General features: G+C 37.0%; 2 protein-coding genes and 1 long non-coding RNA gene across 11 annotated transcripts; 2 read left to right on the top strand and 1 right to left on the bottom strand.

Annotated features, from left to right (window-relative positions):
* The first annotated feature begins 18,333 nt into the window (after window positions 1–18,333).
* On the top strand, window positions 18,334–66,295 carry LOC113107459 (calsenilin-like). 4 transcript variants are annotated; one of them, XM_026269991.1, is made up of 10 exons: window positions 18,334–18,488; window positions 37,249–37,423; window positions 61,793–61,795; window positions 63,189–63,313; window positions 63,805–63,874; window positions 64,001–64,071; window positions 64,155–64,262; window positions 64,369–64,473; window positions 64,557–64,619; window positions 65,263–66,295. In XM_026269991.1, the coding sequence occupies exons 1-10, from the start codon at window positions 18,483–18,485 to the stop codon at window positions 65,308–65,310; spliced, it is 774 nt and encodes a 257-aa protein (XP_026125776.1). In that variant the 5' UTR covers window positions 18,334–18,482; the 3' UTR covers window positions 65,311–66,295. The 4 variants fall into 4 exon arrangements, with proteins under 4 accessions (XP_026125776.1, XP_026125779.1, XP_026125778.1 ...); XM_026269994.1 differs by lacking the exons at window positions 18,334–18,488; window positions 37,249–37,423 and adding an exon at window positions 50,414–52,365; XM_026269992.1 differs by lacking the exons at window positions 18,334–18,488; window positions 37,249–37,423 and adding an exon at window positions 62,795–62,797 and having other exon boundaries at window positions 60,953–61,871.
* LOC113107460 (uncharacterized) lies at window positions 46,211–48,001 on the bottom strand. Its single transcript, XR_003292664.1, has 4 exons — window positions 47,651–48,001; window positions 47,055–47,132; window positions 46,367–46,474; window positions 46,211–46,273 (listed from the first exon to the last, which is right to left on the bottom strand). It is a non-coding gene; the product is annotated as an uncharacterized LOC113107460 (long non-coding RNA).
* Window positions 66,296–71,619: 5,324 nt separating the features above from the next.
* Window positions 71,620–103,560, top strand: LOC113107458 (solute carrier family 23 member 2-like). 6 transcript variants are annotated; one of them, XM_026269984.1, is made up of 17 exons: window positions 71,620–72,061; window positions 74,916–74,950; window positions 81,766–81,828; window positions 83,223–83,479; window positions 85,232–85,327; window positions 86,015–86,131; window positions 87,316–87,473; window positions 92,492–92,580; window positions 92,663–92,730; window positions 93,621–93,802; window positions 93,910–94,030; window positions 97,718–97,874; window positions 98,073–98,220; window positions 98,304–98,409; window positions 99,312–99,579; window positions 99,680–99,775; window positions 100,083–103,560. In XM_026269984.1, exons 3-17 carry the CDS (start codon window positions 81,816–81,818, stop codon window positions 100,325–100,327), a joined length of 2,121 nt encoding a protein of 706 aa, XP_026125769.1. In that variant the 5' UTR covers window positions 71,620–72,061; window positions 74,916–74,950; window positions 81,766–81,815; the 3' UTR covers window positions 100,328–103,560. The 6 variants fall into 6 exon arrangements, with proteins under 6 accessions (XP_026125769.1, XP_026125771.1, XP_026125774.1 ...); XM_026269989.1 differs by lacking the exon at window positions 81,766–81,828 and adding an exon at window positions 76,914–77,033 and having other exon boundaries at window positions 71,623–72,061; window positions 100,083–103,559; XM_026269986.1 differs by lacking the exon at window positions 74,916–74,950.
* Window positions 103,561–105,433: the final 1,873 nt, after the last annotated feature.

Here is a 105,433-nt window from a genome sequence, read left to right as displayed (position 1 = left end):
CATGAAAGGGGGGAATTTCATCATCCTCCACCAGGATGATGCGAGGGCAGCCACATTGTGCCAGAGGAGAAAAGTGATGAAGGCAATTCGTAGATTTGGGGACTGTAAGGAGGCCATGATGGTCAGAGGCCAATGGGTGACTTTAGCCAGGATGCCGAGGTCACACCTCTACTCTTTTCGAAAGACATCCTGGGATTTTTTATGACTGCAGACAGAGAGTCAGGACCTCAGTTTAACGTCTCATCCAAAGAACGGTGTTTGTTTACAGTAAGGTGTCCCCATCACTACACTGGGGTGTTAGGATCCACACAGACCACAGGGAGAGCACCCCCTGCTGGCTTCACTAGCACCTCTTCCAGCAGCAACTTAGTTTTTACAGGAGGTCTCCCATCAAGGTACTGACCAGACTCAGCCCTGCTTAGCTTCAGTGGGAAACCGGTCTTGGGCTACAGGGTAACATGTCTGCTGACCAACATAAGATACAAGCTGTCACATGATCCTGAAACTAAAATTGACAGAGGTTTATACATTTGAATTTATTACTCGTATTTTGAAATGAAGAAGAAAAAGGTTCATCTGAACACCTTTCCTTCACAGCACCTGGAAGGAATATCAGTTCTTTCCGTTCAAATGACTCAGGATATGCTTCAAATAAATACACAGGCAATTCAGTTTCTCAAAATCATGCAGCCATTGTTGGAAAGGTTTCCACAAAAATTTGTGGAAGAGAACTGTGTTGTGAATGGAGGTATTTCCTGTGACCAGCAGAGGGGGCAGTTGATATTTAAATAAAGTTTTGCAATCAGAGGGAAGTACACCTTATAGAAGCGGTTTCATTATTTAAATTTTATGTTCACAAAAGTAAACTCTTTATACTTTTCTTACCAATAATGTTTTGAAGAAAACTGGAACTCTGTTTTCACTGAATTGAAGGCAGTGTAAAATGTGGAAAAGCATCACCAGCTCAACACAAGGCTTTCATGACAAATAAAGCTCTTGGGAGATTATTTATTATTTATTAAAGTAAGCTCAAAGCACAATAGTGATTTATTTCTGTATGTCTTTCCTTTCCAGTAATTAGTGAGATAGAGGCAGTGACAGCTGCAGAAGCATCACAGCTCACCATCTTATTTCTGACACAAAACACAGAATAGGATGGGATGAGAGAATATCCAGTTATATGTGTGAGGATTGAAGTGACCATGAAACAAATTAAACAAGTGAAATGAGCACTTAACAGATAGCCATAAACAGACACATACACACTGTAAAGTTTAGAGGAGAGACAACCCCATTTAAATACAGGAGTGAATCCCATAATTTACAGTTTCACCATGTGCAACTTTGACACAGATGTAAAAATTTCTAACTTTTCCATCTCACTCATTTGGTCAAAGTCATGGAGTCACAATGGAAAATACACCAAGAAGCGTGCCATGAGGCCTATTTTTCCATTTAACAGAGAGTTGAATCTACTAGCGTTTAATCTGATTACGTTTTATTGATGTAAAGAAGAATTATATTTTTGGTGCTAATTATGAATTAAAAAGAAATGTGAAAATGTGTGTGTGTGCTTGCAAAGAAATTGCAATACATTTGTTGTAAGAGGTGTATTTCTCTAATAAAAATACAAATGTGATACATTATAGGCTATTGAATACACCCTTTTGCAAAAAAAGCAAAAATAAGAGAGGAAAAAAAAACTTTTGAAGTGTTTGAAACAGAAGTTGATTAAGCACTAAAAGGAGAATTGACAAGCACATTTAGTTGCATTGTAAACCTGGCCACTTTGTATAGCTGTTATCATAAGGAATAAGCTAGCTTTTGAATTAAAAAGAAAAGAAAATGTGGCTTTAGAAATGTATATTTATGTTCAGCCATTTATATTTGTTCACATTTGTTATTTCTACAATAAATATATGTATATTAAGTTTAAAGATTAATATATACAATTAATATAACTAAGTATTTTCTGCTTTCTTTAAAATGTGCTTTTGTTGTAAGCTAATGTTATTGACCATCTGCAAAGCACTTGACTGACAGGCGATCTGACCAATCAGAATGCAAATAGTATGTACTGCTGCTGCTATTCGCCATCTTCCCGGACAGCTATGGCTTTTCTCCAGAAATCCAACTTAAAGTTTGTAAAAAAAAAAAAAAAAAAAAAAAAGATTGACTGGAAACTTGAACTTTTTTCAATATACCGTATTTTCCGGACTATAAGTCACACTTTTTTTCATAGTTTGGCTGGTCTTGCGATTTATAGTCAGGTGCGACTTATTCATCAAAATTTATTTGGCATGAACCGAGAGAAATGAACCAAAAGAAAACATTACCGTCTACAGCCGCGAGAGGGCGCTCTATACAGCCAGAGATGCTGCTCACTGCTCCTGTAGTCTACCACTGAGCAGCATAGAGCGCCCTCTCGCGGCTGGAGACGGTAATGTTTTCTCATGGTTCTTGGTTCTAAATGAATGCGACTTATAGTCAAATGCGACTTATATATGTTTTTTTTTCTTATCATGACATATTTTTGGACTGATGGGACTTATACTCAGGTGCGACTGATAAAATACGGTAACTAGATATAAAAATGTGAGCAGAGTTAAGCTGTGCTGTTGTTGGCTGCCACAGTAACAGAAATTAAGCTAAGGAACTCCTAAAGTTGTTGTTTTGCATATCAGAAAATCTGTTGTGTCCGGCGCAGTATGCATGCTTGCAGCGCTTAAGTTAAAAATACTGAGTATGAAATAATAAAATAATATGTTAAAACGTGTGCTCTTATCATTCATCAAAATCGCATTAACTTTCCCCCGATCGGGTGCTATATATTCACCTGCGCTCATCTGTTTTCAATACAGCTAACCTTGCGTCGTCACTTCATGTCATCTTCCCACTCATTAAACTTTGACAGGTCCTTTACTGCAAAAAGACAGTCACTGTGATACTCTAAGGTAATAAAACTATGGCACCATGTGCTTTTTTAAACCATTTTCAAAGATTTCACGTAGGGGTGGGTGATATGTCAAAAATATCAAATCACTATTATTATTTTAATTTTTTGTCAGAAATATCACGATTTTATCAAGATTCTTTGTCATTTTGGGTTTTACTATTTTGCAAGTTGTCTGTACATAACAGCCAAAGTCAGGTAAGACTTTTTATATTAATTTACACTGGTTATAACATAGGGACATTTTACAGTTTTATAAAGTTTGTCATGATCATGAAATACATTGAATATAATTGCACATGAAAGATTGATTTGGCTTGAAATTATTCAATTATTGTTTAAAACTTCCATAAAAAAAAATAGTCCATTGCAATGTAGAAAACAACCAAGAAACAAGATGAACACTGCAACAATATTATAATATTAATTTATAATTTAAAAATATTTTTAATCTGCTGTCTAAGTGGCACTCATAGGATTATAGGAGATCACAAGTCGATTGAATGTGTGTGTTTTGGGGGGAAAAGTGCACACTGAAGTGAAATAGTGTAAAATGTAGATGACGTTGCATGTTACACACAAGCACCCTTCTGTGTTATTGCAAGAGTGGATATATTTCAACCAGTAACCATAAGGTACCAGTTGTAACTTCAAGTTTTGTATTTGGTGAGTTTTCATCACATTTTGTAGTTGCATATGGAAAAATCAATCTCTCTACTAACTCCATAATAGACACTAATGTAATTTGCTACTTGCTACTCCAGGTGACACCCCAAATATCTGGACTATGACCATTCATGCAGAACAGTTTGCAGTAGACAGTCGCAGTAACACGATGATCGGATTTCTGAAGAAAAAAAAAATAGATTTAATTTAATTTTAACTTCTAATTTAGGATTAGTCCATTTTTAGGTTAGAAAACCTGACAAAAAATGGTGCAGGATTTCTCTTTAAAAGATCATTTTAAATCTCAGGTATAGTAACTGTTTACCACTAATATTGATTCTTGAATTCCAACTCATTATCATTTCTTCTTATCATTTCTTTCACTCGGTCTGAACCTACTCTCTAGAATGATGTGAAGAAAATGCATTACTTTGCAACTACATAACCCACTTTCATATATAAAATATGTCAAATTACAATTACAAAACCCACTTTCATATATAAAGTATGAATAGGATAAGTTTTTAAAGACCATATTAATATTACTGGCATTTATATTATTAAAATCAAATTACGTATCATGGGAAAATAAGGGTTGTGTGAAGAGACTGATGTCACAGTAAATCATAACATATTCTAGTTTATGTAATGGATGGGTTTTCAAGATCAGTGCGCTGTACAAGCTGAAGTTGATTCAGTCTCTTTTTTGTGTGTGTAATAAGTATTTAAAGTGACCAGCAGAGGGGACTGTTTTACTTGATATCAAAAATTAAACATCTATTTTGATGGGTCTACAGCACATTTTAGAGGTACATCTACAATGTGTATACGGAATGAAATCCATCAGCTTAACTGCAAATCTGTGAATAGAAGATTTTTGAATTGAATATATTCTTGTAGGATGCTAATAAATTCTTAGCCAAACAGTAAAACATAACATAAAAGTCACCACTCAGGATATGCTTCAAGAAAAGACAGATACCATTATTATAAAAATCACACTGCAGATAAGAATGAACTTAAAAAAATAAAAAAAAATTAAAAAAAAAGATTTGCTTTTAAACACTTTTCATTCAGAAAATTGCTAAATCTCTTGAATGTGTGGCCCTGCAAATATCTTACATTTGGTTGGTGTTAACGTACCTTAAAGGGTTAGTTCACCCAAAAATGAAGATTATGTCATTAATAACTCACCCTCATGTCGTTCCAAACATGTAAGACCTCCTTTTATCTTCGGAACACAGTTTAAGATATTTTAGATTTAGTCCGAGAGCTCTCTGTCCCTCCATTGAAACTGTGTACGGTATACTGTCCATGTCCAGAAAGGTAAGAAAAACATCATCAAAGTAGTCCATGTGACATCAGAGGGTCTGTTAAAATTCTTTGAAGCATCGAAAATACATTTTGGTCCAAAAATAGCAAAAACTACTTTATTCAGCATTGTCTTCTCTTCCATGTCTGTGTGAGAGAGAGTTCAAATCAAAGCAGTCTGGATTTCCGGTTCGCGAACGAATCATTCAGTTCACCAAATCGAACTGAATCGTTTTAAACGGTTCGCACCTCTAACACGCATTAATCCACAAATGACTTAAGCTGTTAACTTTTTTAATGTGGCTGACACTCCCTCTGAGTTAAAACAAACCAATATCCCGGAGTAATTCATTTACTCAAACAGTACACTGACTGAACTGCTGTGAAGAGAGAACTGAAGATGAACACCGAGCCGAGCCAGATAACGAACAAAACATTGACTCGTTCACGAGTCAAGAACCATTTCTGTCAGACGCGTCCGATTCGTGAACCGAGGAGCTGATGATACTGCGCAAGTGTGATTCAGCGTGAAGCAGACCGACACACAAAGCGTCTGAATTGAACTGATTCTTTTGGTGATTGACTCTGAACTGATTCTGTGTTATGAGTGCGGGTAAACCGAAGGCTTGAATCAAGGGCAATCATCGCAAATGACGCCATTACGTCAAGCGCAAAAGAACCCGTGAACCATTTTCTTCAACGGGTATATTGAATCAAACTGTCCGAAAGAACTACTGGTGATCCGAACACCGATGCAACCGGTTCTTGACTCGTGAACGAGTCAATGTTTTGTTCGTTATCTGGCTCGGCTCGGTGTTCATCTTCAGTTCTCTCTTCACAGCAGTTCAGTCAGTGTTAAGTTTGAGAGCATGCATTACTCCGGGATATTGGTTTGTTTGAACTCAGAGGTAGTGTGAGCCACATTTAAAAAAAAGTTAAAGTCTTAAGTCATTTGTGGATTAATGCGTATTATAGATGTGAACCGTTTAAAATTATTCAGTTCGATTTGGTGAACTGAATGATTCGTTCGCGAACCGGAAATCCAGGCTGCTTTGATTTGAACTCTCTCTCACACAGACATGGAAGAGAAGACAGTTGCTGAATAAAGTCGTCTTTTTTGCAATTTTTGGACCAAAATGTATTTTCGATGCTTCAAAAAATTCCAACAGACCCTCTGATGTCACATGGACTACTTTGATGTTGTTTTTCTTACCTTTCTGGACATGGACAGTATACCGTACACACAGCTTCAATGGAGGGACTGAGAGCTCTCGGACTAAATCTAAAATATCTTAAACTGTGTTCCGAAGATAAAAGGAGGTCTTACATGTTTGGAATAGCATAAGGGTGAGTTATTAATGACATAATTTTCATTTACATTTTTGGGCGAACTAACCCTTAAGGGTGGTGGGATCACAGCAAGAAGAGAAGCTGGTCTGTTTCAACAGAAGTCAAAAGAGGAGTAGTTTATCATAAACAGATTTTCTGTGGAAACATATTGTCACCTAATAAACTGACAGAAATGGCATGTAATGTCTGCTATCAGATATTCATTTTGGAGTGAATTGCTCCTTTTATTAACAGAATCTCTGGCATCACACATGCATCTTCACATTTATTGCCTCCCATAAGCTTAAACAAACAGCATGCATGCGGTTTCTGAAAGAAGCTCTACCCCAAATAATATTTTTCACCTATGCTGGTAGGTGTATACCCGAGGTGGGGTACGGGTAAGGTTAGGGACAGGTTTGGTTGTATAGTTTGGATTAAGGGTAGGTTAAGGTCAAGGGATGGGTCAACAGTGTAATTATAAATTAATTACAAATGTAATTACATGCAGGTATTTTTTAAATATAATGTAAAAACATGTATGTAGACAATAAGTGCATGGGGACCAGGACCTGGGATTTTCTAAATGTATTTATTTAAAAAATTGCATCCCCTTTTCCTTTCCTTGTGTCCTGACATGCGGGCCTAGAGACAGAAATACTATACAGAGCAAACTCCAGTAAAACACACACACACACAACATGAACAATTTCACAGCAGTAATGTGTTAATGTGTTTTCCATTGAATTTAAACAGTAATATCTTTCTCTCTTCTAAATCAACTGAACAGACTGTGTTTAGTGTTTCAACATTCGTGCATGCGTCTGCCATAGTAAAGTCATGCGTAATAGTGTGATTCAGTCATAATAATGATAATGATTCAGTATAAAAATAATGAAATACCTTTAAAATTGACATGAGTTTGTCCAAACGTACTTCATCGTCCAGAAAATTAGCGGTCCAAAACCACACTGGAACCGAAGCTCATGAAAAAAAATACGAGCATCTGAACTTGTCTCTTAGGTCGCTGTAGAAGTACAAATATTATGTTTTTTAAGTAGGCAATTTAGTTAATTCCCATAATAGGAAGAGAGTGGGTGAGCAAGATAATTATAAATGTAAATAGAATTTTGAAACGTTAAAACTTCCATTGCAACACTAGTTATTGATCAAGGAGAACAAAGTGTGATGTCACCAGTCATGTTTGTCACCAAAGGCCTTCTGCGAGTTTGTCCAGACAACCATAGACTGCAGAAACAGATCAGACACTTGTTCAGGTAAATGGTGACTGAGTACAACATGCTTTTGGATGAGATAGAAGATGAACTGCAAGTAAATACAGCAAGCCCAAAGAGCAGGGAAACTCCAAAACCGTGTGGGCATTCTGCATGCTTGCTATGGCTGCCTTACATGCGAGGACTCAAACCTGACCTTGCACGGAGAGAGAAGGCCCTCTTTAAACAACAATGTGAGAGATGGGCTCCATACTTCAATGGAGTCCCTGAATGGAAAGAGGACAAAAAATGGTATCCGTCAGATTTTATTGGTAATGTGCTTTGTGTAACCAGCCTAGTTTACACTTCAGTATTATGCACATTTGCATTAAAAAATATATTCACATAAATCTAATGTGCTCTTATATGGTGACCAGAGTTCCCCATGTTCTAGGGATAGAGTTCCTATCCCTGAGTTGGGGATGTATGATGTATGTTCATGTAAACGTGCATATTAAATAAAATGCACATTATAAATTATGCACAAGTATGTGCTAAAGCTGCACATTATGTGCTTGAAAAATGCACATTCATTGCCCGTTAGGAACAAAAAAATGTGCAGTAAACATGCATAGTACAAAACCTGCATTAAATTGTTTCTGCTAAAATGTGCATCAAACCAAAAACAAAAGGTCTACTAATCTTCTGTTATTTAATATTTATGTTACTTGTATTTCAAAGTTCTCCATCTATATAATCTCCAATGATTATTTCAAAAATGCTAATTTACTTTTAAAGCTGCGGTAGGTAACTTTTGACACTCTTGCGGTTAATAAACAGAACTGCTTGCGTCTTGCGGAAGAACATCGTAGCCGGAACTACTTCTCTCTGTTTATGTCTATGAAGAATCACAAAGGTACTGGGTTACTCCGCCGCGGTACCCCCGACGCAATCTAAAATAGTCTGAATATAAACACTTATTATAGGTGCACCCTAGTGATACAGGACAAGCTAAAAACACGGTTTGGAAAATTGATTCATGGTGTACTCGCTTATTATATTTATTTTTCTACATTTTGAACACAAACAAAGTTACGGACCGGACCTCTGATTGGTTGCTTCTTATTGGGAGCGGGTGAATTTCTGCAAATGGCAATAGGATCACTGGGAGGAGCCAGAGGAGCTTGATTTTTTTCACAGATTATCTGTCTCATATTCTACTGTCAGGACATAATGACAGGTTTAACAAAAATGTAAAAAATATATTTGTACAAAAGTTACCTACTGCAGCTTTAAGTCAACATGATTTTAAGATTTTTTGTATTTTCTTTTTTTTCTCATTTTACTGATAAATGGGAATTTGTGTATATGATTGCTGGACATCATGGTGATGCTCTTGTACGCATATTACACTGTCTTTAAAAGCACATGCACTAAACATAATGATGATAATGATAATTTGAATGTCAAATTAGGTAAAGGCAATAAATAAATTTAAACATACCAAGTCAACTAAGCACATTAAACTGTGAATACACTGCATTTGCAAACATCGAATTTCATTATTACTTAAAATAATACCACTAGTTTCTGCCTATCACCAACCAGCATGGGGGGGGGGGCTTTCATAATGTTGTCCCATACAAAATATCATTATAGCATATCAAATTCTATATACTGTACAGCAATAAAAAGACAGTATTGTTTCTTTAATTTTAGGGTAAGTCACAGTAAAATTGACAGATGGCACAAAAACTCTTGATGAATGGCTGTAGTTGAATGCTGTCATTCTGTCATTTCATCTAAAAACATTTGTGATATTTTCTTCAGTTAACACCTATTTTGAGGTTAATTGATTTCATTTTGTGTCTCTGGAAATAATGATGTATTATGTTGAATAGCAAAGTTTGTTAATGCAGGATTTTTGGACAGATTGATGTTTCTATGTTTGTGGACTTAAAAATTAAAAGGTAAAATTTAGGGCCGGGACTCGATTAAAAAAATTAATCTAATTAATTAGAGGCTTTGTAATTAATTAATCGAAATTAATCGCATTTTAATCGCATATAAATATTTGACCTGAGAACAGTGAGAAGTAATTTTTTTTTTCACATGGATTTATAGTATACCATTGAATAATGACTGAATACATAAGCTTAAGCAACAAAATATTGTTTATTTTTGTTCAACCAAGTCTAGCAGACCAGTGCAATTTTTGCCATGAAGTGTAGCAATAGAATATTTAGAAACAATTTAGAAATAGTACATTTCAGAAATTCAGGAAGCTTATAGGTGCTGGAACCTTCTGTAAAGTGTTTTTTTAAGTAAAACACAATACTGTCAATTACATTCAGAACATTGGAAACACTGACTATTAGAAAATATCTCTCTGTTGCTTCAGAGGCCATAACATACTAAGTCCAACTCTCAATAACCTTGGCCAAAACAATAAAGAGTTCAACATATACTGTTGCACCAACAAAATAATACATAAAGTGTAAAGTCCACGCTAGCTGCTATATGTTTTGCGTTGAGGTGATACTTGAGGCTCGATTTGCTGCGGTGATATGCGAACGCTAGTTGGTGCTTCAGTATAATCGGTCCGCCGAAACTCATCCAGTGAGAAACGTTCCGCGGTGCAAAAATAAGTTATTAAAAATGCGGGAATTTTCTTAGTTAACGCGTTATTTTTTGTGTAATTAATTAATCTCAATTAACGCGTTAAAGTCCCGGCCCTAGTAAAATTATTAACTTGGGTAGTGGTATGCTGTTACTGTTGCAATTAGATTTAGACATCTTCACTTCTCATACAAATCAATTTAGGCATGTAGGCACCGTCAAGATGATCTGCGGAGCATCAGAATGAGGAATAAAGGACGTGCGGCATTGTTTGATCTGCTGATCTACTGGGATTTTCATCTCTAGGGATTAAAGAGAATTGTCCGAAAAAGAGAAAATACACAGTAAGCAGCAGTTCTGTGGGTGAAAATGCCTTGTTGTTGCCAGAGGTCAGAGGAGAATGGCCAGACTTGATCAAGCTGATAAAGGCAACGGTTAACTCAGCGAGCTCACCGAAACTGGACAATAGAAAATTGGAAAAGGGTTGCCTGATCTTTTCCTAATGGTCTTTGGTCTCAGACATTCTGTCCCTACTTTACTTGAGTCAGATTCCCATATACAGTGTACTGTACATTCTTGTAAATGTATTTGTAATTAGCATTTCAGTTCATGTGAACATGTCCGAGTCATCAGTGTCTGTTTTTATTAAGAATACATCCTCAGGTGTGTTATAAAAGCCTGGGGATGGATGTTCTCGGGTGGAAGTGGGAAGACGGTCACAGCTGAAAACATATCATTATGTATTCTATTACACATTTCAAGCGATCTAATCCACCACTGGATCAAATAAAGCAAATGTAGCTTCCCTGTTTTCAAATTAATTCACAGTTTAAAATGTCCTCTGAGATAATTGTATGTATTGTTGATTAAATCAGTCGTTGCTCACACTCATTCACACACAGACACACACACACACACAAACACACTTCCTCCTCTGCCATAATTAAATCTCTGAATGCTCCTATTCTCCAGGGGTCTCTCACTGCTTGAGGTGGGCTAAAAATAATCCTGGCCATTCAAGTCTAGACTTAACTCTACCCCTCATGAGGAGACACAAGCTACACATTTTTCAAAACCGGTGTTACCATCCCTATGCATCTAATCTATTACTGTCCATTTTTAAGGCACAGTCTCAAAAAGTGTCTCTCCCCTTAGCTCACTCTGTTACTAAGCTTCCATGATATTGCTACTTAGCAACAGTCTCCAAGACAACAAATTCAGCCCGCTCCTCCTCTCTCATTTTCTTCATTATTACAGACATAGTTTAGCTACAAATGCTTCGTCAACCCTAAACCTTCTGACTGTGTCATGAAGTAAAAAGTTTGCAGAGGTTTGCAATGTTGGCTTGCGAATTGATAAAGTAAGCAGCATTATATGAGATCTTTTTTCTTTGGATAGTGTCTATGGAGAGAGCACAAATCAGCCATCAAGTGTAAGGAAAGCAAATTGTGGCAGTGAAAGTCAGCTATTTTTAAATGCATCTAAAATTAGACCTGCAGCTCTCCCTAAAAACAAATGACACCATTGCAGCACCTCTGCGTCATTGGATTGTATATATTATTTTGGTAGTTTGGCTGGATTACATTATTTACTTCATCATAATAGTGATGAACATTACTGGATGGAATAGGAGAGCTGTTCTTCTGATTGGTGATTTAATTTTTTTTGACAACTCATGGATGTAACAATACAATATAATACAACAATACAAATTTAATTTCTATAGCACATTTAAAACAAATGCCATAGACCAAAGTGAATCTCAACACTTGATGTAACACAGGCTGGAATCTTTCACCATTATGAATAGTGTCCCCATCTTGACATGGACACATTAAAGCTCCTATGATAATTGAAAAGAGAAAGAGGATTCAGCCACAAAAAGGTCCTTTGCAATGTACTCATTGTCCTAAATCTGCTGTAGATTAATGGATAGCAATTAGCAAATTAAGAGAATAAAGTTCTAATGAATTTTTGGTTTAATTATTGTTATTATTTTTATAAATTCCAACAATAAATGATGTTTTGTGGCTATTTAATGTGTCGTGAAAAGTCACTGTATTGCCTCAGCTGAAGCTGCTCGTGATTTTCGTATTTTCATTTACTTAAAGCACAAAATAAACATGAATGAACATCAGAACATATTTTATTTAAACCATGGAAAGACATCAATGCACGTGTCACTGTTATGGAGCATTTCCATCTGTTTCTGTTCTCCTGCCTTACACATGCACGGGTATTTTTAGAAAATTAGGTTTTCCTTCTTCCATTTAAAAAAAATATAATAATCTCCATCCGCATGAAAACACAAACCTATGCTGTGAAGCACTGTCAAGAGCATGGCAAGCCTACAGGTGACAATATAATCTCAACTGTAAAACTATGTTGGCCAATCAGAAGCCTGAAAAAAAATCCAGTAGTCGGAGATAACAGTGCAGGCTCTGACGTAAAAAGACAAAAACTGGTTTCGCTGTCTGCACCGTAACACTGCTAAAAGAGTTTTTGAAAATCTTCACCCTGGCAGGAGTTTTCAAAAATGTTCGGTCTCAGTAACCTGGCGCTGCATTTGCATGTGGACGAAAGGCCAAACCACATAAAAAACGCTGTAGTCTGAATTGTTTTTGGGACAATTGATTGGTCAGAACTCCTGTTAGACGAGCTCTTTGTGAAGGGTCAATTGACAGAGCATCTATAATGTATTATTATACAGTATTTATAATAATGAACTACACCTCTCAAACAAATTGTTATCAGTACTTTTGTTTTTCAAAAAAAAAAACTAAATAAATGTTTGTGTTAACTGTCCCTTCAAAACCAATTTTTTTGATAGAATCACAAGATTATCAATATAATCATAGTTATGAAAGGATATTTTTAGAAATTGTGATTTCAACTTGTTACCATGAGGATCACCATGAGAACTGTGCTCACAGCTCGTGAGGTAGTGAGGCTGCCCAGAGGAAAAGTTTCATTCAGACAGTAGAAAGAGCACATGAGTGCGAGAAAAGAGAGATGGAAAAAACGAATGCTCATTCAGTCGGTCCAGTGGACTCATTAAACACAGCGTAAAGGGCAGTGAGACAGCATGGTGTAGGACAGACACAGCTGCACAGACTAGTTCTGTTAACACTGTACAGTACCTCATGGCTAGATGGATCATTGCATGTTGGGAGATGTTGCATTCCTGGTAAAAGAATGATGCTGGATTGGCTGAACATTTGAGTTTAATGATGATTGTTTGTGAACAAGGTTCTATGGTATTCGAATATGAACTTTTTAAATATTACACTGTATTTCCTATCTTTAAATATATTCTATCTGTACTTGCACCATGTTAGAGATTTGTATTTCATCAAACCAAGTGGTGTTACAAAATAAAATACACTTACATAATATCTAATAAGGGGAAATTAAGTGTTGGTGGACTTTTTTATTTCAAAGAAGTGTATAAACTAAACAATCTTTCCTGTCGGTTGCATACTAAGCATTCTAACACAGAAAATAACAGATCAGAAAGTCTAACTTTGAGGTTGCCTGACAAAGTCCTGAAAATGTTTATTTCAAATAGTTTTTTAAAGCCTAGGGCTTTCATTTTGAAAGATTTCTTTTTTGTTAAGATCAATAAAACATAAAAGAGTTGGATAAGGCTGATGGATGTAGCTTGAGGAATTACAGTCAAAAATCATCAGTAGAAGTCTATATGATGTTTAGATCATCCACTATGTGAAAACTGTAGGTCTGATCTGCTAGAAAAGATCAAGTAACCTGATTGAGTACAGACTGAAGCTCGTTGCTGAGCTTGGTGGATATAGCTCAGAAGTTTTAGACAGAATACTGATCCAATGTGAATGTCTGGAACAGAAGCAGTTTATATATATATATATATATATTTGAGCTTTTCTTGACGATTTTGGATAGGACAGTCAAATAGCGACTGGGAGAAAAGGGAACATGTTCAAGAATAGACCTCAAGTCAGGACTCTGTAGCTAAAAGTACTGCACAGTATGTCGGAGCTCTACCCACAAGGCCATGGCTCTGACAGGAAACAGTGTTTGCCTGTTTTCACTCACTAGCCATTTTATCAAAACTAACTTATCGTAGTATTGGCAAGAATATAGACTTCCTTTAACCTGAGGTTAATTGGCCTGCTCTAGATCACAATGGTGATAGGAGTTCTCTTGGGTTTACAGGTCAGCAGTTTCTGACATTCGGCATGAATTTTATCACTTGAATTCTCATGAAGTTACCACCATCTCTGCTTCCACTGCAATTTCCTTTATCTATAACAACATCATAATCCATCTAGACTCACCAAAACCACATGTAGCTGTAATCTTCTTTACAAGCACAGTGCAAAGCCTTTGTGGTTGTCTTTTACATTATAAACAGTACTTTACTTAAAACAGGAGTAAAAAACAACCTTGAGGAAAATGTCAAATTATGTTAATGGGAATGTACAAAGTCACAAAAATCTTCTTTTTATCAACCATTTTTATTTGATTTTTTTTTTAACCAGAAGGAACCTTTTTTGTATAAATAAAAGAATAAATACAACTTATAAACTTATTTAGTTATAATAATTAAATTAACTTTTTATTTAAATAAATTTTTTAAAGACTTTATTAAAAATCATGTTAATATAAAGACACTGTATAGTGCAGATATATAGGAATAGTACTTATACAGGTAAAATGTGTTACAAATACTCATTGATATCACAATATTTTGCTAGTATTATTTATGTTATGTTGATTTTGACCCAAGAAAAAAATATCTTAGATGATGTTATTGCATTGAATGAAGACAAATGTATTTATTTAGCTTACACCGTTTGTAACAGCTTCCCAGGTTTATGTTTGTTTGTTTGTTTGTTTTTTGACAATTTGGGTACTTGAGATTTTTTTTTTCACCTTATTACATTTGTGGCATTCCCAGTCTACAAGACATTTGCTTATGAATTTCTTGTTAGGTTACCAAATATATTATCAGTTATGGATTCAATGTTTTTTTTTTTTTTTTTTTTTATCAACTTGCTTTACTTCAATTAAAATAAAAAAAATATATTTTTTATTTTGGAACTACATGACCGTAGGCCTCATTGCTCTGAGCTTTTGCATCTCAATTTAAGGGTGAACATTGCCAAAATGATCGACAAACAATGCTTTGTGTTACTTGATTTTTCAAAACTACCACTTCAGCAATTTGAAGAACCTTTTTACACAGTGGAGGCCTTTCCTCTAATTCAGCTACTGAAAAATGATTGCCAACACAAATCTGGGATTTCTCGCATGCCTTTAAATCTTCAACATTTTAACAATGTTAGATCAAATGACCTTAGAATCAACATTCGGACTTTGCACATACTGACCTATTGTTTTGGTCAGATTCAACCAGAATATATTCTCTACATATGTATCATATTTTCAAGTGCACTACTTCTGTACAATATGTAGTGAGAAGTTATCATTAAAATGTAAATAAATATAACCAGTGCATAACACAGAGTTCAAAGTAATTAACTCAACTTCAGGAATTAATGGCATATCGTGCTCAACAGTAACATTTCATTTGCATAAAAATGTGTCACTTTAGTGCCAAAATGCATGTTTAACAAAAATGGGTGCACACTTTAGGGCATTATGTACTTACTTTCTTGATATTTGGAAATTTTAATATTGTTTTTTACCCTGAAGTGCACAGTCAGCAGGAAAGTCTCCCTGGAGCTTTACCAGTCTACTAACACCTGCACTGCTACTTCTACTTCCTTACACTCACACTTTCATTTGTCTTATTTGTCTGTTTATTTCGATGTGTGTTTGTTTGTGTGTGATGGAGACAGAGACAGAGAGAGGGAGAGGAAGAGTGATTAATTGGTGTAGAAGCCCCACAGTCTCTGCTGCAATTTGGCAAATGGTAATTACAATGTTCTGCTTTGAGATATCTATAAAGATGTTTTCAGTTGACTTGAAAAATTCCTGAATTTATTTCAAATATATGCTAAATAGAACTTGAAAAATGGCACAGGCTAAGGAAATATTTAAATGTTTAACTGTAATTATATTACATATTACATAATATTTATTATAAAATGTACTTTACGGGGTAAGAATATGCATTTTGTTAAAATTAATTTTGGGTAAATGAAATATATACACATATAAGACATTATAAAAGTATTAAGAAATACTGTACAGTACATGTATGTATATATAACAATGACAATAAATGCAATCTATATTTAGAGCTAGTTTTAACCTTCTGAACATATAATGACAACATTAAAACATATGTTGTCATGAATTATTGGTCATACCATTTTTTACAGTGTAGACTAATTCTCTCACAGATGCATTTTTCATTTATCTTTTTGTCTTTGCTATAATTCACAGTAAAAGCCAAAAGAGGGAACAGCAAAGTGTTTTACAAAATAGATGGCTCTTTAGCTATTTTGGCTGTTTCTGCTTAACGCTGTCTTGTGTCACTCTGAGCATTGTCTTCATGCAAGATGGATAGCATGTCTATCCGTCTAACCTACTGAGACTGCTGTTCCACCTGCAAACAAGAACTGACTGTAATGTTCTTCTGGTTCCTTGGCAGAGAGTACATGTGACATTATGGGTGGGGCGGAGGGGCTGACGGTGCATGTGATGTCCCAGAGAACAGAGAGTCCTTATAACATCATACACTGAAAAAAAGAATATATCAATTATTTTAAGGTATGTGGTTGCAAACTATTTATTTTAGCTACATTTAAATAAACAAATTTAGTTGAAAGTCAATGAATCATTTTTCAGTGTAGAGTGCTCATGAGGCTGACTGCAGATCCTCAGCCACAGTCATGTCTATCTAAGCGTCCAGACATGCTATTAGTGGAAACAGTGCAAATGGATTCACTGACTCGTTACTGCACAGAGGATTCTCCTTTTAATTATGGTTTAAGAAATGCCTCTGGTCTTTTTAGTCATTGGTCAATATGCAGCAGCTCCTAACAAAAGAACCGCATTGACTTTATTTGCAATTGCACCTTACTGCTTGGAGTAGTATTTCTGTTTGATATAGTATGTATACTATGTGCAGTATGCCTTATATATATATATATATATATATATATATATATATATATATATATATATATATATATATATATATATATATATGTACACAAGTTTAGCATTACTGTATATCACTTGCTCACCAATGGATACTCTGCAGCGAATGGGTGCCATCAGAATGAGAATCCACAAGTTGTGTGGGGTTGGCATCATTTTTATTTAAATCATCGATTCTGGACAAAATACTAAAAAAAAAAGTTATTATGTCTGAATCAAGAGAGAAATACACAGATCAAGCACCATTTAAAAGGGAAAGCAGTCACAACAGTTCTAAGCAAACATGTCAGTGGATTAGGTTGTGAAAGGGCAACAGGGGATGGACTTTACTAGAGGAACCATTATTCAGAAACTTATATTTTGATCAGATGTGATGGTTTAAAGTTAAAGCGGCTTAATCATTGATTTGTTTTCAACTGTGTCAACTGGACTCTCATTCTGACGGCACCCATTAACTACAGATGATCCATTGGTGAGCAAGTTATGTAATACTAAATTTCTACACATCTGTTCAATGAAGAAATAAATTCATCTACATCTGGGATGGCCTAAAGTGTGAGTAAATAATGAGCAAATTTTCATTTGAGTGAAACAAAAAAAAAAAGTCTTGTAACAAACATAGTAAAAAATAAGTGTCAACAGAACTCAATGTTGATTGTTTATTATGTCTTAATGTTACCCTGCAGTATTCCAAAATAGTACGTTTGAAAATAGAACAAAACACACACGTGCTGGATGCGCGTGTGTGTTTTGTTCTATTTTCAAACGTACTATTTTTTAACCAAAGCGACTTACATTGAAGATAAACATCTGTTCAGTTGGCATTCCCTGGGAATCGAACCCATGACCTAACCGTTTCTACCATGTGCTACTATTCGAGCTACAGCAACACTGTAGGTCGTTTTATTGTCACTTTTTGGTCTGAACGTGGACCTACAGTACTCAATTTGCATCCTAATCTTCCGTCGGAGGTTTAAATGTTTCCTTCTTATTAATCTGCCAATATAATAAATTACTTCAAATGTATGAAGCCATAGACACATTTCATCCAATCTGTCTGGGTGCTCAAACCACCCTCTTTAACTAAAACACACACACACACGGGCGCGCGCACAGGAAAAGAGAAGAGAAGAGAGAGGAGAGGAGAGAGAGAGAGAGAAGCTTGGGCATTCCCTCACATTCCACTTGACAGATCAGCGCGGTGAAGCTGCTGCTCCTGTAGTGAGTGGAAGAACGACATTTCTCCTCCGCGCTTGAGGAGGATTCATCACAAGAACACAATGCAGGTGAGGAATCGATCATACCTATATCCCCAACGGCTGTCTTTAAAACAATAAATAAATAAACTAACAATGTGGCATCAAGCGGCAAGTAGGAATAATATACGATATATTTAATTAATAAATAATATTTATATATATCATTTATAATATATATAAATCTGCTTGCATTTATAATATTTTTATTTTCCGATACGATCCCTTGCTGAGCTGATAGTTATATAATTCACTGGAACTGTAGCTCGCCTCGCGCGTCCCCAGAGCGCGTCAGGTCGCGGTGTCAGTCATCGCGTTCGTTTAAGTTGGATCGCAAATAATGTGTATTATTATATAGGCTTCAATTTATCATTATTCTATCGGTTATGATGACTGACTCTCCACCGCACTTGTAGACTTCTAATAGAGATGCTTCTCGCGTGCGCGCTTCAAAGCCGCTGAGTGCCCCTGCAATGTAGTCTAATTCTCACGGGTGAAAAATCTCTTCAGATGGAAATGACATGCTCTTTTAGTGAAGAGGGGAAAACACGGAGAGTTAGAGGAATGAAAAGTTGTGCAAAAACATACGACTGGGTCGACTGAGGTCGCGTAAATTTAGAGAGAATTGCGCGCAAGCCTCTATAGATAAGAGGCTTATTCCCAGATTTTATTTATTTTCCCCCTCGATTTCATGTCCTGTTGGTTTGGGGAATCTAAGCACACCGAATGTTTTGAGCGTTCTCCGAAACCGAAATCCAGTTTGTTTTTCTTTTAATGATTGGGATGATGTGCAGATTTTGCTTTGGACCTCAAGGATTATCTAATATGATGAACGGATGGCTTCATGCTGTTGACTCATGTTTGTGAGTCAGAGGGTTTCAAACTGATGAGTTCTGAACCTTGTGGTGTATGATGGCTTTTAGCTGTGAGAATCCTTCTCACTCAGAAAGGTTTGACATTTAAGAGGTACAATCATTTGTTTATGTCAGCTTTGAAATAATTGTGCAGATTAAATTTTGTTATACTCCAGGGAGCAGTCCAGTGCGCTTCCTGAGAGCTTTGATCTAACGTGTAAAAACTAGATTTGTCATTGTTTTCTGATGATAATGAGTAGTATGCTTTGTTTTGAGACAACTGATTTGTTTCTGAAGGGGGCAGAAATGGCAAAATAGTCATCGGGTAGTTTTCACTCATTTTCTAAATAAATTACTCTTACATTTTTTGTTTCTGTCTTGATTTCTTCAATACTTCAGACTTGAGATAGTCCACCCAAAAATAACAATTATTAGATTAGATTGTCCCAAATCAACCAGGGGGAAGTTGTGGCCTAGTGGTTAGAGAGTTTGGTTCCTAACCCTAGGGTTGTGGGTTTGAGTCTCGGGCCAACAATACCACGACTGAGGTGCTCTTGAGCAAGGCACCGAACCCCCAACTGCTCCCTGGGTGCTGCTGCATAAATGGCTGCCCACTGCTCCGTGTGTGTGTGTGTGTGCACTTTGGATGGGTTAAATGTAGAGCACAAATTCTGAGTATGGGTCACCATACTTGGCACCTCACTTTCACCATTATGACTTTATTTCTTCTTTTGCAGTCCCATTTGTAGACATTTAAGTGGTGAAGGTCTTCAAAATCTAGGTTGTAAATTTCTCTTTGGTAAAAACTGCATTCTGACATTGACTTCTCCCAATGTTGGTGCACACTCAGATGATGCCACTCTGGGCAACCGCCTGCCTAAAAACAACCCTCATAAAAAATGCTCATATTAATATTGTTTTCTTGTTTCTAGTTAAAATGTCCAAAAAAATGCATTTAATGCTAGCCTCCAGGGTGAAAAACTAAATTAAGTCTTTTTTGCTTTATATAGGTACAATTATCTGCCAGTGGGGTAAGTAAAATGCTCTTGTTTTAAGATTTTACTTACCCCACTGGCAAATAATTTAACTTGTTTTAATTAACATGCAGACACAGAGAGAGAGAGAGAGAGAGAGAGATGTGGTTTTGAAGAATGTTCATGATGCTGTTTTAAATACAACAAAATCATATAATGCGCAGAAATTATGAAATTGCCAAATGCAGTAATTACCAACCCTGGAACAGAGAGAATAGCTTCAGTTTTAACTGATTTGATTTAAACAGTTTGTTTTCTCTGAATTATAACAGTTGTCAAAACTCATCTATCACAGCACAGATCATAATCTAAAACAGGGATTTTTAAACTGGGGCCCAGGGTCCCTCATGGGGCCACAATTAGTGTTAAGGTATTTATGGAACATTTTGGACAGGGTTGGGGTGGAGTTAACAAATATATCTAAATAAATAAAAGTAATACAAATAATATTGTAATACAATATTATGTAATATAATAGAAACTAAATATTTGACACATTTTTTTTCATAAATATAATTTTTCACTGTATAAACTCCAGAATGGGGTTCCTCACATTTGGGTTTCAGTGTCATCTAAATGACTGAAAACCCCTGGTCTGACAGACATCATTTTCAACCGCGCTGCTCTCTAATCTTTCTTGCGGTTGCATATGTTCAGACTTGCTGGCTTAACGGCAGTTTGACATAATGACAGAAACTACTGTGACACCAATTCAGAATATTTTCATTTTTTATGTGAACTGTCATTTGCTTAAAAATATGACATTGGGCTTTGTGAGAGAGGGATTCTTCAGATTGTTTCTGCTCTATAAAGACTTTTAATTTTAATATCGATAATCAAAACATCTTTCATCTGTGTCCATAGATGTCATCAAATTGTATGTCAGGGCCATGTTGCCCTCAGTTACTGGCACATAGAAACCAAACCCCATTCTTCAGCCATTCACACCAAATCAATTAGTATAGATTAGGTTCTTTCATTAAGGGCAATTCAATGTCCCCTCACACACACAACTGCACAGAGGCCTGGTCTCAATAGGGTCCAGGTGAGTGAGAAGCTGAATAATAAATAATTTGGGGTGGTGTGTAATCCATACTACTGCTGAAGTGAAAGGGGAAGGAAATGCCTGGAAAGGGGAACAGAACAGAGCCGCTGTGAACCGGAGTTGGCGCTATCGACACCGGCAGGGCTCATTTATCCTCTGATGAACATGATTGAAAGTGTTCGGTGTCAGGTCAGTGCTTTCCCCTCTGTTTACAAGCGAGCACATGTGTCATGAGCTAGCAACAGTGAATAAGATTGCTTCGGTGCTGTTTGAGGAACATGAAGCTTTCGAGCCACGTTGTAGTCCTTTGATTAAACTGAAAGAGAACTTTCTTTTGGCCTGCTTCACTTGTAACTGAATTGGCTGGCTGCAGTGTGCTGTCTGGACTCGCTTCTCTGAGTTTTAATCAGTCTGTGGGTCTGAATTTTAAGTCAGTGTAAGCTTAGAACCTGGAACAGTGATACATGCCACCCTGGATTAAAAAAGAAACATAAACTGGAAGAATGTAGATGGAATACTAAACTTAGTATCAGCGAGTGCAGTATAGGCCAGAGGGCCCCGTGAATTAATGTTGAAGTTTTCAGTGTATGAGCAGTGAGATACAGTAAAGATGCAACAATCTGTTACTTGATATTAATGATGATATTATAGGGCTATTTTACACACAGAACATGCACATGGCAAATAAACACTGTAGATGCTCAATAATTGAACAAATTAATATTACAACCACATTATAAAATGCTTCTTTCCTAGCCCAGATGGTGGCACAGAAATGGCACAAGGCCTGGAGATGTATGATATAAGATTCATCAGCCATGAGTCACTAATTATGATAAATATGCTACTGTACTCAGATCAAACAAATAAAAATGTGTTGTGTTTTCACGTTAAAGCAAAATCTCCTTCATCTGTTGTCTTTTAATGTAGAAGGATCGACCTGCCGGCTGTTAGAAGTAGATGAGAAATGGTGCGTGTTCTAAATTGACTCTAACCTGTCCCTGTAGACCCATTATCAACAGACCTGCGCGTACAGCTGGGCAAAGACAGCATGCCAAAAGCATTATTGAAACAGGTTTTTTAAAAGTGTACCATTCAATAAACAGTGTTCCTCAGAGAGGCACCATTTGCTTTGCATCAAATATGCATAGAGTTCAAACCAATAAACATATTTTGTTTCATGCATGTTTATGTAGATTCTTAATGCATGTAAATATGTATATATTTCCACACACACACACACACATACACATATATATATATATATATATATATATATATATATATATATATAGACACATATAATCCTCAGGCAAAAACATTTACAGTCCAAAAGAATGCAATTTCCCTCCACCTACAATCACTGCCAGACCTGAGACTCAAACACACACACTTTGGGTTACAAGTCCTCTTCTCTAACCATTATGCATGACTGCCCTATATGAACAAATTTTTATTTTTGGGTGAACTATCTCTTTATGTGAGTCTTATGATGGCAAATGTAATCTATATGTAAAACTACGAAAAACAACTCTATACAGTATATAATTAATTATCCAACAATATCCAATATGATAAATAAATAAATAATCTACTTAAGTCCATTTAGTACTGATATATTGTGGCTCTCTAAAGACATTGAAGTGAAAATGCTGGAGGACTTATGCATGCACAAATGGATGAAATCGCTTGGAGCCATTTGTGCATACAAACAAGGTACACTGCCCAGAACAATTGCTTTCACTGCCCCCAACTGTTCCCTGCAGCGACACACACTCATTCACACGCTCACACATACACTGTAATAAATAGATATGCTCCCCTAGAAGACCTGCATTCCTACCCAGACATGCATATGGAGCTGCCATCCACCCACTCACAGATGCACCAGCTCCATAAAGCACAGAAAAGCATGCGCTTTCTCTTTTTCCTCACTTCGCCGCCACAGAGACACGCAGCCACAAATAGCATCCCAGCACCTTCACGCACCAAAGCTACACAACTCCCCTCCTGCTGACTAATAAGGGTTACTGTAGACATGCTCGTCCACTATTACATGAGCGGAGGAACGTCAAGATGGATCCTCTCTGAAAAGGGCATTACTCCCTTTGTGTGGAATCACGGACGAGGCATTTCTCCGGAGGCAGGGGCACGCAGATGCATCCGAACGTTTCATGAAAGAGGAGAGGAAGCTTTGAAATCAATCCCTTTTCTGTCCCTTCGTCCCCATCTGTGTGTCTCTAAATCTTCACCTTGGGAACAGCAAAGTCTGTTTTCTCTGTTTTCCGTCCAACTTTTCAATCAATCTCTCATTTAGGCCGACAAAACAATGCCAGACATCTCTCAATCCAGTCAATCGGCGATCAATTAGGATAAGGTCTTCTGAGATTCCAAGTCCACCATCAGGATTTAGAGGCTTTCCGTGTCAATTAATTTGGTCTAATCCTGAAGGACGGAGACGGATTGAAATAAACTTGTGCTATATAACAGAGCGGATGTTTCGTAAGGGGATTTTACAGGTTGCTAAAACCATTCGGAATCCAAAATGCCACCATTGTTTTTTTCTGGGAAACTGATTCTACTTATAAGTGCTTTTCCCTTGAAGATTTGACTATTAAATGTTTAATCTCAGAAAGGAGATTTTGTGCTTTAATTTTTATATACATTATAGGGTTTGGGTGGTCCTGAGCTGGGACGATTGATGGAGCAGCATGCTTGTGGTAGATCAGAGGGATTATATAAGAGACTGGATGTAACACGGCAAAACTCACATTCTGCATTTGATATTTAGAGAAACACTGTGTCACTCTTATGTGGTAACAGATCCTGGGTACAGAGAGAACAGAGAGTCAGAGAAAGGAACCGGGGAAATTGTGTGCAGAAAAAGAGATAGGGAGGTTGTTTTTAGGAAAAACAATACAGAAACGAGTGAAGAGGAGCAAGGAGGGTAAGATGAAGAGATATGATATCTGGCATCAGGCGTGGGAGGACAGGAAGTGAGTCTAGGAAGGGAGAGATTGACAGCAAAAGATATTGAGTGGGAAAGGCAGATGGAGTTGGAGCAGGTATCAGGAGGAATAAAGGAGAGGGAAATAGATCGCGGAAGATGGAAAGATTATGTGTTACTTTCAGCTTTATTTTGTGAGTGTGAGTTCATCTCTGCACAAAGAAGATGAGCGTAGTGTATCATTTACAGTACAGAGACTGATGGCAGGGATCGCGGAGCAGCAGGTGTGTGTGAGCTGATTGCGGGATCTTTCTCTTTGTCTCTCTGTCTCAGGGGAGAATGTGCACAGGGTGGTCTCAGCTAAAAATAAACTCCTACATGTCTGTGGGACTCATTCTGGAGCTTGAGGGCCCATCATTTAGAGCTGCAACAAGTCAGGACTAGATGCCAATCAAAGTGACTAGTAATAGACTGATTTATGAGGCAGGCTACTTTTTAGCTCATTTGAAGAAAAACTTGGCTGATACTCATGCCAGCTCGAGCCGTTTAACACTAATCCACAATACCTGGAAATATTTTTTTTTTAGACAACCAATAAACAAACTTAAGCAACTGAATAAATGTAATAGGTCTGCAAATAGATTCATTAAATCAATATCAATAATTTGCGATTTGTTGTTCAAATGCAAATTTTTTGAGTTTCAGTAATATTAAAATTCTTAATTTAATTATAGTCAATATTGCTGATATTTAGTCCAACAGCACTGAGACTTTTTATTTTTTTGTGAATCTTTGAGCAAGATACATTGTTATGCCAATAGGTGGCAACATGTCAGTAAAGTGATTCAAAAATGCTCAATCATAAAAAATTCAAAAATGAAACCGATATATCACGAGTCATTTAATCATTCACTTAACCAATTCTTTCAAAAATGCTGAATCTTTCAGAAACGAAACAAGTTCTATGAATGAGTAATTGAATCATTCACTCAAGTGATTTGTTCAAAAGCTTGAAATCATTTGGACAGTAATACCTTCTGATTGCTGGGATACATGCTGTGAATGTTTGCAACTATTTCTGTTTTTGGGGTAAGGCAATATTATGTCTAAAATGTAAGCTACCCAATATTAACTTATTGTTTTTGAGCCTTACTTAAAATGAAACCACACTGGCATGTTGGTCTGAATATTAGCTTGTTATCTTGCTTGTTTGGTGTCGCGTACATACAGGCAGTGAGATTAAAAATCTCATATTGAGGATTGATAACCAGTCCGTATGTGGTTTTATCCCTTGATCACTTGAATTCTTAAAAATTGTTAGCAAGCTCTTATATAACAGTTGGAGTAATAGTTTGTTGTTGTTTAGTTAGTTGAGCATGTTTATGTGGAGGGTGGTGAATATCTCATGCGTGATCTGAAGAAGCACTTACTGTACATCACAGAGCCCTTGACTTGTACTGAATAATTGATTCATCTAGCAGCATCCCTTCCTCACTTTTCTCTCTCTCTCACTCCTTTTTAGTGTTTAAGGTGGAAGTCATAACAGTCCTTTGAAAGACTGAAGCCTTTAGGCTTGTCTTGAGTCGAAGGGGCTGTGGTGCGTTAAGGCGGAACATAAAAGCCGACCTTATATTACAAGATACAGCACTATGACTTATAAAGCCTGGCAGAGTAGAGCTATCTTTTGTTATCTCCCCACTCTGCTATTCTTTGCCCTCCTCTGTCCATCATTAGGTTTTTTGTATTACAAATACAAAAAAAAACAAAGTCACTTGGTTACTCAAGGGCTAGAGTTTCCTCTCAAGGACATGTTTGATGGAAGGAGATTGTCGTGACCATTAATTCCACATGCTCAAGCATCAGGTTCACCACGCATGATAACATTTGAGCTTACATTTTACTGTAATGTCATCTGAAAGGCAACAGTGACCACCCACTTATTCATCCAGACATAATATAGTACTGCTAAAGTAAGGATCTATTCACATGAAACACGTTGTGCAATCCACTGTGCTACTTTTCCATTGTGTACAATACATAGACTAGACAGATGTGTTTGGCCATTAAGCTCTCGACTTTTTCTATGTCTATGCACAAGACACGACGTCCTAAAAATACAATGGTTCCGTTAAAAGAAGTTCACCTTTAAGAAGACTCTAGACCTCAAGCTTTTTTTTTTTTTTTTTTTTTTTTTTTAGTTCCCTGTTTCTCATGTTTGTGTTCCAGTGCTCTGATTTTATTGGTAAACTTGTGTTGGACGGTTGAACTTGCATCTTGCGTCTTATGCTCATTCTCACAGGTTTCTGAAAATGCAGCACTCCGGATAAAATAAGTTCAATGCACCTCTATACCTTTTGGGAAGTTTTTCTGTTTCCCTGCCCTGTTATTCATTTAGGTTTCTATGTGACTTGTGCTAGATGGATGTGTTTGACCATTGTGCTCATGTCTTGTGGCATTTTGCCGTGTTGTGTGCATGAGCACAATGTTTTTAGAAGACTGTGTCAAGTTAAAAGTTAAAGCATCTCTAGTCCTTGCTTTTTTCACGTGACTACCCAGTGTCTCGCATTTTGTGTACCCACTGCAGAGGTTTTCCCACTGTTTTGCTATGTAAACATAAATGCTAAATAGACGTCTTTTGCATTGTCTTGCATATGACACTGTTCTAAAAATGCATCACTCAAGTTGAAAGAAATTCAGCTTCTCTAAACCTTGTGTTTTTGACTATTTCAGTGTAAGAACATAAGGAAACTCAGGTCCTACGAACTATAAAGTTATAGGAGTGACACTACATTTAAATTTAGAAAAGAAAGATACACATAAAGACATCATAAACAACTAGTTGTTCAGTTTGAATCCATACACACTGCATATCATTTTGTAAAGGCGGTTTTCAAAGCCTGAATTGTTTTGGCAGTTAATCCACCTTGAACAATGCGGTTGTCACTCCTGTAAATTACTCAACTGTGTGTATAGAACAAGATTAAGCTCTAAAAGGTCAGATGACAACCGAATACAGCTGCAGTGTGTACATGGTCACACAGTGCTTCATAGTTGTGGGTGGGTGTTTCCATGGTAACAGCGACCTGTCTGATTGATGAGAGCTCTTCAGAACTATGGGAAATGTAGTTTTTCCACTAGGAAATTGGATATTAAATGTGGTGAAAAAAAAAGGAATCATGGTTTGTATTATAGGTCAATCAATTTCTCTTTGTAGAAAACGAATGAATGTAGATTTAAACTTTTGCTTTCGTAACGGTACCATTTCCTTCTATACAACAATGTCGGATCAAGGAACGCTTATGATACAAATGTAGTAATTGATTATATCATCAGAGAAAGGAAAAGGAAACATCTTGCATGCTCTTAGACTTAACTGTCGTTCTGCTCATGGAAGCAGACTCAAGAGCAGAGAACATTATGCATGTTTGATGGTGTTTTAATGGAGCACACGGTCTTCTCCAGTGGGTCGTCCTTCCCAGCACATATGTGGCTCCACTCTCATTAATTATGTAGATTGACCCAGCATTTAATCTATATGTGGTCAATACTAAGCACTGGTTACAACAGAAGGTTAAAGAAAACTGTCTTAGGTTTTAGCTCAGAATAGCGTACTACTTTTACTATTTTTGCAGTGTGCACAGTATGCTAATGTTTTGTGTGCTAACAATACCCTAAAGACCTTATACATATGCAAAAATGTGCAGTAAATAACAGTAGTTGACAATGTCATTCGCTCGACTTCACCTTCCATTTTCAGTGTAACTGAATCAGAATTATCAACCATGCATTCATAATGCATTCACATACTATTTATTTATATATTTTTTTAGAAGTAGTAGGCTGTACTGTATATACTGCACAATATTCAGTTCCCGTATTCTAAACATACAGTTTGTGGTGGAGTGCATCTTTTGGTTTTACTAAAAGATTTGCCTCCAAGGTATTCCCTGGGAATCAAACCCTTGGCCTTGGTGTTGCCAGAGCCATGCTTTACTGTCTGAGCTACAGAAACAGTGTTTTTAAATGTGTCTGTGTATTTGTGTGTGGGATTCTGAGGTTCTTTAGTTCATGTTTTTTAATGGTGACTCTGTACCTGATCTAATGCAGGAATCTTCCCTTTCCTCTGAATAAAAGGGTCTCCCTCGGGCTTTAATTATACGGTCGTGCCTATGTCTGCTTCCCTGGCATTAAATGCTAAACAAGGACATGTTTTGTGTTTTTGTAAATATGTTGAATGAAAGAGTGATTGGAATGTGTGTGCAGTTGTTGAGTAAAAGTATAAAGGATGAAATGAGAAAATGAGATGAGGTGTACAACTTGCAGCCATGTTGGTAGGTTGTTGTGGGTGGTTTCCAGCCAGTGCTATTAATGTTGTTTTGTTTATGAACGAATTAGAGCTCTTGAATGAATCTATTAAGAGAATGTTTTTGTTCACGCCCATGCACTGACTCATGTTTTTGGTTCATTGTAGTGAGAGCAAACAGCATTTGAGTGCAAAAGAGCATTTCATTGAACAAATGCTGCCAAATAAGGTAAAATATCAAAATATGCCACCATTACTCAACAACTTGCTGTTGATATTTTTCATGAACTGAAATGATGTCAATCAAGAACAAGCTAAATTGAGTTTCCAAAAAGAACCTTCTTCTTATTAGTGCGAAGAATACTTTATAATCTAAAGAATATTTATGACTATGAAGAACCTTTTGTCCAATGAAAAGTTTTCCATAGCTGTTAAAGGTTCTTTACTCAACCATTAAGGTGGTGCTTAAGGATTAGTTTACTACCAGAATTAGAAATTCAGCCACATGTCTTCTAAGATGTTGATGTCTCTTTTTCTTAAATCAAAAAGTAATTAAAGTTTTGGAGGAAAACATTGCAGGATTTTTCTCCATGTACTGGACTAAATAGCACCCAACTGGTTGAAGGTCCAAACTGCAGTTTCAGTGCATCTTCAAAGGGCTCTACATGATCCCAGTTGAAGAATAATTATCTTATCTTATATACTTCTATACTTTTTAATTTAGACTTAATTCTCATCTTGCACTAGCTCTGGGATGTGCATCCACAACTTTACACATTGTGCAATAGCGTTGGAAAAGTCATCCTAGATTACTTTATTGTTATTTCAGTTCAAAAAGTTAGTGAACTTCATACGAATGTTCAAATAAAAAATGTATTTGTTTTGAATTCATGATTTGCTTGTTTAATGTGTTTTTATAATGCTTACATTTTAAGTTTTGTTTTATTGTATGGTGTCCTTGAGTGTCTTGAAAATAAAAGGTATTATTATTATTATTATTATCTCATGTTCTCCTCTAACTTCAAAATTGTCTGACATTGTTGTTTAACTTTTTTAAAAAGGTGTTTGCCTTTCTTTGCACATTTATTTTGCAAACTCTTTGTGTACTTCCGTCTATGTCACACGTTTCCTTTTCATCGTGCAAAGTCAAGCTACTGCAAGATGAGCATTTGTGGTTAAAAAGTATATAGAATTATTATTATTAATTTTTTTAATAGCCAATCATATTCCTCGGCTGGGATCATGTAGAGCCCTCTGAAGCTACACTGAAACTGCAATTTAGACCTTCAACCCATTAGCCGCCATTGAATCCACTATATAGAGAAAAAGCCTGGAATGTTTTCCCCAAAAACCTTAATCTCTTGTCACCTGAAGAAGGAAAGACATCTTGGATGACATGAGGTGAGCTGACCATCAGGACGTTTTTATTCTTGAAGTTAACTAATCCTTTAAAAACTCCTTTATCTAGTCTTTGAAATATATGAGATTGTGCTCTGAGTAATGCCGTGTGTGTTGCTGTGGTCACTTGGATGTTGGTAGGTTGTTGCTAATTAGGTAAATCAAAAATGCCTGTATGATTTTTTTTCTTCTCATTTTGGTTTCCCTTTTTTTTTTTACACAAGAGGTAAGAATTAACAAATAGAAAGAAGATGAATTTTCTCAAATAAGGGCACAATATAGTAAAGTGCATAGTGAACTTAACACATTGCCTTTTTGTTTGCTTTAGTCTGCATTAAATTAGCTTTTGATGCATTTGTGAATTTATTTTATTCCTTCACCTGTGTCATTTAATCTTTCCACTCACTGTTGCTCTTACTTTCTCATTCCTCTCTTTTTCTCCCTCTACTTTCCTTTTTTCACTATGTATTTTTCTTTCTCTCCATCCCCGATGAAATGCACAGAAATATCTATGCAAATTTCTCCCCTTCCAAAATGGTCTTATATTATCTCTGTATTGTTCAATAATCCTCCATTCTCTTCCTCATTTCCCCTTCATCTGTTTTCTTCACTCCTCCGCTCTGTCTTCCCTTTCTTTTATAGTTTTTTTTCTGTGCTCATTATGCTTATTGGCGTCTATGTATCTAAAATCCAGTGGTGGATTTCTTCCCCTTACAGTATGTTATACTCTCTATCTGTTCTGCTGCTCCTCTCTCTCTTTCTCTCACTCTATCTCTCCTTTTCTATTTATATCTCAGCATGGTGGGAGTGTTTGGTCAGAACGTTTACACTACTCTGTTTGCCTCCCCACTAAAAAAATGTATCCTCCTCTCCTGCTTCCTTCATCTCGTCCTTCTGTAGCAATGGGGCATGTTCTGAAATCCGTCAGTTTCAGGTGGTCGACGGCACCCACAAATGCTGCTAGATCAATAAATAATTCGGTGTGGTATTAAAGTGTGCATGTGGTTGTGTCTAAGCATGTACCCATACACATGCCTGTGCTTCACAGTGAGTGTGAACTGAATAGTGTGTGTGTGTGTGTGTGTGTGTGTGTGTGTGTGTGTGCGTGGGGAGATGAAGAGCAAGGCAGACAGTGTTGGGTCAATTAGAGGGATCGAGAGAGATTATCATTGGAAAGTAGTATTACGATTATCCCACGGCTGAGGCATCATGGGAAGGTTTGGGAAAAAATGAACTGAGCGGATAGAGCTACTAAAAGCTCTGAATGGCCCACACATTTTTATTATGTGTTCGCTTCTCTTGACAATTTGTCTCCTGTCAAATTTAAATGAGCTTTATTTGCATGACTGTGTGGTTGCAAAATGTTGCAAAAGCATAATAATAACCATTACAAGGCACTGACCGGGCGGCTTTTCAGTATTCAGAAATATATTCAGTAATTTTAATGCACACTATTTTTTGAATAATTAGGTTTCCCAAAGCCTGCCGTCAGAATTTTTTATTTATTTGTTTATTTATTTTTTTTGATCCTATGAGAGATTCATTTCCATGAATCAATCAGACTCAAAGCTTTAATATTTTTGCCTCATCACAGTCTTAGGGCCCTATTTTAACGATCTGAAACGCAAGTGTCAAAGCGCGAAGCGCAAGTAAGTTTGTGGGCGGGTCTCGGCGCTGTTGCTATTTTCCCGGCGGGATAAATGGCTCTTGCGCCCAGCGCAAATCTAAAATGGGTTGGTCTGAAGTAGCTTCATTATTCATAGGTGTGGTTTGGGCATAACCTGAAATAAACCAATCAGAGCGTCATCCAACATTTCCTTTAAAAGCAGGTGCGCAAGTTCCATTATGGATTGCTATTATTATGGCGTATTTACCAGGCGCACGCCAGGAGCGGTTCACAGCCGAGGAGACTGATGTTCTTGTAAGAGCAGTGAAAGACAGAGAAGTTGTGTTGTATGGGGATGGGAGAAACCCACCCAAAATAGCGTCATGATTTCCATCATCTCATGTGTTAATATTTTTTTAGTGTAATAATTTATGATTTGCAAAAATAACTGTTGCATCTGTGTAGATTACATGAGCAAAGTGTATGCGCGTTGTGCACGCTATACATTATGGTCAAGCATGCGCCCTTAAAATAGCATAATGAACAACGCGCAACGCGCCACTGACTTTAGACTAGTTTTTTTCTGGTCAGTGGCGCAGTTGTTTAATGGAACAGCAGAATAGCACCAGGGATTGTTTGCGCCGGAAAACACGCCTCCTTTTTTGAGCTGAACCGCCCAGGGAGCGCAAGTTCATTCACTAGTTTAGCCACGTGCTTCTGTGGAGGGAAAAGCGCGCTTTGCGCGGGTGCAAAATAGGAATGACACATGCGTCGGTGTACAAAGTCAATTGCGCTGGGTGCAAGATAGGGCCCTTAAAGTGTTTCTTTAAATTTTTTAGTAAATATTAATATTGTTTATATAAATATTGCTGTTCATTTATTGAAATTTTAGTGAATCTAAAATGAAACTATCTAACTTTCATCCTTCTTTTCATGGTCAGAAACTATTAAAATTGTTTTGCTTTTACTACCTTTAAATGTTTGATTCCTAGACACTTATAGACATAGAAAAAAAGCACGTGTGTGTATGCGTGTGTTTATAATGTAAAAAAATATTTTTTCTTTATAAATAATGGTTTTTTTTTTACTTTGTTATTCATCAAAGAAATCCGAAGAGTGTTTTAAACAATGATAATAAGTTAATGTCTTGAGCTGTAAATCAGCATATTTGAATAATTTCTGAATAATCATGTGACACTGAAGACTGGATCAGTGATGCTGAAAATTGCGCTTTACCATCACAGGAATATATTATGCCTTTATAAGAGTTAAATTGTAATATTATTCACCAAAATGACAGTTTTTACTGTTTTGATCTGAATGAGGAATTTTACTTACCCCAAACATTCTGTAAATACTGATATTGAGGAATTTGGGTTATTTCAACAAGCTCTAGTGTGCAACGTTGCAAAAGAAAGAACATATTTTAAAAAGTTGGCACGTTTGTATGTTGTCTGTTAGATTGGCTTTCTCACCAGAAGGGAAAGGTCTGAATAGTATTATGCTTTAATTCAGCAGAACAAATATGATGCCAATGTTTCTCTTTATTCTAATTTAAAGTCGTTCTAATACCTAATTTGCCATTTCTATCAGTAACCCAGTCATTAATCCCGACGACAGTTTTAATGTGGCAAGAGCAGCGGCTCTTCCATTTTTAATTTAGCCGATTACGCTCTCTGTCAGGATTGAACAGCCCCTCTTTTCCAGCGTCTCACCACAGCAGCTGACTGATGTGTCATTTTCTTTGACAGTCTCTCTCTCACCTGGTATTTAGCTCAGCTTTATCTCTATAAGAGCCCTCTCAGGATGATGACGGCCTTCTTTGTGAGTTTATGAAGAGCGAGGCAGCTCTCCAACATCTACCTGCCATGCTCTTGTGTGTGCATGTGAAGAGGCTTTTGTCTTACCATTTCCTGCTCTCTTGCTCTCTGCCGATCTTTTATTGATGGGGTTTTTATATAGTTAGAGTCTGAATAATTGAGTGCCGAAAGAAGAATGAGCGGCGCGCTACTGTGCAGGAACGAGGTGAAGTACAGTATGTGTCGGGGCATTCCTTTAGTAAACAAGACCCGTGCTGGTTTTTAAAGCGTGATGGTGACAGCTGTTTCATCATGAGGTAATCACTAGAGGCTGGGGTTAAACTGGACTGGAATAATCCGGAACCACTTCCACCACCAAATTACATTTATGGTCATTTTATTTATCCATTCCATACATGTGTTTGTTCCAGTCCAGGTTTTGTTGGTTTCAATACAGGTGATCCTGCAATGAGCTGAAATAACTCACAGGGGCTTTGAAATGCCACATTTTCCCATTCATTTGTTCAGATGTCCGTATTTCTTCTCACTTGCTTTCTTTCATCACCTATCAAAGGTCACCTGGGAATTAAACAGTGTGTTCGGTATTACATAACCCAATTGCAGGCCCTTCCGGTCACTATTCTGCCGTGAGAATTGTTCTTTGGTGGAGAATGCAAGTGGTGCATATTGCTGTATAATTCAGTTTACTCTGCTATTATGTAAAATGTGACCATCCTCAAAAGTTTAGGGTTCGTAAGACTTTTTAATGATTTTCTATGTCTCTTTCTATGTGCTCCCAAAGGCTGCATTTATTTGTTCAAAAAACAGTAAAGCTGTAAAATATTCTTGAAATTAAGAGTGATAGTTTTCTATTGTAAAGTATGCAATTTATTCCTTTGATAGCAAATTTCATTCAGTGTCACATGATCCTGTCAGAAATTATATATGATGATTTGCTTATAATTGATTAATTTCAATGTTATAGTTATTTTACCTATACAAAATATTTATTTATATTGCAGACTGATATTTCTTATTATGTTAATGTATTTTTGTGATCATAACTGGTTTACTGTATTCTTCAGCTTCTACTTATATACAGTAGCAGCTAATGAATCAGATTTCTTGCACATTCACAGAAAATAGCTTACTGCTGCAGAACAGTGTGATAATGGTTATGTATTGTATGCATTGTTCAGAGCCGGCGGTACTGAGGGCCCACAATTTTATCTACCATGAGAGAGTCCTTGAGAGAACATTACCTTTGAGTCGTGACAGATAAGGGGACGTCCTACAGGGGCTACTTCCCTTTGCTGCCTGATCACAGTTACAGTATTGCAACAAGATACTACAGAGTGATGCTGATTGATCTTACAGTTTTAAATACTTAGAATTTAGTTTGACGGTAATTTGTTTTTTAAATGTATTTAATGCAGTTCTCATTCAGCGTTATTTCTCTTAAAGGGATAGTTCACCCAAAACTGAAAATTGCCCCAAGATTTACTCACCCTCAAGCCATCCTAGGTGGATACGACTTTTTTCTTTCAGATGAAATTAATCAAAGTTATACAAAAAAAAATGTCCTGGCTCTTCCAAGCTTTATAGTGGAAGTGAATCGGGGTTGAGATTTTGAAGCAAAATAAAGTGCATCCATCCATCATAAAAAGTACTCCACACAGCTCCTGGTGTTTAATAAAGGCCTTCTGAAGTGAATCAATGCATTTGTGTAAATAATATATTTCTAAAACATAATCTCTAGTGGCAAACAGTGGAACTCAGTGGATCTCAGTGGAACTGAGTGGCCAAATATGACAAAAAAATCAGCAATGCATTTGTTCCTCTCAACTTTGCAAAAAACATCAATAAGAGTGAGCAGCGCCTACAGAGTGAGTTCACACTCACTTCATTAAAGCAATGAGTCGCTCTTAATAACAGCATAAGACATCTTCACACAGCACCCACAACATGAGAGAAAACAATGTTAGTTTTTTTTTTTTAAACAAGACATAAGGCAGTTTCTTCAACAGTGGAAATGTCAGCGAGTGTTGAGAGTATGTGATTAATAGTTAAGATCTGTTGCAACCGTGATTTAACATTCTCCCTGTATTGTTGTGTGTGATTAATTTCTGAATGTCCAATCCTAGATAAACAAGTAACAACAGTGTGCAGATAATGGTCGGCTTGAAAGCCATTTGTTAACCTTATCGTTCAGTAGAAATCTATTTTGCACTCAAGCATGTTTTGGGACTGTCACAAGATATTTCTTCTGGAAATGTAATCATAGTGTTCACCACTACCATGTGAACCAATAATACGCTTTATGAAATCGCTGTTCAAAGCAATACTGATATGGCTTCAGAAACAACTGGTTTTCATTACTTGTTGAGATGCTGAAATGAATCTTGGTTGGAGTTAGTATTAATCGAAAAATGAAATGGAGGAATGTTGTGAAAGAAGGAGACATAAATCAAACTATAGTGTAACTATACATTCTGCCAAAATACCATAGTTAGTAGTGCATTTATTGTTACTATTTATTCTATAAAAATAAATTAATTAATTAATTAAAATGAAATCAACTGTCCAACTTTATGATGATTGTTGCCAAGTGACCAGTTTTATTGTGATAATAACAGGTATTTTTGGTAGGAATTATGATTGGTATGATAAAGTTTCATCGTTGTTAGAGAAAACATTTAAATCAACACACCATTTTATTCCAGTTTGAAATGTTACAGTCATATAACAGTCTCAGATGTTAAAACTCCCTATATCTCATTTTTAATTTATAATAAGAACTCCTAGTTCTTATGATGTGACAATAACGGGATTCTAAGAAAGAGTGTATAATCTCTAATGACAGATCATTTGATGACATAATTTCTGATTATGTCATAATCTGCCAGTGCTCTGTTATGATGTCAGTGTGTCTGATGGAAGGGCACATTATATTTTTCATATGGTTTTAATATTTTGGTGGCAAGCTAAGGTTTAGATTCAGAGGTTAATAGGAAATCTTTCTATGTTTTCCATATGCGCAACACGCCACATGATAATTTATCATTTTGTGTGACGTATTGTGCTTTTTTCCCGAAATAAACAACCCGAGGACTATAAAAGCTAATTTTAGATGCATAGACTGATGTAAACATAATTTATTCACATCTCCTTTGCAACAGCATGGCAGCCTCCTGAAAATAAATATATATTGCGTTTAAGGTTTAAAATACATAAAAATGTGTTACTTCAACATTGCACTGTTATCACTGACTCACAAACTTTCCAAAACTGTATGACTTTTTTCTTCTGCCGAACATAAAAGAAGATATTTAAATTAATGTCTCACTGTTTTTAACCATTTAAGTCAGTAATAACCAAAACTGTTTGGATACCAACATTCTTAAGAATATCATGTTTTATGTTCAGCAGAAGAAAGAAACTTTCTTCATCTTCATGCATACTGAATATTTGCATTTGCATATTTGCATCTGTTAAGCAATCTATTCCTCACAAAGTTGTATAAAATCTTGCCTACTCCTCAATGCTATTATTTTGATGCCTCATAAGCACTGTTTTTTGTTTTGTTTTTTCTTTAGAAAATGAAAATCTATAGGAACTTCTGTTTATTTGTTTTGTTGTTTGAGGGATGTCATGTACAGAATCTGTCCTCTGAACAGAGCAAAACCATCGGTTTACATGTCATATTCACAACCCTTGATTTAACACAAGCACACATCTAGCAGGATTGTATTAGCTGAGTGAGAAGAAAACAGCTCTTTGTCCTTGTCTGTTTCTCTCTCCCAGGAGGATGGCAAGGTGGTGGATGGCAGTCTGCTGGGCGATGCCAATGGGTTGGAGCCTGGCACAGACCGACAGAAGGAGAGTGGCAAATGGCAGAGGCCTCGATTCACACGGAAAGCCCTCATGAGGTGCTGCCTGGTCAAATGGATCATCGCCAGCACCGGACCCAAGGAGCAAGGTAAGACGGAGAAGTGGTGGAAAGGGCACAGGAGAAAATGAGGTTTTAGTAAAACCTGCTGATGAGGAATTTCTGCATATCTGACGGTCCAGTTCCCTCAGAGCATAATGAAGATTGTCTGTAATGGACTCTCCTGTTCATCTTGGCGTTTGACAGTTGGAATTGTTATTATGGTGTCCTTTTTATGCGATTTCTGTTCTCGTGATTAGTTTATATGTGGTTTATATTCTGGCGGATGCTGAAATGGCTTGAAAGTGGCTGTTTGAAATGAGTCTTGGCTTGAGATGCAGTTAATGGAGAAACATACATTAAATTGCATTTGCAGTTTCACTCCTCTGGCTGTGCAAAAACATTTTTTCAGGTTTCTTCTGTAACTTGTGCTTGCTATTAAATCCTTGATAATTACATCCCAGCTAAAATATTATAAGTAAAGTTGGCATGCAAAAGTGCAACAATGTTTATGCAAACAACTAATTTCGAAATCTTAACCGACCAGTTGGTAAATAGCAGGACAAAGCATCTGGTAGCATTACTTCACTTGCAAAGAACCAGAAATTTAATCCAATTTGAAAGAGAAATGTACATGGCTAAGATATAAGTCTGTCAACTGAGAAAAGTGGAATGAAAGAAACTGAAAGTCTTTTTACAACTCTTTCACTAAAAGTCAAATGATAGCTTTCAGTGATGAAGAAACCAGAATGTCTCTATTATTCATTAGAAATCGCCCCCTCCAGTGAGCTAATAACTCGAGGACTGCTGCAACTGTGAACTCAAGAACCATATCAATCTGATTTGTGAACAAATAATTCAGGGCTGTATTTCTCAAAAGCTTTGTGAGCCAAAAAATATCACAGAAACCAATGTCACCACTGGTCTCTGAGGTCTATTGATGCTTACAATGCTTTTGGGAAACGCTGCCCAGACTAGTTTGTGTTACCCGAATCAAACGAAAGATTTGACTCAAAAGAAAGATTCGTTCATGAATCAATACTTGTCTCATGAACTCTTATGAACATGCTGAGGAGAGCTGGGTCTGATGTTAAGAAATTTTTTTTTTTAAATTGTTTTTTTATAAAGTCTGTTCTTCACAAGACTTGTGAGTCACATTAACCACTTTAATGAAACTTCTGTCTGATGTGGTTTTTGTATTTGGTTCCCAACAGAGAATATATGCAAAAACATGCAATATACTGTACATGACATCCTCTAACTTCTAAATCACAGCATATCCATCAGTAAATGCGCTCCTGAGCAGCTTGTAACAACAGATGCTGGGTCTTGACCTCCAGAGGGTGACATCGATCAATCAGAGCTCAGCAGAAGTTTCTGTTGATCGTGGCACAGGGAACAGATTCAGGTTAATTTGGTTTTGATCGATCTGTGTTGCCACTCTGTTCACGTAAACTAGCCCTCTGTGAGTCATTAATAAGATTGTGTCAAAATATAGGGTAAAGTCAAACTTCTAGAAGGTACTGCTTGTCCAAACTTTGTTTTGATTTACACTGTCAGCATTGAGTGCAGAACAGTAGTCTATAGTTTCTACAGTAATACTTCCAGTTCAGGTTAGGATGTGCTACATTTCATGATGGCTACATTAATCTAGAGCTGATTTTTATGGCAGTAGGGTTTGTATTTATACAGTTTATATATGTTGTATATTTAAATATTATTTATAACTGTGATCTGTTTAATGTGAACATATAATGTCTAATATAAAATGACTTTAATGCACCTATTTTTTGTTGAGTGCATTTTTAATTTCTGCATTAACATTTATTTGGATGTTTTTCAGGCTCCAAGTGAAAAATGTCCTGAATGAAATAAGAAAAAAGAACTCTAGTCTGGCGTAATCATAAATGTTTATTTCTTAACATACATATTGACATTGTATGTTAATAAACATTCGAAAAACTTTCTGCAAAAATAGAAATGTATAATATATAATGCTGTCAAAATTGTAAAAAAAAAAATCTCATGTATTCAAGGTGTAAGTAAAATATGTTATTAATTTCTACCAATGAGTCATCAAATCATGATATAAATGCAAGGGTGCCTTTTATGTATCTTTTATTTTTTTATAATTCCACACTAAAGGCAAAATGAATGCTCAGCTGGTGCCGTCTAGTGGTTATGTGGGGAAACAAATTGATCTACAGTAATGCATTTGGTCATGTGAAACAAATGCATTTAGTCATGTTGCATGCACTATATTAGAAAACACAATGCTTTTATGAATGTTTATACATTTTTAATGAATTGCTTTTCAACAAAGTAGCTGTGGTGTCTACATAATAAGCATCTGTCATTATGCTATATTGATTTCAGAGCTCTGAGAATTACCTATAAGAGTGTTGAAAGAGACAGTGAAACAGTTTGTGGCACCATTAAAAGAAAGTGGCACTCTAGGCAGGGTCAGGAAATCAGAGATTGGCTTGCAAATGGAGAAATTAGAGAGGGCTATAGAAAGAGTGAAAGAAGAGACGCAGGATAAAACGTGTCTCAGATCTAGGCTAGTGGCCCTATATATTTACAGGGACCCTAAAAGCTTTTTTGCTGCTTAACGAACGACTTAAAAATGTATGAATGTCTATTCATCAGATCATTAAACTGCAAAATATTAAAGAAAGATTCAAGTTTGTTAGGCTTTAAACCTATTTTAATTTATACAATTTAAGTGTTCAAATCATGTCTGTAGCCAGGGTTTGAAATTTAGTGAGGTCTGGGGTGGGTTAAAGGGACAGTTCACCCACAAATTCACCCTCATGTCATCTTAAATGGACATTATTTTCAGCATTATTACCCTTAATTCACATCCTGGTAAATGGTTCAGCACATTCATGACTGTCTGGAGTGCATTCTTCCTCACGCGTACGCTGATGCCGCTGTTTATTTACAACAGAGGGAGAGCGAAGATAACATTAGCATCAAGCTACATAACACATTTTCTTGTTAATGGCTGCACCTAAAAGGATGTTTACACAAGAAATGCTAAGCAGGTGCAGCGATTAGCCGATTATAAAATGATATAACTAGCATATGTTTCAGAAACTCGTTGGTGGTTTAAAGTGAGTTTTGAGTAAAAATGTATATTAATCTCATTAAGTGTGTTATGTAGCTTAATGCTAATGTTATTCTTCCCTCTCCCTCCATTGTAAATAAACCGAAACAGATTTTGGAGAAATTTAGCATTACATCACTTGCTCACCAATAGATCCTCTGCAGCTGAATGGGTGCCGTATGATTTTAGTCCATCACTTAACATCCTGTGAAGTGAAAAGCTGCATGTTTGTAAGAAACAGATCCATAACTTAGACGTCAATGGACTCTATCCATAATATTGCTTTCTCCAGTGAAAAAGTTGTCTCATCTGAATCAGGAGAGAAATATGCACAGATTAAGCACCGATTACAAGTGGAAACAGTCCAAAATTTGTTGGTGGATTCTTATGTGTGAGGAAAACAGGAGATGGATGTTTGTTGGCCAGAGGCGACAGTTTAAAATTAAAAAAGGCCTTAATGATGGATTTGTTTCTTACAAACACACAGCTTTTCACATCACAAAAATGGACTGGAGTGGTGTGTATTACTTGTGGATCATTGTGATGTTTTTTATCAGCTGTTTGGACTCTTATTCTGATGGCACCCATTCACTGGGATCCATTGGTGATGCAATGCTCAATTTCTCAAAATCTATTCCAATGATGAAACAAACTCATCTACATCTTGGATGGCCTAAGAGTGAGCAAATTTTCAGGAAATGCACATTCTTGGATGAACTATTCCTTTAATTAAGAGATTATTTGATGTCTTGTGACTGTACAGCATACTGTACGTGCATCCAGTGAAATTGGAGCATTCTACTTGTCATTCTCTTTTCCTCTCCCTCTCTCTCTCTCTCTCTCTCTCTTTCTCTCAGATCAGCGCTACTTCCTGTTCATAGCTTTAATTCCTAGGCAGTCAGGATATGTCCAGATATATACAGCAGAGCTCTGTCAGGACTTTGAGGACCTCACTGGCTGTTTGGTTTGGATTACTGTCCACGTCTGGATTGGGAGGTGTAATGTTATCCAGATAACAAATCAGCAGTGTGTTCTACATTGGGTCACATTGAGACTTTTCTGCACTGAGCAGCAAAACCCTCCAGCAGGCTGAGGACGTCGGTATGGTTTTGTTTCTTCTTTGAGAAAGATATTGATCAAGTCTAATTTGACAATCACAGCAGCATAATACCCCTCATCTGAATATTCATGAATATGAATTTTATTTTTACTGACTAAAACTTGTGATCTGGAAACTCTTTCCTAATTGCGGAGGAAGTCTGAGGACAAAGCAAGAGCCAGAGTTTTTCTTTTGAAGGGATGTTTTTAGAGATTGGTCTGTGTGCTGGTGAAATTTGAATGGACTTTTTCACAGTAGTTTGATATTGACTGTTCAGTCAGCAGTTAAAACATTCGAGAGACATAACTGAAGACATGGATGCAGTGAAGGACTGTAAGAATGAGTGTCAGAGGGAGCTGGCGAGTATGCTGAGCTGCTTTTTCGGCTTGGTCACCGGCTCTTTTGCCCAAGGTACTTACTTTGCTTTGCTACATTGCTCTGTCTCTCTCCATTCTTTTCAAATGATCGTACTCCTCATTCTCTAATACTGACTTTTATGAAGTCTCTGCACATGGGAAGTTTTGTAAATATTCAATTTCAAATAGTTGAGAACTGAGACAGTGCTGAATCTGTGTTTTTGTCATTTTTTTCCAATAACAAATGTTGGTTCCACTTTATTTTAACGTGTCCTTGTTACAGTGTAAATTATACATTTAAGAACTGAGCAATATTAATCAATTACATGTACTTACTATATGAGTAGTGTTAGGATTAGGGGTTTTGTTTAGGGTTACTTGTATGTAATTATGCAAAATGTATTATTATTATTGCTATTATAACAGTAAGCACATGTAACGTGTAACAAGGACACTTTAAAAGAAAGTGGAAGCCAAATGTCTAAACATAGTAGTTTGTGTGTGTAACAGGAGCGCTTTAACTTTCACCACGAACCGGGACGTTGTTCTGTGTCACTGCTGGTCAAATGACAGATGTCTTTTCCTTTGACACCACTCAAACTTACTCACCCTTGGCCTGTTCCTTTTTTTCTTCTGTAAAAAGATATATTAGGAAAAATGTTCACGTTGCTGTTTTCCAATGAAAAAAGATGGCGACCATGACTGTCAAGCTCCAAAATGCCATGCACATGTAAAATGGTTAAATGTTTAAAAACCCCTTTCAACTTTATCATTGATTTGTTTGTCCCTCTTTTGAATTCTCCACCAAACTCAAGTCAAGTCAAGTCACCTTTATTTATATAGCGCTTTAAACAAAATACATTGTGTCAAAGCAACTGAACAACATTCATTAGGAAAACAGTGTGTCAATAATGCAAAATGATAGTTAAAGACAGTTCATCTAGGCAGTTCATTTATTTGCAATCAAGTCAACGATCGCTGTAGATGAAGTGACCCCAACTAAGCAAGCCAGAGGCGACAGCGGCAAGGAACCGAAACTCCATCGGTGACAGAATGGAGAAAAAAACCTTGAGAGAAACCAGGCTCAGTTGGGGGTCAGTCCTTCTCTGACCGGACAAAACCAGTAGTTCAATTCCAGGCTGCAGCAAAGTCAGATTGTGCAGAAGAATCATCTGTTTCCTGTGGTCTTGTCCTGGTGGTCCTCTGAGACAAGGTCTTTACAGGGGATCTGTATCTGGGGCTCTAGTTGTCCTGGTCTCCGCTGTCTTTCTGGGCTGTAGAGGTCCTTCTGTGTGCACCTGTGTGCACCTATTGGTTTGTTAGCTAAACATGATTGTCTTAACGTTCTCCACTGTGTGTACTGATTTACACCACAGACACAGAGAGGCCGAGTCTATTTCAATTCCATTTGCACGTTCATATCGAGATGTGAACCCCAGGGTCAGGAGGGAATGAATCATTTGCAGGCCCTGACAGAGTCTAGCCATTTCTGCTCTGAGTTTGGGTTGAAAATCTACAGAAAACGGTGGGATGCTTTCAGACAAGGTGAAATGTGTGAAAATGGAACTGAATGCTTATAACCTTCATAAAATAGTGGATAAACACACATTTTTACAAATCTTCCACAATGGTGTCCTTGAGCTCCACATATGGTCTTGACCATGAAAAATCTCAGGAAAAACTTTACACTGTCAAATAGATTTGCAATATATCTGCAAATGTCTGTTTGAAATAGTCTCTTGACTGGTTGCAGGTTTTTTTTTTTTTTTATCTTGCAGTCTCAGCAGGAGCAGTTCAGGTTAAGCAACCGAATATGATCATAAGTCTTGCTAATTAAGCATGTATATGTCCCTCAAATAGTCAGATCGACTCAATCTGTTGTCTCATGTTTCAGTGGCCTTCAGCCAGGTCAAACAACCAGGACGCAATATGCAACTGTGATGCAAGTATCACAACAGTCATGCACTAGTGCCTCCCAGTGGACAGAGCAGTTCATTACACTACACACGACTGAAGCCAAGGCTTTCAATGTTTGGGGTCAGTGAGATTAGAGAAGATATTTTTTAAAAGTTATTTATGTATTTAGCAGTCATGCTTTAAACAAATCAGAAGTGACAGTAAAACAATTTCACGGAATTAGTGTTTTTGCTGTATTTTTTATTAAATAGAGACAGCCTTGGTGAACAACAACAACAAAAACATGGGTACTATTGAATTTTATATATTTAATTGATAATATTTAAAATATACAAGACTAGAAAATTATACATTTCATTTGTAATAAATAAATATAACTTGATTCCATGAAATGTTAAAATAATTACTCGGACAATAATTGTGTAGCAGTATCACTGTCCTAAATTGTACATACATACTGTACTTTGTACAGTACAGTAAACAGGGTCTAAAAAAAACAGCCTATGCACGTTTTTAAAGATCCTTTGGTCTGTTCTCAACGAAGGGGTTTTGCAGCACACCTGTTTTATTCATATGCTCATATTAATACTTCCACCTCAGTGAGGTGGTCACGGTGTGAGAGGAGAAAACTTTCAAACATAGGCCACAGGAGAGAGAGTGTGTGCTGTGTTTTAAGTGAAAGGTCATCGTAGCGCTAGATCTTTGAAGTGCATTTCTCTCTCACATGTATCTGTATCTGGATGTCTGACCCATAGTCACCAAACAGACTGCTCAATGTGCTTTTTGACACACACTCATACACACACAGAAGTTGTCATCTGCTTTCTTGGGGAAAAGGTGGTTCATGATCACTGTGGTTGACGTTTGTAAAGAATCTGGTGTGGTTTCTGTAGCAGTCTAAAATGGGGAGCGTGATGGCTACGCTCTCTTTAGAAGCGCGTCGGCGTTTCTCGAGACCCAGCTTCCTGGCTGATTGTCGTCACAGTACGGCTCGCTATCATCGCTCAGGTAACACGCATCAGAACAACACTCTGTCTGTCAGCTGGCTGTGTTTTGTCACTTTAATTTGGCATGCTCAGTTTGGCTTAAGGTGGATTTATTAAAGCATTACTTTTACAGTAAAATTAGAAAACAGTAAAAGTTTGTTTTCATCATCCATTCATTGTATGTTTATAATTTCAAGTTGATTATGTTAAATAGAACAATATTTTGGACGACATTTTTATTTTATTTTGTTTTGCATATCGTTTTTTGAGCTAAACATAATTGAGAGAATGAACTGAGAAAAATTAAGTAAACTATGAATTATGTAAAATATAGCAAAAATAATCAAATAAAAAAATAAAGCCAGCATAGATTTCTCAGGTTTTTGGAAAATGAATGTATGGTTTATAACTAGGCTGTCAATTTAATACTTTAATTTAGCATTTACTTGAATTATTTGCATAATACATAATGCATTAAATAATGCATCTAAAATTGTCAATAGTCAAACACTGTATGTCCATGTACACATTTTAGCAATAAAACTATCCATTCTGACTCTAAATTTTGATTTGATGAGCTAAATTCAAATAGCAGTAAAATGTTAAATTAATTTAAACACATGTGGGTAGACACATTATATATTGGATCCTATATGGCAGTTTATTCCTATATTTATTAATGATACATTTGTTGAAGATTGATAATCTTTTGTTGTATATTTTACAGAAGCAATGAGCCATATGAGTATGCAGTCCCAACTTAATATTAGCTGTCTTTAAGTACTATGTACTATATAAAATGAATTATTTGGTTCAAAGTGCTTTTTGCATTCATATTATATTGCAAATAATTTTGCTGCTGTTGAGGTGGCACACGGTTAAGGTTAGGGACAAGTTTGATGGTTTGGTTTGGTTTAAGGGTGGGTTTAATTATAGGGTCAGCAGTATGATATACAGATGTTACTACAGAAATTATGTACACATGTAATTACAGAAGAGTATTTTTTTAATATACAATGTAGTGTACAAACACAATAACTGCATTGTATTAAATAATTAAATGCAAGTACATAGTAGGTAAAGACGCTTTATATTAAGTTTGCCAGTCTGTGCATTACAGTGATTATACCATCACTCAAAAGTCTCATTAATGTCTGCAAATTGAGTCCTCGCTTGATCAAGAGTCTCATAGACTGACAGTCTCTCAGTAGCAGAGGGGATCAGGCTCTGGTAGACCGAGCTCATCCTGACATTGGTGTATTCTTGTTCTGCTGATGATGACTGGTGCTCATCCTAAACACAAGAGAACTGATCAATTTTACAGAATCTTACTCACATCAGTGTCTTTTGAAGATAAAGATGATGTATTTGCCTTTATGTTTTCTGGTCCGCTGCCTTGATTTAAAGCATCACCCACCTCCGGTGTGATTTTACCTATTCAAAAGAGCAGTTACTATTTTCTGTTTAAACAAGGAAATTAATAATTGTAATTATTATGTATTATTATTAGTATTAATTATATTTTACCTGTTTTACGGTTTTGCCTGTATCTCTTGGAGAATCCATGAAAGCAATGGAACAAAAACACCAACACAATAATAGCACAGATGCTATATAACATATAACTGATCCATTCTGAAAATAAAGGATAAGACTGATTAGCATTGCCGCTCGTGATTTTAACCTCATACCCCATAGTGTGGTCCAAAAAAAAGCCATTTATGTTTCTAAATAAACAGTTGGGATATTTATAAATAAATAAAAAATGTTAAAAAAATTGTAAAATGAACAAGAAGTACTTCTTATTCTGCCCTATTTCTAGGTCTTGTGACACTGATCATGTGACCAGATGCTTAGATTTTTTTATATTTCCATTGAAGCTGAAAATTCTCAAAGTATCAGGATTCACGCAAATTTGTGGAGATCACGCAGCTCTGATTTGTCAATAAACTTTGAATAAAGTTTAAGAAATTCAGAAATTCATTTCATAAATTTAGACTGTTTGCCGAAAACAGACAATAATTTAAATGTGTTAAATTACCAAAACATGCAAAATACAAGTGTTCTCTGACTTCTGTATGCCACTGTATGTTTTCACACAGCGCATTAACATCTCCACTGTATGCAAGTGTTATTTCTCAAGACTGTAGTACTGAAAATACTGCAGAATGACTATGAAGTATTTTGAGCTGAGAATGTGTAAATATAAACATACGTATTACAAAAAAAATGGGTGCAGATGAAGTTTGGTTCCATGAGAGGTAAAATGCTGGTGCATCTGTGGCCCCAACCACTTGTGGAAAGGCAGCAGATATGGAAAAAAAAGGATAAACAAAAATGAAACACAGAGCTTTTCAAGTAATAATAATGTTTTGAGAACAACAAATTGATTGCTAGAACTAAAAAGAAATAAATCACCCAAAAATGCATTATTTTTCATTATTCGTTAATCTTCATTTTGTTCCAAACCTTTAAGACTTTCTTGAGAAAAAAAAAGCCTTTCTTTTTTAATACGCAATAAAAATCACTTTAATTTGTAATTAAATGAGGGTGAGTTAAGAACAGAATTTACATTTTGGAATGTTCATTAAAGAGATATCCTTTGTGTTAAACGCTTTAGATATTTAGCAATTTTACGCACTTATACGGAAGTCTGCAATGCAAGTCTATCATCATATTCAAACCACTGATAAAGTGAGGCGTACATGTAGCATTTCATACTTTAGGACAACAGCTTCATTGGCAGATATTTAAATAAATAAAAACATCAGCCAATCAATCAATTACTGAGCAAGAATAATGGCTACTCACTTCTTACAGCAGGAAATCTGAGTAATGCTGACAAAGCTCCTTACTGCTATAAGAGCTTCAGGATGTATTTTCACTTTCGGGCAGAAAGAGACCCCGCCTCAAACATAAAGACCACTCCTTCTTACTGAGTTCAGACAAGAATCAAACCTACAGAGATTCAGTAGATACAAAGATAAATAGTTAGTTTTTTTTCAAAGACTAACTGTCATGACTACTTTTGAATCTCAGTAAGTCTCAGTAAGATAGAAATATGACAGTGTAAAGTTACTTCACCAATACTAATAGTACACAAGTCACTGTATTTTATTACCAACAAAAAACAACAAACATTGATCCTTGCCAAAAGGTTTGCGCAGTAATGTGTCTTGTCCAACAGAGGGCCTTGTAGGACATTTACAGTTATCTGAACTACAGTTGGCTTTTGTGGATACGAAATCAGGAAAACAAAGTGTTCAGTTATCTAAGATGTTGTTCATCTTTTTCTTGGGACCTAAAAGGAAATAAGATTAACACAAAATAACTTTATTTTCATTTTCTTTTTTTTTATATACGTATACGTACATAAATGAAACAGTTCCTTAAGAATGAAACTTAACTAGTCCTAATTGATAATTTAACCTATAAGTCTTCTAACTTTCTTTCTGCATTATGTCTGCTACTAACGAGATTGAAGTGCAGAGATTTGTAAATCATCATCTTCTTCTTTCCTTTGTGGGGTTCCTCAGGGGTCCATTCTGGGACTATGACTTTTTAACATGTACATGGTTCCACTTGGTAATATAATTAGGAAATATATATATATATATATATATATATATATATATATATATATATATATATATATATATATATATATATATATATATATATATATATATATAATATACATTTCATGCTGGTGATTAAGTTAAAACTATAAAGTTTGAAAAGTTTAACTGAAGTTTTGAAGTTTAAAGTTTAACTGTTAAATTTGAACTGTAAGTTCCATTAAAATCTAGACATTCCCTGCAGACTCTCGTGGATTGTTTTAAGTACATTAAATGCTGGACTAAATTTCCTTCAGCTAAACAATATGAAAAACTGAGGTGATTATTTTGGTCCCTCCAAAACCACTATAGCCTGTTACTTTGACATTCTTACTCCATATGTTGAGTCAAATGCAAAAAAAAATTGGTGTTATCTTTGTTAGCTCAGTTGTTTAAAATGGCTACTATCAATCTAGAATAATTTCTTTAGACTTAAATCCACACTTTCCTTTCAAGGAAAAAATTATTCATGCATTTATCACATCACGGTTGGACTAATGTAATTCTTTATATGCCTTGGAACTCTCCAATCTACACTAGAATACAGTATTTGCAGATGGTCCAAAATGCAGTGGCCAGACTGTTAACTGGTGCAAAAAAAATAAAAATAAATAATAATAATAATTAATCATATGACTCCAATTTTAGCTTTTCTTCATTGGCTTCCTGTCTCTTTTAGAATTCAGTTCAAAATTTTACTGATTGTTTTTAAAGCAAGGTATTGATATAGTATTTATACAGATATTCCCAGCACAAAAAAATGTATAGTACAAAGAAAAAAGTCTACAGATTCCATCTGTGCCTATTATTGATGGTTATTTGATGAGTAGGCTTACTCTCAGTTACGTTTAAACTTCACTGGAAAATAGATAAATCCTTGGCTAATCAGAACTAATTAGTCATCTCTGATCAATGGAATGCCATCCCGGATCCCCTAGCATTGTTTGTTTCTTTTGTTGTAAAAGTAATTTTGTCATTACATTCCAGGATGTTTTTATCATTAAAAAGTCAATCCATCACACCTCATTAAAAGAGAGGAAGAGACAGAGAGAGCACTTCTGTCGGGTTTGAGGACTCCAAGAGCAGGGCCGTGTTGGCCTCAAGAGTGCTTATGTATTAGATAGAGGACCGTCTGCCATGTATCAGGTTTCATTTCTGTTCGTGCAGAGTTACTGAACATGTTAGAGGGGAAGTACTGTGTTTGCATACATTGAGGGATCGTTTTGCTAGACTATTCCTCCATAGTATTACTATTTCAGTTTGCTGTAAATGAATATTGCAGCACTGATGGACACTTCCAAATTTTTTCTGTTTGTCATCGGGAGTGCATCAGATCAATATTCTGAAAAACACCCGGTTTTAACACATGAAATGAAAAGAGAAGGACGGATTTGTTAAAATTACATTTTAAAAGAAAATCTGTGCTCTTTTCCAAGAATCTATGCCAAGCTTTCAGATTGTACCATTGTTTTTCTGATGCCTGTGTTCAGGTTCAGTGAGTTATGTTAGTCCATAGTGTCTTGTCAGCAAAAGCTTTGTGCTTGAGTTCCTATTAAGAAGTGTTCATCTTCTAATGGCATTACTGGAACCTGCCCCATCCTCCTAAAAGCTCAACATTAATTCCTATACACAACAAGCACTGATACTAGCCATAAATACAACAGCATAGTCAGAGCATGCATTATAATGGTGAAATTGAGGCACTGCAGCCATCATAATAGTAGGGGAAAAAATGTTTTTTTTTTTGTAATTACGTTTTTTATCTTCTGGAGAGTGCCTTTCATCTTGAAGTGTATTATTCTTTTAATTATGACATTTCAAAAATTCTGATTTTCCCCAAAGATTACCATTACATTTCAAATATCTACACTGTAGCATCACTTTTCTTTTTTCAGTTCCTGTTTTCTTCTCTGACATTTATTATCTTTTAACTAGAAAAAGGAGTGGGGGGAGGGGGGTGAAAGAAGATGAGCGGATGCTGGCAGTAGAAACAGAGTTTGATCTCACCTTGTGTTTGGTTGACTTAAAGCTACCATTAAGACTTTATTGATTCCTTTATCTAACTGAGCTATTATAGCTCTCTCTTTTCCCCTCTCGCTAAACTATAAACAGGAAAACCCGTAAGCTAATGTTATCTCCTCTGTTTGTCCCAGTACAGTCCATGCAGAGGCCTTGCCTTGCATCAGGAAGAAGAGAAAGAAAGTGCTTCAGATGGAACAGATATGTGGGTGGATGGACGCTGGGAAATCGGTAGGAGAGGGCGTCCCTGGAATCTGATATCCCTAGTATCTCTCCCTCCCTCCTGCCTTCAGCCCTTTTTGGAAATGTGGCTTTTCCCCAAGTCCCCAGGCTGAAAGGAAGGAAGGAAAAGAGAGAGAGGGATTGTGGTCAGGGAAAAAGGACCAGTTCTCGCAAGGGTCTGACTTTGCAGTCAGGCGTAGTGAGGCTTGGAAAGTGAGTGATGAATAAAAGAAGGGATGGAGTGGTCATAGATGAGAAGAAAGGAAGAGATACAGAAGGAGGGGTGGGATGGACAGAGAGGTGAAGATAAACTGCCCACTGCAGATTATTACGGGACAAGAGAGGGCAAGAGAAGCAAGGGAGAGAGGGAGGGAGGGAGGGAGGGAAGGAGGGAGGAAGAACGTGAACTGTACAGTACAAGTTGAAAGAAGAGACAAAAGCACTTGATGCTGACGCTGATGAAACAGACGAGGGAAAAGATGAGGGCTCTTGACTGACGGTAGAACGGCAGATGAGAAACCGCATTCTTCAGGACCACTCCCAAGACGTATCGCTGAACTTAATGAGGCGTTTGAAAGGTTCGATGAGGTCCAACATTTGAAAACTTCAAGGGGATCTTGGTCACTTCGAGACGGATTCACCCGATCTGCGAAGGACTGATGTATATTTGCCACTGCCACAGGAAGTACCTTGTAGCTTCTTTGCAGATTTGCACCAACCTGAAGGCCTTCGACCGCTTTGGAGCAGGATTCGAGATGCCACCTCAGTGATTGTCGCAGTGACCGAGGCAGTGCCAGATGTTGATCCTGAATACTGTATAACTAAGTATTACTTTTACTTGGACAAATTATTCCAGTTTGAGGCACTAGGCTGCCCATTAGTCTCAAATTTCTGTGTCAACATCAACAAAACCCGGATTTAAAAGGCACTTAGGACTTGAAATGAAATATGATCATTTTAACAGCAAAATCCGTGCAGTGTGTCGGTTGCTTCCAAGTCTTAATTCCACATGTGAATCCACTGAATGAATTTCCCTTCTCTTGTGCCTTCTGTCTCACACAGAAGCGTACACCTTTGGATCACCAATCTTGAATATAGCAGCGTCGCCACAGCACTTCTTCACAGCGGAGTTTGAAATGCTCTTGTCTGTTGTTGATGCTTGCAAATAACATTTGCGGCCCAGGATGGCTTTTACACATCTGGACTGTGTACAAGAACTGCAATCCAGCTCTTTATTTATGTGATGGGGCTTTCAAGAAGAATGACCTAACATGGAAACACTGACTCCTCTTCCCTTCTCCAAAATAAGTGTAACTAGACCGGACTCTTTTTTCCCATGCACACTGCTAGCTTTGACATTCTGACAAAAATATCCCCTGATTTTCCTTTGAAATATTCTTCTAAAGGAGCTAATGAAATTAATCTTTCTTTTTGAGACACACTGCATCTGGTGCCATGCTGTATCAGCCAGTTGGCTTTGTCCCGTGTTAGTACACACACTAGCACATTAACACTTCCAGTAATTCTAGAATTTCGCGTGCCAAGAGCCGTAAATCACCACAGTCATGGGTATTCAGGGAATGGAGCTGTTTGCCATTGGAGTGGTGATCATTCTGTTCGTGGCTGTTCTCAAACAGTTCGGCATTCTGGAGCCTATGTCACTTGAAGGTAAGGAGCATTCTAGAACTGAGGTCCTCCCCTTTGTTGTCATGGTGATATGCTTGACCAATGGGGCCCATGGGGCCAGGGTTGCGTCAGTTACATCTTGAAGAAAGAGATAATAAATCTGATGATTGTTCTCTAGTAATGTTGTGATGTTTGTGTTCACGTGAAGGAACGGTATTGTGCTTTTACAATACATTTGAAGGCATTAATACACGGTTCCTGTTGGGTTTTAGATGCTTTTGAGTTTTGGAAGTCATTGGTGTGAGAAAGTATGAAGCGTTTATGTACTGCAAAATTTATTTGTTAAAATTTGAATCCAAAATCTTGAATTTGATTTTTAAAAAGTTAATGGAATTACTGTATAGCTACTTAAATCGCTGATTTAATGTTATAAGACATTTTTTTATTGTTTAGGTTTATGTTTTGTGCTAGTATGTGATTTGTTTTGAACAAACAGTGCATCCAGATTTTCTTTTCCCTCAAACTTACTGAGAACGTTTTATTGGTGTCAGAAATACTGCATTCACTCTCTTCTTTTCTCACTCACACACTTTCTCTCTTTGAATCAAAACCCAGTCTAACATTACCCTTCATTCATTATGTATGCTGTATTGAACAGGCTTTCTTTACGGCTTCCTAAAAATGGGTCCGCTGGTCTTTGTACTGGGTCCTGAAGGGCATTGTCCATTTCCCTCTCACCCCTCATTTCATTACAAGATCATATCCGCCAATTATTTCTGATAGCACAGATCAGAGTCAGCACCTTCATACAGATGCACTTCCTGTGGAGTCACAAACTTGTGATTGGAAATATTTTTATTTTCTTCATTGTTCTTCACACTTCGTCTGTGGTCTGGTGGACGTGCCCAGTGTCATGTCACATCTTTGTTTTCTCAAATTACTTACTATATAGACATTAAGAGTCGTGACAATTGGCCTGCGACAATGTGGAATACTTGGCATCTGTGTGCTGTTTTGTATATTCATATTTTTACTTGATTAATCTGGTTGTATTTTTGTTCAGTTTTCCATGGTCTTGATATTCTGTTTGACTTTCAGGAACAGAGGTGATTGGTCATTGTTATTAATGAGAATGAGTCTAAAACTATCAGTCATTTTCTTCATTCAAAGCACAAGTGAAAAGAATGGCATTATTGAGATGTGCTTAAACATAAACAATGCAGTCTTATCAGTATACTGATAAAAATAAAACATAGAGTCAAGCATATTTTTTCAATCATTATTTTGGTTTTAGGGTCTGGTCTTAGGTTATCTCTACGCTGCAAAAAAAATTGTTTTCTTAATTATCATTATTAGAATATTTGTCTTGTTTTCTGGTATAGATATATTATATCTAATATGATTTAAGTCAATTTATTTTACAAGCAAAATTACTTAAGTATTTTTTCTATGAAGCATTATAAAAATGTGTTAGTTCCCTTTCATTTTGTCACTCGCGACGTCACATCTGTGACGATGAATTGTGATATTGCTTCGATAGACCACTCTACTTAGAGTGTAAACTGAATGAGCCAGTACACTGTAATATAAAAACTCCATAACTACGGGAAGAAGGAGGCGTGAACCGATGGACAATCAGATAATATTTTAATAATTCGAAATAAACACAAAACACAAATAAAGCCCAGGCCTGGTCCTCTCTCGTCCGTCACTGTCGTTGATTCCTGTTTTATATCCTTCCATCTCCTCCTTGGGACTCGAGACTTTTGGGTCGAGCAGGTGTCGCTCATCTCCAATCACTCCTCCGGCCTCGCTTTGTTCCCACGTCTCTCGGCCCCGCCCCACTCGTCACGTACACATTGACAAGTAATTATTGTATCCAGCTGCCTCTGCTCACTGACACGTTCTGCTCAACTGTGTCTGCTGTAAACTATGAGTTCAACATGCTCTCGGAATCTTTGTGTGTTGGCGAGAAAGCACTTCAGTGGTGGTCATTCCAAAGTCGAGTTGGTTGCACACTTCAGGCTGCACTACCCCCTGTCGTGTTGCAAGCGGCCAATTCCCCTGTGAGCATCAGCACTAAAAGAGCATTTCCTAAAGAGCAAATTTCTCTAAAAGAGCTTCACGGGTGCATCTTTGTAAAGACGATGGTTTCACCCATTCATGTGCAGTCGTTACCTGGCAACAAGTGATGGTCACGATCGCTGCCTCACGTGTCTGGGCATCAAGCACACTGAGATGGCCTTCGTGAATGAGTCTGAGAAGTGTTTCCACTGCAGGAAGATGAACATCTCAGAGCTGCAAACCAGGCTCCGCTACCATCGGAGTTCAGTTGCTGCTACCACAATCTGGGGCTCGTTCTGGCGGCCAACAGAAGAGAACCACTTCCAGCAGTAACGCGGGTGGCCTTCTTTAAAGAGCTTAACAGCGGTCTCCAGTGGGTCTCCCCCCAACCATTTGTTGAACTCAGCATCAGAAGGAGAGCTGTCCGATAAAGACTCGACTGTGCTGCCACCCTATGGGACGGTGGCAAAGCCTGAATCAGATGCAGAGATGACAGCTATGCTTTCCCGGGCTGCTGAGAGGGCAGGGTTCGAGTGGAAATCTCCACCACGTCCGAGCCCTCGAGGCGGGATGACTGGTTTCTCAAGGTGGCTGCTCTGTTTCTCAGTTTGCTCAGTGTCCCCCCAAGTTCAGTGGTATCTTCTTCACTACAGTGAAAGCATCTAATGCCCCTGTTCTGCGGGTAGAGATCACATTCCTACTGGTGAAGGACGCGATAGAACTGGTCCCTCCAGCCGATATGAGGTCAGGGTTTAACAGCCCTTACTTCATTGTACCAAAGAAAGGTGGTGGATTACGGCCAATCTTGGATTTGAGACTTTTGAACCGTAGCCCTTCATCGGCTACTGTTCAAGATGTTGATGCAGAAAAGTATCTTAGGGTGTGTCCGTCTCCGAGTTTGGTTTGCAGTGATCGACCTGAAGGAAGCATACTTTCATGTGTCACTCCTTCCACACCACAGACCATTTCTGCAGATTTCATTCAAAGGACAGGCATGTCAGTATAAGGTCATGCTCTTCGGGCTGTCCCTGTCTCCCTGTGTCTTCACAAAAGTCGCAGAGGTGGATCTTGCTCCCCTCAGAGAGCAGGGTGTTTGCATCCTCTACTATCTAGATGGTTGACTCACCTGGTGCTCTGGCACCTCAGCCTGTTGGGCCTCCTGGTCAATGGGGAAAAGAGCAAACTCTCCCTGATGCAGAGGATCTATTTTTTCGGTATGGAGTTGGATTCAGTTGAACAGACGGCGTGCCTCACAGAGGAACGTGTGCGGTTGGTGCTAGTCTTTTTGAATATATCCAAGGTCAGGACAGCGTTCCTACTGAAAACTTTTCAGAGGCTCCTGGGGCATATGGCGGCTGCAGCGGCACTTACACTGCTTGGTCTGTTACATATAAGGCTGCTCCAGCTCTGGCTTCATGGCGAAATCCTAAGGTGGGCGTGGAAGCGTGGCGCTCACCGGGTCCAAGTTACACCGGCCTGTCACCAAACCCTCACCCCGTGGTCAGATCTTGCATTCCTCTGGGCAGGGGTGCCCCTAGAGCAGATCTCCAGGCATGCTGTGGTTCACATGGATGTCTCCACCATGGGCAGGGAGGCCATGTACAACAGGCATAAAGTCTCAGGGTTTTGGATGGGCCTGCAGCTGCATTGACACATCAATTGCCTAGAGTTGTTATCAGTGTGCCTTGCCTAGAACCATCTCAAAGGTCGCTTCAAGGCAAGCACGTGCTGGTCCAAAAGGACAACACAGAGTCCATTGCGTACATCAACCAAAACGGAGTTGATGTACAAAGGACTTCCTTTGGAGTTGGAAGTTTCTGAAGTCACTTTGTGCACATTGGCAGATAGTTTTGCTGGTTTAAGCAAGTTTTGTGTATTTTGTGTAATGAAATGTGTTTATGCAGTTTAAGTAAAAAAAAAAAAAAACACATTATTTCCCACATACTGTACAGTATTGTTTATCTGTTCTCTATGCCCCGCCTTTCTGAAATGCATTGATTTTTACAAAGCTCATCGGTCTGAAAAGTGAGGTATGCTGTGATTGGCCAGCTATCCAGTGCATTGTGATTGGCCGAAATATCTCAAGTGTGTGATGGAAATGTCACGCCCCTTACTATACTGTGATGTCATGTGTCCATAAGCGCAGAGACAACAATATTAACCCTTTGAGCAGTACGGTCCCACATATGGGTTTTAGAACGTTTAGTGACGTCCCATAACTGTCAAATTCAAACTGTGCCTTTGCGCTTTAGCTGGCACTAAGCCAGAGAGAGATGTGGAATGCTCTTTTCATATTATCACAACTATGCCGTGTTCTTAATTACATAATGTATATTTTAGGTTTCATACATTTAAATACACAGAAGTACTGGTAAAAAAATTACATTTGCAGTCTGAAAAATATACATGTCTATGGAAGCAACAATAACAATCCATTCAAATTTTATTTGTCGATGTGTTTTATTAATTTCAGGTACGCATTGTGTAAGTAACTATAAAGTTCACTTTATTCTTCACTCAGTTCACCGGCCACTTGTTACTTGTATTTCAGGAGAAACTGATGAATTCACATGCTTGTGTAACCCCTCTCACTCGGGTCCTCCCTGACGCTCCTCGCACTCGCTCCGAGTGGGGCTCGTACCCGGGTCTTCCGGCATGGGAGGCAGACGCACTAACAAGGAGGCTAAATGGCTACAGCCACTAGCGTCTGTCGCTAGTGCGTCTCTTGAGATCGGGGAGTGAGGTTTACCTGCACAGCACTGCTCGCTGGCCTCCGTTACACTCACCCCCCTAAACCTCACTCCCATCCGGGTCACGGCACCAATGTAACCCCTCTCACTCGGGTCCTCCCTGACGCTCCTCGCACTCGCTCTGAGTGGGGCTCGAACTCGGGTCTTCCGGCATGGGAGGCGGACGCACTAACAAGGAGGCTAAATGGCCACAGCCACTAGCGTCTGTCAAGTAATAGCAGCAATTGTAAATTAAAGTGTATAATAAACATATGTTTTTCATTATATAGTACTCAATGATTTTTTTATTGTATAGTGTACATATTTTAAATGTGATTGATTGTAAATAAAAATTAAAATATGAATGTAGTCTTATATATTATATCATAATCTGTGCGACCCCATCGGTGACTTTCTTTGATTACGTTTACAGGGCGTTCCAAATGAGCGGTTATTGTCAGTGAAGTCCACTTCAACTGATATACCGTGCTCAGGGAGTAGGGAGCAGTGAACACTGTGTAGGGACCCTGTCGAATGGAACGCACCTACAATGTTCATTGCTCCCTACTCCCTGAGCAGGGGAAATCTGTTGACGTTTACTTTTCAATTCAGTTCAAGTTTATTTGTATAGCACTTTTTACAATACAAATCGTTACAAAGCAACTTTACAGAAAATTATGTTTCTACAATATTTAGTAGTAGCTTATGGTGGTGCCTGTCAGTTTGTGCACGTTTGACAGGATTTTTAGAAAAAAATAAATGAATACAAGACGTAGTCAGCTAGAAGATGAACATTATTAATATCATTAATTAATAATTATATGATTCAGTCACACTTGTAGCAATAATTGTTAGTTCTGTTTGTTGATTCAGGGTTAGCATCATCTGAGGTCCTATGAGGGTCAGCATCATCTCTTCTCAGACTGGAGCTTGTGTAAATCCTAGTTACCACGGGATGTAAATCCCGTGGCAAAAACATAGAAACAAAATAGAGACATCATTAGTATAGCTGCTGATCCAACAAACTAAAATTAGTTTAACCCAAGCTAATGAATAAAAATGCACATTTGATCAGACGTAACTACACACACAATTTAAGAGATACATTATTCGAATGCTTGGCGAAAGAGATGCGTTTGAGCGAAAGAGTGTGTCTGAACCCTGAACATTATCAGGAAGGCTATTCCAGAGTTTGGGAGCCAAATGTGAAAAAGCTCTACCTCCTTTAGTGGACTTTGCTATCCTAGGAACTACCAAAAGTCCAGCGTTTTGTGACCTTAGTGTGCGTGATGGGTTGTAACGTGGTAGAAGGCTAGTTAGGTACGCTGGAGCTAAACCATTTAGGGCCTTATAGGTAAGTAATGATAATTTGTAACTGATACGGAACTTAATAGGTAGCCAGTGCAGAGACTGTAAAATTGTGGTAATATGATCATATTTTCTTGACCTCGTAAGGACTCTAGCTGCTGCATTTTGGACTACCTGTAGCTTGTTTATTGACGAAGCAGGACAACCACCTAGAAGTGCATTACAATAGTCCAGTCTAGAGGTCATGAATGCATGAACTAGCTTTTCTGCATCAGAAACAGGTAACATGTTTCATAGCTTGGCAATGTTTCTAAGATGGAAGAATGCAGTTTTTGTAACATTGGAAATATGATTTTCAAAAGAAAAATTGCTGTCTAATATAACACCCAGATTTTTGACTGGAAGTAACAGTACATCCGTCTAGCTGCAAACTGTAGTCTACTAGATTCTGTGTAGTGTTTTTTGGTCCAATAATTAATATCTCTGTCTTATCTGAATTTAATTGGAGAAAATTATTTGCCATCCAATCTTTTACATTTTTAACACACTCTGTTAGCTAAGATAATTGAGAAGTTTCACTTCACTTCTGAACATTAATTCGTGGGTTTGCGCTGCACAGCGTCTTCACAGAGAGACAAGTGTGATGTCATATACCTCTGTAAATAAATACAACTCAAATTCAATCTCACACAAATCAATGCACTTTGAGTGGAACATATACACTTTTCTTTTATGCCAGAAATCACTAGGATATTAAGGAAAGATCATGTTCCATGAAGATATTTTGTAAATTTCTTACCATAAATATATCGAAACTTAATTTTTGATTAGTAATTTGCATTGCTAAGTACTTCATTTGGACAAATTTAAAGGCAATTTTTTTGCACATTCAAGATTCCAGATTTTAAAATAATTGTATCTCGGCCAAATATTGTCACATTTCCTAACAAACCATACATCAATGGAAAGCTTATTTATTTATTATCAGCTTTCACATTATGTATAAATCTCAATTTCAAAAAATTGACCCTTGACTTGTTTTGTGGTTCAGGGTCACATATGGCTGGACTGGTTTGTGTATTTTTATGATGCTCTGACTTGAGCTGTCAGACTGGGAAATCAAGGTAGACCAGATAAAACCATGTAAGACCAGCAGTTTTAAAGGTTGGTTAACGCAGTTTTTTTTTTTTTTTTTAACAAGGCTATATGGTATAGGTGCTAACAGTATAGGCATAACACATCAGCTTTTATAACCATCAGTTATCAAACAAACACTTGATCATCTGGAAGTGTCTGAGAGCCTCCTGTAATCTACACGTAAATCTTCTTCCAGTACTGGCCCATGAGCCGGACCACCCAGCGGATCAGCAGGGGGCTATTTTTAGCTCAGTGGCATCACTTACTACATCTCTATCTATTCCTGAGAGGTGTATTTCAGGAGGGTGAAGTTTATTTTGGGCTTCTGCTTTTGTGAATCTTATACGTAATCAGAGACGCTTAAGTATTACTTTTGAAGGGAAGCTTGCGTAATGATCAATACGCGCCGGCTTTGTTTCATGAGAAGAATTTGATCTGTCAACTATTATTTTGTTCAACTTGCATGTTTCTGCTCATAGTTTAATGCAAATTGTCTACTGTGGTGCACCGCAGACGTGAAGCATCAGCCACCAGAGGGAGATGTTTCTTTATGATCTCAAACCTGGGAGATGAGCTCAGGCGAGGAACCAATGAGTGAAGTTTTGGCTGGTTGGCATGATTAGAAATTCTGGTTCTAAATTGGTCAAAAATGACATTTATGATGTTATATATGATATCTATTTCAAATAAATGCGTCCTTTGAGCTTTCTATTAATTAGAGAATCAAAAAGAAAAATGAAAGAAAAATAAAATAAATGTTGTCACTGTTTACACAAAAATATTAAGTGGCACAACTGTATATAATAAAATAGTTTCTTGAGCAGCAAATCAGCAGATTCAAATGATTTCTGAAAGAGCCTGTGACACTGAAGACTGGAGTAAAGATGCTGAAAATTCAGCTTTGCAACACAGAAATAAATAATATTTTTCAGACAGAAGACAGCTATTTTAAATTAGAATACAATTTCACAGTATTACTATTTTTACTGGATTTTTTTATCAAATAAATGAAGCCTTGGTGAACAGAAGAGACTTCTTTCAAAACAATTTTTTTTTTAAATCCTATAGACCCCAATCTTTTGATCAGTAGTGTATATCAATTCATTATTATTATAATTAAAATGCATTTTTACAGACAAAATACCTTTTTTTGTTAAAATCATTTTCCTTTGTGAATTATTATTATTATTATTTTTTTGCATACTTATTGGCACTTCAGGGTCCAAGTTCAAGACCCATTTGGATCATATTTGCTCTCTAATACTAAAGATGTATTAAACTTTGGCCTGTAAAATGCATTTGTGCTGTTTATGTAAACGGTAAACATCAGTCATCCTTTTGTAAGCATCATTAGTATCAATCCCCTTTGGAAACTCTTCAGTTCTTCGGTGCTAATGGTTTTGGCTGTCATAAATCTGGTCTGCATGACAAAATCTAAAGGATCACTCTTGGCAAGAGAGCACTGAATAACAATGCTGCCAGTAGGAGGATAAATGAAGAACAGTCTCTGTAGATCACGTCATATCACAAAGGCTGAAATACAGAGAGAACAATTAGTCGTGGGAAACTGGTTCACAAGACAAGGGAAGCAGGATTTAGGGCACCTTGTGATTGTGCATCTGTTCCAACAACTTTAAATATTAAATGTCCATTGCAGACCAATCAAAGGCATAAAAACTTTGTACTTCCATTAGGGAAGCTTGATATGAACTGTATTCCTGAGGACCAAAATGTATGTACTACAAAATGATTTGCTGCATTGACTCAGGTGGGACAAGGTGTTTGTCTTTTATCATCATGTCAAGTTGTGTCTAAATCTAATTGGGACAACCTTGTCTCCTGAGTGGGAGTTTTCTCAATTCCCTTTGAAAGTTGTGTCAGAGTGAACTTTTTAAATAGATGTGAGAAGAATAGAGGAATGAGAGAGGAGAGTTACCAAAGTCATTTTAGACACAAGGCTAAAACAAGATGATAAAAACATAAGATGTTTTTCTGGAGTTTTTTCCAGGTTTTTATTTATTTTTTAATTTTTTTGAGAAGTGTAACAGATGTTTCTCGAAATCAGCCCATCTTTCTACCTCAATTACGTTATCGGCTTTCTAGGATACTTATGTTTCAATTATGAAGCTTGTGGAATTAACAGTCTAAAACTGGGCTGAGTTGGAAGAAGGAGACGCGTTGAGGGACAGTGTGTCAGGATGAGTGTGAGATGGGAGACAGAGGGGTTACAGACGGTGGGCATCGTCTGCCTGGTCATCATGTTTCTCAAACTCATGCATCTGCTTGGACTCATAGACATAACTGAGACAGGTGAGAGAAAGAGAGGGAAACTAGCAAACATCATTCCAGGGGTTGCTTAAAAATGTTGTTTATAGATGTTGTAGCCTACTTGTCTTATATTTACATGAGCTTAACACTGTATTTGCTGTTTTGGACAGGATCTGATCCGTGGCATTTCAGTCCAAATATCTAATCTTCCTTAAAATAAAATACATTTATTTGGGGGGCAAATTTGTATTTAATATTCAGAAAATGTATGCTGAATTTAGTTGTTGTATTTTTTTTCCAATATAACTATTTGTTTTTCTTGTTATGAGCATAAAACCCACTAAAGTTTGTTAGATTGAAGTTTAAAAGTTTTAATGAAATTGAATTTTAATTATTTATTTTATTAATACAAATTTTATCTTATTGTCATATACAGTTTTTGCTTCTTAAACACAATTTTGTTTAATTAAGGATGTTTGTGTTTTTCTTTTTCTTTACTGGAAAACCAGTTTCGTTTAGTTGTTTATTTTTCCGTGTGTAACAATCAACAGCATTCCCGCTGGATTCCAGATTTTTTGGGGGTTCTTTAAGCTTTCAATGTCGGTTTAGAAATAGGTAACTTTTGTTCCCTGAAGCTTCACATGGTTATTAGCTCTTCTTTTACATTATTTATATACAATTATAGTATTTATTCACACTTTCAATTATTTTTATATTTTCCATTGAACTTTTAATGTAAGTTTTAGTCATTTTGTTTTGTGCTTTTGTCATAGCTTTAATAATTTTAGTACTTGCCAAAGTACAAAACTTGTCTACCTTTATTTTATTTTTATTTTTAGTGATTGCTCTGTTTTTTGTGGGATTTTTGGACTTGACCATTTCTCTCTCTTTCTCCTTTCACTCTCTCTGACCCTTTCTGTCCTTCTCGTTCCTCCCTTTCTCACTTTTTTTCTGTTTTTGTAAAGACGGTGAGTGTAAGCACCTGTCTAGTTTAGTCTCTTTTCTTTTTGTGGCATGCTTTCTTCATTATGTGATTGACTATACTAGCTCAATTCCACCAATTATAATGTCTGAACAGTAAGGAAACCCTAAAATGAGTCATTCCCATTGAAAAAGAAAGAGTCACCCTGTCTATCAAACCTCCATTTCTTTCTCTTTCCTCTTCCTGCACATCTTTGACTTTAATGCTAACTCTTTTGCTTTTACTCCCCTTTTTCTTCCTCTTTCTCTCCTCGCAACCGCTGTCTCCCCCTTTGAAATGCTCTCTCACCCCATCCCGTCCTGCATGCCATCAACTCACCCCGTTCCTGACCCCTTCCCCCTCTTCCTCTCTCTTTTTCTGCTCTTTCTCTCCCATAGACAGCAGTGACAGTGAGCTGGAGCTGTCCACGGTGCGACATCAGCCCGAGGGTCTGGAGCAGCTGCAGGCTCAGACCAAATTCACCAAGAAGGAGCTGCAGTCCCTTTATAGGGGCTTCAAAAACGTGAGTATCTGTTGAAGAGAGGGGACAAATAAGGATTCAAGTTGAGTTAATGTTTGTGCTCAGTTGTTTTCTTTCTTTTTTTTGCGGTGGGTCAAATATCGAGACTGTGTTGCAGAGTAAGATTTTGGTACTTTTGCTATAATTTTAAAAGATTGTTATAAAAAATAAAAGCTTAACGTTGGACATTAAATTTCATTTAATTTTCAACCATTTTATTGTCCACCAGATGAAAACTCAACCCAATTGCAAACATTGGTAGTATTTTAATTATTCATAAAAAAAGGGATACCGTTTATTTTTAATGAAGAGCTTTGGGGTTGGAGATGTTGTTCTTTCTGATTGTTTCAGCAGGTGTGTACTATATAGGACAGAAAATTAGCACATTTCACTTATTTAAAGCGTTCATGAGCTGCCGATCTGGCACAGTGAGAATTAGTCCATTATCTGTGTAATGAAATGTTTAATTAGATGTGCCTCTCTTTCCATTTAAGGAGTGCCCAAGTGGTTTGGTTGATGAGGAAACTTTCAAGACCATCTACTCTCAGTTCTTTCCCCAAGGGGGTAAATACATGTGTTTTTTTTGTTTTTTTTTCACTAAACCAGTAAATATGTTTATTGGTTTTGCATGAGTTGTGATTTGGGGCTAATTGGACTAATTAGTCTGTTTTTTTTTATTTTTCTCCTCAGATGCCACCACATATGCGCACTTCTTGTTTAATGCGTTTGATCTCGATAGAAATGGCTCAATTCGTTTTGAGGTGAGAATATCCTTAATCACAGCTTTTTTTTTTTTTGTTATCACCCTCATTTTTTTCATTGTCTTCATTGCTCTCTATGACAGGACTTTGTGATTGGTCTGTCTGTGTTGTTGAGAGGATCTGTCACTGAAAAGCTCAATTGGGCTTTCAACCTTTATGACATCAACAAGGATGGATACATCACTAAAGAGGTTCTTCTTAAACTTTTATGTTCTAATGCACCAGAGGCTTCTTCACTGACTCTTTAGTAAAGCAGACTCAAATAGTAATAAGTGGCATGTGTGTGTGTGTGTGTAGGAGATGCTGTTAATCATGAAGTCAATCTATGACATGATGGGCAGGTACACTTACCCCAGTGTGCGAGATGAAGCTCCATCTGAACATGTGGAAAAGTTCTTCCAGGTATCAGTGGAAAGCACATTTATATAAAGACATAAAAACAATCATACCAGAGTATCTTCTACACTTACTGCATTTTCTTATAGAAAATGGACAGAAATCGAGATGGTGTGGTCACTATTGAGGAGTTTATTGAGACCTGTCAGAAAGTAAGTTGAAATCAGTGTTTACTCACAAATGTCGGTGTAAATGGTTTGAAACGACATTCTTAAATAAATGATTTGAAATGAAAAAAAAGTTTTAATGTTTGATGTGAAAATTTACAAGAATTGCTCATAAAATGCATATGTATCACCTTTAGATTAATGCAAAGTCTTAAATACATTATATAACTATTTTTATGTTAATTATCCCATTTAATTAAATAAAAAAGTCAATAGTTTGTAAAACCATAAATAAACACAATACAAACCTTTACATCAACTGCTCTTAAAATCATTCTTCTGTAAATCATTACATTTAATTCAGTGCAAAAATATTCAAATAGTTTGTGAAACAATTTTTATGGAAATGATCACGTTTAAATAAATCTCCAAATTACATAAACAGAAATAAACAGTAAAAAATTACATAAAATGTACACCCATTTTAAAATAATCACATTGTATTCGATGCAAAACTAAATTTAAATAGTTTGTAAATCCATAATTTATTACAATAATTTCAAATGTGAATTTTCATAAAACAATGACTGAGTGAGTGAGAATTGATAACTATGCGAATGATAACTAAGGTTAAGGTTGATGCCGACTATTTCAAACGGTCATAACTGATTCCTCTTCTGCTTTCCAGGACGAAAACATCATGAACTCCATGCAGCTTTTTGAAAATGTGATTTAGGACAGGAGTGGAGTGATCTAAAGCTAAAACAGCCCTCAATGTCCCAATCCAGTTCTCTCCACATGTCTATATACCAAACTAGCACAGCAGTCACTCTCTGTCTTGTCCTGTAGCACTACTCCCATGCCTGCTGCACTCCGTAGAAATCCTATAGACCAACACATAGCCTACAGTATGGCATCACAGTTTGTGCTTCACAGCAGGACTGCTTTTAAAAAGAAAAGCCTGGACGCCCGGGATCCTTCTAGTTGCTAAATACTGGCAACCATGTGGTGGAACTTTCTGAACCGAATCAATAAATTTAGTAACAAAGCCACGTTTTGTATCACTGGTTGATGGATTCCAATGGGCTCTCTGACGTCCATATAAAAACCATCACCGCTCTGGACTGCTTTCTTCTGCCTTACGAATGAGGGACATTACAAGACTCAGTCTCAACCTTCCAGATACCATAGTTTGAAGGAGAGTACAGTAACTATGGATTTCAAGGGACCCAAAGGAGCGTCTAGCACCAATGACGATTTGAAGCACAACAGAGACTACTCACCAAAAGAACAGAATTAATGTGATTAAAACCGGCCTGAAGCATGCCTGTCCAAATATGTGAGATATTTGTGATTTTCTTGCATGGAGACTGACTAAGTTGTACATTTTCTTCCTTGTAAGCCAGTAACCCACAGAAGACTGTAAGCAAACTAAAGCAACTGTATGCGTGAAGTTAGTGTACCAGTGTTTATAAGTTCTGCTCAAAGCTGTATTGCACATATCAGTGGGGCCAGGATGATTTGTTTGGTCCTGTTTGATTCTTGCACAGAAATGGGGTATATTCAAAGTTATATTTACAGTGTAGGCATTTTAGAAGTAGAGAAGTAAGTGTTTTATTTTCAGGAATGTATTTATTTGTCAGGAGATGTCTAATGGAATGCAGGGTTTGGGCATGAACGGACATGTCCTGGTTATTAAAATTGTGGTTTAAAAGTTTTATTATTATGCTCATTAAAAAAAATATATATATATATATTAATTTGAATATATATATATATATATATATATATATATATATATATATATATATATATATATATATATATATATATATATTTAAAACAGACTGAGATATATACTGTACCATATGTTTATATTTATTTTTTGCTTTTGGCCATGGTTTGTAAAGGTTACATATTATTTCATTAAGTACAGTACACAATGTGCAACCGTGGGAATCTCCTTGTTATTATCAGGAATATGGATAGCTTTTATTTGGGGATGCTGGGAAACTATTTCTCATCTATGAAGGAACAAATACTATGATGAAGGTGAAGTTAAAGATTCAAAGTTAATTAAAAGTCTGTTTTCAATTCACTTTCAGTAGCAACATCTAAATTACCTAAAAGCTCTTATTTATTTATTTATTCTTTGTTTATTTGGTTGGAACAGTTTAATGTAGATCCGATGAATAAAAGATGCACTACTCTTGATCAAAACCAGTGTGTTTCTGTTAATGTTAGTGACACTATGTACAAGTAATGTAAACGGAATAATTTTCTAAGTAACTGGTAAAGTAATGTATTACTTTTCAGTGGTTATCAACAGTGGTTCTAAACCAGAAGACTGGAGCAAACTAAGTAATCATTTTTTTTTAAATGTAAAACTTTAAAATTAAAATGAAAAAGAAAAAGAAATGAATTTAAAATATTAACAAAAACTAAAAATAACAGTGCTTAAAAGTATTTAAAATAATAAATTGTTAGTATTACTGATATTACTGAAAATATAATATTAAATGAAAAATAATATTTTAAAAGAATCTACAATTTTATAAAAAAAATAAATAAAGATGTTTACATGTCATGCTGGAAGTTTGACATTGAGAGTCACTGATCGACAGCAAGTGCTTTGCTTGCAGGCCACTCTTAAATGAACTGTGTGTGTGTGTGTGTGTGTGTGTGTGTGTGCGTGTGTGCTCTTGTTTTTGTGACATATCAGGACACAACTCTGTATAACGACATGGGTATGACACAGATATTACAAGGAGAGGGAGACTTATGAGGACATAACCCATGTCCCAATTTTTCAAACGCTTATAAATCATACAGAATTTTTTTTTTTTTTTTTTTTTGAGAAAGTAAAAATGCACAAAGTTTCCTGTGAGGGTAAGGGTTAGGTGTAGGGTTGGTGTAGGCCCATAGAATATACAGTTTGTACAGTATAAAAACCATTACGCCTATGGGATGTCCCCATTTTTCACAAAAACAAACGTGTGTGTGTGTGTGTGTGTGTGTGTGTGTGTGTGTGTGTGTGTGTGTGTGTGTGTGTGTGTGTGTGTGTGTGTGTGTGTGTGAATAGAGATCAGAAAGGTGCCAGTTATTATAAGACAGTTAAATCCATAACAATAATGCAAACTGCACCCAAGCAAACATGAAAAGATATGCACCTTAAGATGGTGATCTGAAACTAAATATCTGTGGGTATGACTGTGAATGTTTTTACACAGAATATCATGTCCTTACAGAAATTCTTATCCCCATTTGCTATGTTTATAGAAGTCTGTGTGTGATCTGATTCATGCTGGAGACATGTCTCCATTCTGTTTGCTTTGGGTGGCTGACTAGGGAATACAATCTTTTCTACTCTCTGTACTTTCCACCTTACTCTCAAGTATCGTTTCTATTGGTTGTGGTTTATCTTCACATTTCCCATGACATCTTCCATCTCAGATGTCTATCTTATCACAGCTTCTATGTGATTCCTGGAAATGTCAGGTAAAAGAACAAAGTATTAACCCATGTAAAATCTGACTGAGGCCCATAGACCCACTAACCTACATCCATCAATTAGCATTAGATTAGCTACTGATCCAGGACATGAGCTCTTAAATAAGCAGGAAGAAGTGAAGTCAACGTTGTCTAGTACTTGTTCGTGTATTATGAAAGCACTACAGCTAAATGGGATTATTTCTCCCATCTGTTCAGGTCTGCCTCTCACCTGCTTTTATTTCCAGGAGTGACTTCACTTCCTGTGTGCATATCTGACCAGAAATACATTTATTGATTCATGCCATTTTTAGTTTAAGTGCAGATAAATAAATTAAGGAATATGCAATTGACGTATGTTATTGTCCTGTGTCATCATGTGAATGTATGATAATAAGCAGGGTGTGATTTGTTAAAAAATCAAAATGAGGAATATAAGGGAGAAGAACATACAAATTAAACAATTTCAAACAGGGCCTACTGGAACAATCTGCACTAGGGCCCCACAAACCTCAGATCAGGACCTGCGTGGGCCCCTATCAGGGACGTGCAGGGGCTCAGACATGGACATGTATGGAATTTTATCGATGATATTTTGTCACAGTGTGTTATTGTGCTGATATTTTAAGGACTACCATGGACAGCTGACTCCTGAATTTTTGATAGTCTACATATTCTCAATCAGTTTAAATAGATTTTGACCTTTAATGGGCATTTTTACCTTTATAAAGCCATTTTAAAGTGTGCATCATCTTTTCAGGAAAATTCTTAAACTGAATCAGTCAATTTGAATAATAAGTCATTTGGGCTTTTACCAAGCAAATGAAATCAGTATTGACAAAATAAATTGTTGCAATACAAAGAAAACAAAGAAGCTGCATTAGAAAGGGCATTTAGATGTATTTACACGCTGTTTAATACAGGACATGACTATATTTAACCTGCAGTTACAAATGCATTAATACTGTTTTGATATTTTAATCACAACCTTGAATACTGATATTTGAAATTTTATAAAAAATAAAAAAAAAAGTTGTGAAATTGAAAACTGCCAGGAGGTGGGAGCAAGTCACTGTTAATAAGTGAGTCATTGCGATTGAACAGAGTGATTTTAATTGTTGATAAATCATTCTAATATGATGATTCATTATCAAAGTTCTGCTGCTTAATATTTTTTCAGAACATGTGATACTTTTTTAGGATACTTTAATTAATAAAAAGTAAAAAAAAAAAAAAAGAAGCTATGTTTTTAAAATATAAATATTTTGTAATAACAATATACACTACTGGTCAGTAATCTGGGGTCAGTATTTTTTTTTCTTTCTTTTTTTTAAATAAAATCAATACTTTTATTCAGCAAGGATGTGTTAAATTGATAAAAAGTGATAGTAAAGAAAATATATTATTAGAATATATATTATTAGATTTTTTTTTTTTTTTTAACAAATGCAGTTCTTTTTAACATTTTATTCATCAAATATATTAGACAGCAGAACTGTTTCCAACACAAAATATTAGAAAGATTTCTAAATGATCATGTGATAGACTGGATGTTACATGTGACACTGAAGGCTGGAGTAATGATGCTGAAAATTCAGCTTTGCATCACAGGAATAATTTTTTTTTAAGTATATTCAAATAGAAAACTATTATTTTAAGTTGTAATAATATTTAACAATATCACTTTTCTTTTTTTTTTTTTTTTGTTTAAATAAATGCAGGATTGATGAGCAGAAGAAACTTCTTTCAAAAACATTAAAAATAGCAATGTTTCCAAACTTTTGGTCTGTACTGTGTGTATATATATATATATATATATATATATATATATATATATATATATATATATATATATATACATATATATATATATATATATATATATATATATATATACATTAATCATGCGGTTTTGGTGGAAAAAAAAGTCAGTCTTCGCGTGATGCTGATTAGCTATATGAAATGACCCCACCCACCCACCCACCCACCCACTTTAACTTCTGTGATCATTCTAAATGCATTTTCATAAACTGAATCATGCAGTGAAAGGATGGGCACAGGTAGCTTAGTCTTTTGTTTATCACCACTTACCTCCACTGCCACTGAGTCTGGTTTGTGTTCCCTGGGTAACCACTAGATGTCCTCATTCCCCACTATCCCTGTCTCCTCATTGCACTCAGCTATCCCTGTTCATTAATCATTGCACACAGTCTGATCCCCATTAGCATCTTCATTTCCCTGTGTATATATACCCTGTCTGTTTTAGTTTGTGTTACCAGTCCTTGTAGTTATCATGCCACTTCTAAGTCTTGTTCTTGCCTGTTTGTTTTGTGTCTGTTTATGTTTGATTTGCCACTTTGGTTTTGACCCCTGCCTGGACTGGATTACGATTTGGATTACCCTAATAAAGGCTTACTGCATTTGGATCTACCTGTCCTCTGTTCTTGTGTGGGGATCGTGACATCCACACTAACACAAAAATAACTGGAAAGACAGAGGGATTCGCTTTCTCCGGCTCTGTCTGTCTGTCTGTGATGTGATGTGCCGATCAGTGTGATCAGAGTCTCAACCACGGTCTCAACATTTCCTGACTCGACCCGATATCTGGAATTTTGGGAAAGATGTGCGCAAACAGAAACACACACACACACACACACACACACATAAACATATCCCAGACAGCATTATAGTGTTGACCCAGATCTGGCCCACATCTGGTCCGCGTGAAATCCATTCGGACTGGATCTGTCTGGGATATAATTAATATATACAATTAAAAAATAAATACATAAATTAAATCAAACAAAACATGCCTGCACCCCACCAGTGATGGTCCTGTCCGTGTTTGTTACCACCAATAATAAAATTAAACAACATAATAAAAACGACTGCAAGTTTGTTTATTCAGTGCTGCTGCTGTAAGCCTGTGTTCAGTGATCTGTCTAGTCAGTGGTGTCCTGCTCGCTCTTAAACCCTTCATTGAGAGCTTAGCAAAACCCCTAAAACATTTCCACAACAAACACTGCTTCTTCTGTGTCTTCAATGGCCCTCTGTTGAAGAACAATAACTGCCACTCAGCGACCTCACTGTATGTATAATTTGTTTTGTAATGATATTTGGTAATGATGATATTGAAAAACAAGGCTATATTTAAATGTTATTTCATGTCATTATGCAGCGGTTACTGAATGTAGGTCAATTAAGTAATGGCGCGCAGTACCGCCTGAAGACCGGAAGGGGGCGTCGAGAAACGCACTGAGAGCGCCTAAAAAGCTTTGTATTTAAAATATTATTTATTTGTAAATTGTTTTAAATGTGTTTTTAATTAATTTAAATATTTGTACATATATTTGAGGTCTCTTTCCTCAACCTCTAACTTTTGGGTTGTTATTTGTATATTATGTGTTGTAAATATGTCTGTTCAATACTAAAAAAAAGAGAGAGAGAGAGATTCAAAACCATAGACAGTAAAAGAAAACAGACTAGCGGCGCCATTTTTACTGTTAAAGCAGCACATCGGAGGAAATGGGAGTCCTGTGAGGCGATAGGGGGCGTGTGAAGAGGCTGTATTGAGCGGGCTTGTGAAATCACATGGGCAGGCACGACACCGGCAAGAGAGATGACTGGGACGTTGCGTCATAGCATGTGAACAATTCTATTGGCCGAGAATCACCAGAAGGCGGGGTTTATCAGCGTTCCGACGTCAGAGTTTGTTTTGAGCATGCGTTGAAATACCACAGTGCCCCGTGTGCTGTGTGTATGTCCGTGTGTTGCTATATATTAGGGAAACATCGCTCCTCTCGTCTCCTGCTCATCATATAACCCAGTCTAGTCAGAAGACTCTGTCCTGCCGAAGGTGTTTTCACAGAGAAAGCCGCTGTTTCTGTATTTGCCCTCGGTAGTGGTCAAGTAGGACACTCAGTGCTGCTAAAGGTACCAACGACAGAACACAAGGGGAAATTACAGAAGAGGAAAACGATTTGTTTCATCCCAGAAAGGTGAGAAATAACGACTCGGTGTGTTTTATAACACAAGTCGTGGTGTATTGTAATTGTAAATATAAACTTTCTTAATATCACCTTGGCGTAATTATTTTAATAATGATTAATAAAATGTCCTAGTCGCATCCCATCAACATCTCAGGATTTCATTCCTAGAGATGCGATGCTGGCTTCTAACTGGGTTGCTTATTAAAGGTTATTGTTGTATGATCATTTACAGTTTTTGTGTTTGTTTTATGTGTGTGTAAGACTTGATTTTGTAGTCTTATAATAACTACCAGTGGCAGCGAGTTAAACTCTCTCTCTTTTACATGCTGCGCCCATGCTTGATGCTTTTCATCCCTTAATTAAGGGTTAATATTACAAGAATGTGTTAAAATGTCACGTTTGATTAAACTAAACGCAGCACAGTATCAGGTACATGGTGTCTCCATTAAAAGCAGGGAGACATGTATCAGGATACGATAGTTTAAATATGAAACATTCTTATCTTAGTTGATTTAAATAAAAGTATACTCGTTTTGATTATCTATTAAAAGCATGTCAAGGTTAGTAATAATGTGATAGAAGAGGTGACAAAGGGTGAAGCATGTGAGCAGGTTCATGTCGGTCCGTTGACTGACGTCATCATCCGTGACTCATGTGATGCAACATGGACACTTATGATATTTATTGATGCACAAACATTGAATGGTTTTGGTAATTGGTGCATGTTTTCCGTTGCATGATTTCGCAACAGTAAATGGTGTCTCAGGAAATTGGTAGTAAGTGATGTGGGCTGGTAAAAGTTTCTAGGTTAACTCTAGTCTTCTGTGTCACATGATCCTTCAGAAATCATTCCTAGTATGCTGATTTGTTTCTTAAGAAACATTTCTTTCATTTCTGAATGTTGAGAAGAGCTATGCTGCTTAATTTTGTGTGTGTGGAATGACTATACACTTCAAAAGAAAAGCATTTATTTGAAAAATAAATATTTTCTAACATTATACATGTCTTCACTGTCACTTTTGATCAAGTTAACATGACCTTGCAAAGATAAGCAGTAGTTATGAGCAGTAGCGTGTGTTTATAATATTGCTCAGCTCTGAAAAATGTGTTCAGCAAAATGTTAATCCTAGAGCAAAATCTTCCATAAGCTTTTCCTCCTACATGTGCAAAAAGGTTCAGTAGTTAATATAGAAACCTGCTACCTGACATACAAATTAACATTTTCCTCCGCAATCTCTATGAAATGAATTTACCCAGTAATCATGACTGGAGATGTCATGGAAATCATTTGATCAAACTTTAAGAGAATACTGCAGTATTAATGGCAAAGCATGCCCTCTCCAACCTACTTAGTTATGCATAGATCGAATAAAGGCCATCTGCAGCCAACCTATGCTCTCCATCTGTCTGATTCATTTGTTTTTGTCTGTTCTTTGATATTTGCTTATTATTTGAGTCAATCGCAGTGTAAGTGTGTTTGGGTATTTGAGTAAATGATGCCTGAAATGTCAATTCATGTGATGTTGTATGAACTATGACTTTTGGGATTTGTCTGGTCAGTGACATCTCCACCTATATGCCAATAATGACATATTTCACCAGTGTATTTTTATTTTATTTTTATATAAGTGGGCAGTTTGATCCCATTTGCTTTAGATAACGTATGTCTCGGAGTACAGAATTGATTCTGCTCCGTTTGAGCCAGTCATTTTAATGTTATATAAACTGAAAGACATCCAGGATTGCATAAACAGTTTAGATAAACAGATGTAGCTCAGAGGAACACAGACTGGATTGTGGCAGCTGTATTTCGTAGCACAGGCTGTCAAACAGCAGAAGACTCTTTTGAGTGGAATGCTTTGCTCAAAATGCTTGGTTTAGACTTGCCTAAATATTGTACAGAGAAGTTAAAGGCAGTGGATCCTAATAGTTGTATTTCTCATCTATGATAGATTAATAAATGTGTTTTAATTAGCTTTTGTGCATGGAGGGCTCTTTTTTTGTTTTCCTCTTGCTTTTGTGTTCGTTTGAATCCACATTTGTCAGCACAAGTTGCTCTTGACAATCCAATCATGGCCAGAAGTGTTTTTTTTTTTGTTTTTTTTTACAAATTACAAACTGGATCGATTTCTCAGAGCTTAGCTAAGTAAAGTGAGAACAGCGTAATTAAATGGTGAAGCTGAGAGAGCGTGTTAACAAACCAGCAGGCTGACAGTCACAAAACCTTATCTAACACCACTGGGAAAAAGAGAGCATTGAAGGTTTTCTTCCTTTTTTTCTGATTCTTTCTTTTTCTCGGTCACAAAATGGAAAAAAAGTGTCATCACTCTCGTTCACGCTTATGCTATTTCAGTCTTTTTCAGACCATTTCTGATTCTATGTTCACTTTTTCTGTCTCTTTCCATTTTTCTTGAGAAAACATTTGGGTTGTAAGGCGTTTCTTATCATTTACAGAATGAGCATGTACAGGGTTAAATAAGAATCTTTGCAGTTGATAATTGTTTTTTTTTTTCTAGTTTGGCAGCAGTGAATTCGCATAGCAGTTCAAAACAAAACTCATAAAAAAATATTATGCTGATATTAAACTTAAATCGTGAAATAGCCCAGCCCTGAGATTTACATTAGGATTCAAAATTTCACCAAAGTGACACCATAATTGCTTCTTTTTTTGTTATCTGTATTGTATTTAATTCACCCCAAAAATTTAAATAAATTATATAATTATATATAAAAAAATTCCAAACCTGTATGGTTTATTTACTTCTGTGGAATATAAAATATTATGTTTTGAAGAATTTTGGTAACTAAACAGTTTTTGTAACTTATATGGCAATTTCTCAAATTATCTTTTGTTTTTCTACAGAAGAAAAAGTTACACTGGGTTGGAACTTCGTGAAGGTGAGTAAATGGTGACAGCTTTTTCATGTTTTGTTAGCTATTCATTTACATTTACATTTAGCAGACCAACAAGAGAATAGCAACAGATTCAAGTGTCATGACAAGTCTAAGTTATTCTAGTACAGAACACATAGCTAGTTTTTTTTTTTTTTCAAGAATATGATAGACAAGAAAAGGTAAGTGCTAGTATTAGTTGGTTAAGTGCTGGCGAAAAAGATGAGTTATTATTTTCTGTAGTTGTAGTTTCTAAAGTTGTATTTATTTACAACATAAATTGCATCTATTGGCCTCTTTCAGTAAATGATCATTATGGTACTTCCATAATTCAAAACCTATTGGTTTGCGGTAATGCAAATTGTGAAGATGTCATTTGGATTCTCATCCGAGAAACCTCACCCTTTCAGTTTCTCACATCCCATAAGGCAGTTTGTAGATTTAACTCCATTTAACAGGGGATTTTGTGTCATTTTCCTCCTTTATTTTTTTTCTGTTTTCATAATAAGATGAGTCCGGGCTCTTAATAACTGCCAAATCAAGGTTGAGACAAAGATCGCTTGAAACAATATGTTCTTTAGCAAAGGGCAGAAGTGTGTGACCATTAATGACATTTAAGGGCAAAACAGGTTTGAGCTTTCAACTAACCCGGTGTAACAGTAAACTGATGTCCTGTTCCATTTCTGACATACTCCAAGTGCTCACACTACTTTTGACATGAAGGACTAGTACATTTGTGACCGTTGCAATTTTATACTTTATATGCATACTTTACATATGTACTATAGCACCTCACAAAAATGCACAAGAGCGCACATCATTTGTGACACCCCTTAGAAGTGAAGTGTACTTTAAAGTTTGTGTGGGAATCTGTTCTGGATGTGACCCTTAACAAGAATGTTCCCACAGTCAATTCCTGCCTCCTCTTGCTTTTGGGTCATTGTCAGTATAGAGTGACAAACATGTCCCTTGACCTTTTCAGATATGAAAATCATAACCTAGTATTTAACGAAGGAATAACATGATTTGGCTATATATAATTTTTTTTACACATTATCAAACAATTATTTGCTACTATCATAAAATGAATATTTTATGAGAAATGATCACTGGTGGTTTTTCAACACATCAAATGATAATGAAGTCATCATGATGTTAAATACTTGCCATCAGCTTTTATAGGCAATAATTGCACTGCATTCATAACTTAAACTTTGAATTTTGTATGACCAACTCAACATTTTTTTAGAAGGACCCTTGACCTGCCATAATGTTGAAACAACCGCATTTAGGCATTTATTTTGCTGATTTAGCTATATATGGGAAACGCTTTTTGCTTCAGTGTGCGATGCACATTTTAGTGATTTGCTTTGAATTTCATGTGTGGTTGACCTTAAAAAACTACATCGAAAGCAGATAACCCAGGTCACAAGACCTTGACTGCATGTCTTTTAAAATTTGGCTGACGATATCCTTGATGGTGCCTTTTGTTGTTGTCACGAGATAGTGGCTTTTGTAAGTGTCTCTTTAGTCAGAGTGTTCTATAACCTGTTTGATTCAGTCTATAGAATTTACTCATCATATTTATTTTTTAAGCTCTCTCCTCCACAGTTCAACTTCCCCCAAAAATAAAAATTTGTTTAGCTAAAGTTTACCTGAAATTTAGCATTACATCACTTGCTCACCAGTGGATCTTCTGCAGTGAAAGGGTGCCATTAGAATCTAAAAACAAAAAAGTTGCATGTTTGTAAGAAACTAATCCATTAATCCATTTTAACTTTTAAAGCCAATATTAGTTTGGAATCTGTGCATATTTCTCTCTTGTTTAGGATTATTTTATTTTTTTTGTACTGGAGAAAGAAATAGTGGATAGAGGATTTCAAGTTAGTCTTTGAGGTTTGTTTATTACAGACACACTGCTGTTTCTTCATAAGATGTTTGTAATGTTGTATTGTGATGTTTTTATCAGCTGCTTGGACTCTCATTCTGACGGCACCCATTCATTGCAGAGGATCCACTGGTGTGAAAGTAATGTAATGCTAAAGTTCAATGAGGATATGAACTCATAGACATCTTAGATGGACTGAGAGTGAGTACATTTCTAGTACTATTCCTATAAAGTATCATTTAGTGAAGTTCAGATTTCTGTTTTTTGACTTCAGTCTGCCTGTTCTTACGCCATATCTCTTGAGATCTTTTATTTGATACACACCTCTATACATTTCTGGTGCTGATCTGCAGTAAATCTGGGGCAGACTAGATTCAAGGCCTCACTGTTCTGCTGACCAAAGCTCCCCAGATCCCCCCGTTGAGTCAGTGCCCCCTTCTTTCCCGTGGGTTCCCTTTGTGTTTAATTGATGTGCGTCCAAGAGAGCCAGTGGATACAGTATGTTCATTTCTAAAGGAATTTGACTGTCCTGTGGTATCAGGCTCCTGTATTGCTGGGCTATTGTCACTAATCTCCCCTCACCACTGCGAGGGCTAATTAAACGGCATATTTGAGTGAATTAGCTGGGAAGGAAGAATGTGTTGTCATGGATGTGGAAAGGTCGCCTCTTTCTGGGGGGAACCGAGCATGGAGAATAATGACTCAGGGCAGGGTTTTGTTTTGTTTTACTTTATAATAGCAAGACCAATAAATATAAAGTAATTTATATAATCGTTTATACAGATTCATTGTTAATCAAGAATGATGAATGAGGGCAAGTTATGACTTTTATTATTGGCAAAGAACAATAAATATAAGTGTTATTCATTGTTTATATACTATTACAAAATGTATTACCTCTTTGAATTGGTCACTTTTTAATTTAATGTCTTAGTCATTTTGTCATCGTGCATTTGTCATTCATATTCTGTTTATTTTTGTTTTCATAATTTAACTAGCCTACTTATGCTGATTTCAGTTTGTTTTACAACATTAATTTTTTTTTTTACATTTTCATCTAATATTTAAATTGTATTCTATTTAAATTTTAATTACCGATAACTATTAGTTAAACGTAATGACACTGAAATGAGTGAATGTGAACAATTCTGAAGAAAACTATTGTTTTAATGTTTGTTGTTAAATGTTGTATGTTAAATGTTGTATAAATAGTTTCTTGTTTTACTTATGAACAATATTACAATGAAGCAAAAACAGAACATATTATACAAATATTATTTGGAGAATATTTATTTATATTACATTAAGGTACAGTTATAATTTTAGTACATAATGTTTTATTTTTTTTATTTTTTTACCTGAGATTATATTACAGAAACCTTTCCAGTTGAAGCCAGAATTATTTCTACTGTGATTTTCCCATTAGATATTAAAAACCGAAAGCTGCCCGTACTGCCAGACAACCAGTCAGTGAGACAACAGTAGCGGTAACAACTCCCTTGGAATATGCAAAGTGTATATTGACTATTTGTATGTACCTTGCAAATCATATTTCTTACTGTTAATACGTATATGTTTTGTAAGATTTTTATTTTCTCTCTGTGGCACCCTCTTGTGGATACTTAGGGGCTTCTTGGAGCCTAATTTTAAAACCTTTGACTCAGGGAAGGGTATAAGTCACATTATTCAGCATGATCTTAGCAAGACTTAAGAGGAAGTTTGGCTATGTATGTAAAATCTGCTGAGTTTTATTTGTCACGTTTGACAAGTTCCTCTACACAAGCTAATGACAGAGAACTAGTTCATTCCATCAAGTCTCTGGGCTGATTGTTAGACCAGCTCTGGTTTCAGTTCCATCAACATTTGATGGTTGAGCTTTGGGGGGAAAACAACAGCAACATTATAGTCTCTACTTCTTTTATAATTAGTTTTAAAATATTTGTATTTCAAATAATTGCTGTTTGTTTAACCATCTACTCATCAGGACTGCTGGAAATGTAGTTTTGCCATAAAAGGAAAAAATTACATGTAAAAAATATTAAAATATAGAACAGATCTATTAAATTTGAATCTGTTTTTACTGTATTTTTAAACAAATAAATGCAGCTTTGGTGAACATAACAAAATGTATGGATCTTAGTGACCCCAAATGTTTTGTGTTGCACATACTGTTTGTTGGCTTCTCAGAAAAATATACAGTGGCCCAAAAAAGTATCTGGACATTTAAGTCACACATACTATTTATGAATTGTCTTTGGGACTGAGTTTGACACATCTGAATTCCCATATGAGACAAGTGAAACTTTTAACGTTCACAATGTTGCTAAATGTGTAGGCAGTGAACTGTCATATTCTGTCCATCTGTCTCAGTGGCCTTCAGGACCAAACGCCTGACTATCAGATGTTTCATCATAAAGGCTGCAGCAGAAATGGGCTCAGTGCGTTTTGTCTGTAAATTAGCTTTGGAAGAGGTTTGATGTCTAGGTTTAACCTTTTGGACATCAGTAAGCTTAGATTTTGAGATAATGGGATCATTAAAGGTGACCAAAATGATATGTGATGTGCTTCACATGCTAGTCACCAGTACAACAACAGACAGTGTTGTGGGAATATAACAAAACATTCTGTCTGGACCTTTCTTCCCACAATAAAAGTGGGTCTCCTCTTCACGATCTTTAAAGCAGCTCAAGTTTCTCCTCATGTGCCCCTGAAGCTGGTTGGTGGTTTAGTCTTGCTCCAGTTATAATGGTTTCCCGGTGAGATGATGATCTCCAGGTTTAAGGTTTCTATTCTAAAGTCCAGTATTGATATTATAAACACAGCTCACCCCAGTTAGCCAAATATTTTTGTGGCCCTGAATTATTTTATTTTTTTCCACTTAGGCTCTTGCCAGATCTGCGTGGATGCCTTGTTTGTGAAATTTGAGTTGTTGGATTTGTTGTTTAGCTGCCTGCCTGTCATGTAATCAAATGGATTGTCTTCCGTTTGAAATCATGACTAAATCCGCTCAGACAAACCGTGTGTGACAGCAGTATCTGTGGACGGACCGTCCTTCTGTGTTTTGGACTGATGATAACATTAGGAGGACATGTATTATACCTGAGGGGTCATGACTAACAGCTGTAAAGCTGAGTGTTGAGAGAAGCTGACAGCTCACTTTGTTTGTCTACATGCCCACAGGCAGACACAAACACTGTTGATCAGTGGAATTATTTTAAGAAAATGTTTCAGTTTCAGAAGGATGCCCGAGCGTCTACTTCACAACAGCTGTGCAGAGGACACTATTTTACCCATAGGTCCATGTGGCAAAGAGTAGATTTGCATTGAGGAGGTCCATAAGGTGTTGTTTGAGATTGGGTCTTCATATGCAGTTATATTAAAGAGCCATGAAAATTCTAAGCTTCCTATCACTGTTTATAAATCCTTTACAATAGGTTTAAATCCATCCAAGGTTAAAAAACATTGTCATTTTGTCAAAATATCATTTTAAAATTACCTCAATTCTCAAAGATCCCCAAACGGTTCGCGCGAAGCTGTTCAAAAGATTCAGTTTCCTTAAACCCCACCTTTCGATAGCATACTGTGTTCTGATTGGTCAACAAACATAGTCAGTTTTGATTGGTTGTTCCGCACACAACTTCACGGTAAACAGTGTGTTAGCATCTTTTCGGGGTGAATTATGTCTTATTCCTCTCATCGCGAAGCAAACAGTAAAATGAAAAACTTGAACAGTCTCGCTGCTTTTTCTTCTGTGTGGGCGTATTCAAGCCGCACGCTTCAGTTTGAATCTGAATAGCACGTTCAGCGCGGGGGCGTTGTCACATTAGATATAATGAAGGGAGACGTGAAAAACGGACATCGCGTTTTCATATGGATTACTTTATCACAGAATATCTGTTAGCAGCACTTGTTACACTTCATTTTAATGACGTGTTTGTAAATGAAGATCAGCACAGAGAAAGGCTGCAGACAGCACACATACTGATAAGACGCTCGGGGAAAAAACAAACACATAACTTCATAATCATACTTCGCGTTGTGATTCGGAGATGCTCGACATGATGCTCTCACACCAACCAGAGCGTCTGTGTGTGGGGGTGGGGCAGGTCAGAGTTCCGTTTCTCCCAACACGGTAGGTGGAGATTATTATGCAAATCTATAACGACTCGTTTCAGCGATTCAGAGTCGACTCCTTACTTTAGAAGCCAATAACTTTATAAATCTTTTGTACTTTTTGGTTTAATTACTTTGCACATTGTTTACACTGATGGACCGCTACATCATACACTGTAATACAGGTAATTTTTGATTTCCCATCTGTGTGGCTCTTTAACTGTTATTCAGTACATTTTTGTGAGAAACTCCAATCAGTTTAGTTAAAAAGAAAAAAGAAAAGAAAAAAACCCCACACCGATTTCACAGCTGATCCAGGTCCTCCATACTAATTGAGTTCTCTTGAAAAGGGAAGATGTGGTAGTGATGACTCACTGATTCTGTCTGTGAAAGTTTTCAGAATAATAACTTGATTTCATTGTCTATGAGAACTAGTAAAATGATGGGAAATACCCACAACCCTGTGCCAAAGTTCATTCCCTGTTTAAACGACTACGAGGATGAGTACAAATTATTGTCTGTGCATCAGCTGCATGCTTGTTTTAAACTGAGGATATTTGCTTAAGCTTGTGAAGTGTTAGGCTTGGATTTGCTCATAGGCAAACGCATTCAAAATACCAACATGCTAATTGAACAACATACTTTGAATAATCAAATGGACGTGTTTGTGGCAAAATGGCTTGTGATTTGTATTTTGGCTGCTAATTAATACCTGTCCCCTCTATCTTTTCTTTTTGTCAACCCTCATTCCTTTCCCCCTCTCTACCTCTTTTCTTCTGTCTTTCTCTCTTCCACCCTCTCTATCCTTCTCTTCTCCCAGTTTAACCCCTCCCACACAGATGCTTCCGGCCGACCTGATTGGTGGGAGTGATGTGGGAACTAGGTACTCATTTCTTTACTGTCCCCAGCTGCACTAGGACACCTGCTTTCCAAATAAGAACCAATATAATGTCACGTTAAAATGTAAACAAGACTTTTGATTAAAAAGTTTTGTGAAGGCAATTCAAAGAATCATTTCTAAACCCATTATTAATGTTAAATATTTAAATAACAGTTTTTCACCATCTTGTCCCTAACACTATAAAAACTGGAGCACGTTAGCATCAGTTAGCGTGAGTTATCTTCATAAATTGGACATAATGGCAATGTTGTGATTTTCAATCATGAGAATGAAATTAAAGTTCCATTTTGGTTTTAATGAATTGGAAGACAACGGAGCAATCAAGCGTTAATCCAGGGTGTTTTAGGGGATTTTAGGTGTTTAAAATAGTGGTTGAATGTATGAATGAGGAAATAAAATGTAATATAACACCCTGCCGTACTCCTAACTATGTTGGATGCAAAACTACAATAACTGATAATAATACTTATCTATTATAATCTAATTATCTGTTAACATTGTACTGAATATCTGCTTTACATCCAAGTCAACCAATTTAATGTCAAAATATCTTGAGGTTTTGTGACTGTGGCTAGTTTGGACACATGTAGGAGTCTGGCATGGCATGTGTAGCACTTAGGGGCGTTTGTGGACCCAGATGGCTTTTAGATACCAAGCAGATGTGATTGTCCTGGAGTTCAAGGCTGCTGTAGGATCATGGGTGATATGGGGGTGGGGGATACAGCCGTTGGTGGTGCACTGACGCATCTAATCACGGTCATTACTAGGGAGGTTGCTGGCCCGAGGCCACAAGAAAAGTAAACAGGACTTGATGGTTGCCAAAATCAACAGTGTCCGCTGATAAAGCATGCTAACCTTCACCAGTCACTTGCTGTCTTTCTATCGCTTCTGTTTTCCATCTCACCCATCCCATCTTCATCATCCTACCCCCCCCCATTTTTCATCTCCTTACACTTTATTTTTTACCTCATTTTACTTTTTTTTTTTTTTTTTAAGACTCTTTTGCTTGTGTCCATAAATGTAGATGTTTGATCACACATCATTGTTATATAAGTGGTTGTTTGAGTCCAAAACCACACTCCAAAGTGTGTAAACCGTTATTCATTTGATTAATAATCTCAGATTTGGATTTGCTTGAAGTTTCTATTTCATTGCATGTTGCATAACTTATTAATCAGTTCATTCTGCCTTTGCCTCCATATAATGAGTGTGAAGGACTCAGTTTTTATTTAACAAAAAACTAAGGGATGATTTTTAGGTAATTTTATTGGTTTTGACTATAGTGATTATGGTTTTCTTTTTCAGATTATCTTCAGATGAGCACTTTCATTTCATTATTCATTCATGAACAACACTGCTCTGTTTTCTGACCCCAGATGACCTGGCTGACCAGTCAGAGGAGCATGAGAGTGTGCTGACAGCCAGAGCAGCAGTGTTTCTACCGGAGCGTGAGAGTGAGTGGAGGAGAGGAACAGAGACCGAGGGAGAGGAGGAGGAGGAGGAGGAGGCAGAGGAGCAGAAGGGAGGAATGGGTGTTGGTAAAAACACCGCCCCCAAATCCATGGACTCCGCCACAGAGCCTGGCAAATATGAGGAGGAGAACAAACACAGTGCACACTTCTACCCCATCCCAGTGAGTGTGTGTTTGTCTGTGTGGAATGATGCTAATCATAAGATCAGAAACAATGCCTTCTAGCCTGTTATTACAGTGACTGTTATTATTACAGAATGAGCAAATTGCAACTTTTAAATATGTGCAATTTAAAAGCTGGATTTTTGGAATTTTCAGTTTTCTAAGCTCAGTAAGCTACAAGGAATGGCAAACATGGTATATATAAGGTTTTGAAGACACACACACATCATAAATATAATGGTGACACTTCACACTAGGAATGTAAATACAAATACTTTTCAAATGTTTAGGATTTATTTAATCAAGAACACATTAAATTCTATATATATATATATTTCTAAATTAAAGTGTCACAGTTTCCACAAAAATAGTTAGCAGCACATCTGTTTTCAACATTGATAATAATAAATAATAAAGAAATGTTTCTTGAGCAGCATATTAGAGTGATTTCTGAAGGATCACGTGACACTGTGGACTGGAGTAATGATGCTGAAAATTCAGATTTACCATCACAGGAAAAACATTACATTTGAACAATAACTCTAAAAGAAAATAATAAATGTAGGCTTGTTTAGCCTTTGACCAATCCAATAGCTTGGACTATCCATTTTAATATAATACATTTTAAATACTTCAACATTTCAAGTTGTAGTATAAATTTACATTAATTAATGTATTATGAACAGGCATGAATTAACAGCGAAGAATAATCTCTTTATAAATTAACATTGTAAACATTATAAACATTACCATTCATAAATGCTTAAATATACATTTAAATAATTCCCAATTTTAACAAATAATATATTTCAATACTTAACTAATTTAATTATAAAGTCTGTTTGTTTGTAACGTGAGCCCCTCATGTTCGCATTCTCACCACTGCAGGGAAGTTTTTTGTTTAAGTGAAACAAACCGAACAACCTATGAGCTGCTGCTGCTTTTGATAGTGTTTTTGTTGCCAAGCATGCATATTTAAACAAAGCATGTCAAGAGATTAGACACATGCTGTAAGAGATTATCTTTTTTTCACCGAAGTGTCCCTTTATCAGTCAATTCATTATGGTCTGCTCTCTGTAACTTGATCTGTTCACTCATTTAAAAAGAGGTGTCAAGACTCCGGTTTCCCTTAGTCATGCCAAACACTCCCTTAAACGCAATTACATAACAAACCACGTCTTGTAACGTTTATGTGTATGATATCATTCTTTTAAATTGACGAGGAATCATTGGTGACGCATATTCTTTTCTAGTCCCCTTGTTGAATAATTTCTGTATATAATAATTGCTTGAGGTTACTGGAAAGACCATATTGTTGCCATCTAAATCTTTTGTCTAGTATGATGTAATCAGAAACCACCAAAAACTCCAGTACTTTAGAGCTAAACCTCATGTAATCCTTGTTCTGGTGAACTCTTCCCTACATGAGTGTGGTCACTTACTGTATCTGCATAACACTGCCTCTGAGCGCCCTGGTGAACTTTAGTGGACTGATATGTTTTGCCAGTGAGGGGATGTAATATCATGAGATGTAAGGTAAAACCACTGTATGCGCTTGTCACTGAAATCCTGGCATAAGAGAAGGTGCCAAAGAGAACCAAAGCAAAGCTTCTGGAAGATTAAGATGTCCGCATTCACTTTTATCCTTTGTCATGACATTAGAAGAGTTTGCAAGTAGTGTCACCTGTATTTGTTTTATTTATTTTTTTATTGTAAATATGTGATGTTTGCACATTTCTGTGTATTTGAAAGGTGGTTAATGGTGTCATGCAGACCCCCGGAGATCAGGACGCAGAGGACACGCAACTCATGGCCATTTATGCAAAAGACAGCCAGACTGAGGACAAAGTGAGATTTTTGTAATGCTTGTGGTACTATTAGAAATGACACACTTCACCTTTAATCAAGGGGCTGCTCGTATCAGTCATGCTTATCCATGTTAAGCCCCATTCTGTAATAGCTCAGTCATTATGACTCGGCACTTTTCCCCCACTGAGAGAACGGGATTTGGGAGGTCACAACAACCAGTGGAATTTCCTCAATGTTTGCCTCTAATACAGCAGTAATAATAGTCTCCCTGTTTCTTTGTTCCCACTAATATTTGTCAGAAATGTGAATTATTTTGCTGGTAGTGAGTTGTTGTAACAAATAACTGTTGCATCTCCCAATAAAACTTTGAAAGACACAGACAAGAAGACTTTTATGGCTGTACTGTATCCTTGCACCGCTTTAATTAGTCAAACTGTTAAAACAAGTACGTATTTTCCATTACAACATATTTAAGATGTAACAGAATAACTCTTATAGTAAAGCCTTCTATCAATTTGGAGTTTGAGTTCATTTTGGGGATAATTGCATATAGAGGAACTGATTTCCTGCTGATGCCGTTTGAATTGTGAGCGGTTTTGCTGTTTGCATGTGCTGATGCCGTTTATAGCGTGCAGCTCTCACTCAACTTCTCTGTAATAGAGGTTGGTTACCATAGGAACAGCAGAGAACCTGAATCCCATGTGTCTTGTTTCCTCTCCCCTTCAGTGCTCCATATCAGAGACTGTGGACAGTACAGACAGCATAGATGCCAGGAGAATGGACATGATCTACACCATAGAGGACACGCCGCCTTGGTACCTGTGTGTGTTCCTAGGTTTACAGGTACAAACACATGCACAGCCACATGTGGACATACTGACTGGAACATCCTGGGCCCCAGATGTTTAAGATACTCATTTATCAATAATGACTCAACTAAGAGTTTATAGCAGTGACAAGATCTAGAATTTACAGCAGTAATGCCTGAGTTTGAAACAGCAGTCCTTTACTTTACAGCAGTGAAACCTTGACTTGTAAGCCATAACGCTCAACTTTACAGCAGTGACAATCAAATTCACAGCAATGAATCCTAGACTTAGAAATCTAGAATTTACAGCAGTGACCCCCGACTTTAAAACAGTGGCTCTCAACTTTCACTGCTGTGAACACTGGCTTGGAAACAATATCACTCAACTTTACATCAATGGCATTCATCTTTACAGTAGTGACACTCATTTTTTACAGCATTGACCATCAGGTTTGAAGCAGTGGCCATTACACTTTACAGCAGTGAATCATTGACTTGGAAGCAGTAACACTCAACTTTGCAGCAGTGAATCCTAGACTTACAAATCTAGACTTTACAGCAGTGAAACTAAACTTTGAAGCATTGACCCTCAAGTTTAAAACAGTGGGCCTCAACTTTCACTTCTGTGAATGTTGGTGTGAAAACGGTAATTCTCAACTTTACATCAGTGACACTCCTCTGAACAGCATTGACCATCAAGTCTAAAGCAGTGGCTCTTAACTTAACAGCAGTGAAACCTTGACTTGGAAACAGTTACACTCAACTTTACAGCAGTGATCATCGAGTTTGAAGCAGTGACCCTTGACTTTACAGCAGCGACCATAGACTTTAAAATGGTGTCCCTCAACTTTCACTGCTGTGAATCCTGTCTTGGAAAGAGTAACACTCAGCTTTATATCAATGACATTCAACTTTATAGCATTGATCATTGAGTTTGAAGCAGTGGTTAACAGCAGTGAATCCTGGATTTTAAAACAATGAGCCTCAACGTTATTGCAGTGACCTTGGATTTATAGCAGAGACCCTAGACTTTAAAGTCTAGTTTCACTGCTGAAAGTTGAAGGTGACTGCTTCAAAGCCCTGACACACAACTTGAAGCATTGACCCTAGAATTTACAGCAGTGACTCTTGACATTGAAGCAGACTAGAGATTTGGTTTCCTCCTTTACAGAGATAAAAAATTTTTTTTCTTTTTTTCTTTCCACACATTTTTCCTCAGCACTATCTTACCTGCTTCAGTGGAACTATTGCAGTGCCCTTCCTGCTTGCTGAAGCCATGTGTGTGGGATTTGACCAATGGGCAACCAGTCAGCTGATTGGCACCATTTTCTTTTGTGTGGGCATCACCACCCTGCTGCAGACCACCCTTGGCTGCCGGTAAGTGTGTGTTTGTTAAAGCAAGGTTTAGAATGTGTTCCAGACACATTGTGCCATGGAGACAATGCTAGATACAGGCTCACATCCAGCCTGCGTGGTGAATCTCATGCAGTGCTCCACTGTCAGTGAAGTTTAATTGATTTACAAGTAAGCTTAACAGTTTACTTATACCTTATTTAACTTTTTTTCTCAGAATCCGTTATTCTGATAAAACATATAAAATAATTCAGAATGTGGCAGAAACCCATCTGTTGTGTTCACTTTTATTGTGCACACAGTATGTTGTTTTTCTGTGGGTGGGTGGTTTTATTGATTGCTTTCTGAATATAAGATTCAGGCTTAGTTTGCAAGGGCTTTTAAGTTCAGCAAGTACCGCTTCTACTTGCCTCTACTTTTGTTCACTTCCAGAAAATATGGTAGAGAAGAGGATAACATCTAGAACATTCTGACCACAGTAAAGACCGCTGTGGAGTTTCTCAGCTTTCTCACTGGCCTGTCTATGTAATTGAATTTATGTAGTGATTTTGAGAAGTTTACAGCAAAACTGTGCATAAAAACGAATGCCTATTCACAGAGTAAGAAATATATTAGCACATCATGACATATAGATCATGTTGAACACCGCATCACTCGTTCATGGTTTGGGTAAGTTAGTCAGAGCAAGGGCATGGACTTCATGACCCCACAGAGGTAAACATGGAGTTTGCAGTTATTGGAAAACCATTAGTATGAATATAACACTTAAAAGTTCCATTAAAGTGCCCCTATTATGGGTAGTGAAAGGTTCATATTTTGGTTTTGGAAATCCCCTCCAAAAATATATGGATTTGTTTTTACCTTACTTGCTCAACGAATAATTTTTCCAAACCCCTCCTTTGCGTGATGCTATTCTGTGGCGATTGGTCCACTTGGTATCATTTTAATTTCTTCATGCCTGTAATGCCTGATAAAGCAGCGTTTGTGAGTGCAGTGCTGCTTTGTGTACAGCGTTACCGGGGAAACAGCTGTTTTTGTCGCTCCTGAAGCTGCACCTAGTGGAAAATAATGAATTGGCATTTTCATTCAGACCAACACGAAAAGACCAACAAGTGGGCAGGCAATATGCTAATGTTGATCTCAACGCGAAACAGCTTGGGATCCTTTTAAAAAATGTTTCAATGGCGTGAATCTTTTTTTTTTTACTTTGTGGTTTATGATTTTGAGTTGTATGGGACTCGGTCGGTTAACACACATCCCTCTCACAATATATTGCTTTACAGATCATATATTTGCCGCTCAGAAATATTCACGCAATCATGCAGCACGTATCAGAAGATCTGCACTCCACTGCAGTTCACGTTCACACTCACTGATCTATGTATAACTGAGCCCGTGCACTTCTTCTAACCAAGCCAGGAGCGATCACACTAATAAAACAAACCGGGCTTTTGGGGGTCAAACGCGCTCCGGCACAGTTAAGATTGCCTAGTGTGAGAACACCCTAACTATTCTCCCGCATCAAGTGTTTTCCCGCGCTATGGGTGCCGCGATAGTGCAGGTCTCTAATAGTAAGGTGCCTGTTATAATATTATAATCGAGGCTCTGGACTCTGAGCATAACTTGTTTATCTATAACCAACTATAAAATATTTTCTATAAAAACGTTAATGCCTGGCAGTGACAAATAGTTTGTTTTATATTTAATTTAATTACATTAATGTTATAAGCTGAGATTTAGGCTACAATAAATATTTTAACTGTTACTATGTAAAAGGAACACTGCTGAAAAATTTTTTTTTTATTTTTTATTTTTTTGAGAACCAAATGTTATTACACTGTTATAACATGGTAAATGTTATTGTTCATATAGTAGTAATATAATACTTTTAATTCATTTTTTCATATTTAATAAATTACTTGTGCTTCAGCGAGAGCAGACGTAACACAATAAATGTGGTCATTGCTTTAAGAGGTGGATGCCTTCTGTTTTGGAACACATGTAAGACCATAATTATACCGAAATACTTTGATAACAGTCATATAACTTTTGCAATGCGCATGGTGAAATTTATTCGGTAAATGTTTTTCCATCGTAGTTTATGCACATTTTTTCTTATCGGATAAAACATTTATTCTATTCAGTTGTTGAAATAAATTCTTTATGCCAATCGTTTTCAACCTGTGGGCAGCCGATTACTATTAAAATAAATAATAATAATGTTCATATGTAAAAATGTCAAAGTCATAACATAATGACAACTTAAATATGAATATAAAGTTAACCTAAAAATAGGTAGATGGAAACGTGTGAAAACGTGTGAAACCAATGTCTCAGTCTCGACTCTTTCTTTTGAGAAATAATAACTTTATGCACAGTGCACTTTCAGATTTAAATCTTTGCAGGACATTTTCATTCCACTTAAAGCTGTTACACACTGCATGAAAGCTAATAAAAATAAATCCATAATGGGGCATATTTTAATGTTTTTTTGTTATTATTTTATTTATATTTTTACTTTGCTGTTGGGTGTTTTTCTTTTTCCCTTCTCTTCACCTGATCCTCCACCTTACAGTACATTCTGTTATTTTGCTCTGTTAATGTTTACTTATTTCCTTTTCCCTGTCTTTCTCTTTCCTCTTGCTGAAAGTGAAAGTAACCTAACCTAGATTTAGTGTCAATTAAAATATTTTTCTCAGTTCTGTGAAGAAGGGCGTTCCCAAGTTTATTTTTTCCACTGGCTGCAAGACACAGGCACTTGTATTCAATGTGCTTTAAGCCATATTCTCTCCTTCAATTACAGTTTTTGAAGGCCACTTTCCTGATATGGACCATTAGCCTTGACATTTCTGTAAAAACATTTCTCTGTTTTAATGACACCCATCCAACTGAGACACACAAGGTTGACTGCATTTTATTATGAAAGAGAAAAAAAAGATTTGGAAAGTGGAAGAGAACATGTGTGTTTGTTTTTTTACATATTTTGCAAACCATTAACCTCAGTTGCCTCGCCTCGGTTTTGAATAAGGATCAAGTGCATTTGCGTACATGCTGGTCTCTTATAAAATAACTATTGCGTCAATGTCTTATCTACAATGTCTTAAAGCATCATCAATCACAGCAACTCCGGAAACTGTTATCTCCTCTAAGTTTCCTCTGTTAATGTTTTGCTGCTGCACTGCGATTTAATGCAACTAACGTCGTAACAGTTTTATATGACACAAAACCTCCAGTAGGTTAGCAAATGGCAGTGATGTCTTCTGTGGCGTTAGCAAGTGGCAGTGATGTCTTCTGTGGCGTAGATTGCAGGAGGCTGAGTGTCTGTGGAGGTCTGATCCTTCAGGCTGCTCATGTAATAAAGACATTTAGTCTTTGCCTGTTTTGTGTCTGGCACTCAGTGTTCTTTTGTGGCCACTTTTATAAGAGGGTCGAATGATGTCTGTGATCTCTCCGTTTTGACGTCACTGGCTCATGGCACAAGCTGTCTCCAGGGAAACCTGAGTGAGTGAACGAAAAAAGAGAAAACGGGAAGAAGATAAGAGTGGAGTTAGACCTTTGTGCTGAGTCACTGTATGTACGCTTTCCTTAATGCATGTCTGTGTGCATATTTGATGATCACCAAAAGCTATATTACTATATCATTAATACTAATGGAAAACAAATGAATGACCTGATTCCTGTTAAATCTACCTGAACCGTTTATTTCCACTGAACAGAGGATGAATAACTGGTGTTTTGACCTTTATCTGAACTCCCATAATCAAATCATTTAAATATAATCTGTGCTCATCTGTTGTATTTTTGTACAACATGGTTCTTTTGAGGTTACGGTGTTCATTATCAATGTTAGGTCATGATGGCCCTCCTCCTCACTTTTTTGTTCTGCAAAGCATCAAGTGTTCTTAAGCAAAGATAATCAATTACAAAATCAGTGGGCTTTTTGGAATTATTATTTGGAAATATTATTCATGTAGCACCTGTCTTTACTATCAGAATTAAAAGCCCACAACAGTGATCATATTAGTAGTGTGTGTAGAGACATCTAGTGGTTGGAGCAGAAGTGCCTAAACTTTTTAATATGAGGGGCTAAAATTAGTTGATTGAGGGGTTCAGGCTAAATCAGAATGTTGCATTTATATGCAACTATATTACTGTATAATAAAATATATTAAATAACAAACAAATAATAGTAAACACAAATTGCAATGACATTTATTTATTTTTATTTTTTATCTAATTGTTTGTTTTTACATTTCAATACAATAATAAAATAAAATAAAAATGTTAAAACAAAATTAGAAATTAGAAATAAACATACTTCAATGGAATGTTTATCTAATTCAATTTTGTTTTACATTTGATACAAAAATAAAACTAAAAAAAGTTTACAAAATATATAAATGAGAAATAAACACATACTTCAAAGGATTTATTTATTTATTTATTTTCTTCCCGTCCTTTTGTATTGTCCTTTTGTGGCATGGTGGGAAAAATCTAAGGTCAGGAATAAGGTTTAAAATTATTTGCATTTAGTAACATGCTCTTAATTAGAAAATAAATACAAATATGTTATCATATTTCAGAGTTTATGCATTTTTACTACACAACAGAAATTACATATCATCTTAGATAGGAGGGCTTTTGAACAAAGAGGATTTGGGGTCAAAAAAGTTGGGAACCGCTGCCTTAAACCACATGTAAAATGGCTGGTGTTACAGGACATGTCAGTCAGGTGGTCTCTTCTTGTCAAAGTGTTCTTGGAAAAAAAATATCCTGAAAGTGAAGAAGAAAAAAAAACCTTAGTATCTAACATTGTTTAATCAAAGGTTTGCTTATCTGAGACTAAATGGATACTAGTGTTCATGTCGGTATGATTTACAGACAGATTCATAAACGAAAAGATTGACATTAGAGCTCCTCTTGGTGACTATTACATGTCTTTTCTCATCAGCCATGCATAAATGTTTCCAAGGAGCAGGAGTGTTGTCAGTGTTTGAGTGTTCTTGTGAATGATTGTGTTTTTGTGTGTGTGCTGCCTCCAGGCTTCCACTGTTCCAGGCTAGTGCTTTTGCTTTTCTCGCCCCTGCAAGAGCCATCCTTTCACTGGATAAGTGGAAATGTAACGCAACAGGTACATGTCGCACACACACACGCTCATGTACCCTCTCAGACACACTTAAAACAGCTAACCTGATTGTCCTGTTTCTCTGCAGCTTTTCCTTTTTTAAATGCCACAGAGCTGCCACACACAGAAGACATCTGGTACCCCAGGATACGAGAGGTGAAAGAGATGAGATGTACAATTGATAAATGAAGTGATGCAAAATTAATGAAATAAAATGAGCTGACCAGTTAAGGCAGATTGGTTATAATAGGTTTGACGCATGAAACTGTGTGACCTTAAATGAGATCACAGATAGGGCTCTGCATTGCCATAAAAAAAAAAAAACATCTATAGAACCACTACAGACGTTAAAAAAAGGGGTTGTTAACAAATCATCTTTACAGTAAAATTTAACGTTGCAATGTATTTTTATACCTAATTAATATCTTAAAATTTGACTGCGGTAATATGAGCTAATTTAAATGTTTATTAGAATAGTTTTACATGAGTTTCAGCATGTCTCTTTAATGTCATACAAATCACAATGTGCATAAATGTGTATTTAGTGCTCGGAAATCAATGAAAAAACATTGGGTTCAGAGTAAATATACAGATAAGTGATAACCAGATACAGCAGAAAGAAAGAGAGAGAGAAATGTGTCATTATGAGTTATGTAACTATACAATATTGAATATGTAACCTTTGTTTAAAAATTGAATAACTATTTTGAATAAATTGAAGCAATAATAGCTGTAGATTGCAAACGCTCACTGTGTGTGACATGAAAATTTGGTTTCCTGGTACTTCAGTGGAGGAAGCAAAACCGCTCAGGTTTCATAAAAAATCTCTTTATTTGTGTTTTGAAGATTAGCCAAAGTCTAATGTGCCTAAAGTGGGTTTGGAACAGCAGTAGAGTGAAGGAATAAATGATACATTTTCATTTTTGGATGAACTATCCTTTTATCTGTCGTGTTAAGTTTTTTTTTTTTTTTTTTTTTTTTTTAGTTAATATATGTGATTTGGATTTAAGCACAACTTCATTCTCCCTTTCTCTTTGTCTCTTTAGATCCAGGGAGCTATAATAGTCTCGTCTGTAATTGAGGTGATCATAGGGGCCTTGGGTTTGCCAGGTGTCCTGTTGAAATACATCGGCCCGCTCACCATTACCCCTACTGTCACTCTCATTGGGCTCTCGGGCTTCCAGGCGGCTGGAGAGAGGGCAGGCAAACACTGGGGCATCGCCATTCTGTGAGTGCAGTTCACACACACACACACACACACACACGTTTGTGTAAATAACTGATTTTTTAGCTCTGTGGAGCCAAAATGTTCGCTCTCTCCCCTCTTTTAAACAGAACCATATTCCTGGTGCTGCTGTTCTCTCAGTATGCACGTAACATCCAGTTGCCGCTCCCCATCTACAAATCCAAAAAAGGTTGGACGTCTTACCGCCTGCAGCTGTTCAAGATGTTCCCAGTGAGTTTCCAGATTAATTCAAGATTAAATTCAGGAATTGAGAGAAAATACATAAAATGTATATTATAAGTGAGAACATGAATCCATTTTCCAAATCGTGTTTTTGGCTTATCATGAATCATTACGGTACACATATAATATGAATTTATATTCAGACTATTTTAGACTGTTTCTGGTAGGAACCGCTGCGGAGAAACCCAGTTACTGTGTTCCAATACTAATGTTCTTCAAGATGCATGTAGTTCTGTTTATTAACCTCTAAAGTGGCAAAAGTTACGGACTGCATCTATATAGTAAATGTAGTATAAATATACACTGAACAAATTTATAAACACAGCACTTCTGTTTTTGCCCCAATTTTTCATGAGCTGAACTCAAAAGTTCTAAGACTTTTTCTATGTACACAAAAGGCCTGTTTCTCTTAAATATTGTTCACAAATCTGTCTAAATCGGTGTTAGTCAGCACTTCTCCTTTGCCGAGATAATCCATCCACCTCACGGGTGTGGCATATCAATATCTGATTAGACAGCATGATTATTGCACAGTTGTGTCTTAGGCCACAATAAAAGGACACTCTAAAATGTGCAGTATTATCACACCGCACAATGCCACAGATGTTGCAAGTTTTGAGTGAATTTCTCTACCATAAAGGCGGGCGTACACGGTGCGATTTTTGCTGTCGTACGAGTTCGCATGCGATTTTTTTCAATCGTGTGGAAATCGCGTATTCTCGTATGGTCGCGGCTCGTATCATTTGCGATGAATTACGAGCCGAGCAGAGTGGCTTACGAGCACTTCCGGACCTCCCGATCATTTTTAAACATGTCTAAAAAGTTCGTGAGCTATCGGTTTGAATTCGTGCCATTTGTGCTGTTGAACGAGCCGATTTGTTGATTTATCTGAAGTTGACCAATCACGAACTAGGAAAACCACAGAAGAAGAAAGACGAAGACAGGCAGCTGAAGTCTGTCAGCAACAGCGAGCGCTGTATGTTTCTAGCAACGTATTCCAATGCCTTTTCAGTTCTCTCTCACTCACACACGCATATGTAGTTTACAGGGACTCTCCATAGACGTAACGGTATTCTATACTGTATATCCCCATACACTACCTCTATCCATCACGAAATGCATGTTTAAAATTTCTATTAAACACCGTATAGTATTTTTTTACGAGAGCACAGTAATTGTCCTCATAAACCATGTTTACATTTTAATACCCATTTCAGATATTTATAAACCATATAGGCCTACAAGAACACACACACACAGGGTAACCAAACGTCCCGGTTTCCTATTGCTGAAAAATAACCTGTACGTGTAGGAAACAGTCAAGGCTCGTATCAATATTTTATTTGCAGTTATGAGAGAGGGAGAGCAGTTATATTAGGCGCGTTCCACTTGAGGCACCGCTGCACGCACAGAATGATCACCTGTATGACATCAGAGTACCGCGAGAGCGATTCGAATGCATTGGATATGTGTGATCTCTTATCGCTCTCGCGGTAATGTCATACAGTGATCCTTCTGAGCGTGCAGCGGTGCTTCAAGTCGAACGCGTCTATCAACTTCGTGCGATTGCTTCTGGAATTCGCAGGTTGTAAAATCGTGTCGTATATCATGTCGTCCGTACGATTTTCATATAAACTCACTCGTGCCGTGTGCGTTGACATACGATCTTCCGACCATCCGAATTCGCACCATGTACGCCCGCCTTAAGCCATCCAACCGGCCTCACAACCACAGACCACATGTAACCACACCAGCCCAGGACCTCCACATCCAGCATCTTCACCTCCAAGTTCATCTGAGACCAGCCACCCGGACAGCTGCTGCAACAATTGGTTTGCTTAACCAAAGAATCTCTGTACAAACTGTCAGAAACTGTCTCAGGGAAGCTCATCTGCATGCTTGTTGTCTTCATCTGGGTCTCGACCTGACTCCAGTTCGTCATCGTAACCGACTTGAGTGCTCACATTTGAAGAATCCCAGGTTTCACTGTACTGGGCAGATGGCAGGCAGTGTGTATGGTGTCATTTAAGTGAGCGGTTTGCTGATGTCAACGTTATGGATCAAGTGGCCCATGGCATTCGTATGTTATGGACATCAAACACAGGTGCATTTTATTGATGGCATTTTGAATGCACAGAGATACCGTGACAAGATCCTGAGGCCCATTGTTGTGCCATTCATCCACAACCATCACCTCGTGTTGCAGCATGATAATGCACGGCCCCATGTTGCAAGGATTTGTACACAATTCCTGGAAGCTGAAAACATTCCAGTTCTTGAATGCCCATGTCACCCATTGAGCATGTTTGGGATGCTCTGGATCTGCATATACGAAAGTGTGTTCCAGTTCCTGCCAATATCCAGCAACTTCGCACATCCATTGAAGAGGAGTGGACCAACATTCCACAGGCCACAATCAACAACCTGATCAACTCTGTGCGAAGGAGATGTGTTGCACTGCATGAGGAAAATTATGATCACACCAGGAACTGACCCCCCAGACCCCCCAATAAAGTAAAACTGCACATTTTAGAGTGTCCTTTTATTGTGGCCAGCCTAAGACACACCTGTGCAATAATCATGCTGTCTAATCAGTATCTTGATATGCCACACCTGTGCAGTGGGTGGATTATCTCATCCAAGAAGAAGTGCTGACTAACACAGATTTAGACAGATTTGTAAACAATATCTGAGAGAAATAGGTCTTTTGTGTATATAGATAGTCTTAGATCTTTGAGTGTAGCTTGTGATAAATGGGGTCAAAAACAATAGTGTTGCATTTATAATTTTGTTCAGTGTAGTTTATAAGCATATATGCCATTCCATTCAGACATATATTTACTTGCTTGTGTAGTAAATAATAAAAAATATAAAAAAACACTAGTTGCATAGGAGACAAAATAAGAATATTTTAGAATAGAAGAACATTTTTATTTTATTATTATTATTATTTTTCTCTGTGCCATTCCATAAAAAAATAGTTCTTTACTTTTTTGCTTACTTGCTTATTTTGTTGCCATTGTTAATAAAAAAAAAAAAAAACATGAATTAAAAACAGAACCTCATTGCAGCTGAAATCGAAATATTATCTTTTCTGGTTTGGTTTGGGTTGTTTTTTTTGTTTTGTTTTTCTACGTTTAAGTGATAATCTGTGATTTTAATTTCAAATTGCAAAAGTTGCTTTTTAAATCTATCTGCAGGTAAGATTGTTGGACATGTGTTGTGCCATTTCTTAATCAGTGTTACGTTTTTAATTTTTCAAAGTGATCCACATTCTCATAGAGGAATTCTCATGATCATTAGCAGTCTGGTGTCTCTCGCTCCCAGCAGCGTGAGCTTGGCACAGCTCGTAATCTGCCGTTAGCTCTGATGACAGTCATAATTTTCATGCTGTTTCAGAGATGAGATCTTTTTGGCCTGTGTTTTTAAATAGAAGCACAGCAGACAATGACATGGCAATGAAAGTGAGTGTGGGAGGCAGATAGAGCCAAGCCAAAATACACAGATTGATCCTTGATGATGAATCGTGAGGGAGTTTCAGCTTGCAGTGTTGTCTGCCTGGTTGAAGGCTAGTGAGGGAGCTTGGATAACATGTCTGGGTTACTCATCAGAATTTAGCATGAGAAGAGTTTCTTTTAAGTAACTGGGTTTATCTCTCTTTCTGTCTCTCTGTAGATCATCATGGCGATCCTTGTGTCATGGTTTCTGTGTTTCATCTTCACGGTGACTGACGTGTTTCCTCCTGAGAAGGACAAATATGGGTTCTACGCCCGAACAGACGCCCGACAGGGCATCCTGGCAGTCGCTCCCTGGTTTAAGATACCCTACCCCTGTGAGTGTTGTAATAAGTACTAATTATGAATCTATTAAACCTTTAAGTGTGAACCGAATGTAATGTTTAAGGAGACTTATTTGTTAATGGCTATTAAATGAAACCGTATTCAATTAACCTTCATTGGGTAGGAATTTCTGTATGCTTAACCTGATAAGATTACCCATAATGCTTTGTGTGAACGCTTATGTGTTTTAGTCCAGTGGGGGTGGCCCACAGTGACCGCAGCAGGGGTGATTGGAATGATGAGTGCTGTGGTGGCCAGTATTATAGAGTCCATAGGAGACTATTACGCCTGTGCCCGTCTCTCCTGTGCCCCGCCTCCACCTGTACATGCTATTAACAGGTACAATACAAGGACACAATTGCACATATCAAAATATATAAGTTTGGTATCCTGAGGCCCTAACTGGAATCTCTTTTTCTCAGAGGGATCTTCATGGAGGGTCTTTCCTGTGTTCTCGATGGCGTCTTTGGGACAGGAAATGGCTCCACATCTTCTAGCCCAAATATTGGAGTGCTGGGCATCACCAAAGTAGGATCTTTTCCTATTCGGCATCTCTGGTGTTTCTTTTCTGTAGTCGCTTGCAGTGAAGAAACACCATATTGACTCATAGACTGGTTTAACAGTGCTTGGCATCAGAGAGCTGGCTGTTAAAAGCACATACAGAGAGCAGTCCATGTGTTAGACTGGCCTTCAGTGACTGCAGTGGATCATTAACACCCTAAAGATCTTCAATACTGAAGAGAGCAGCTCTTGAGTTTCCTGTGAGCATTATTAAAATAAGCTCTGGCTGACCATGTACTCCCACAGGAACTATATATTTATTACACGTGCAACTGCTACTCATGAGGCTGCTACTTTGATTTGAATGGTTCTGTAGTTACAATTTATCCTGACACATTTAATACAGCGGTTTTGAGGAAAATACAACATTTGCATTAAAGGTTTGGGCTCAGTAAGATTTGTGCTGCTTTGTAATAAATTGATGCTTTTATTCTGCAAGGATGCATTAAATTAAATCAAAAGTGACAGACTTTTATAATGTTAGAAAGTTCTAGAAAACAGCATTTATTTGAAATAGAATCCTGAAAAAAAAAAAATCAGTTTCCCCAAATATTGTAGGCAGCACAACTGTTGATACTAATAAGAAAGGTTTCTTGAGCCCCATATTAGACTGATTTCTGAAGGATCGTGTGACACTGAAGTCTGGAGTAATGATGCTGAAAATTCTGCTTTACCATCACAGGAATACATTACATTTTTAAATATATTACAATAAAAAAAATCCATAAAAAATATAACCCATTGACATTCACTGCTTTCGATTCCTAATAATAATGCATACAAAAGTACACAAAGAGAATCCAAGGATTTAATAAACAGCACTGATGCAGTCGTGTTCTCTGATTGGTCGGTTTCTTCTCTCTGTGTAGGTGGGCAGCAGGCGGGTAATTCAGTATGGGGCAGCACTGATGCTACTACTAGGAATGGTGGGTAAATTCAGCGCTCTCTTCGCATCATTGCCAGACCCAGTTCTGGGGGCGCTGTTCTGCACGCTCTTCGGCATGATCACTGCTGTTGGCCTTTCCAACCTGCAATTTGTGGATCTCAACTCGTCCCGCAATCTGTTTGTCCTTGGCTTCTCCATCTTCTTTGGCCTGGTCCTACCCAGCTACCTCAAAGAAAACCCTCTAGTCACTGGTAGATACACAAACACGTGTTTAGAAATCAGCACATGGGGAATGATGATTGCTTTTTGAAGGGGACCAATGTGGAACCATAATCTTTTCTTCTGTTGTAGGTATAGTGCAGATAGATCAAGTGCTGAACGTTCTGCTCACGACTGCCATGTTTGTAGGAGGTTCAGTGGCGTTTGTGCTGGATAATACTATTCCTGGTAGGTGCAAATCTCATAATACACTCATAAAACTCTGATCGATCAGGAGAAAACCGCTATTTCTTTTCAATCCAATTAAACCTTTGGTGAAAATTCATGTTTACACTTGGTAGCTCTCTTCCTTCAAAATAAACAAACCAGTTCATGTGTAAATAAATACAGTTTTTTACGATTTTGCGACAGTCACACCAACCATACCGTAACTTCCGTTTTATTCTCAATTAATTGTGCAATTCTAATTTCAAATGTTTATAAACATTCGTTGATCATGTTTTTCCTCTCATTAACTCTTTCTATTCTATTCCAGGCACCCCGGAGGAAAGGGGCATCCGTAAGATGAATCGCGGAAACAGCGCATCTAAACGGGACAGAATGGAGTCTTACGACCTTCCGTTTGGTATGGACTTCCTGCGGCGCCATCGCATTTTCCAGTACCTCCCAATCAGCCCCACTTTTGCTGGCTACCAATGGAGCGTCCTCACCCATGGCTGCCATAACAGAAGAGAGGACGACACGCCAACAAAGCCAGAAGTGGGAGAAAGTGGGGTATAGTGTTTAGCACCAGTATGCTTTCAGATGGTAGTTGCAACGCTCCATTCCACCCAGACAGTGAAATCCACCGTCCGGTCCCTTAACAAAAAGCTAGCTATAAACTCCTTTCATCCTACAATCCTTTTGATTGAGTTTGTCATCAACACTAAAGTTGGTTCCTAGCTGCTAACACAGCTGATCCGAAGGCATCATCATGACAACAGCGTGTGGATGCAATGCAGGTTGTACTCGTTCATCTCTCTCAGTGTGGGAGAAAGTAAAAACAGAGACTGAAAGCAGGAAAAATCCCTTTCCGAATTTCCAACATCAGTGTTCCTTTTTTTGGCCTGCACTGCTCCGTCTGCATCTGTGTGTAGATAACTGGATGTGTTAGAATTGAAGTGACGTCACTATCACTCACATTCACAAGAAACACAAACATGCTCAATCTCGCTTTATGCATGGCGCAGTTCCGGATCCCGTCAAAGCGAGAGGATTGTTAAAAGTGATGCAAGGTTAATGTGCTTTATGTCCGAATTGCACTGCTTGAATTAGCGCACAAGATGTAGTTTGCTTGTTCCTAATTTATCTTCCAATGTCCGGGTCTAGCTTCCAAATTTGTAAGTACTTCAGTTAAAATGAAAAATGTGAGTCCCAATGCCTTAAATGCAATTAAAATGATTCCGTCATACAAATTCATGTTTTAGTCATCTCGATTACGGTATGTCGTTAGTTAGCTGCTATTCTGCTGTAAGAAGCATTTACTAAATGACACCTTGAAATTGTAGCGCGTTTTGAAGGCGGATAGCCATGCAGTAGGTTAAAATTACTAGAAAAACGAATGTATAGCAGTGCATGGTTTGCAAAAGAAGGAAGACTGGAACGGAAAAACTTGATAATGGTTGCACTCAGGCAGTCCCATCGAAAGACGTAGGGAAATGGTTTTCTTTTGGTCCGAATCTGTTGAGCCCCCGTTTGGGCGCCACATTTTTGGTGGCACTTCCTCACTGCTGTTCAAGTGAATGTGGTTAATCATGTAGATTCCCAAAAGCACTGCGGATTTATTTTTGGACACAGAGAGGTTGGGCGGCATTTAGTGGGCATTTATTGACCGGCTCTCCAACTGTACAAATCCTCTATTATACTGCATTATCACAAATCAATTACTAATCATTAGTATTTGCTTGGAACTATTAGTTCACATTTCTCATTTTTTGTTTACAGACATTCTATAATCTGTACAGTAACAGCATGTTCAACACACAAGTATTTTTAAATGTACACTTATCAGTTTGTGTTGCAGCATTGAAACCAATTTCTGACCATGTCATGGAAAGGAGACTTCATTGGCCTTCCTGATTTAATAATGTGTGGTTATGCTTTCACTTCTATGATTATCTCCCTTAGAGCTCTATCTGATGGTTGTATCTTTGAATTTCGTACTGTATCCACTTCAGATTCAGTTTCTTTTGTTGACTTGTAATTTATTTATTTATATGTACTACGTCTACTATCTTTGTGCAAATCCTTTGCTGCCTGTGAGCAGGAGATGGGAGATGCAGCTCTGCACTCTAAGGTTTGATTTGATATGCTGTCAGCATGGTGCAAAGAGAAATTTCAGTTTTATATTACCACAGTCTCGATATTTACAACATAACTGGTGCTTCCTCTGCGAGTCATTCCAACTAACATGTTTGAGAGGTTTCTCTCTCTTTCTAGTTGACCTGTAATACAGCCTGATGTTGGTTTCTTTACGTTTTTAACAGAAAACCCTAATTATGCAAGGACCATTTCACTTGGTAACACAATGTTACAACTGTTACTTTTGTTTTCAGCCTTATTTACACATTTTCAAAACGTTCTGTGCATTATGGCAGGAAAGAACACATCGCTAATGTGTTTGAGAATGTTGAGGTGACCGTATTTGGGACCTAAAAGCCAGATCTGAGTGCTGTATGCTGTCATTTCTTTAATGTTTAGTGAACACTTGGAACAGAGTGCTGCAGTAATCGAGTAGAATAAGATCTACAGTTCAAAACGTATGTTGTAAAGAATCCATTACTGTCGCACTTTTTGTTCCTAAAATAATCCTATTATAAAACATTGAGCACTCTGAAGTGTGGGATTATGATTGTCTGTGAACCCAAAGTAAATGCATCTGAGAAAGAGGGTGAAGTTTGCCTCTAAATCCCAGCCCTGGTGTCAGTCCTCATCTCCTAAACTTGTATCCTTAAATAGATTATTGAAATGTTATTCGATTCAGAATGACATCTTATGAAGACCTTTCACATCCTGTGGTGTTTATTTGTCTTGTCAATCATTTCAGTCATTTATATGGCAGTGACATGAATAAATATCCGTCAAAATATATAGCAAATGGTGATTTCAAAAGGATTTTTAACCCGTGTCTTTGGTAATTAATACTTCAACATGTATTGATGCTAATATATGGTTTTTACTATAAGAACGTTTTAGAAACACACACTGTTGTGCTAAATCTCAGTATCCACTGAGATTTAAAGGTTGTGATTGGTCTTAATAACATGGTGGCATGTGATTCAAAGAAAAACAACCCTTCAGTTATTTTGAAGGGGGTATATCTGAAGAATATACTTAGTTTCTCTGAATTTGTAATATGTTTTTATTGGGTTTTTTTGTACATCATTTTATGTTTTTACAGACAAAAAAAGATGTTTGGAAAAAATGCTTATCTTAAATCATGCTGCAAAGCGCACCAATTTGTTACATTTTTATTTAAGAGTGAAACATTCTCTTTTTTTTTTTTTATCTGTAGTTTGATTGAATATATTTGTTAACTTGGATGTTTTCATATTGTATTTTTCTAACATTACTTCCTGTTCATGTTAAAAGTAGTAAAATTTAGAAAGTGCAATGCATTGAGACTATTATAAATATATGAATATCTAAATATATATATTGAGTGCAGAATGTGCTATATTCTTGGACCAGCCATTTCAGCTCCTGTTAGTAGAAACAGCAGAAATTGTTTTATTCCATGTTCCTAAAGACATTTAATAAGATGTTTCTGAGCAAACAATAATGTCTCTTGTCTCTTTGTTTGTGTGTGCCTCAAGGTTCCCTGCAACAAAAGTCTTATTACGTTTTATTAAGTATTAATATTGTTTTTTAACATTTTATAAATTATTATTATAATGATGATCATGCTGACATATCAGTTTACATTAAGTTGTCTATTCCTGCATCCTTGACTGTTATCAGGATCAGACAGTTAAAAAAAAAAATCAAATTTCAAATTAATTGTCAGCATGAAAGGATCTTTTTTCTTTTGTTTTATTATTATTATTATAGTCTACTTGTTGCGTTAAGTGACATTAAAATGTTGGACTCTTTTCTGTCTGCTCTGGTAAACTCATTAGATATATCAGGTTACACATGCCAGTTCTTCACCTCTGATTTCCCCATCGTGTATGTGTGTGTGTGTGTGTGTGTGTGTGTTGACCGTAACCGTCTGAGTTAACGTGATTAAGCACACATATCTCAACCAGACTCAATTAATAAATGCAGTCATACGGGGCTCTGAGAGAAGAAAGTGAAGAGATGCTGTCAACAAAAGCAGGTCTTTTCTTTGTGGTCCTATATTCTGAATGGTGCCCTCCATTATTAATAGAGGATGCAATGTTTATATAGCAAATAATGATATAGGATGGACCTACAAGAAGTGTTTCATGGTAAAGCTGTCTACGGGACAAATCTTTAATCTCTCTAACATTAAAATGTTTTAAAAAATCTGTTTAGAAATGAATGAAGTGTATGGTACTTTTTACATTGTACCTAAACTCTTGCTGCTTCTACTGTATGAGCCCTTTAACTACACTCCCGACAGATGGGTAGATCATAGCTGGTAGCAGATTACAAGAGATTAAAACAATATCAGTCTTTCCCAGAACGGAATTGCTCATTTTCTGACCCCTGATGACCCATGGTGATCTAATCCTCACCCTCAGTGGCACTTACCCAAATTTCCCACAGAGAGAGCAAATGTGTTCTTACTCATTGGACTGCCTATATATATGATCTGATTTAATGTGACCACACTTGGCTTATGTTGTTTTATCACAGTTTTGTAACGTGAATCAGTCTTATTCAAAATGTGTTTGTACTTGTCCACAGTACAGTTAGAATAAGGTTTCATTTGTTAAATACTTAATTAGTTGCACGAACTAACAATTAACATCTTTTACAGCATCTGTTGGTAATCTTGCCGTTTAATACATTTGAAGATCATGTTGTCATTATGCCATGTCAACATAATCATTATCATTTTTAGTAGGTTTTAAGGTTATAAATGTTATGCGAATGTATACTGCTCATGCAGTTGATGCATTAATTAATGTTAATAAATGAGACGTCGAGACAGAACAATTATAATAATAAGCCTACATTAATATAAATTTAATAGTTTTTAAAGTAATAAACCGTAACGATATAATAATAACATTAATAATAATAATAATGTGTTTTGTGGATTTGGAGAAGGCATTCGACCGTGTTCCTCGCGACATCCTGTGGAGGGTGCTCTGGGAGCATGGGGTCGGCGGCCCCCTGCTTAAGGCTGTTCGGTCCCTATACGACCGGAGCAAGAGCTTGGTTCGCATTGCCGGCAGTAAGTCAGACCTGTTCCCAGTGCATGTTGGACTCCGGTAGGGCTGCCCTTTGTCACCGGTTCTGTTCATAATTTTTATGGACAGAATTTCTAGGCGCAGCCAAGGGCCAGAGAGTGTCCGGTTTGGGGACCATGCGATTTCGTCGCTGCTTTTTGCAGATGATGTTGTCGTGTTGGCCTCCTCAGACCAGGACCTTCAGCGTGCACTGGGACGGTTTGCAGCCGAGTGTGAAGCGGTTGGGATGAGAATCAGCACCTCCAAGTCCGAGGCCATGGTTCTCAGTCAGAAAAGGGTGGATTGCCCACTTCAGGTTGGTGGAGAGTTCCTGCCTCAAGTGGAGGAGTTCAGGTATCTTGGGGTCTTGTTCACGAGTGAGGGAAGGATGGAACGTGAGATTGACAGACGGATCGGTGCAGCTTCTGCAGTAATGCGGTCGCTGTACCGGTCTGTCGTGGTGAAGAAGGAGCTGAGCTGTAAGGCA

This window comes from Carassius auratus, chromosome 8 (assembly GCF_003368295.1).
Source record: "Carassius auratus strain Wakin chromosome 8, ASM336829v1, whole genome shotgun sequence".
In the NCBI taxonomy this organism is placed as follows: domain Eukaryota; kingdom Metazoa; phylum Chordata; class Actinopteri; order Cypriniformes; family Cyprinidae; genus Carassius; species Carassius auratus.
The sequence above is the reverse complement of the archived record's forward strand: the minus strand, read 5'-3'. Positions and strand labels throughout refer to the sequence as shown.

Bases quoted from the DNA above. Each gene is read 5' to 3' on its own strand.
- LOC113107458 (XM_026269986.1), top strand. The intron at 93,803-93,909 runs GTGAGTGCAGTT...TCTTTTAAACAG, and splicing joins CACTGGGGCATCGCCATTCT to AACCATATTCCTGGTGCTGC. The intron at 99,580-99,679 runs GTAGATACACAA...CTTCTGTTGTAG, and splicing joins AGAAAACCCTCTAGTCACTG to GTATAGTGCAGATAGATCAA.
- LOC113107459 (XM_026269991.1), top strand. The intron at 64,072-64,154 runs GTGAGAATATCC...TCTCTATGACAG, and splicing joins ATGGCTCAATTCGTTTTGAG to GACTTTGTGATTGGTCTGTC. The intron at 64,263-64,368 runs GTTCTTCTTAAA...GTGTGTGTGTAG, and splicing joins ATGGATACATCACTAAAGAG to GAGATGCTGTTAATCATGAA.